At 40.9% G+C, this 144,179-nt stretch overlaps 3 protein-coding genes across 6 annotated transcripts; 2 read left to right on the top strand and 1 right to left on the bottom strand.

The window, feature by feature from the left end:
* Window positions 1–11,451: 11,451 nt before the first annotated feature.
* Window positions 11,452–22,333, top strand: RGS16 (regulator of G protein signaling 16; the record flags this gene model as incomplete). Its single annotated transcript, XM_081949277.1, is given in 6 exon segments — window positions 11,452–11,499; window positions 11,501–11,718; window positions 15,467–15,559; window positions 16,774–16,835; window positions 17,796–17,962; window positions 19,303–22,333. Coding segments are annotated over 6 exon segments (789 nt in total). The 3' UTR covers window positions 19,504–22,333.
* A 58,373-nt stretch (window positions 22,334–80,706) lies between these two features.
* Window positions 80,707–96,810, top strand: RNASEL (ribonuclease L). Of its 4 annotated transcripts, none has more exons than XM_081949286.1 (7): window positions 80,707–81,174; window positions 83,929–85,381; window positions 87,232–87,323; window positions 88,692–88,885; window positions 92,386–92,506; window positions 92,626–92,694; window positions 93,426–93,545. In XM_081949286.1, exons 2-6 carry the CDS (start codon window positions 83,998–84,000, stop codon window positions 92,692–92,694), a joined length of 1,860 nt encoding a protein of 619 aa, XP_081805412.1. In that variant the 5' UTR covers window positions 80,707–81,174; window positions 83,929–83,997; the 3' UTR covers window positions 93,426–93,545. The 4 variants fall into 4 exon arrangements, with proteins under 4 accessions (XP_081805412.1, XP_081805411.1, XP_081805409.1 ...); XM_081949285.1 differs by lacking the exon at window positions 92,626–92,694 and adding an exon at window positions 95,297–96,810 and having other exon boundaries at window positions 80,715–81,227; window positions 83,972–85,381; window positions 93,426–93,583; XM_081949283.1 differs by lacking the exon at window positions 92,626–92,694 and adding an exon at window positions 95,297–96,810 and having other exon boundaries at window positions 80,716–81,174; window positions 93,426–93,583.
* Window positions 96,811–103,257: 6,447 nt separating this feature from the next.
* Window positions 103,258–140,179, bottom strand: RGSL1 (regulator of G protein signaling like 1; the record flags this gene model as incomplete). Its single annotated transcript, XM_081949150.1, has 22 exons — window positions 103,258–103,749; window positions 104,926–104,983; window positions 106,419–106,514; window positions 106,796–106,920; window positions 110,366–110,490; window positions 114,087–114,225; window positions 114,710–114,893; window positions 117,838–117,967; window positions 119,696–119,792; window positions 120,175–120,292; window positions 120,840–121,033; window positions 122,905–123,010; window positions 124,960–125,067; window positions 125,736–125,958; window positions 127,294–127,356; window positions 127,846–128,828; window positions 129,768–129,929; window positions 132,290–132,394; window positions 135,332–135,461; window positions 136,670–136,744; window positions 139,330–139,412; window positions 140,167–140,179. The coding sequence occupies 22 exons, from the start codon at window positions 140,177–140,179 to the stop codon at window positions 103,704–103,706; spliced, it is 3,363 nt and encodes a 1,120-aa protein (XP_081805276.1). The 3' UTR covers window positions 103,258–103,703.
* Window positions 140,180–144,179: the final 4,000 nt, after the last annotated feature.

Below are 144,179 nucleotides of genomic sequence, written 5' to 3'. Positions count from 1 at the left end.
CTAGTGGACAGCACCTGGAGAAGCCCCTCCCTGTGAGAGCGGATTGGTCGCAGGGATGTATGTGGGAGGATGCGATCCCGCAAGTAACTAGGTCCTGTGCCATGGAGCGCTTTAAAGATGGTAATCAGGACCTTGAAACGCACCCGAAAAACTACAGGTAGCCAGTGCAGCTCGCGCAGGAGAGGTGTTACATGGGAGTATCTAGAGCTCCCCATGACAACCCGCGCGGCCGCGTTCTGGACTAGCTGCAGTCTCCGGGCGCATCCCAAGGGAAGCCCCATGTAGAGAGCGTTACAGTAGTCTAGGCGAGACGTCACCAGCGCATGAGTGACTGTGCGTAGGGCATCCCGATCCAGAAGGGGGCGCAATTGGCGCACCAGGCAAACCTGGTGGAACGCCCCCCTTGCCACGGCTGCCACATGGTCATCCATTGACAGCCGGGCATCTAGGAGGACGCCCAAATTGCGCGCCCGTTCCACAGGGGGCAATTGCTCGCCCCCTATGGCCAGCGATGGGGTCAGCTGGCTGAACCGAGGCACCGGTAGCCACAGCCACTCAGTCTTGGAGGGGTTGAGTTTGAGTCTGTTGTCCCCCATCCAGACCCCGACGGCTTCCAAACACCGGGACATCACTTCAACAGCCTCGTTGGGGTGGCTCGGGGTTGAAATGTACAGCTGAGTGTCGTCAGCGTACAGATGGTATTCAACCCCAAAACCACGGATGATCTCGCCCAGCGGCTTCACATATGTATTGAACAGAAGGGGCGAGAGGACCGACCCCTGCAGCACTCCACAAGAGAGTGGCCTCAGGGTCGATCTCTGCCCCCCCGTCAACACATATTGCATCCGGCCGGAGAGGTAGGAGCCGAACCACCGCAAAACGGTGCCTCCGACTCCCATCCCCTCCAGCCGGCGCAGTAGGATACCATGGTCGATGGTATCAAAAGCCGCTGAGAGGTCTAATAGGACCAGGATAGAGGAATAACCTCTATCTCTGGCCCTCCAGAGATCATCGACCAACGCGACCAAGGCTGTCTCTGTGCTGTGTCCGGGTCGGAAGCCGGACTGGCGTGGGTCTAGATAGTCGGATTCATCAAGGTGACGTGGAAATTGCTGCGCCACCACATTCTCAACAACCTTCGCCAGAAAGGGAAGGTTGGACTCTGGACGATAATTAGCTAGCTCCATTGGGTCAAGCGAAGACCTCTTGAGTAGGGGCCTCACCACCGCCTCTTTCAAGGCAGATGGTAAGGATCCCTCCCCCAACGAGGCATTCACCAGGCCCAGAAGCCAGCCTCGTGTCACCTCCCAGGATCCCAGTACCAACCAGGAGGGACACGGGTCCAATGAACATGTGGTGGGTCGCAGCCGTCCACGCAACCTGTCTAAATCCTCGGGGGCAACAGAGTCAAACTCCTCCCAGAGTGGATTCACAAGACTCGCTTTGCGGGCGGAATGCAGGGGGTCATGTGCAGGCACGGGGGGGGGGGAGGGGTGTGTGTCATGTGTGCATACACAGGGGGAGGGGCGCATTGCATTTTGGCACACAAGGACAAATGGTTAGCCATCACTGCTCTAAGGCATTTATTTAAGGTAAAGCCACAATTATACTTTCTGGATAATTTTTTGCAAATAGTCTCCAAAATTTTTCTGGACATTATATATTCATCTACCTAGAAAGGCTCAGTTCAGATTTCCTTAAAATTTAGGGAGGTCCATGCCACAATTCCGAGAACACCTATGCAAAGTAAGAATTAAAACGACCCATTCTACTGTACAGCACAAGCATGGTAATTTAATTATTAGAAAAGAAAGTAACGAGTTTCTTAAATTTGCCCCCCCCGCCTTCCCCCCTCCCCCTCCTTGGGGGAGGAAAGCGTAGCTCTGTGTTTTTCGAGGAAGATTTAGAAAGCTGGAAAATCCCAGCCTTTGCGGATCACGCGTCCATGACAAAAGTCATGTTTGTTATTGTTTACTGACACTGTTAAACCGAGGTAACTTTGTGGCTTACTTTGCATGCTTTCTTTTGCTTTCCCTTTTCTTGCCGCCAGACCGCTTATTTATATTTTTAAAAAGAAGAGGCCATGTGGAAATACGACTTCTCGCGGCAAACGGTGCCCGGCCCTACACACATTCCCCAAAGAGGGAAGCGGCCCTTTCTCCTTTACCGCCGACTACAGCGCAAACAAAAACCGCCTTGCTTGCCCCAAATTGGCCCACACGTGTACAAATCTCAGCACAAGCGCCCTGCTTGCTCCCTTTGGGGGTCCGATTTGTCGTCAAACCACGATCGCCAGAGTCGAGCGCGATCCCACCTCCGCAAAAGGACGGACACGGGTTGGGGGGCGGCGGCTTGAAAACGCGCACGCCGCAGACACACGTGCGTCCCCCCCCCCCCAAATCCCTTTCTCCAGTGCTGTACGCGAAACGCCGCGTTCAAACAGCCAGGCGATCGAGACTGGCGGGCAGCTCCTTCCCCTCCCTTCCCGCCAGTCTCCTGCCTGTAATCTGCGTTCAGCCGAGATGTCGGGAAGGCGTGGAGGAGAAGCTTCCGCGAGGGGCGGCGGGTGGGCCGAGGCAGAAGGCGCCGCCTGTTCGGAAAGGGCTCTTCAATCTCGCAGCGTCCCAGTGGTGGGAAAGAGAGTGACAAAGCCTTTTAGGAGAAAAGCCAGAAAATTGGAGCTCAGACGTTTGGACCTCTGCTTTGTTTTTATTTAGAAAATGCGGCCACCACCTGTTCCCACGTGCATTGGGCATCTGATTGAAATGTACAGGGAGAGAGAGCGCTTTCCCTCAAGATGAGGGTGCCATTAATTTTAGTGAACAGCCCCCCATTCACCCCCTATGAGTGAGTTCCCCTAAATATGGTAGTGGGGAACAAAATAATTGATTGTCATCATCTAATAACAAAGCTATAATGTTTGTAACTAATGTTGGAAGAAATAGCTGTCTGGTTCAGTTCCAAGCTGGGAGAAAGACACTGGAAACAACACGGAGGCTGATTGGAAAGAATGTTTATTGATGAACAGAACCGCACCCAAAGACAGCCTGCAGTTCTGGGTCAGCTGAACAACTAGCTGAGTGAGAGGAAGAGTTCTTATACGGTTCTGTGTTTTTGAAGTTTGGGATTTGTGCAATATGGGCTTTGTGTTTCTAAAGAGGGTGTTGAGCAATTCCCATTGTGGTTGATGGCTTTATGTCTTGTGCTGGATTTTGGGGGGAGGGGCTGCTTGTTATAATCCTATTACTCGTCTTTTGTTTGTCAAACCTTACTGTAGGAATTTTGAAATATCCTGTCTGGAATGGACTTCTGCGAGCAGTATTTGCTTTGCTTATGAATGGAGCCATCTATATAGTTGGCTTCCTCTTTCAGTAAGCTCCTTATCGCCTTAAGTGCTCGCATCTGCTGTGGTCTATTAAGAAAGACTGGAGGCTGCTTTCTGCCTCTAAGAGCATGTTTCTTCATTTCTCCTTTGGGGAAATATAATATTCTACCTTTTAATATTTCCCAAAATATTTCATTCTTCCAGGAGGGTGTGTGGGATGGCTTCCCACAATCGAAAATTGGAAAGTTCACCAGAAGGTTTGCAGCTTATTCTCATAAATTGCATGACATATTTTAGAGATGATTGCCAAATAAGGTCTAAACGTTGCAAATCATTTTTGGTATGGCTTGAATTCTTGGCCAGCGGTTTCCTCTGGGATAGCACATCAAAAGACAGCAGACAAGAGTTTGGTGCACCCAGTGCTACAATTCTCACCAGTGAAATGGTATAATGCTTCCATGGACACTGACACATCAGTTTCTCATATTGTTTGGTTTTTTTTCCCTCCAATGTTATGTCATTTTATCCTAGCAGGCCAATATGAAAAGTATTAACTCTCTAGTGATGATCATTAGATCTGACCACCAGTGAGCACCAGGATTTATGCATATATGAAAAATAAACCTCAGTTACCACAGAGAGAGTATTAAACTTGATTTCAACTGATACAAACTTTATATGCCATACTCAACACCAATACAATACAATACAATAGTAGAGTTGGAAGGGACCTTGGAGGTCTTCTAGTCCAACCCCTGCCTAGACAGGAAACCCTATACCGTTTCAGACAAATAGCTATCCAACATCTTCTTAAAGACTTCCAGTGTTGGGGCATTCACAACTTCTGGAGGCAAGCTGTTCCACTGATTAATTGTTCTAACTGTCAGGAAATTTCTCCTCAGTTCTAAGTTGCTTCTCTCCTTGATTAGTTTCCACCCATTGCTTCTTGTTCTACCCTAAGGTGCCTTGGAGAATAGTTTGACTTCCTCTTCTTTGTGGAAACCCCTGAGATATTGGAACACTGCTATCATGTCTCCCCTAGTCCTTCTTTCTCTTAAGCTGAACATACCCAGTTCCTGCAACCGTTCTTCATATGTTTTAGTCTCCAGTCCCCTAATCATCTTTGTTGCTCTTCTCTGCACTCTTTCTAGAGTCTCCACATCTTTTTTACATCGTGCGACCAGAACTGAATGCAGTATTCCAAGTGTGGCCTTACCAAATAATAACTGTCTGATGAAGAAGAACTTGCTTCTTACAGTAGAGTAAAGTTAGTATATTAGGGAAAAATTCAGCAATGTGGTTCTCCTAAGCTGGTTAGACACATATGACCTTCTAATTTTTTTCTTTTTACTATTGGGCTATCTGTAGATATTTAATAAGATCTAGTGTGGCCTACAGCAAAAGGAAAGAAAAAAAAAAACAATGGAAGATTTCCTGCTCCTGCACTGCATTAAAGCATAGTCATTGCCTGTATAAGACAGAAATTGACTTCAATTGCTACCATAATATCTGTGATAACATTTATGTTTCAGGGTGCACATTCATCTCTCCTGCCTTTCCCTCTGGTGCATCTTGTTCTTGTGATAATTTTCTCTGACACTGATTGTGTATAATTGTTTCCTATTTTCTTCCTTTCTCCCACTTAAGAGACCCCCTAAGATAATTCAACTTGTGGAATGGCATGCAAAGGGGTTTTGTGGCTTTTGTGAGCAGCACCAGTATCAGAAACACCTTCCACGTTTATTTGCTAGCATTTGTAGAGCTTGTGGCAGAACTTTCAGGCAATGTATATATATTTCCCCTCTCTGTTGCAGAAATTAAACACAAGATTTTGATACAGCAGGAGACCGTTAAATGGAGAGATATGAAGTACAACATCTGCCTTTACTTCTTGCTCATTGTATTGAGGTGAACAAATGAGACGATCCCCCCATCTTCTTTGATCTTGGAAGCTTAATTTCCTTTAAAAAAAAATATTTTTATTGACATTTAAAAATAGAATCAAAGTAGTTCAAACTAAGAAAAATACCAAAAAGAAAAAAATGTAGAGAATAGAAGGGAGGGGGAAGAAAAAAACGTAAAAGGAAAAAAACTAAGTATAAAGAAATGACTTCTCCCAGGACTGACAAGTGCAGTTTCAATAATTTCTTACCTTTTTAAACATGTCAAACTAAAAATCTCTTCATCCCATATCTCATCTTTTATATATTAGCAAACAACAAAGCCTATCATTCAATCTTAAGTCTTCTAAGAGTGATTAAAAATAGTGATATATACACTGTGTGTTAACCTTAAATAAATCAATTTCATAGTCCTATTAACTTTACACTGTAACTGATCATTTTCTGTAAAAATACAAAAAATATTTTCCTCATGTCTCATATCTACAAAAAAAATCATTAAAGCCATGTCATTCAAAGTTAATCAAAAAAAATTATTTTAAGATATCAGAAAAAACAGCATATTAAAATTTAATTCTATCAAATAATGTCCCACAAATTGATTACTACACACTTTCATCTCCTCTTAGAAATTCCTTTGCAAGTTTAATATTTTCCTTCAATTTGAACACCATAGTGTGTGGTACTTATTTCCAATCTGACCATGTAGATTCTGTGAACATCAATATTAGTGCTTCATTCATTCTGCCAAACACTCTGCAGCTTTGATTTTGAGTCACAGACATTTCATCGCCCCGCTAATTATCAGTATGTGAGTTTAGGAGAAGTGAAGAGAAGTTCATTGGTTGCAACGAATTGTATACAATATCCTCATATCCTGCCTTGGGTGGGATAATCCTGTAGGCCAGGGGTGTCCAAACTTGGGAACTTTAAGACTTGTGGACTTCAACTCCCAGAATTCCCCAGCCAGCATGGCTGGCTGGGGAATTCTGGGAGTTGAAGTCCACAAGTCTTAAAGTTCCCAAGTTTGGACACCCCTGCTGTAGGCGAATATTGTTTTGCAAGTTGATCTTAGTAGGTTATTTACTTGTTGATAAGATGGGGATTCTGTCTCATCTGAGCGCTAACATTTTGCTGTGTAATAGAATGGCTTGTGGAGGGTGTTATTTTTCTGTAATAGCTGGGTTACTGGCTTTTGATGGTTAGATTTATATGAGAAATGTCTCATCTAGGTTTTTGATTTATTACTGTGTGAGATGGGAATGGTACTCCATGTTGAGTTGTTATATTGTTATTGGGTCTTGGTTTACCTACATTCATGCATAGGAATTAAGTCAAGAGTAGTTTGCTTGCTTTTAAAATTTTTATTGCTTTTTCAACCTGCCTTGTTCTAAGATTTCTGTTGTTTCCCAGCTGAATTAATGCTGGAAGTTATTTACTGTATGTGGAAGAACTCCCTGTGCTCCTGCCCCCCTGTGCATGCACACATGACTTCCCCACCCCCCACATATGTGCATGTGACCCCCCCTGTGTTTCCCCAACCCCCACATATGCATGTGTGACCCCCCCTCACCCATTTTTGGCTTCCAGGTTGGTGCAGGAGGCTTTCCAGGCCCAAAACGTGGCACGGTGGTGCCACACGAGGCCCCACTGTGCCCTGTTTTGGGCCTGGAAGGCCTTATGCACCAAACTGGAAGCCAAAACTGGGCACGGAGGTGCCGCACGAGCCCCCCAAATGCAATGCGAACGACCCCCGGTGCGTGCATCCGTGTGCACCCCTTGCATGTGCCTGTGCATGCGTGGCAGAGACCTAAAGACCAGTTGGTTGGTGGGAGGCTCATGCACATCTGCGGTGGAGCTGGGCTGGTGTGACGGCTGGCATGCCTGCAGAGAGGACTCTGTGTGCCACCTGTGGCACACAAGCCATAGGTTTGTCATCATGGCTTTAGGGGGATGTGGGTACCCAGCCACAGTATGTTATGGAATTGTAGAACTATTCAGGTCTGGTAAGCATACAATAGTAGATTTTGATAATGAAAGTGAGAAAGTAAAATGAATGGAACCAGTCTAGGTGCAAAATCATCAACCTTATGAAAATGTGGTGCATGTTAAGGAGAAAAAATCAAAACAGCCCTATAGCTTCGGATTGCCCATTAACTACAACAATATAATAAATAATAAATAATAAATATTTATTTCTTAGCCGCACCCTCTCCCGAAGGAATATAATTGAACCTGCTACTCTTTTCATACTAATAAGAGTTCCAATGCAAATACATTGAGGGTGAAGAATACATCTGAGTAGTGTATCTAACACTGATGTAAATAAGCTTAGCAACAAGCAGAAAAGTACTGAATCATCCCTGCAGATGAACTGCCTTGGAAATGGGGGTCCTGTCTTCCCTGAAGTAACTACAAGATTTAGCAGTTGGGATGAACAACAGCTTGGGAAGGTCGGGACCTGATGGAAAAAGAACACAGCTTTGGGGCAAGGCAAGAAGCTTGACAATTCCACGCAGTTCTCTCCCCTCCTCCTTCCAGCATAAATAAATTGGCACATTCCTGAAAGACCCCTGTGGCCTCACAATCGGGGGCGGCAGGAGGCATGCTCTGTGGCACAAATGAATTAAATTTGGGTATCACGCGGAGTTGCAGAACCTTTGGGAGGTATCTGTGCTGTGCAGCCCTTCTTCCTCTTCTATCCTCTTAATAAGCAGCCCTCTCTAGGTGGGCTAAGCTTTTGATTGTCCTTGTGCACGTTGATAGAGCTGTGCAATATATTCTGCACCTGGATTGCTAAATGAGGTTTGGAATACGTTGTGAAACATGATCCTTTTTTCTGCCTACAATATTTCTTTTATTATTCATTTCTCTTTCCTGCCTTTGTTTTTCCCTTGTTTAAATTCCTCTTCTGATGTCGTTTAGTTAAATGCTTATAGTGTTTTTGGCCTCTCTTTTCTCTATTTTTTTCCCCTTTCGCCTCATGCAGAGAAGGTGGGGGAAGATCACGAATGAACTTCTCATGTTTTTAAAAGCTAAATACAATTTCCCCTACCATTTTGGCTAAGAGCCATAAAGTTGGGGATTGAGGGATCTTTGAGACCAGGGGTCCCCAATCTCTGGTTCATGGGCCGACACCAGCCTGTGGCATGCCAGTAACCTGGCCGCGTAAGCAGGCAAAGCCTCATTCGCAGGGTGCAGGCAGCACACAAAACCACACCCCTTCTGGTCCCCAGAAAAACCTTTCTCCCTGGTGCCCAAAAGGTTGTGGCCACTCTTCCAGACATTATGTATCCATGGTGCTTGGGCATCATGCTCCCAACAGTCTATGCATCATTACCACTAGGCTTTTGCTGTTGGGAGCTGTCCTGCTACTAGAGCAGTTTTATCTCTAATTAAAAGGTCAATTTCAGCCCAATGAATGCTGCCTTGGAAGCAAAAAGTTTTGTTGCCTTGGACTTTAAGGTGAGATATGTCCTTGTTCTCTCCCATACTTCAGACTGTTTCTCTACATCAGTGATGGGTTTCAAATTTTTTTAGAACCTCTTCTGTAGGTGTGGCCTGCTTTGTGGGAGTGGCTTGCCAGCCATGTGACTGGGTGGGAGTGGCTTGCCAGCCATTTGACTGGGTGGGCGGGAAAAGCATGTAAAATGTGGTGAAACTCACTTAACAACGCTCTTGCTTAGCAACCAAAATGTTGGCTCAGAAACTCTTGCATTTGAAGTACACAAGTCTTAAAGCTGTCAAGTTACAAGACCCTTGCATCCCTAACCCTTTAGAAAAAAAACCCAGGGGTGTTCAAACTTGACAGCTTTAAGACTTGTGGACTTCAACTCCCAGAATTCCTCTCGCTCTTCATCTTGATGATATGCAGAAGGGCGGGGGAGGGGGCTGGAACTGGTTCTAAATGGCACTGTAGATTTGTGGAACCTCTTCTATAGAATAGGTTAGAACTGGCAGGAACCCACCCCTGCTCTACATAGAAAAATAGTTTGTTAATGAGAAAATTTGATTAAAATGTACTTGTTCTGCCTGATGGTTGCTTCCTGTGTACTGGGGCAGTGTGTTTTTGTGGACTGATGATTATAGAGCAGGGAAGGAGAGAGGATCATTCTATTACGTAAGCCTTATTTTCTAGAAATACTTGTGGAAGGCTGACATTGTGATTGTTTTACCTACAGGATTATCTCTTTAATTGCCAGGATTCAGCTTTTAGCTAAGTAGTAGTAGAAGCATTCCCCAAAATGAAGGATTAAAAACAGAAAACAAATAATGCATACATTAAAAAAAAACACTCACATTCTAAATTTGTATATTACAGTACATTATGAATGTTGCCTGCAATCAAAATAGTAAAAACAACCACCTTATTTGAATGCATTTATAAGTTGGGTATCTCTAAGTTTCATTGGCATGCTTTTTTTTTAAAAAAAGAAAAGAAATCAAACTGTCTTACAAATATAAACTGTAAAACCTAAAACCACCCAATCTTCCAGAAGGTGGTATTAATTTAACATTAATACATTAATTAGACAGCAACAAGCCAAATGTCCTACTCCCATAAATTCTCTTCCAAAGGAGCATCCGAAATGGCTGTCAGACCCATTGCTCAGAGCTGCCTTCCTTGGCTTTTCTTCTGACTTGATTGCTATTTGAAATGCCAGAACTTGATGGAGGCTGCAGGTGGGCTGATATCTCCTCCTTCCAATCCTTATTTCCCTGCTCTCCAGCTGCGATTCCATTCTGCAGCTGTGAAGACTTCAGAGCACTGAGGTGTCTTTCAGAAGTGCTTCAGGCTTTGACCAGGTAGGCAGTCAAAGGGTATGAAGTAGGTTAAGGTATTTTTTTTAAATGTCCAAATAAGTGTGCTGTGTTATGACAGAAAGAAAAAGGTGAAAAATAGAAATTTGGAAGAGAATGAAGATCCAGTGCCCAGAATCTTTTTGATTGGGGCAGTCTACACCAGGGGTGTCCAAACTTGGGAACTTTAAGACTTGTGGACTTCAACTCCCAGAATTCCCAGCCAGCAGGGGTTTGGACACCCCTGGTCTACACATATTGTAAATAAATGAATAAGTGGAGTCTTCAAGGATAAGTGGGAATAAGGGAATGTAGAAAATGACAAATCAGTTGCCCACCCTCAACCAAAAATAATGGATCCTTAGTGTTCATTTTCAAGGGGCATCAAGTGGTTTCTCTCTTCATCTCTCTCAGGCTTCAGGATCTCATTCTTTCTTGTAGAGACTGATCACCAAGGTCACTCTGATTTAAGGATGTTCCTCTTGTCCACTCTTGAATCCAGCATTTCTCCTACTACTGATATCAAAAGAAACCTTTGGGGATGCTTGCTGCAGCACTCTCCCTTTCATTTCTCACTACATTCCCCAACTATATATTAGAGATAGAGCTTCACAGGAGACCCTCAACTGTACTCACACTGCTCTGGCTGTCTCTATCTTTCTTTCTTTTTTCTTCAAAATTTTTTATTGGTTTTTACACATATATGGGGAAAGGTAAATGGGTATACAAAAAAATTTGGCAGCTCCCACACTGGTGTTAGTAACCCATCCAGCACTCACAGTTTTTACAATCTTAAAAACAAAATACAAAAGATAAGCAGAAAACAAGATCTTATTCTGTAATGTTAACCATGTGTTCATTCATTTTCCTAGGCTGTCTCTATCTTTCATTGGGTTCACAATTTGCTCCAAACTGGAAGCTAATAAGTGTTCTGCTAAGGCCAGGCAGAAATGCATATTTTAGTTTACCCAGATTTATTTCCAAGAGGTTTTAACTTGGAGCCAAAGTAGATATGCTTGTAACAGCATCCTTGCCCTTGCCCTACTGTAGTCCCAATTTAACACTATCTCCCACTCCGCTGCCCCACTTAGACCAGTTCCTTGCACCAGGAAAAATGCTTATATTAGTGCTAGGGCCAACAGTATCCTGGGAAATTAGGCTGATTTATTTAAATTATGCATAGACTCTGTCATCACATTTTTTAAAAGAACATAAACAGCAAAGGCTGTTTGGCAATTGCTATTAAAGTGTGTATTTTATTTGATGATAAGCGCAGCAGCCAAGTGCTTTTCAGGGAAGAAAAATACATCCCTTGAGCTCTTGACTGTGGTTTCTGTGTAAGTACCCTTCAATCATGGAATACAAGAGTAGCTACAACAGAAACACCTATATTTTGTCCGGCTTGTTCTTTATGAATTTCCACTTATGACTGTGCTGTTCAAGGACAGTTCCAATTCTTCTTGTAGAGAGGCGGGTGGGAGCTGTGTGCTTGATTCATGCTCCCTCCCACTTCCTGAAAGATATAAAAGCTCTGCTTCCAAGCTCCAGCACTGAAAGCTTAATAAGGGAAAGCTGTGATCAGAGCCCTCCACTGCTCCCCAGTCCAGTTTCTGCAGATCTAAGCAAGCCATCCAACTGCTTTCTCAACATGTGCCGGGGTTTAGCTGCACTGCCTGCTAGCTGCTTGGAAAGGTAAGAGGCTAAGGAAATTATTGAAGCTCTTAGCAAATTATTACTTTGCTGGATAGTCAGTGCTGGACTTGACTTGTCCACATGTAGTAACCAGGAATGACCTTTGTCTGTATCCCAAATCCTGATTGTACCATTTCATGTAATAACTGGACTGGCATTATTGAGTTCGGCACTGAGGAAAGATAAGAGGGGTATTGATAATAATAATAAGAGATTAAAAGAAATAGGTAGGTCTGCCCTACATTTCTCTTGTTTTTCTCGAGAACTGCTGGACTGTCTGCTTCATACATTTGGCATGTTTGTGTCTTTTAAATGTGAGGAGAATACGAGTACAAAACTCTCCCCTGTCTTTGCAATGCAGTTCTCAAAGACACCTCTGCAAGTAGACTGCACATCATTAGCATGCCTGCCACACACCAGCCAGAGGTTGGTGAGCTAAGAATAGAAAGCGATGCACCAGGCAGCCATCTCCAAACTGTCGCAGTGATTGCACCAAGCAGGGAGAGACCACTGAATGGCTGCAGCATCACCCTGGTTAGGCAGGTGTGAACCAACATTCAAAGTCTGAAAAAACTTCCCAGCTATGGGATGCTTTGAATGGTGGCAAGGAAATCATCCTTGCCTTAGTCACTGAAGAGGCGTAGCAATTGGGGAGAGGTAGCGTAGAAGCAAGAATGGGAAATAATTATAATAATTATGATATTGGACTTTATTTGTATCCTGGTAAAACAATATAGCCACAGCTAAAAAGCTGAGGGTCTGTCTTGAGGAGCATAGAGTATGTTTTCTGACAGGTGGAGAGGTTTCAGAAAAGGACAGTGAAGAGAGCTTGACAGTCACATCTGACTTTTGCTTTGGTGTGCTGGCCGTCTACTGTGTTTGAAAAAGGCAGGATAACATTTTAGTCATAGATTTAAACGTTTATGTATTCCTAGTATTTACAGAACCTCTCTCTCCTCTCCTTTTCCCCTGGCCCCAGCCACATCACGCCGTAATGACTTGATAACCGCTATAGTGATCTTTTGAGAGGAAATAGTGCAGTTAACAAGTAGACACAGTCCGAGGCAAGTGCAGCAGCATCACATCTTTTAAATCTCCAGGAAAATCCAATTGATTTTCCACATTCCTGATTGTCTCAGATTAAACAGACATGAAGGACCCCAAGGCCTATTGGTGGGTTCACAGTCAAGTCCAAGCAAAGAGAAAGTTCAAAAGGGATGCAGATGCTCCAGAGTGAAAAAGCAACAGACTATTAACCATCATCAAGATCCCCTTGACCTTCTCTACTTGAAGGCCACATGGCACAGATCTTGAACACCAGCATGGTGCCCAGGAGCAAGTGGGCCCCCACTAAGCTACCAACAACAAATTATTTTTAAAGAAAAGATTATTTTAAAGTGGCAAACTAACAAAGCAAGTGCAATCTGTATTTCCAAGAACAATTCCATTTTTAGAAAACGCTAGGTGGCTGCAATCCTGGTGCCTTATAGTATTTAACTTCTGATCTATATGAATGAACAAAACTCAGGAGCACTTTTTCATGTGGCTGTTGACAAAAATAGAATCGCCAACATGATCGCCAACGCCTGATGACGGATATGGCACAACAACAAGAAGAAGATATATGAATTAGCTGAGCCTATCCTGCGTATCTTTTGTGAAAAAAGCTACGACGTGACTTTAAAATTCCCAAACGAGCCCACTGGTCCAAATAGATCAGTGTTTCTCAAACTTGGCGACTTTAAGTCCTGTGGACTTCAACTCCCAGAATTCCCCAGCCAGCTATGCTGGCTGGGGGATTCTGGGAGTTGAAGTCCACAGGACTTAAAGTCGCCAAGTTTGAGAAACACTGAAATAGATTGAGAACTCCTATGGCTGTACCAGTTGACTAAAGAAATCATGCCCATCAAAAGCTGGCATTTCATAAAAAGTCATAATAATAAGTGACCTTAGCTAGAGAGAGTAAGCCTGCAATTGTAATGTTTTGAAACTATAGAAATCGTTATTTTTGATCTGGCTTACGTTCGTTCTGTTCCTAGCAATATTTGTGATATGTCTCAGTATTATGAGCAGTTTAATTTTTCAGGAGTTCAGCACAAAAACATAATTACAAGTTGGTGAACAGGATGGTGCTGATTGATCCTATATGCTATAAATGTTGATTCAGAAATAAACATATCAGTTTGAATAGTAATAATAAGCTAGATTCATTGTTGGCTAAAAAGCATCTTTTCTATAATCTGTGGAATCATGACTGCATTTTTAAAACATGTTGAATACATATTAGAAACAATAGCATTTAATTTGTTTAAATATTGCTTTAATAAACAAAAGAGCAAAAGGTGCAAGAAAATTAAAAGGGCATCATAGAATAATGTCTATATGTGTACAGAAATTATATCTTTAGCTTTTCTTCCACAGATTAAATTTTGACTTCATGTAATAATAATGGTCAATCAAAAATATATTGATTAAATATGTAATATAGTAATAGCATTAGCACTTACTTATATACCACTTCATAGTGCTTTTACAGCCCTTTCTAAATGGCTTAGAGAGTCAGCATATTGCCCCCAACAATCTGGGTCCTCATAGATATAATAGGTAGAATTTTTATATACGTTCTTGAAGGATCAAACATTTCATTGCTCACCAGTTTATTGATGATTATTACATTTTGGCACATATTGCTTGGTTTTTGGTACATATTAATGATGATAATTAATAGCTTAAGAATTTTGCAGATCTGACATACTTGTGTAGTTTTACAAAGCAGAAACTATATATATTTCTATTATGATCGGAATAAACATGCCACACCCTTGTGAGCAGCTTTTAAGAAGTTAGGTATTTAGAATATTGAATCCTTGTAAGGTAACAGACCATGACAGAATTAATGCCCTGATAGGCTGGAGTCATGACATGTCTTATCACTTCATTTCAGAGGTTGAGGCTCTTGAGAGTCTTACTATTAGATATGGGGGTACAAACCTCCAGATGACCATTAAGAGCACAGAGTTGGTGTACTTCGTATCTCTTTGCTGCCACCTAGTGGAGGCCTGTAGTTTGTAGCCTAGAACTGATGGCCTTCCATGAGAGGTTTGAGGGAGAGGGAGATCGATCCAGAGAATTAAGCAATGGATATCTGGTGAAAGTGGGGGCAGGGGAATAAAAAGCTGATTCAACCCTGAAGAGAAGTCTGATGAATTCAGTAATAAGGGGCAGAATGAAAGAAATACAGTACAGAATTTTTAACTTTAAGGACTTAAATTCCAATTGCAATTACAAATTAACTTTGCAATTGCAGAGTAGGTATATATACAGAAACTCCTGCTTGAAAAAAGTGTTTTCCTTTTCAGTTTTTAAGTCTGGTTGAGGCAGTAAATGCTGTGAGTTTAGGAAAACTAAGTATGGCATTTTTCAATGTATCCTTGTTGGCAACAGTATAATACGGATAGCCAAGTTAAAGATTGGTTGATAAAGGAGAAACAAAAATGCATTTACTATTGGAGAAAAAGAAAGGTTACTATTGGAGAAAAAGAAAAGCCCAGTAGTGGCATTATACTAAAGAAATACTACAGCTCTCAGTCTCACCATGCAAACTCTTATCTTAAATTGTCTGAACCAAGAAGCTTCTTCTACACTTTAACTTTGAAGGAACATCCTTGTCTGTCTTAATACCCTCCAGTAACTACAGTACTTTGTTTTTTAGTATCCATTTTTAATTATATTATTTTCCCTTTTTCAGAGCCAAAGAGTTTAAAACACGTTTGGGAATTCTGCTTCATAAACCAGAGTTTGGACATAAAATTGGAAACCTCAGCTGGAGTCCCAAACAAAAGTAAGTCTATATCTGGTCGACAAAAACACAAGGGTTTTTAAGGGCAATAAAATTTTAGGGTTATTTCAGTTTCTAATTGACTCCAAAGAGAGGAAGGCAGCCTAGATAATGCTTTTTTAAACGTTTTAATCCTCCATTTATGAAAAGACAAAGAACCATTCTGAGTCAACCAAATGGCTGAGATGTTTTTGCAGAGAGGCTGCTTCTAAACAGAAGGACTAATATTAAAAAGCCTTGTGCAAGCCTTATAATAATAATAAATATTTATTTCTTAGCCGCACCCTCTCCCGAAGGACTCGGGGCGGCGTACAACAAAACATATGAAATAAATATATAGACAAGACATACATATTACAAAAACATAAACCAAGACATGTACAAGGAGGAGGTCGGCTAATGAATAAAAACAATAAAATACAATGTTTAGAAACCCCTAAGTAATTGAATGCAATTAAAATACCCAAATAAAAACCCGTCAGGAGCGATATAGTTACATCAAAGTTGAGCCAGGCCAGCTACTTGGAATAGGTGGGTCTTGAGCTTTATACGAAAGGAGCGGAGGTCAGAGGCATTCCTAATATCCGGAGGGAGGTCATTCCACAGGGCTGGGCCCGCCACGGAGAAGGCTCTACTCCTAGGCGCCGCCCCTCGACACTGTCTGGTGGACGGCACCTGGAGGAGGCCCTCTCTGTGCGTGCGGATTGGTTGCAGGGATGTATGGGGCAGAATACGATCCCGCAAGTAACTAGGTATAACACTATTTTTTCCCCGAAAAGAAAATGATGGAAGAAATGGGTGAAAATGGGGACCTAAAAATAAAATATCCCGTTATTTCAATCACTTATAACATTCTATTAAAAAATAGAGTGATTTTTCAATAAATCTTCATCCAGGATATCCCAGCTACTCAATTTCCAGATAGTATTTTTTGCTTATTTTAGAATATTGCCTCCAGAATAATATCTCTACACCTTCATTGGCTAAGAAGGATAAGAAATTTTGAAGAACTTGCTGAACCTGTTTAAATGTTATTAATGACATAACATATGTGAGGTGATATGTAGCAGTCTTGAATGGGGATTATGAGAAATGAAGCCAAGATAAATAGGGTGACCTCTGCACTTCCCAGCGGCTCTACTTCCTGTATTCTTTGCTCACAACATTACTCTTTGAAATGTCTCATACAAGCTCTAAAAATATTATTCCTTCTCCAGATATTCTTTGGAAGAAGCTCTTGGATGGAAGGAATCCTTTGATCAACTGCTGAGAAGCAGAAGTGAGTACACATCTTGTGTGTAGTGAACATTTTGTAAAAAAAAAAGGTATAATTGTGAGTAGCTGGCGATTGTGTGATTTCACATGATTCAATAGGGTTGCCAACTAGTTATGCCTTCACAAAATGCACCAGAGGATCTTCTTAGATATGAAAAAAGCAGATGCTTTATAAGAACACTGAATGAACAATCTTCCCTAACATAGTGTTGAGAGATTATAGCTCATAGACTTCTCAGCCCAAATAATAAAGGTCTGAACTGGCTGAGAATACTAATATTTAATCTGTATACTGATGAAATGACTGAAGAGGGTAAAGATATCCCACATACCTTCCTCTTCCTATTTTTCTCACAACAAACAACCCTGTGAGATAAGTTAGGCTGAGAGTGAGTGACTGGCCCAAAGATATTCAGCTGGGTTTCTTGTGCAAAATGGGACTAGAACTCTCAATCTCTGACTTTCTAGCGTAATGCCTTAACCACTAGACCAGGGGTGTGAAACTCATGTTGTCACATGATGTATCACAACTTTTCCCCATTTGCTAAACTGGGCGTGGCCAACGCGTAACATATCCAACCCCGCGACGCACGAGTTTGACATCACTGAACTAGACCAAACAGGTTCTCATTTGAATCAAATTAGTTATTCTGGACCTTCCCTCCATTAAAAAAAGAATAGCAACAGTAAGACCACTCCAGATTCTCAGGGAGAAAATTTTGATCCCATTAATGTTGTATTTTTGCCACCCAGATATTTTACTTTCTACAATAGAAGGCAAAACAAGACACCAATGGGGTTTAATAGATTATTCTATCCAGAAATCAACTATGTATCTTTAAGATGTATCATCCTTGACATTAGAATTTGCAAAACATGCAGCATTTTAAAAATCTATTAGCAACAGTCTTTCTTTTCCTTCTCTATCACTTCTAAATTGGTTATTCTACCTTCTTCTTTACAGGTGGCATGACAGCATTTCATGGGTTTCTTAAAACGGAATTTAGTGAAGAAAATCTGGAGTTTTGGTTAGCTTGTGAAGAATATAAGAAAATCCCCTCAAAAGCAAAATTAGCAACCAAAGCCAACAGGATCTTTGAAGACTTTATTCAGAATGAGTCCCCCAGGGAGGTGAGTCAAATGACTTTATAAGTTCAAAGGTCGATCACATAATCTCAAAGCAGACTTTTTTTTGGAAAATTTGCCTGACCCTAACAGGGTTTTCCAGAAAGGTATTTAAAAGGAAGAGGAAGCTCAGTTATTGGGAGTAGCTATTAATTTTTCTGCTAAGTCATGCAGTTTTCTAAAGGGCCTGTGTTACAATAGAATTACTTTAACTTTTGATCTGGCTTCAGGTAATATGTTGCACATAATCAGGTCCATCTACTGCATGCAGATTCAGCTTCAAGATGTATCTTTGTGTTGGCAACAACGCCTTTACAATGGGAAGGGCATGAAATTTCAAGGTTATCTAAGTTGGCTTTTCCAGTTTGGTGCTTAGCATCTGATCTAGCTATAGCTCCTGTACCCAGAAAGGGGAAGATGAATTTAAGTACTTTGGCTGTTAGTGCATAGCAAGAGAAAGGCTCATTGGCCCAAAGGAGGAAAGGTGAATGCAGCAGTTTGGATTCTTCCATATAGAGAACATTTGTAGCTCAAGTTGTGGATTTTGGCAGTGGTTTGTTCTCTGAGCGTGCTGTTTTGCTCCTGACAGTTCATTACCAGACTAGGTAATATCTTCAGTGGGACTTCGGATGAAGTGTTTTGTTCAGTGTTTTTTTCTGTTTATATAGGTCCTATGTGGTGTTGTGATCAGTTGGTCATGTGACTGATTGCTTGCATGGCACAAAATTCAACTGGTGGTCGGTTTCATTGCTGATTGGTTGTTTGGATAGTCCAGTTTCTTATAAGTTCATATAAGTCATTGACAGAACTGACTACCTCCTCACCAATTGAATTTTGTACTATGCAAACAACCATTCATGTGACCAACTGACCTCAACAACCACATAGCACCTATATAAATAGAACAAAAACTGAACAAAACATTTCACCCAAAGTCGCATGGAAGGTATTAGCTAGTCTGGTAATGAAACATCCAGGAGCTAAACAGCAAGCTCAGACAATGAACTGCTGCCAAAATTCTTCCATGTATTTGAGAATGTCCCACCTTTTATTTATTGCAAGGCAATTTTCAATGTTCATTCATATTTGCTTGCTTATTCAGAGTCGATTTCCAGAAGCTTTTGTTATCTACTCTGCATATCTTTCACTGTTGATTTAATAGCATACGCTTTTAAAAGAAATGGAAACTTATCTAGACCTATAACACAGAAGCTTTTTTGTGATGCTCTCTAAGAGATTTCCTACCTTGGTTATGGTATTATAATATATCCTATATTGTATGTGTTGTTTCTCATTCATCAAGTTACAACCAAGGATGTATATTCACCATATTTTTTCTCCTTTAGGTAAATCTTGACCATGAAACTCGAGAGGCAACCAGAAGAAACCTTGCTGGGGCCACTTCTACATGCTTTGAAGAAGCGCAAGCAAAAACATACATCTTGATGGAGAAGGACTCCTATCCCAGATTTCTGAAATCTGCTTATTACAGAGACCTCATTGAACAAGCAAATAGCCACAGAACAGGCAAACCTGCACACACCTGAGCCAATCCCTTGTCATCATCTGGAACTGTGTTGGGGAACAGAGACACAAAATGAAACTGGAGATGCTGGAATCCACGAGGAGGGTACTAAGAACATTTCCGTTGCAGAACTTTGGTTTTTCCTGGCCTGGATGCCTGGGACCACCAATGCTTCCATGCACCCAGCAGCTCTACTAAATGTAGACCTTCTCTAGAAAAGAGACTATGAATTGAAAAAAACCTGAGAGAGCCTATAAAAAAGACTGAAGAAATTGGTGCAAGGAAGACTCCGGTCTGCAGATAGGAAGAGAAATGCAACAGGAAAGGGAATGAGAAATTTGTGGAAAAGGTGGATTTTGATTCTCTCCTAAAATGTTTGCCATTTTTGGAGAGCTCTCTCTGCATTCATCTGTTTGAACCAGTGATAGCCTCCATCTACTCTCAAAAGCTAGTCTCTGCACCTATAAACACAGACCAAAACTGTACACAGCACAATTCTCACAACTTGTATACACAACATATACCAGTTTGAGATTTCTGCCCATTGCATGTCAGCTTCAGAGGTCTTCAGTTCTCTGCATGTTTGTACAGTGATCAGCTTGGTGTTCCAGAGCTTTGCATCCAAATGGTTTTGCATTTATACTCAAGAGGAAGGCTGCATCTGCTTTGCTACTTCATACATCTCAATCTTCTACCATCTTGGACAGATTTCCTTTTAAAGGCATTTGAAAGAAGACCTTCTTTTATTTATCTCTGAACATTATATGCAATCTTGGGAAATGTGCCCTATTTTTTAATGATTTATATTTATTATTGTCATTTTATTGTTATTTATTGTGATGGGGCATTAGAGAAGCACAGCACTTTAGAAGTAGGTTCTTTGGAAACCATTGCTACAAGGAGCCTACAATTGAAAGTTGGCTCTTTAGCCACATTCATAGCATTTACAGAATATACTTATAGGGGACATTTACAGATTTTTTTTTAAAAAAACGAGGGAGACAGGCAAGACCATCTTTGCAAATACCAAGTCCCTTGGAATTGTTAGTTTACCTCATAACGTTTTACGAACATGCTGATACATACATTTAGCCATTTAAAGCTCATTTGATAGTCTGAATGTGGAAAAAGAAAGGACAAATTTTCCATTGAACAATTTCCTGCTTGCTTTATGGAGATAATTTGTATCATCACTGTTGAATGGATGGTGTAAAACTTAACTTCCAGGGCTTTATTTCACAAGTCACTTGTTGAGCATTAGATTCAGTGAAACTTGAAAATAAAACATAACCAGTAGGATAGTTCATTTGTGACTTTCCTTCTTTAGGGTGTGCTTTTCTAGAGCATTATACTGTATTGAAATTAATGACACTTGTTCATATCCTTGTGAAACTATCAATAGCTCAAGTGAGACATATATAGATGAGAAAGGTCTGAGTGACTGAATCCCAAATAACATTTAAAATACCGTACATCCTGTTTCTCTCTCGTTTAACCAGCTGCAAAATAAATAATTGTAAGCCTGTTTAGAATTGTTTATATGATTGAAAACAGCTGGAAGGAAACCAAAGTTTCACACAATGACTTAGCAAGTTCTATTGCTTTTGACCACTAGTTCATGAGTGCTTGTTCAGAATTGATTGTAGGATCATGGGACACGGGAGTGAGCTATATTATAAATACATATTGTATTACTCATCCTCATTGTGTGATTTTAATACCAACACTATACGTTCACTGAACCGTTTTCTATGTTTAGCTGAGAGTCTTGAGTGTTCAAGCAAAATATGATCATGTGGTAGAAATGAATGTATAAACTAGTGTTTCATTTCATTTGTGGAGTCTTTACCACAGATATAGAGAGGGAAAGGACAGAAGAGATACATTTAAATTGAGCAATACTATATACCAGCCGTCTCCAACTTCATGGCCTCATGATGTGTTGGACATTTTCAGAATTGCCAGCCAGATGGTTGGTTGAGTGGAATTTGTGATTAACCATTCTCGAACAGACTGCAACTATATTTGAGTTGTACTTCTTGGCAGTGGTTAAACAGCTATCATAGATGCTGGTAAATGGACAATGCCTATGAAGATATATGTATCTGTTTTTTCTGCACTAGGAGTTCTTGAAAATAAGTTCTTTATCCATTGTCAGCATTTCTAGATGAGATGCATCCCAAGCCAAGTGCAGATTCCTTTTTGCATTCTATGGTATATTAAAAGAGCCTACATCCTGAAATGATTCTTCTGATTGACCTTAAGAGGTTTCCATTCCATTGGCATTCAGTTGTCTATGGTGAAAACCTCCTCCTATGACTTTATTGATAAAAGATCATTATCCTTGTTATGTATAGCAATTCTTTAAAAAAAAAGACAACTTCTAAACAGGGGCAGGGGAAGGGATTCTTAGAACATCTGCATATACAGATCCATTGAAAGGGTTCCCTACAACTGCCTTGGTTTTTTTTAATACTGATTTTATTGAGATGTTCTTCAGAATAGGCATTTTTACAGACATAAATTGGACCTAAAACTACAATTTAACTAAGAAATATTAGAGACTCTTCCAGTGGCCAACAATAAAGTGGTTATAGCAGCCCTGTAGTTCCTCTGGTCAAAACAGTAGGAGTCTCTTCTCTAACCCAAACAGATTAGACATCATTCCCATCTAAAAATCCAGATTGATATTTAAACTTTGCTAAGGCCAGAATGGCTTGGATATGTATTACTTGCTCACCAGTGGAGGTGGTTCTGTATTCCTGTTCTTTCACTGAATGATTGAGATACTGCATTGTGGTTTCATAAATGTTGTATTGTCTTTATTTGAAAAAATAAAACAATTGCAGATACCACAGATATCTCTTTTATTTTGAAAATGAGGGAAAGTTTGGGGGGAAAGGACTTGCTGCATGAAGCATCAACCACCATCTGTTTTTCCCTCTCATACACCCTCCTGGGTGAAATAAGGGTCTTTGTCAAGGAGGCAAGACATATCATCCATGTCCCAAAGAACTGAAGAAGCTTCTTGGATGAAAAGTGAAACATTTTCAAGAGGACCCCCCCCCCTCTCCCAAGAAAGTCCAGTTGCCTTTTGAAAAGCACCTTTGGGACAACCATGACCTGGATGATTGAGAATCTCCATAGATACGTTACCCAGGATGAAATTAGAATAAAAATTCAGCATAGTGGTTATTCTACGTTGGCAAATTCCCCTTTCTGCGAAGGAAAATACTTGACATACTGGCACAACTTGGAGTCAGCATTTAATGCTAAAAAGCAAATTTCAATTTCAAGAGCCTATCAAGTATAAAAAGTTAAACATTTGTGAACCTACTTTATGACTTGCTTCTGTAGTTTCTCAGGAAGCATGGCTTTAAGGAAAAGGAGATAATGCAGTTTAATCATTAAAATTGGCTGACAATATTCATATTCCTGGATATTAAACCATTTTGACTTCAGGAACAATCATGATCACATTGTTTCAAAAATCCCTGACCACATTGTTCCACCAGGGGAGATGGCTTGGGGTCTGGGCATGGGTTAGCTTAACTAAACTGTATGTATAGCCCACCAAGCCACATCCACCAAGCCACACCATGCCATGCCCACAGAACCGGTAGTATTTTTTTTTGAATCCCACCACTGATGGGAATTGTATACATGCATAATGCTTTATATTACTATATAATATAATTCCCAAAATTCTGGGAGTTGAAGTCCACAAATCTTAAAGTTGCCAAGATTGGAGACTCCTGCCTTATACTACCAACCATTTATTTTAACTCTTCCTTCCTTCCTTCCTTCCTTCCTTCCTTCCTTCCTTCCTTCCTTCCTTCCTTTCCCAACCTCAGTGATTTTAAGGCCTAAGTACTTCAACTCCCAGAATAACAAATCCATTATTACTGTGCAAGCTTCAGCTATCCATCTTACTGCCTGTAGAAACCAGACAGGACTTAAAGGTGAGACTGGACCATTTCTCCAGGATGGCATAAGCACTCCTGTTTTGAGCAGGATTTGGACTAGATGACCTCCGAGGGTCACTGCAGCCCTGGGATTCTCTGACTGCAAAAAAACTGAGAGGGGGGGTCTGCCCTCCAATCTCCCTCCTTTATACTGCCCGCCTGCCTCCTCCCCAATGGTTCCAAAGGTTAGCTGACTATAGACTGAAGTCACAAAATGGAGGGCGCTGGGTCTTTACACGCTTTAGCTGCCTGCCTTGCCACCCATAGGGGGAAATCTACAATCTAGCTTTTAAGTCCTACCTGGCCCCACAGCCAGTAAGAAGGACAGCTAAACTGTGCAAAGACCCAGCGTCCTCCATTTTGTGACCTCAGTTTATAGTTGGCTAACTTTGGAGACTTTGGGGTAAGTTTAAGCCCTCCGGAGCCTTCAGGGACCTTCAGGAGGCTTCCCTGAAGGCTCCGGAGGACTAAAAACGACCCTACGAGTAAACCGGAAGTCACTTAGGGTTGTTTTTAGTCCTCCGGAGCCTTCAGGGAAGCATCCTGAAGCTCCCTGAAGGCTCCGGAGGACTAAAAACATCCCTATGAGCAAACCAATAGTGACTTCCGGTTTGCTCATAGGGTCGTTTTTAGTCCTCCTGAGCCTTCAGTGAAGCCTTCTGAAGGTCTCTGAAAGCTCCAGAGGACTAAAAACGCCCTACAAGCAAACCGATAGTGACTTCCGGTTTGCTCATAAGGTCGCTTTTAGTCCTCCGGAGCCTTCAGGGAAGCTCCCTGAAGCTCCCTGAAGGCTCCGGAGGGCCTCTGGGGGGGGGGGCAGGGGAGGCTGTTTTCACCCTCCCCAGGCTCCTATAAAGCCTCTGGAGCCTGGGGACGGTGAAAAAAGCATGCAAAAAATGGGGGGTCGCGCCTGTCATGTGTGCATGCACATTGGTGGGTCATGCATTGCATTATGGGTGTGGCACACCCACGCATCACCCCTGTGCGCTCCTCCCGCTTATGGCACGCGAACCAAAAAAGGTTCGCCATTGCTGCTATAGAGATTCATGGAAATAAAAGTGACAAAGACTGGCATTCTGCTTTGAAGCACACCAAGTCCTGATTATGTTGTTGCTTTCGACCCTTAGTTTTTCAATGCAAATTGGATGACAGACAGATGGTAGATATCTGTAAAACTGTCATTGCCAATCTGCATTTTAAACACAGATAATTGTAATTATCTTTATCTTTTAGCTGTCAGCCATTGGAGGATGGAGCATATACATCTCCAAGAAGAGGTAGGAAAAACACTTACTCATGGACCATATTAAATGCTATCATCACATACATGTGATGGTCCCTATAGAAATTTTAAATAGCTACAGAGATGGATGGATGGATGGATCATTCATTGTGGTTTATGTTTGTTCTCAGTTGCTATTATAGGTTTTTGTTCTGGGCTGTATTTTTGAAATACATTTTTAGTTTCTGTTAGCTACACAAGAAAGCCAGTTTGTGTTACGTCTTGTCTGATTCATTGGATGTTAGGAATGATTCTCTGTCCGATGTCCTCTTGTGTTCCCTTGTTAAGTTTCTTAGTTTTCATTATGTATTCTAAGTTGGCAAGGAAGTTGACTAAGTCCATTTTTTGAAGTTGAAATTAAGGCCTTTTATGAAGATGGCTTTTTTGTCTTGATAATGGTCTACTGGACAGGTTTTTTGATCCATGAATTTGAATTGTCATCTTGCTGTTTAAGAATGATCTTGGCTAGTTTCTTTAGTAAGGCATTGTGTTTTTCAATCTGGAGTGTGTCAGATATCATGTTGATTGTGTTTTCCAGTTTGTAAGATCTCGTCCAATTTCGCTGAGGCATTCAGTTTTTGCTTGTTGATGAAGCGTTTCTATTTCTCCAAACAATTATGGGCTTCAGAAACCATGAACTGAAGCATTTGACACCCATTTTGGTAGGTTAGTTTCCATGCTTGTGGGTGGTTAATTGGAGGTCTGTAGCCTATGCTTTTTGGCAGTGTTTTCTTTCAGAGGCACTCATGGAGGAAGTGTAGTAGTTGATCACAGGTCAACAATTGTCTGATAGCAAAGGTCTCCCAAAGACGGGCATGTTTAAGCAGTTTAGACCCATACAACTTTGAAATAATAGAAAATAAGTGGAGCTCGGGTTTTAGATTTTGGCAGTGGTTTGCCCTTCAAACTTGTTTCAATTTAGTTTCTGATCATTTCATTACCAGACTAGGTAACATCATCAGCATGATTTTCTTGTCCTATTCCTCTTTAGCTTATAAATTTCTTGTGTGCCAGTTGGTTCAGTTGGTCATGTGTTTGGTTATTTGTTTGGAGCTATATTTAAATTCTGAGCAGCTGATTGGGTCTCTTGTTGATTGGTTGTTCGAATGGTCTGGTTTCTTACATATTCATATGCTGGATTTAGATCAATATTCTTGTTGCTTACTCCTTTGGTAGATTAGGTTTCAATAAATTCAATAAATTCATGTTGGTGGCGGGTGTGGGCCTGGCCAATGATTTTTGTTCCTTTCCAATCAAACTGGTGGTGTTTATTATCAATGTGGTTTGAGATCAGAGATTTTTGGTCCCGTCATTTAACTGCTAGTTGATGTTCATGAAACCTTGTTTTCAATTGCTTTCTTTTTTGTCTCACATAGAATTGATTACAATTGTCACTCTTTTTTGAGTGTACATGTGGATTTTTGAGCTATCATTTTTTTCTAGGGGTTGCTGTTTTCTGGCAGCCATTTTGGATGTTCCTTTGATGTTTGACAGGATTTGTTTTGGTGTTGTGATTAGCTGTGGATTTTGTTGGGGTTTGGATGACAAGCATTGTATTATGAAGTTTTTTGGATAGCCATTGTGGAGGAAAACATCAAAAACATTGTATAAATCATAGCATAGTTGAAAATGCCTTTCTGTGGTGCACTTTCTTATTGGAAATTTGCATTGACATCTATTACTTTATCTTCTAGCTGCCAATCATCATTGAGTGAAGGCAGATTGAACATAAAAAGGATTCCCAACTCGGTGTATCACCAAAAAAAGGTAGGAGAAAACACTTGTTCATAGGCCACATCAAATGTTATTGTCACATAAGTGTGATGGGCCATATAGACATTTGAAAAAACATACATGGATGGATGGATGGATAGACAGACAATTAATTGAGAAAGAAGATCAATATTAACTTTATTGAGATGATTAAAATGCCATAAAATAGTAGGCTGTTCAATACTCCAGCCCATCAGGCTCTAATCAGGCAGAGGGAGGGAAAGACATGCAAGCAGAGACTGTGCAGAGTTTAGATGCCAGAAATATCAGTTGGTACCTAAGATTTAAAGATGAAGAAATAATAGTTAAAGTCCACCTCAATCTTGTTATTAGAAAAGTGTTCTGACCCCCACTCTCGTATACCAAGTCACTCCGACACAAAGTCTCTTTAAGATGTTTATTTACATACAGGTTCAACCTTGGCAGCAATCCAGCCTGCCAAGGTCCAGATAGCACTTTGGGCAGCAATCCAGCTACAGCGAACCCTTTGGCAGCAATCCAGCTACCAAGATCCAGATAACCACCTTGGCAGCACTCCAGCCTGCCGAGGTCCAGGGAACAGATTGGCAGCAATCCAGGTAAACACTTTGGCAGCAATCCAGTCTGCCAAGCTACAGCACAGATCTGAGAGTGTCTCCAACTCTAATGATCAGTTGATTCCTGCAAAGGGCGTGTCCACAAGCAGCCCCTTTATAGTCTAGAGAGGAGTCTAATTATCAGCAGCTGAGAGCAATTACCTCCTGTAACTGCTCAATTGCTCCTTACGCCGGATAGCACGCCGGTAACGAGCATCTAATAACTCATTGCTGATGTCTGACTCACTGTCCCATGACTCCTCCCCACTGCTCCAAGGCATGACATCAGGAGCCCCCTTCCTTTGGCTTTCACCACTGCTCCATGCCTCAGGTGCCTCCTGGTGGCCAACCAGCCTCTCTGCGCCCTGCTCAGAGTTGGAACCCTGTCCAGGGTCCTCCACATCCTCCTGAGCCGACTCATAGGGACCCTCGCTGTCTGAGTCTGGTGGCAATCCAACGGCTCCTGCTGGGCCACAACAGAAAAGATAGTGTCTTTAATCACTGTCAGTAAGTTTATCTTTTTAAAGTAGAGTATTTTGTTAGTATTGAAGGAAGGACATCTTAAATTTCCTTCTTTGTCAAGTATCTAAGAGAAAGAACGTTGAAGTATATAATATATAGTTGTACTATATATAACGGGCAATTCTTTTGACAACATTCTTGCTGCCTGTGACTATGCAGTCATATGCAGTTTTGACTACATTTTGATTGCACTTATTAAAAGTCACTATATTCATTTTGCTAGTGTACCTGGGGTCAAATACCAACAATACATCATTTTGTTAAAAAAATTCTTTCAAACTATAATTCAATGTAAATTTAGTCCATACATTCTCCCATTTATCTAGTATTATGCTATATCCATTTTTTTGCCCATTTTACCATACACTCTTTAATGTATTCCTCTTCCAGATTCATCTTCAATAACATTTTATATACTTTAGCAATCAAGTTTTAAATTCAAATTTCTTCTGACCTTCCACATTTATGTTATTAATCAGCATTGTTGTTTTTAATTTATTTGTTTTTACACTTGCCATTTCTCCAAACATTTTGATCTTCCTTGTAACATATTCAATGTTTTCTAGTTGGTCTTGCACAGTACCAAATCATCATAGTAAAGGGGATAAAGATACTTGTTTCTTTCTGGATTTCACATGGTTTTGTCAAATCCCCATTCACCATAATCCAAGCTTTCTGGAGTGTATTTCAGATCATGTATAAAGCCAGATCCAAAGTCCATCATTTCTACTACTTTAAACATAAATGCCAGGCCCAGGCCACTAACCTTCAAGTCACTGCCAAAAAACCCTGCTACTCTTTGGTGAGGAGCCAAAGCACACGATGTTCACACGCAGTCATCCCTTCAACCTCTCAGGCATGGAAGACACACCATCCTCTGCCACCAATCAAATGCCCTCCCCCCCTGCATTTTCTCACTTTCCAACACTTCACGTTTAGAGAAACATGCTTTCTTTAAAAAAATCTCATCAAACCACAAACACCTCCGAACATGACAGAGATCTCTAAATAATGGGAGGAAGGTGGGAGCTGTTAAATCTCTTGGTGGACCCTGTTTCACAGGGCAGCGACTGCTATGGGAAAGGCATGCCAGCTTGAACTCACCTGATGACAACATTGAAAAGAGAGGACCTGGAGGCACCCACCCAGCTGGCTTGGTGAGAAGGGGAAGTATCCTCAGAGAGAAGTGGTCCTGGCCCTGCCCTATTCATAGCCTCCACAGTCTTAGGCAGCTGGTTGGTTTCTCTCCATTGGAACCCTGACGGCCTCTAGGCACTGGGTGATTTCCCAGAATGGCATTGTGTAACTGACCTGACATGGTAATGGAGAACTGTGTGGGGTGTCTTGCTGCTCCTTTTTTATATGTCTTTAATACTAAACTACCAGGATCATGTGATACTGCACCTCATTTTATTCTGCCAAATGACATCACTCAATAGTTTTGGCCACTGTTGGTATTAAAAAAGGAGCGTTGAGGGTTCCTGGTTTGTCAAACGATACTATTCATGTTCCTACAGAGTGTCTGGAGGCTGGGAAGGTCTGGACCGGGAGCAACCAAGTCCACCTCAACTGGAACAAAAGGCAGGCTCTGGAGAGCTGTCACCTTTTACATCTCCCCCCAAGGCAGACAAAACCTCTCTTCTCCAGATGTTACAGTCTATAGTTGGGAGAGTGAAGACAGGCTAAGCAGCTTCAAAAGAACATTGACTCTCCCTCCTTGCAAATCCCACACTAATTCTAAGAAATTTTAGAATGGTGCCATCATGGAAAAATTTAAGTAAGCCACCATGGTTAAAAGAGCGTTCAGATCAACTGTGATGCAGGTGTTAAAGTATTGGATAATGATCAGGGAGACTCCCAATTCAAGTACACCATGGAAGATCCTTGGGCGACTTCATGACACACAGTGAATGCACGGAGGGAAAACAGGAACAAGGACTCTTTCCAGGAATTTGAGCTCTTTAACCATGAAGATATATTAATATAATAATAAGTGAAGATTTAATGTTGTAATGTCATTTTGTTTCTCTGGAGAAACAATGGGAAAAGATGATGCTTCAAGGCAAGTCTGTTGATTTTGTCAACCCCTACAAAATTCCTGCTTTCTCTTCCCAACCCCAAAACATATACACATACATAAGCATATGCTAAATTTTGAATTCTGATTCAGCAATTTAATCTGAAGGTGTCTCAGGAATCTTGAAATGGTGTGTGTGAGATGATGGACACACAAAGGAAGATTGCCTGGGGTGTTCCTAATGTCGGTTTTCAAACCAACTCAACTAAAACAGACCTCCAGAGATTACAACATGCACTTTTTATTGGTAAGCTTTGTAGAGTGGGAAATGTGGATAACATGACGGAACATTTTATCTTGGTGAACATGTAAAAATGATTTTCAAAAATCTTGGATTCAAATAGATACATTGATACAGCGGATTTTAAAGATAACTGTTCAACTGAAGCCAAAACATTCCTTTTAGAATAGATGGGTAAACAGTTAAAAATTGCCATGGAAGATTATTTTAATATATGATTATTATGGTGAGGTTACCATCTGCACAAAGATGGGAAAAATTGGCACTACTCACCATGGTGGAATGGCTGGTGAAATTGATAGAACTTGCTCAGAAGAATAAATGGATTTCTTTCATTAGAAAAAGAACAATATGTACTTTTATTGATAATTGGAACCCCCGGTGGAATCTTTGCATAAAAATGAAAAGCATGAACTTACAATTTATAGTTTTGATGATTAGACAGATAGATTAAAGAGGTGGCCGTGGTGTGATTGACTGTGAGTCAAGCCTCCCAATCTAGGAATGGTGCAACTGGAACACAACACTAAATCTCTTCAAAGGGCCTCTTAGCAATGACTGCCACCTACTCTTTAAGAAAGAGGTGTGAAATTAGGATGACTCTTGCTATTTTGGACTTTGGACTTGGCTTTTTGGAAAACCTGTACCTAGATTTTGGCTTGATGATTTGGGTTTGGACTGTGGATTTACTGGTAGACTTGGAATTTGGTGGGGAGACCCTGTTGGACTTCACTGGGCTCCCTGAAAGAGTGCTGGACTCATTTGGAGGAATTTCATTTGGGGATGAAATGCTACCGGTTTGGGCGAACTGGCATTTCCACGATCAGCTGTGACGCACGATTTATATTAGCCAGAATCGTCGGATTTCCTGCTTTTTAGATAATCTAAAACGTGTGGCACAGCCGATTCCCCCCCTCACTGTTCTACTTACCTTTGCAGGCATGCTTGGTATCAGGCTCCGCCCACCCACCCGGATGTTATCACGTCCCATTTTTGATGCTCTGCACATGCACGCACACTCACATTTCCAAACTGGTAGCGAAAATAACTTGATTTCACCCCTGATTTCATTGGTTCTTGGGGGGGGGGGTGATCCTGGGGAACACTAATTGGAGTTGCCAAAGCAGCAATAAAGACTAACTTTTGAACGTATGACTGAGTGTGGAGTGGGACAGCACAGCGGAGATACTAGGAAGGGTACTAGGAAGATGCACCCATGATATAGACAAGAAGAAAAATACAGTGGGGTCCTTCGTGCTCTCTGAGCTTTAGTAGTTTTCTTACAGATGTTTCATTACCAAACTAGGTTACATCATCAGTGTGAAAATACAACCAACTGCACATAGATCTGCTAATTTTAGAATACATGTGATTACTTCAGCATGACTCTCTTTTGTGAATAGGATTTCTTTGCAAACATTACTTTTAAGAAGATAAGAATAGGATTTTTGGATCAGGCCAGGGCTCATCTTCACCTCCTAATGATTACCCAGATACCTCTGGAGTATCCACAAGCAGAAGATGGAGGTGTATGAATTTTTACAACTTCTGACTGGGTGTTTATACCCAATATCATCTCCCTTCTTCATACCACATCCACATCCACATCCATGAACACTCATTCCAATCTGTGGGAATTCTTTTCTAGAAATCTTATAAGATTATATTTTAGTTCCTATCTTGCTTCACTTCTATAAAATAATTTAGTTGTCCATTTGGATATTCCAGATCTTCCTAATTTAGTTAGCAGATGTGTCTCTATTTTCTTTATGCTGATGATTGTTGCAATTTTGAGTCAAATACTGCAAAGAAATCCAATTACAGATAAACTATGATACAACTAAAACCAGCTGCCCTTATTTCAATAAAAACTGTTGACCCAGTCATCTATGAAGAACAGCTTGAGAAATGAAATTCTTCTGTCTCACATTTTTACATTTCTTCTGGTTGTAAACTTCTCCTTCGTATTCAGATCTGGCCTCAAAATGATAATGTAGCATTTGGGGATGAAGATGCAGACCAGCAGACCAGCACTGGAAGCCAAGATGGAGAAGACCTGAACAGCCACCATGTATTTCCCTTTGGTGCTCAGATAGGTGGGCACAAAAGTTACCCAGACACTGCAGAAGACCAGCATGCTGAAGGTGATCAGCTTGGCTTCGTTGAAGGCCCCAGGCAGATTTCTCGCTAGGAAAGCTACTGTGAAACAGATGGCAGCCAGGAAGCCCATGTAACTGAGGGTGATGTAGAACATGACAACAGTCCCTTGATTGCATTGCAGGATGATCTCCCCAGGTTGGGAGTGGGTGTCAAACTCAGGAAACGGGGGAGAAATTCCAAGCCAGATGGAGCAGATGACAATTTGGACAGCAGAACAAGAAAAGATGATGGAGTTGGCTAAGCTCTTTCCCAACCATCTCTTCACTCGGTTTCCCGGTTTTGTTGCCAGGAAAGCCAGCACCACCATGATCGTTTTGGCAAAAAGAGAAGAAATGGAAACTGAGAATATAATGCTGAACACTGTTTGTTGGAGAAGGCAGGTGGTTTTCCTCGGTTGGCCAATAAAGAGAAAGGGAGACAAGAAGCAAAACAAGAGGGATACCAGGAGGATGTAGGAAAGATCCCGGTTGTTGGCTTTGACAATGGGGGTTTCTAGATATTTCAGAAATATGATTAAAACAAGGCCTGTGGTTAGGCACAAGAGAAGGGCAAAAGAGAGTAGGATGATACCCACATGTTCTTTATAAGACAGGAAGGTTATGACTTTGGGGTTACATTGGTCTCGGTCCTCATTGGGATATTTATCATCCAGACACTTGGTGCATTTTTCTGTATCTGAGAAAAACAAAAATATTTCTTTAACATTCTGTCCTTTTTCTCTTTCAAGAAATACCTTCTTAGGACTACAGAATTTTCCAAGAAATCTTTTTTAACAATTTCACACAAAGAAATAATATCAATTTTTGTGTGTGTATGTCTGTGTATGTAAACTAAATATGAAATTTGTAGAAAGTCCTAGTACATTAAATATTTCCTGTGTAATGTGCAGAATCTTCATAGGAACATAGATTATTGGAGGTAAATAATGAATCAGATAATCTTTCTGGGCACACTTCCTGAGTCCTGCCATATGGCACTTCTAATAAGTCAAATGATTCCTATCTTGTAATATCTAGTTACTGGCAAAATATTTGTGTAATTTCTCCATAACTGTCCACACCAGTGACGTGCGGTGAGGTTTATGGCTGGTGAGGCTGGTGACGTCATCAGGAAGGTGGAGAATGGGACCACGTGTGCAGGAGGCTGAGGCTGCCTCAGCCTCCCTCCTGCACACGTGGTCCCATTCCCCGCCTAGGATTTCCTGGGTCCCCATCCTAACCGAAGATTAATCAAATCTGACCCCGCTTAGTTTTCTTGGAATCAGCCATGGCCTTCTAAGTGCTACGTTCAATATCGTATCACAAAATAATTGTTAAAAAAAATACGTCTGCTTTTTCTCTCTGTCTCTTTCAACAGCGCAATTCTTAACAAGTTGCCGGCCACGACTTGGTTTCCAGGGTCCTTTCGCGAGCGAGCTGGCAGGGAAACGGTAGCCGCCGGTCTGAAAAGTCCGTCGCACTTTCCGCTTTTGCAAGCAACTTCCCGTAAACCCGCCGTTGCTCAGTGCAAGGAAGGGAGCTACTCGTGCATGCGCATTCGCCCTGGAACCATGTGCTCCGGCGTCAGAACCCAACAGAAGGCGGGGAATGGGACCACATGTGCAGGAGGGAGGCTGAGGCTAGAGGAGCGTCCTGCACCTCCCTCCTGCACATGTGGTCCCATTCCTCGCCTTCCTGAGTCAACATGAAGGAGACCGCGGCTCGCGGTCCCCTTCATGTTGACTCAGGAAGGCAGGGAAGGAGACCACATCTGCAGGAGGGAGGCTGAGGCTAGAGGAGCGTCCTGCACCTCCCTCCTGCACATGTGGTCCCATTCCTCGCCTTCCTGAGTCAACATGAAGGAGACCGCGGCTCGCGGTCCCCTTCATGTTGACTCAGGAAGGTGGGGAAGGAGACCACGTGTGCAGGAGGGAGGCTGAGGCTAGAGGAGCCTCCTGCACCTCCGTCCTGCACACGTGGTCCCATTCCCCGAGGCTCCTCAGCGCCTTTTCTCTTTTCCCTTTTTTTTTCTTTTCATGATGAGAGCGGTGAGGCTCTGCCTCCCCTGCCTCCCCTGACCGCACATCCCTGGTCCACACCACCTCATTATGGACCAATAACACCTTCTCAGGAAGCCTGAAGGAGAGGCCCATGTAGAACGCATCGAAATTATCCTTTCAGGATTAGGTGGTGGATTTAAGACAATTCCTCAAATTTCCAAGAACCCAGATCTTCCTAGAAAGATAAAAAATGGCAGGAAAGATCCAAGTTAAAAAGAGAAGAGATTTTGTCTGGTATTAGTAAAACTGGCCCAACCTTCTACCTTTTCCCCTCCAAAGGGTGACTAAGGGATGGATGACTGTGAGCAATGTCTCTACATCCATGTATTGGCTGCTCTCATCTCACTGGATGGGGAAAAGATCTTCGATGTGGTTCAGATGGAATTTCTGAAGTGGCATCTAAGTAGATATCTGTCCATTGGATTACATCTAAAGGAATGTGCTTTGTTTAGACTGAAGGGCAAGTTCCTCAATACAGCTACGAGGCTCAATTCCTCATCCCTCTGCCTATGGCAACTCAAGAGCAGGTCAAGAATGCTTTGCGAGTTGACAGGTAAAGCTTGCCCAATCTGCCTTACCTTCCTATCTCTTTCGAGACCCTCCTTCAAGATCTTTTGGTTATCCTTCTCTTTAGATAAGAAATTTTGCATTTTGAAAACAAACAAAATAGTTAACTTTCAATGTGTCTTTCAACATGTACTTTCATCAAAATGAGCTGGATAAATCCATTTCCACATGGTCTTACTTTTCTCCAATGTCACCCACCTTTCTGACTGGAGATGGTCCCCTTTGGACAAGGAACACAGTCGTAACAGCAAACTGGCTCTTCTTCTCGAGCCTGCTTGACAGATCCAGGTTGACAATTTTCCACACATTTGGACTGAGGCAGAGACTAACAGAAAAAAATAGCAATGCCAAAGAAAATGTGTTAGAAGTATGGGACAAGAATAAAATGAACTTATTAGTTCTAGAATAGTTTCAAGATGAGGTCATGAGGATGTGTCCCTCAAAAAGCGTAGGTGAGCCATCACAATATAATATATAACATAATATTGAGGGGGGAGGAGCCGAAGTCGCAACGAGACAACGTGCAATCTCAATGCTCTGAGATCACAGTCAATACTTTTGCCGCTGGGTGGTCCAAATGGACCTAAACCATCCCGCAGAGACAGTGAACAGGAAGAATACGTCTTGCTGATCTCAGGGACATCGCAAAGTCCCTGATTGATCCAAGATAAGTTCTTCAAGCCAGTGACAAAAAATCCAGCCATTTGGCTGATGAAGTCGGGGCGATTCCAAAATGGAAGGATATGGAAAGAGAAAGTGTTTCTAGCTGGTGAGGAATTTTTACTGTTTTAAAAGTGACTGCCTATAAAAAAACTTAAAATTAATTTAAATTGGAGTACAGAAGAAATAAGCGGTGGAATTAAATTTGGAATGGTTTTGGACAGTGGGTCATCTTACTTTTTAAATGCTATCTTCATGGATGGAATTTATGCAAGCCTTTTAAAACAAATGGATTAAGTTTTCTTCTTCTATTTTTTTTCTTTTACTATTCTTTGTAATCTATGGACTAAAATTCTCCTCTTTCATTACTGTGGGTGTTTTTCTAACTCATTTAAGAATCAGACTTTTTTAAAATTTGAAATACAAAAAAGATACAAAAAGAAACAAAGAAAATTGCAACATTGAACAATAACACTGCTACTCGGAGGCTGGAGGTTTGTGTATTGGAAACGAAACACTTTTATTTTTTTTTCACTGATTATCCTGGCTTGGCACTTCAAGGTGTCACTGCTTGTTTATAGAGAGTGATAAGAAGAAAAGCACACATATGTTCCTTTGAAGTATATTTTTAACCAGAGAAAGGTGAAAATGAAATGTTATTGTGAATCTATGCTTAATCCTGTTAAAACCTTCTAAATTAGAGTAGCAGTGTTTGTTAGCTGGAGATAATGGCAAAATTTCAACAGCAGAAAGAAATTTTAAGTCTGCAAAAGATATTCTCAGAAATACAGTAAATATCAGATACACATGAGAGGATAGAGGAGAAGTTGGAAGACTTAGTGCATCTAACAGCAAAATATGATGAAGAAGTTGAAGATGCTAATCAAATGGAAAAAGTGGCGGTTAAAATCCTAAAAATCGAAGAGGAAAATGAATATAAAGAAATTAAAATTGCTGATATTTATGGTGATTGGTTTGTCTCTGAAAAGAGAAAGAGTGGAATATTGAAAGAGAATCAAATAGAGGGGAAATCTACCCCAGATGGCAAGATACAGAAGAAGAGAAACAAAAGAATGTATGGATTTAAAGAGAGAAATTTTATTAGCAATATCATTGATAACACTACGGACAATCAAGGATAAACTGATTAAGGAAACAAAAGAAGGGCATCGAAATTACATGAGAGATTTTATAAGCAAGGAGTTGCTAAGAGGAGTCCATACAAAGTTGATTAAGGAGGTGATTAGAGGACTGACACCACAAATGGCAGAAGATATGAGACTGTTTTGCTACTGGAAAGATACAGGTTGATAGATGGAAGAGTATAAGTTAAAACTAGCTAAACTTAGTGAAATTTAGTGACAATAGATATAGTTAAATAAATAATTGATAATGATAATAATGTATACAATGAGTAGTGTTATGATAAGTAACAATTGGATATGAATATTGAATGGTACCCATGAAAGGAAGATTAGAAATCCTTTTGGATTATATATAAAGGTTAATAAAAAAAGAATTAAGTTAGATTCAGTTAAGTCTTGATTATTTGGGGGGAAAATGATATGATACAGGATATAATCAAATAAAGGAGGAATAATGAAAGCAACATATATGTATGTATGTATGTATGTATGTATGTATGTATGTATACAACATAAGGAAATGGTATGTAAATTGTAAACAGTGATTTGGAAAGAAGGATTAGAAAACTTGGTTATTAAATATTATGGATGTTTAGCTAGAATAGGACATAAGGATTCAGTGTTATTGGAGGATTTTAGAAATAGTAAATGAAATGCCAGTATGTGGTTGTGTACTAAATCTTGGTATATTTTATGATGAAGGACGTTTAAACAATTATAGTCAAATGAAAATGGAGGTATGATGATGGTAACATGTATAAATATCTGAGTTAAAATATTTGAGTTAATATGAATTATGTTTGTTGACTGTGGAAGAGATGCATGTAAGCCTTTTTGTAACCAACTGATACACTTTCTACAGTATGTAAAGAAGGATGTGTTGTGTTTGTTTTGAAAATAAAAAATAAAAAAAAAACTTTTATATAAAAAAAGGAAAGGAATATTTCTAAAGCCAGTCTAGTTATCCAAGACAAGGTCCTTTCTGTGGAAAAACTACAATTAGGAGACATCAACTGGCATCAAAAGACAGAGCCACATTTATTATTAGATAAACCCAGAGAGATTGAAGGTACCTAGCAATCAAGATAAACAATGACATTCCAGGGGTTTTCAGATGAAGAGCCCTCTTACAACCCAAAGACAAATCTAAGTAGCATTTCTTTCAAATTGTCTCTCATCACATTTAATATAAAGAAGGGCTTTTGTTTGCATCAAAGCAATGTTTCAGTGCTTCTGTGTTCTGGGTCATGATATTATACAATATGAGATATATTAACAATACACTGTTGTCCGCCACTCAGAGTCACTCCTCACAGAGAGACAGGTGGCATATAAATTTGGAGAAGCCAATTTTTAATTCCAAAACTTTTTCACCATGGGACACCAAAGATCTCCATTCAGTCTTGAATAAATTTCATTAGATTCATTCCAAACCTGAGCTCAGGCAATGGCCAACAGAATTGCCACCTTCTTGGTATATGAGGATAAGGAAAAAGAGAAACAGATTATCAGTACCACAGTCCCCAGCACTCGATGGCCTCTCACCAGTTTTTTAAAACTAATAAATTACAGAGGGGACACAAAAGAGCCGTCTTCTATGTTCTAAATTGCCACCCCAGGTCCCATGTTCAACATGGCCAAATCAGCTTAAAACATTGTTCCATACTGTAGCATTTGAAGGACACTTTGTTCAATTCTACAAAAGTCTTCCAAGCTGCTTAAGAAAACAAATCATTTCCCACATTAAATTCTCGATGACGGTCCTCCACTATGGTGATTGGCTTAGCACAGTTGAAGTGGTTGAAATGACTTTGGAAAACAGAGAAAAGACACAAAGATTTCACCCACCTTGTTGAGCAACTTTAGTTGTAAAAGAGCATTTTGGTTGACAATAAATCTCTGACTTTCAAAAGTCCCCGGTTGCTCTAGGATGGGATTCTCCTTAGGAAAAACCACCCAGCTCCCGATGATCAGATCTGCTGCTAAATCTCCATTTTGGTCAAAGTACAGTTGCAAGGAGGAAATGTTACAAAACTCATTCTTTGCCAGAAAGGAGTGAAACTAAAATGGAAGCATCCATAAAATTTAAAAGCAGAAACTTTGGTTTCTTGTCCCATGTGGTCGTTTCACATTTAAATCTTTCTTCTACTGTGGTAGAACTTGCAAGTATTCTTAGTTGAGAGAGCAACTAACTCTCTTCAAAAGTGAAAAACAAAGATTCAGGAATAATAAAATATAACTGACAAAATATATGTTATATATTCTAGAGCAGTCTCAAAACAATCAAACAAACCAATAAATAAATTATTCCTAAACTCATTGAAATCAACAGGGTAATTACTAGTAAGCATGGATTTGTCTAGAAGAAAGTTTCTAGGCTAATCTTCTCCCAGGTAAACAGATGGGAAACATGACCAGAGGAGTAATTTTAATTTATTGCAAAGTTACATTAACAGAATCTCTCAAGTCTGAAAGCACAAAATTCCCATCAAAGATTTCCAAAGCCTCTAAAGTTAGGTAGAAAACTCAGAAAACTTTCTGAGTTTCTTCCTCTTTTATGCAGCTGAGGGCTCCCCTCCCTCTTATCTGATCATTTCTTACCAGCCTCTCTTCTATCATTCCCAAGAGCATTCCCACATACTTTGTTAATCAATCAATAACTTGATTTCATCAAACCATTAAAAAACTTCAAATGATGTGATGATTAAATGGAAAAAGACTCTTAAAATTGTACTCAAATAGTTTTTAATGTTTCTCAAAGAACTGGGGACGTGTTGATAGCAATTAGTTGTTGCTCATATAGTTTCAATATATTCATTAATAAAGGAAGATAAACTTGATAAATCATATTGTTAACATTATAATTGCATTAATGATGCAGTGTAAAAAGAATGAAAGATAAAATTTGAAAATAGTGGTGAAAATGATCTGTTGGTTGAATTATATAATGTAATGAATTATAAGAAACTATAATTATTATAATAAAAATTGTAATACATTTATGGTGAATTTGAATAAGATGATGTACTGTTGGTATTTAACATCCTACATCTGATAAATTGTCATGTATGTATGTATGTATGTATGTATGTTTCAAAAGTCTGTTGGAAATGTAAAGACGGTATTTTTTTTATCATATATGGATAATGAGACAAGACACAGAAATATAGGGACCAGATTTATGCTGAAATCTAAAGGATTCTTAAAGTAAGTATATAATGGAAGCCAGACTTTTTTCTCTTAGGACTGTTGGACAAGGAATGGGGGGAAAAGTGAAACTTTGTTATCGTATATGCTGATTGCAGTGAGAACTTTAAGCGCTCAAAAATGGAAAGAGATGTCAACTCCCAGAATGGAAGATCAAAGTAAGTGAATAGTCACTGTTTTTTTGTTTCTTTCACTTTTCCTCACTATGCCCTCTTTTCAGTTTCCTCTTACCCTTTTACCCACTATTTTGATTTCTATTTGTAATTTTTATTGAAAAAATGATTAAAAAGTTAAAAAGAATATTTATGAAAATGCTCTCAAAATAGTAATCGATTGCAAAATAAATCTGAATGACCATGATGAGCATCATGAGAAGAAAGCAAATGTATCCGTAAAACTCTCAAGAAGTGAACATTTAGTTTTGGGGAGATCCCAACTGGTTCCCTTGTAGGCACCTCATTTGAACAAGAAACTGCACAAAATCTGCATCAAGTTAAGGGAAGGGCAATGAAGCCAAAGAAGAGATCCAAGCAGCTGCTCTTAGCCTCGAGGAAAGACAACAAGGAGAAGAGCCAAAAATCATAAAGAGTCCGGGAACATCTTTTCCGAGTAACACAATCTCTTAGTTGGAGAAGGGCAGGATGCAGCACTCTTCCAATAACTGAAAGATGTTACTAAGCTTAGGATGGGCTCACTCTTATTCCAGAGTATCTAACATGGAAAAATGAATTCAGTTACAGGAGAGGAGATTCTGACTGAACAAGAGGAAACATCCTAAAAAGAGGAGCAGTTTTAGAACTGAGCCAGTTCACTCTCCCCTTCGCTGATTGTCTGAATGCAAAGACTGAGTAGCCAGGAGTCGGGAAAACTGGGGTTCTGGCAGAGAGGAGCGATTAGGCTAGATAGTCTCAGGGACTCCTTCAAATTTATGAAGGTAAAATTCTAGCATGCTCATTACAAACCCATAAAAACAACTTTATTTAAAAATGCACACATCCTTTTAACAATTAGCAAGTGATTAATATAAAAATATATCTGGAACATAATCTGAGTGATTAAATTGATCAGAACTCTTTCACTTTTGTACCATAAAAAGATCCAGATAGTTCCTCTCCACATCCTTTCGATACTTTCTAAAAAGTAATTAAGTTTGCTGGATCTTTGTCAGCACTGCTTACCTGCCATGGCTGCAGCCTTGGAGCCCCCAGCCTCTCTTTGACCTCCTTGCTTCTCCTCCTCAATCTGGAGGAAAAGGCAGCATTCAAAGCATGAGCCAGAGTCTTAATGATACTGTAAAAATAGGGGACATTTGTGATCCGGATCCTGTTCCATTTGTCTTGAGTCTTCAGTGGTGCTTTCTGGATGCATCTTCTCCGGCCTTTGATAGAAAAAATGTGCTTTGAAAAAGAACACCGAAAATACTGACCTTGAAACTCAGGTTCCACATATAAATAAGGTTCAAAGGCATGATCCTTTGGCCTTTTTTTCATCTGAATATCAAACATCCAAATGCTATGGACATATTTGTAAAGTCTGTGCCTTCCTATTAGCAAACGACCCAAGGCTGACATGATCCAGACTTTCCCTTCAACGGGTCCTGGCAAATGCATAAATGATAAATGGAAAGGAAGAATTCTTTGCTTAAAAGGGACATTTTCTATGAAGTGAACAAAGACATTGAGTTGTCGCCACTTAGAGAGGGCATCCCTGAGTGGAGCTATATGTTCAGACATTGAGAATCGTTGTGATATAACAACACAAATTCCATTCCTGACAAGCATAGGTGTCAAAGTCCTCATGAAGTTCTCTCCCTTCTCTGTGTCTGAAGCAAAAAGACCAATCAAGGTCCATCCAAAATGGAGGAGCAATTGGACAATTCCTGGGTACTGGATCCCTTCTTTAGGGACCATTTGGTGGAAAAAGGGGAATTCGTTTTTATCACTCAGAGCCTCTGAAGTACTTTGGATACTAATCTGAAAAAGCAATGAAAAATGCTATGTTATATTGGGGGGAACATATATTTTAGCTCCACTATTTATAAGAATAACTGGCCTGTAATTGCTTTTAATTCATACAACACACACCCACAAACACCAACTTCAGTCCAATGGCAGGTATTATTTATATGGGAAATGAACATGCTAGTAGAGGGGCCCCTACCTAGGCATATTTTTTAAATAGCTGCACAGCTGGTAGAAAGTCCTCTCCAGAGCCCATATTGCTGTTCAGGCCTTTTGTGATGAATTTTATAATGAGCATAATAGGGTAAAACATAGTTGACATGTTCATTAATGTGGTGAAATTCAGCTCTTGAATTCCATGGACAAGATATGATTGCATCTCCTGCTCACTTACTGCCCCTGCCCTCTGTCATTTTCCCAGATACAAAAAACACATATACACAAACCTGTGAGACTTTGTAGGTGCCTGCTAATGTTGATAACTGGATAGAGATGTCTCTGTTAGCTCCATCAAGAAGAGTCAGAAGATTGTCCTTCCTTCCACATTGGTAGTTGGGAACATTACCTTCTCCAGTAGAGAGCATGTCCAGCAAGGCATCTGAAGTGCCAAGTGTGTTCAAGTAATTGTTATGAATGTTGTAGCCAAGTGTGAAATTGTGCAGGAACTGGTGGTTTTCATTGATTACTTGAGTATTAAAAATAAACTGTAGTATTCCTGAATTATCATAAAGTAAACTAGTGTAAAAAATGCTCATGTTATTATCAGCATCATCAACAGCAATAACACAATTCTTTTTTCTATTCAATCATTTTTCTCCACAAGCCTACTGAGTCTTAATATTGATCCAAAACTAGAGGCAAATTATAGTTACCCATCACAATTTAATGGTTGTAAATATTGAGAAAATGGGACAGAGTTGGTCCTCCACTAGAGTTAAAAATCCAACAAAACACCGTAATATGTAGCAGTACAAATTTTCATCAGCCCAGTAACCAGGTTGCAGAATAATGCAATTGTTAAAGTAAAGCCATCCTTAAAAGGAAGAGGATATTTCATAAGTGACCCAGAAGAGCTATTCTAAAAACAACTCATCCTGTATTCCTATAAGGAACAGGCACTGAAAATCAATAAACTGTTGTAAAATATGGAAATGAGCTGGGCAAAGGAAACTGCAAAAATCACAATTAATTTAATCAAAAATAAGTATTCAAGTCATGAACTCATTCAACTGGGAAAGGACATTAATTTGTACTTCTTTCAGATTTTCTTTTTCTTTCCCATCTTTGGATTTGAGTCCCTTCCACAAAATAAGGTAAAAGGGAAAAATCAAAATGATTCGAAAAATTAGACAGGTCCTGCAATATATAAGAAAGTGAAAAAATAAGAAAAGAAGGAGAGTGTTAGAACTGCAACTGCAGGGAGTGCAACTCCATCACCCTGAATGACTTACAAGTGAAACTGACTAGAAGGAGACCTGTTGAAACTCAAAATTGTATGTGATATTCTTGATGCAGAGGTGACTATACTAATGAAATAGTCTCCTGGGCTATAATAGCTCCATGGTCTTTTCCCACCCTCGTGCTCAAAATTCAGTTGACACTTCATTCTAAGCTTCCCAGAGACTGGCTGGGACACCAGAAGCATCAGAAACAGAAGCAGGAGATCCATAATTCATGGGGTGAATCAATCACCTTCCCGTTTCTAAAGAAGAGTTTGAAGAACTCAAAGCACTCTCACATGATGAAAATGCCAATGACTTTTCTAATAAAGACAGAGTAACACTGAGGTTCCTCTGGAAAAGAGAGAAAGGTACATTCAACAGCACAGCCCGTGCCTGTCCCAGAACTTGTTTCACGCAGAGCATTTCACACACGGAGGCATTTATCCTTTTTTCATTTATCCCTTCCACATTGCTTCAATCTGATGTTTACATCAAAGGCAAAGAGATAAAGACCAAGATGTTGATAATTACAGTGAGAAGCAACTTTTCCTCTGGGCATCCTGAAGTTCTTCCTCAGCTCCATGTACACACTGGAGAAAAACATGTTAGTGAAAAATCAGATACACCCTTTGGGACACTGCTCTATAGTGGTTGTGATCCTTCCTGTCAGCACATGTCTACAAAATTAGGCTGAATTCAATACCCAAGGAAGTTATTTTTGCTGACCTTCAACATGGTGTTTTGTCTACAGAGATTGCTGGGGAATGTCCCCCTGAGCTATGGAGTTTGGTGCCACTCTAGGTTTCATTCACAGAGCAGCTAAAAAAGGATGGAAAAAAAAAACCCCAAACCCAATGCCAGCTACAGCCAAACACCTCAATTTTCCCACTTTCCAGGGGAAATACATTTTCTGCACTTAGTGAAATTTTCTGATTATCCATGCATTGAACTGGTTTTTATCCTTTGTGGATTTATATTGTAATCAATAGAATCTATCTCTGAAGCTATTTTCTTCCTGCATTTCCTATATTTGGTTTCTCCCTCTGTGAAAGCTGAAGCTCCTTTCCAGATCTTTGCATTCATATGTTTTTTTTCTTCTGCAGCTTTTTCTTGGACAGAAGAACTCATTATGAAACTCTTTCCATACTCTATGCATTGATAGGGTTCCCCCCTTGAAGATTCTCACCCCCCTTTCACTACCCAAGAACACACCACAACTTCCTTACTGGGAAACGAAAGTATTCAAAGCAGCAAAATAGATCAAAAGAAAGACAGTGAAAACACATAAAATCCAGCAGAGCGCTAAAATAAATCAGCATTCGATCAATTGGTTAACTTTAGACATAAAAAGCAAAGTAAAAAGGAAACCTCAAAAAGTGTAGTTAAAACCCAGGAATTCTTAAGAAAAATGATCAGCGAGAGAAAGAGATGGTGACCTGATTTTTCAGCTGCTCCTATTGTGAACTGCAATCTTCAAGATTCCTCTTCCCAGATAGGTCCACAGCAGTGGTGGGTTCCAGATCCCGTTGCAACTGGCATGGTGCACCGGGGCCCAGCATCCACCACATGAACGTGCACATTGTGCACATGTGTACTTACCGTTTGCGGTGCTCTGCAACAATCTAGCTGCTCAGCAGAGCATCGCACAGGTGCTGTACGCTCCGTGCACATGCAAAGAAGCCCTAAAGAGCTCAAATGCAAGTAAGGATGGCGGGCAGGCAGGTGAGCCCTCCTGAGCACCGTACCAGAACGATACCCTGTGCTCCTGGCAGGCACCGGTACACCTATACCAGGGCATACCGGTTGTAACCCACCACTGGTCCACCGTCATGCAAAAGCTGTTTTGATTCATTCCTAAGTACTCCTATTCAAATACAGGGAACAGCACTGTCCAAAAACCAGCTTTGGCAGCAAAATCAGCTGGTAGTCGGCAGGACAGAAAAATCCTCCTACCATTTAGCAACCATCTTGGGGGGCAGAAGTTCATCTAATTATTTCTGTATGAACTGCCTTCTCCAAGAAGGGCTTTACCTAGACGGTAACCTTGGGAATGAAGCAGAAATATAGCTCCATTTGCACCCAGTCCTTATTTTCCCCAGATAGCAGACTGGGATGTGAAGGAATCCAGACAGCCCTGATCTTTAGTGGGTAGCAGAATCCAAAATCTAAAATTATCCAGTAAAATCTTTTGCCTAAATCTAAGTTCTCAATCAGGAAATATTTCCATTTAGGGCCTTCAGAGTCAATGTGAAAAGTTAATTGCATCTACGCTCCATGTGCTTGCCAAAAGTCTCCCTCGAGGATTCCACCAGAGCTGAAACTTTTATGATAATTCTGTCAGGAGAGATCCATGATTAATTTAACTAGTTTTTGGACTCAAACAATGTTCGGCATCTCTCTGGAGAGAAATGAAAGGGAAGTAATTCCCATATGGATCATAATGATAGGGGAAGAGATGAAATTAAATTGGTCATCAAGGATTCAGAGGTTTGGGAGCACCAACCTTGAAATTGGTTCTGGCAGGAATACATGGCACCTGTGGCTGAAGAAAAAGAAATCTAACATTTGTTGGCATAGTGGTTAAAGAGAAAAGTCTGGGGGCCAGTTAATGCCTGACCTTGTCACCAATCTGAAATAGCTCCCTGATGAGTTGGAGCCAAAATTTATTTTGAAAGCTAAGGCTCAAGGGTACCACTACAAAAGGGTTGATGCAATATGTATTAGAACTTTCCATGGGGAGGAGGGAGGGACAGAAGGAGGGAGGGAGGGAGGGAGAAGGGAGAGAGAGAGAGAGAGAGAGAGAGAGAGAGAGAGAGAGAGAGAGAGAGAATGTTTCAGTGTATTTAGAGATGAATTCTTGTTTACAGGTTCACTTCCAACTCCGGAAAGCAGCAGAGGCAGATGTCCCACTTCTCCCCTATAATTATGGAAGTGCTTGGAATTTCTTCCTTCCTCTTTTCTTTGCAGGAAGTTTTTCCAACTGTCCCCTTGGAAACATTCTTGTGAATGGCAAAAGGAATCCAATTTCAAACTGCTGCCCTCACTAGAAATAATAACTGGCTTTGCCTAAAATGCAGGCATTGGGTCTCTCTCGTGCTCTGGCTTTCCTGTTCTCATGCCCCTTTCCCGCTTGAGAAATGTATTTCAAACTGTGATAAATCAATTCTACATGATTCATTCCAGTCCACTTCCAAATGGACATTAAAACACCCTTATTTTAACCCATCTTGACTCAGGCAGCCTCATGGACATCTTAAAAATACAAGGCCACAATGGATCCATTGATTTTCTACAATATTAGAAGTCTGTCCCAAGTTCTAAGATACATTCCCTCTCTCCTTTCATCATTAAAATGTTGATGAAGTCAATGTCCAAAGTAGAACAGTGTGGCCAAATTCAATATTTTAGGGTCATTTCCTTAGGAATAGTTGAAGAGTCCTTCTTGGGGGCATTTTCTCAGTTAGCCTGATAACCACTACAGCATATTGCCCTTCATCCCACACTTGCTAATAGAAGTATTGGCATTTCTTCATTAAATGTCTTTTACATATGGAACATGCATCCATCCTAAGAAAGTTACCTGATTGGAACATCTATGGTAACACTTTTTAAATAGCACTTCCAGGTGACTGATTTAATGATGAACCAGTTCTCCAGGTATCTCAAAGATAAAAGATCAGATACTCCATTTCCTTCATGACATGAAGAGCTGTGGAAGCATGGAATGGTCTTCCTAAGAAGGTTCGGAGTTCATCATTCCTGGAGGTTTCTTAAAAGGGCTAGACAGACACTTCTCATAGACCGTTTGAATGGTTTTCCTGGAGAATGCAGAGGGTTGGTCTAGACTAGAGGTGTCAAACTTGATTTCATTGAGGGCTGCATCAGGATTGTATTTGACCTGGGGGTGGGCAGGATGGGTGTGGCCGGGGTGGGCGTGGCCAGTTCAAATCGCTTGTGTTGGGGGCACCTGTGGTGGCCAAGTGTTAAGGCAGGACTTCCCTCAGATCCTCCCTCACTCTCATTATAATCTCCCTCCCTCCCTTCCTCCCTCCCTCCCTCCCTCCCTTCCTTCCTTCCTTTTCTTTTTCCTTTCCTCTATTCTCCTTTCTTCTTCCTTTCCCTCTTTCCTTATTTTTCCTTCTTTTCTCTCTTCCCATCTTTCCTTATTTTTCTTTGTCTTTTCTCTTTCTCCTTTCCATGCTCAAATGCAAAAGGGGAAACATTTCTCTTTTTGCTTTGTTTTTAGTTTGTTTTGCTAGCCCTCTTCCAGTGAAAATGGAGCCCAGGAAGGCCTGGCAGAGACACCACAGGCCAGTCTTTTGCTGTTTCCAGGGCAGCCCTGTGGGCCAGATCTAAGCACCCCATGGGCTGGATGTGGCCTATGAGCCTTGAGTTTGACACCCCTGGTCTAGATGATTTTTGTAGTTCATTCCAAATCTTCTATTTTATTTTCTTCAGTAGCCCTATCTCTATATATTTATCAATCAACCAATCAACCAATTTATCTATTTATCCATACAAACTTTTTATTTGAAAGATTAGCTTTTTAACGGTTGAACATCCAGTGCATAAATCAAGAAAATCATCATTTCCCTCCTTGATTATTCAATTTAGATTCTGCCTGCCTCCAGAATGAATCTGATTGAATGAATCAGAATACAACAAACAAAATCCCAAAAGGGTGTTAGTACCTGATATGTCTCTTATAATAGTGTGGAGATAGCATCCAGACATGGGTTGACATTGTCTGCTCTCGGATTGGACTGAGTCTGATTATAGATAGTTAAGACACACTCCTGTTGCTAGCCACACCCAACATTTCAGCAAAGAAAACACACAGACTCAATGTGTCATCAATGGAAATCAACAAATCTTTTAGTAATCAATCAACACTCAAAAAACCTTTTACACTAAATGCACATCAATGTGGAAAATACATGCAGTCCAGAACTTTGTACAACCTTATTGAGGACCAGTAACACAACAGGGAGGGGCTGGATGCTATCTCCACACTATTAAAAGAGGCATATCAGGTAATACCAACACCCTTTCTCAATAGTTGTGGAGATAGCATCCAGATATGGGACATACCCAAGCTGTACTGTCCTTGGGGGGGACGGGGGACAAAGACTGGTCCGAAGCACCCCTTTCAGAGTGAACTGCTTGTAAAACCCTGCAGCCAAATGCCGCTTCAGCAGATGCAAACTTGTCCAACTTATAATTGGTGATAAAAGGTGGAGGCAATGCCCAGGTGGCCGCCTTGCAGATCTCCTCTAGGGAAGCCTGCATTACCCAAGCAGCCATTGTGGTCACACTTCTAGTAGTAGTAACTTACGCTTCTAGTAACCAGAGCATAAGTTTCCCAGCAGGAACACCTGCTGACACCTGCTGACCTGTCCTGCTGGGAAACCTACGCTCTGGTTATGCAGCTTCTTAACCATCTGTCGATGGTTGAAGCTTAGACCTTCCTACCCATAGAGGGAGGCTGGAATGAGACAGAGTGTCTTCGACCTCCTAAAGGTGGAAGTATGATTGATGTAAAACTTCAGAGCTCTACGCACATTCAACTTGTGCCATTTTTCTCTAGTGGATGGACTGGTGAGGGGCAAAAATTGGACAGAACCACCTCCTGGGGTCGATGAAACCATGAACAAACCTTGGGGAGAAATGAGGGGTCTAATCTCAATGTAACTCTGTCACAGTGAAAGGTGCAGAGATCCTCCCTGAGAGGCAGAGCCTGCAGCTCTGAAATCTGCCTGGTGGAGGTAATAGCTACCAGGAAGGCCACCTTTAAGGTCAGAAACTGTAATGAGACAGTTCTGAAGGGTTCAAAGGGTGGACCCGTGAAGGCATTGAGTACTTTTGACAAATCCCAAGTAAGGTATTGGTGGCTTTAAGTTTGTTGCCCCTTTCAGAAACCACTGTATGGTAGGGTATTGAGCCAGGGATTGACCCTCTCCCCAGGACAGGATGGTTGCCAATGTCGCTACCTGCCTTCATATCTTATTAGGGGAGAGACCTTTCTCTGTCTTGAAGAAATTCCATTCCAAATTCCAGAAATTACAGTTGCAGATGTAGGGTCAGTGTCTCCATCTGAACACCACCTACAAAAGACCCACCAGGTGGCAGTATATATACGGTCAGTGGAAGGCCTTCTAGAGGCCTGGATGTTGGTAATAACCCTGGAGGAGAAATTGTCCTCCCTCAGAGCACTCCACTCAAGCGCCAAGTGGTCAACTGGAGCCACTGGGGTTCCGGATGCTCCAGGGAGCCCTGACTGAGGGAGACTCTGTCCTGTGGAATCCTCTAGGGTCTGTCCACTGACCTGGTCCATAGATCTGTAAACCATGGCCGGTGTGGCCAGTATGGTGCCACCAATATGACCTCTGACCTGGTGCTGATGATCCTGCGGATGAAACGGGGCAGCAGGTGAAGATGTGGGAATGCGTAGAGAAGCCTGGGGAGGGGGGCAGGGGTCCTCCTAGTCCCGGTCCGGGAAACTGATTGTACCAAGATGTCATCGAGATAGCATTGTACCCTTATGGGAATAGTTTGCAGATTGCTTCCAATGCTGCTAACACTTTGGTAAATGCCCAGGGAGCAGAAGAGAGACCAAAAGGTAGCGCCCGATATTGGTAGTGACAGCCCTCATAGCAGAATCTTAAAAACTGCCTATGACTACGTAGGGTAGGAATATGCAATACGCTTCCATCAAGTTAATAGATGTGAGGAAATTGCCTTCTCGCACCACTGCCAAGATGGATTGCAGAGAATGCAAGTTGAATCTTCTGTATTTCAAGTGGTGATTGAGACATTTTAAGTCTAAAATCACCCCCCCCCCCGAGGATTTAGGGATAACAAATAACATGGAGTAAAACCCCTGATGAAACTGATCAGTCGGCACCTCCTGAACAGCTCTGATGTTCAAAAGGTGCTGTATAGCAGACCTCATCAGATATTGCCTTTCTGGGTTTCGGGGCAAGTCATGAATAACATTGGGGGAGTGGAGGTAAATTCCAGAGCCAAGTCTGCCCTAACGGTATTAAGAACCCAATTATCAGACGTAGTTGCTTCCCACTTATCAGCGAAGCATGCCAAATGCTCCCCAATAGGTATCTGGTTGCTGGCTTGATTAGGGCCTGTGGTAATAGTGGCTCCCTCCATCCTGAAAGGGCCACTTGGACCGATTGCCCCTCTGGGCCCTTTGAGATTGGTGCTTCTGCCTCTGGCCATAACCACCCTGGTCATAACCACCCTGGGACCTGAAACCTGCGTTGGAGTAATCTGAGTTACGAAAGGAACTGCCATAATCATGGGCTTGAAATGGCTGCCTTCTTGAATAAGGAGCCTGGTGGGAAAACCCTTTTCTGGAGGCAAATGGCAAGATCTTACATTTGTCTGTGTTTTCAACAAGTAAGGGATTAAGGGCATCTCCAAAGAGGGCACCCCCCTTGTAGGTCTCAGACGCCAAGCACCACTTGTGTCACATATCTGCTTGCCATTGTCGCAGCCAAAGTAGACGGTGCGAGGCTACCAAGGATGCCATAGCCCGTGATGTGAATCTTGTAGCTTGGAGAGTAGCGTCCAAAGAGAACTGGACAGCTGCGATGATTTTGTTGAGATCCTGATGAGCTCTGGCATTGGCCATCATAATTCTCTCCTGCAACTGCTGCAACCAGAAGAGGCTTGACCTGGAGAAAAACAATGCCACTGTAGAAGCTTGAACCGCCCATGCTGCCGCCTGGTGTCACCTCTGCAGAGTTACATCAGCTTTCTTGTCCTCGGGCTTGAGGACCTCCTCCTGTGACCCCGGCATGGTGGTGTTTGTGTACAATGCAGAAATGGGTGCATTGATGGTGGGCAACTGGAGCAGTTTGTCAAGCTTCTCTGCCACATTGTAAAATCATCTGTCTGTGGTGGAGGGTGAAGGTCCAGCTGTTGGGGTAGACCACTGACACTGGACCACATTGACAAATAGCTGAGGGGTTGGCATTATCTTCCTCTCTCTTACGTTCGGTAAATAAGGAACTGGCAGGCACTATGGATGTTGAGGCCTGTGGTGCCGCCCCTTGCCCCCCAAGGTTTGCTGAAGCCTTAGCCTTGCACAAAAGTGGCTTAAATAAAGCTGGGGGAAACAGACTGGAACAGGTTGGTTTTTCCAGGGTTGAGCCTTCGTCCCCTGATAGATCAGTTTCCCTGATTTCTCCGTCTTCAGAGACTGGTGATTGACTACGGGGGGCATGACCAGGGGACTGGTTGTCAATCTCAGGCTGATAACTCTTTTGTATTGGGAGAACTGGAGGGGCCCCTACTGGGTCCTTTGCAGCCCGTTCTTGCATTCCGGCAGATATGCCCTGTTTGATAGTCTCTGCAATTAACATCTTGCCAATTAGAAGTGGCCATGCTTGGAATATGTAATTTGAAGGCCTGTTGCAGTTGGAGTGAAAGATGCCTCCAGAGCCTTGGCTTGGCCACCTGCAAAACCCAAACTGTGAATGTCGGGAAGATTGCCCGAGGCCTGAAGTGCTGATAAGTAACATGGGACTAAAGGGCCCTGACTCCCCTTCCAGCTTAATGGGGACAAGATAATGGAACGGCTGACCAAGGTGTGACTCTGCCCATCCCTAGAGGATGATGAATGCAACCCTCTTGTCCCTAATACCTCTGTATTCTTGGGCACTTTAATGGCTGATTTAGAGGACTTTTTTGATTTGGAAGATTTGCTGGCAGACTTAACTGCCTTCTTATGCCCACCAGCCCTTTCTCCTCCCTGAGAAGTAGATGGCAAGACCAATGATAAAGGGGCTGCTGCCACTGCCAACAAACTGGGGCCTGTCATTTGTCTGTCTCTGTCAGTGTCCGTACAGGCTCCAGCATTGCTTGCTTCTGCCATTTTTAGAGGCCGCTCAGCTTGCAGAAAACAAAATGGTACTCCTGCCCTTTCTGAAGGGCTAGCTGGCTTCAAAATGGCCGTTTGTGCTCTTTTTGCATGAGGATAATTAGTGTTGATCGGCCTGGCCTCTCAGCACAGAGTGCCACCTCTGTCAATCAGTGTCCTCGATTGGGAGATTAGGCCCGACCCCAAGGCTCACTCACAGTGCCGTCACACTGTGTGGAAAAAAGTTGCGCCATCGCTGTGCCTTCCTGCAGTGCCTCTTAGCTGATCAGCAATCAGCAGCAAGGGAAGCCACTTCCGCAGCTCCTACAAGCAATTAGCAATGCACTGTTCCATCAGTCAGCTGAGGCAAGCAAACCACTGGACAGGTAATTTAGAATCTAATTTTTTTTCTTGCACGCCTCGTGAAGGACGGTGGGGATCTGTGGCTGACTCAATGTTCTTCAGTTTGGTGCCCTCAGGCCACAGATAAAGAGTGCTGCACTCTCTCCAACTCTCTGCCAGATGGTGCAATGCCCCTGTGGCTGGGGAAAGCTAGTGGGCGCCAGGCCCTATAGGCCCACAGCAGCTGCAATTGAGTCCTTCATTCTGAAATATCTCAGGAAGCCAGGCAGCAAGGAATAGTACTTACAGACACGAATTAGAAGGAAAAATCCAAATTTTTAGTAGGATAAGAACCACAATAACTCAATAATTGAGGAGAAGCTCGATGACACGACTTGTCCCTTCGAGTGGACTGAGTCGAAAAGCTGGGTGTGGATAGCAACAGGGGCGTGTCTTAACTATCTATAATCAAACTCAGTCCAATCCGAGAGTGGACAATGTCAACCCTTGTCTGGCTCTATCGCCACAACTATTGCAAACAATACAAATAAGAACAGCACAAAAAAAAATATTCCAAGGTAAAATAATTCTATCCCTCTGTTAATGCAACCTAGGATTGCATTGGCTTTTTTTGTTATTTGTCTAGAATGATATAGGGTCTCCTGTTTGAGGAGAGGGTTGGATTAGAAGACCTCCAAGGTCCTTCCAACTCTGTTATTCTGTTACTTGGCTTTATTATAACCTTGCTACCCCTTTTTGCACTTTAATATTATGTTGTGCTATTTTTTGTTTGCTTGCCTTTATTTGTCTGCACTCAATGTGCAACAACTTTTTAAAATCTGCTCTGCAACCACCAGATCCTATATAGTTTCAAATGCTTGCTAAATATAATAGTGATTCAGCAAACTATAAATAGTTTGAGAACCAAATGAAGAAATTGTTGCCTCAAATTTTAGGCTTTATTCTTAGCATTTAAAAAGGTGATATTAATTCTTTTAATATAGTCTGGGCCTCATTTTTAAATTGAGGAAAGCATATTTTCCCTTCTTATCCAAGGCCATTTATTTGTATGTGATAACTTATATTTTCTGCAATGGTACAATAGAGAGTATAGTCTGAAAGTCTTGAACACTTAAAAGTTTTAAGAAAGATACAATCCTGCCTGGGAAAGAGTAATGCAATTGATAACTCTGATTTTTACCACTCAGCAGCTCTCTGCTTCATTGAAACCTGGCTATATGAATCAAATGATAGCAGCCTGCATATCCCAGGATTTCAGATACAGAGGGCAGACAGAAGTGCAGAGACATCTGGTAAAAAGGAGGAGGGGTGTCCTGCTTTTATATCAACAACCAATGGTACAAAAATGTAACTTCACTAAAAACTGTAGACTCAGAGACATTAATTATCAATTGCAAACTGTTTTATTCTCCATGAGAGTTTTCCTCATTTCTACTATTTGCAGTGTATGTTCCTTCACAAGCTTGCATAAACAATGCATTACAAACTCTGACCAGATTATGTGAGCTGAAGTAAAATACCCAGTTTCACTCCTTATTGCGTTAGGAGATTTCAACTGTGTTAACCTAAGCCGAGAACTACCAAAATACTTTCAGCATGTCAACTGACTCACTAGAGGCAAGAATATTTCAGACCACTGCTACACAACATTAAAAAATGCTTATAGGTCTTTACCATGTGGGACACACTGATCATTGCATGATTCACTGTACTTGTTTATAGACAAAGGTTTAAAACCATAAAACCAACAATTAAATAAGTAAAGTCTTGGACTGAGTATGCAAAGCTAAAGCTTGCCTTGACTGCACTGATTGGAATGTTTTTGAAGATATCTCTGCAGACTTGCAGCTTGCGAATGCGTGGGGGGTTGCCAGTTGAGGACTGATTTAACTTTTCCTGGATTCATTTCCACCCCTCCACTACATATCCAGTAGCCCAAGTAGTCCAGAGAGGTTTTGTGGATTTCGCACTTCGACAGCTTTGTGTACAGTTTGGCGGCGAGAAGCTTCTTCAGTACTTGTCGCACTAGCTTCACATGCTCCTCTAAAGTCTCACTGAATATGAAAACGTCATCAAGGTAGACTAAAACCCCTTAGTACAAGTGTTCATGCAGCACTTCATTGATTAGTTGCATGAATACCACAGGGGTTCCCTGTAAGCCGAATGGCATGACTTTGAATTGGAAACTACCAAGGGAGCAGTTGAATGCAGTTTTCCACTCATCCCCTTCCCTAATTCGGATGCAGTAGTAGGCTTCACTCAGGTCTAACTTCATGAAGATTTTGCCCTTGGACAAGTGGTTCAGTGTATCCTTCATGAGGGCCAAGGGGTAGATGTTCTCCACGCACACAGCATTAATTCCATGAAAGTCAATGCAGAGCTTCATCCCCCCCCCATCCTTCTTCTTTTTAAAGAGTACTGGGGCTGCCAATTTGGACTTTGCAGGTTGAATAAACCCCCTTGCTAAATTGTCATCAATGTATCTCCTTAGTTTCCACATCTGTCTTGGAATCATGGAGTATATCTTTGGCTTTGGTAGCTTGGCCCCTAGTACGAACTCTATCGCGCAGTCGGTGGAGCAGTGAGGAGGGAGAAGGTTGCAATCTTCTTCGCTAAAGACCCCCACTAGGTCACAGTATTCCTTTGGTATTTGCAGACATCCAGGCGGGGCCTCCTTTGCAGGAGTGGCAGCCTGTGACTCATTATTGTTGGTGTATCTTGCGGAGACTTGGCCTGGGTCTGACTTTACAGGAGGCAGTGGCCCAACACCTATAGTCAGCTTTCTATAGCTGCCCTCCCATGTGATGGTTGGTCTAGCCAGGTGAGACCCAGTATGATGGACTCATTCATTTTGGGGCCTACGACAAATCAGAGGAGTTCCAGATGACATCCCATTTCTAATGCGACCAACTCCATGACTAAGGTGGCCGGTACTTTGCCGATCAGTATGCCATCGAACTGCTTCAAATGAATGAATTGCTTGAGGGGCCTCATGCAAATATCTAGCTGCTCAACTATGGAGAGGCCAATTAGGAATCTGGTGCAGCCGGTGTCTATGACAACTTCTACTTCACCTTGGGCTCCAGTTTCTGGCACTACCATCCAGGTTTTGATAATAAAGGGAGGGATGGCTACTGATCATTGGGTCATTCTCCCCACTTCTTACCAAACCTGGTAAGCATGAGGAGCAACTCTTGGAGGCTGGAGTGGAGCCTCCAAAGCCTGCTTAGCAAACCTCCCCTTCTCCGCTGTCACGCATGGATCTTGACTTTGGCCGGTCAAATGGCGGATGGTCCCAGTGAGCTGATCCAGCCATAGCCGGCATTGCAGCTCCTTCCAGGCAGCACTGGTCACAGCCACTGGGGAACAAAAATCCCTGGTGGACCTAGGTAGATGTAGTCTGCTCTGTAGATTCCTATGGCCTGAATTGGCAGTCGCAGCTGAGTAAGCTCTGGCGAGCCGAGCCAATTGCAGACTACATCGGCCCCAGCAGCCACAGTAGGTAGGTAGTGTGGCTCATGCTGCTAGGGTTCCACGGGAGGAGCCCCAGATGTCAGCCGTCGGCAAGTATTGGGATTTAGTGGTCTCAACCACTAATCACTTGGAACGGCAGTGGCTATTTGCAGGCTTCCTGCCAATCCCCAGGGCGAGCCGTGGAGTTAGGTCTCTCCCTTCGTTCAGCCTGGGGTTTCTTCCGCTAGGCCCAGATTGCTGGGTGCCAGCTGCATAGATCTCAGCCAGGCACCCTCAGTTGCTAATCTGTCCTGCCACCAAGAATCTGCAGGACCTTGCTGCTTGCTCCTGCCGTCCCATAGCTACCATCTAGTGTGCACTCACACTTTATCTTCCCCGAGTCTTCACACCATCTGGTTTCAGTTTGATATTGGGGCTCAGGACCCCAGAATTCAGGGGAGCTGGTAGGATTATTAATGGAGATTTGGGTTAATGTCCAAAGATAACTCCTTCTTGCTTGAAAGCTTATGCTGACCAATTGGCTCCCATCTTCATCCCCATCTTTAATAAATCACTAGAGATGTGCTATGTTCCTTCTTGCTTCAAATATTCCAGTGCATCATCCCAGCCCAAAGAAATTTTCCATCAAGGAACTGAATGACAACAGATCGGCTACTCTAACCTACGTAGTTATGAAAACCTTTGAAAGGCTAGTTCTGGCTCTTTGCAATTTGCCTACCAAGCAAATAGATTGGCAGATGATGCTATTAATTTGGCTCTGCACTACATCCTACAACATCTTGAATCTCCAAGGACCTCTGCAAGGGTCCTTTTTGTAGACTTTAGCTCGACATTCAATACAATCATTCCAGATATTCTTTTAGCTAAATTAAATAAGTTAGCCATGCTTGACGACACTTGTAGATGGATCATAAGCTTTCTAACAAACAGGAAGCACCAGGTGAAGCTATGCAGAATCACATCAGATACCTGTACAATTAGCATAGCCCCCCCTCCCCAGGCTGTTTGCTCTCTCCACTTCTCTTTTCTCTCTATACCAGGGCTGTCAAACTTGCAGCTCACAGGCTGAATGTGTTACCCGCTGGCCACATCCACGCCCAGTTTAGTAAAGGGGGAAAAAGTCCTGATATGTCACGTTACACTGCTGTGACAAGGCAAGTTTTACATCCCTGCTCTATACCAATGACTACATCTCAAAGGACCCCTCTGTTACAGTGCTGAAGTTTGCAGATGATACAACGATTGGTCTCATTCGAGACAATAACGAATTTGCACACAGACGGGAGGCTGACTAACTAGCCTTATGGTGCGGCTGGAACAGTTTTGAACTGAATATATTTAAAACTGTAGAAATGATAATAGATTTTAGGAGAAGCTCTCCTATGCTACCACCACTCACAATACTAGACAACACAGTAGCAACAGTAGAGGTCTTCAAATTTCTAGGTTCTATAATATCCCAAGACTTAGAATGAACACCTAACATCAAAAACATCATCAAAAAAGCACAACAAAGAATATTCTTCCTGTGCCAACTCAGAAAGCTCAGGCAGCCCAAGGAATTGTTGATGCAGTTTTACAGAGGAATTATTGAGTCTGTCATCTGCATCTCCATAACTGTCTGGTTTGGCACTGCAAACAATCAAGACAAACACAGACTTCAATGGATAATTTGAACTGCAGAAAAAACAATTGCTACCAATCTGCCTTCCATTGAGGACCTATATACTGCATGAGCCAGAAAGAGGGCTGAAAATATCTATAGACCCCTCACATCCTGGACATAAACTGTTTCAACTTCTACCCTCAAAACAACGCTATAGGGCAGCGATAGCGAACCTTTTCTGGCTCGTGTGCCATAAGGGGAGAGGAGCGCAGGGGGATCGTGTGTGGCCATGTCGCACCCATAATGCAACACCCCCCCAGTGTGCATGCATGCATAAGAGGCACTACCCCCCATTTTTCTATGCTTTTTCTGCCCTTCCCAGGCTCCAGAGGCTTTATGGGAGCCTGAGGAGGGCAAAAACAGCCCCCCGGAGGCTCCAGGGACCTTCAGGATGCTTCCCTGAAGCCTCCAAAGGGCAAAAAAGGACCCTAAACTTCTGGTTTGCTGGTAGGGTGATTTTTAGTCCTCTAGAGGCTTCAGGGAAGCCTCCTGAAGGTCCCTGAAGCCTCCAGAGGGCTTAAACCAACCCTGCAAGCAAACCGAAAGTCAGTTCCTGAACTTCCTGCTTGCCCATAGGCCCAGGTTTTTTGCGCTTCGGAGGCTTCAGGGAAGCTACTGAAGCCTCCGGAGGGCCTCCATGGGGTGCTCTTTTCGCCCTCGCCAGGCCCCTATAAACCCTCTGGAGCCTGGGGAGGGCGAAAAATGGCTTAAAAAGAAGCTAAAGAAGATAATATGCAAAAAACTGTTGAAAGAGAGGAACAAAGAGAAAAGAGGGATGAAGAATTTGACTCCAGACTGAGTGAAGTGGAAACAGAAAGCAGTGCAATAATAGGATGGGAGATGGAGCGTTCTGAATACTTCTTAAGATTTCAAAATATAATAGAAGAAAAGGGAGAAAATTTGCCACAAATAATATCTGAAATTCTCATAGAAATGTTAGAGATACCTCAAGAGAAGATGTTGGACGGCATAGACGAGACATTTCGAGTAAATACAAGATATGCAAGGAGAAATTCTCTCCCAAAGAAAGTCCATGTAAGATTTACTAAAAAAGCACTAAAACTACAAATATTGCAGAAAATAAGAGATAGAAAACTGGAATATAAAGACAAGGAGATTGTAATCCTAAAGCAAATACCAAGAAGAGTGAGAGAGAAGAGAAGAAAATACCAATTTTTGACCACAGTTCTACTTAAAATAGGAGTTAACTACAGATGGCTGATTCCGGAAGGCCTAATATTTCTATGGACAGACAGAGGTATAGAATTGATACAATTGAAAAAGCAGAAGCTTTTTACACAGAACATCTGAGAGGAAAGGCCGGGAAGTCTGGAAATGAAGAACTGCCGGTGTAATTGTTAGACACACCTATAATTGAAACTGAGAAGATGGAGGGTGCCGTAGGTGGAATTGATATTGAAGAAGGTGCTGTAGGGGGTGTAGAGATTAGAGCACAACGGGAACCAAGATCAACCAGAGCTATAAATCCTATACATAAAACATAAGGATGGAAGGAACAAAATTGCTTTCAATTAATATAAATAGACTTAATTTGGCAATTAAAAGAAGGAAAATATTTCATAAATTAGAAAAGTTAAAATTAGATATAATATGTTTACAAGAAGTACACATCCAGCAAAGAAATGGCCACTTATTAGTACAACCAAAACTTGGAAAAATTTTTACTTCATTAGCGGATTGTAAGAAAAGAGGAGTGACCTTTTATATCTATTAAATATCAGGTAATAACTGACAGACAACCAGCAACAGTTAACTGATTTATTTAACTTAGTAACTGAACTGAACTGAAAGCCGGTTGACAGCTATTTATATTCTCCAGCTGTCAAGCCGGTAGCCAATAGGGGCTCGACGCTCGTGCCGCCCTGGAACCTGTTTGAAACGACCAATCCTGGGCGAGCGTGGACAGGCCTCCTCTAGCGCCACCTGCTGGTGGACGCTCCGAGTATACAACAATATCAAAGATAAAATTCCTGCGAAACAAATTTACACAGATGAAGATGGAAGAATTTTAATGGTGGAAATTAGGGATGATGTAAGGAAAATACTTCTAATTGCAATCTACGCACCTAATGAAAAACAGGATGAATTTTATAAAAAACTCCATAAGAAAATCTCTGACTTAGACTATGCTGATTTTTGTATGATGGGAGACTTTAATGGCATTATAAACCAGAATATGGACCATAAAACCCATAAAACAATAAAATTAAATAGAAAAACACTCCCGAAGTCCTTCTTCAGGATGATGGATGAAATAAATCTAAAAGATGTCTGGAGAGAAAGAAATTCTACCAAAAAACAATACACCTTCTATTCAAATAGAAATTTATCATTCTCTAGAATTGATATGATTTGGGCCTCAACGGACCTATTTAGCAGTGCACAAGAAGTGGAAATTGAACCAAATACTTGGATGGACCACAATCCAATGACAATAAGATGGAGAGCGCAAAGAACAAGATCTAGATGGACCCTAAACAATATGATATTGAAAGAGAAAGAATTTGTAAAGAAAATGGAAAAAGAATTGACTTTCTTCTTTAAAGAAAATAAAAAAGAAGATACGTCCTTGCAGAATCTTTGGGATACAATGAAGGCCTTCTCTAGAGGTTGTATTTTTATATACAATTTTAGCTTCTATTAGCTACCCAAGAAAGCCAGTTGTGTTATGTCTGATTCATTGGATGTTAGGAATGATTCTCTGTCCAATGTCCTCTTGTGTTCCCTGCGTACGTTTGTTAGTTTTCATTATATATTCTAAATTGGCAAGGAAATTGACTAAGTCCACATTTTTGTAGTTAAAATTAAGGCCTTTTATGAGGATGATTTTTTGTCTTGAGATAATGGTCTACTGGACAAGTTTTTTGATCCATGAATTTGAATTGTCATCTTGCTGTTTAAGAGTGACTTTGGCTAGTTTCTTTCGTAGGGTATTGTGTTTTCTGGTCTGGAATTTGTCAGATATCATGCTGTGTTTTCCAGTTTGTCTGTAAAATCTTGTCCAATTGCACTGAGGCATTCAGTTTTTGCTTGTTGATGAAGCATTGGTTTTTCTCCAGACTTTAAAGATTATGTTAAATATGGTAAAGATTGCTTTAACATATTTAATAGGCCAAGTTGCTAATGGAGATTTTACATGACTTTAGCACGAACACTGTTCAATTTTTCTGGACTTCCCACTTAAAATAAAAGGGCAGAATAATTCTTCTTCCTTTAGGCAACCCATGATCATCCAAACCTAATTAAATTAGCATAAATGATGGGAAAGAAAAATGATTGCTTAAAATGCTTTAAAATAGGCACATCAGTATGCACATACACATAGAGGAAAAATATATTTAGATAAGTTTAGAATAGTTCAAAGACCCATTTATCTTTTTGCTGTTAGGCCTTTAGTAAAAGGACTTTCCCCACACTTTCCCATTCTATTAATCCCAGACTTTACCCTTTTTAATCCTTTCTTTATTTCAACACATCCCTGGTGATTGGAAAGGCCCAACAGAGACTTCATTTCCTTAAGAGTCCTGCAAAAAAATCAGGTGGAACAACAGCTGATGACCTCTTTCTATCGGTCCACCATAGAAAGTGTCCTCACATATTGCATTATAGTATGGAATGCTGGTTTAACAGTTGCGGACAGGAAGGCACTACAGAGAGTGATCAATTCGGCACAAGAATCCATTGGTTGCCCTCTGACACCACTGGATAACATTGCCAGGTCCCGCTGCTTTAGCAGAGTAAGGAAGATACTCAGAGATGATTCACACCCTGGTCAGTGTCTCTTTGTACTACGATCAGGCAGAAGATATCAAAGCATAGCCAGCTGAACAAATAGGTTTAAAAATAGTTTCTATCCTTGGGCTGTCAGACTTTTAAATACAACCACAATCACTCCATGCACATGCAGAAACATATGACTAGTTTTTTTCTTTTTCTTTCTTTTTTCGTTTCTGCTACAATTTTGCACCAGTCAGACTAAAACCAATTTCATTGTATTTATTTTGTACAATGACAATAAAGACTATACTACTATTATACTACTACTATTTCAGGAACTTCCAGTATTTAAAACTTACACTTGAAAACCAAAGTGGTAGTTCAACTTTAAGCATTGAGTTCTTTATGGAATTTTGCAGGATGGATGGATGGATGGATGGATGGATAGAGATAGATAGATAGATAGATAGATAGATAGATAGATAGATAGATAGATAGATAGATAAAGAATTCATTAAGAAAGAAGATCAATATTAACTTCATTGAGCTGACTAAAATGCCATAAAATAGTTAGCAGGCTTTTCAATACTCCAGCCCATCAGGCTCTAAAAGGTAGAGCTAAAAAGAGAAAGACAAATTATGCCATCAGTGACTGTGCAGAGTTTAGATGCCAGTTATATCAGTTTGTACCTAAGATTTAAGGATGAATTTAATAATGGTTAAAATCCACCTCAACCCTGTGGTTAGAAAAATAGTGTCTTTAATCACTGTCAGTAAACTTACATTTTTTTAAAATAGGGCATTTTGTAAATATTGTAGGAAGAACATCTTAAACTTCCTGTCTTGGAAACAAGAAAAAAGAAGAATGGTGACACGTTGAGGAATATAATATGTAGTCTACTCCATATACAGTATAACGGGCAATCCTTTTGACAACATCCTTGCTGCCTGAGACTCTGCAGTCCCTTTCCACCTCTTTAGATTCTTTTAAAAGATGATTTGGAATTTATCTGAAAGAGATGAGTTGGATGGGAGGTATCCATATAACCTAGAGCAGTGATGGCGAACTTATGGCACGCGTGCCACAAGTGGCACGTGGAGCCATTTGTCAGGGCACGCAAGGCACTGCCCTGTGAGCTGGCCAGTGTGCATGTGCGCGCTGGCCAGATGAGTTCACCTTTTTAAAAGCTATTTTCGTCCTCCCCAGGCTCCAGAGGCTTTATAGGAGCCTGGGTAGGGCGAAAAGAGCCCCCCGCCCCCCCGGAGGCTTCAGGGACCATCCGGAAGCTTCCCTGAAGCCTTCGGAATGCTTAAAACCACCCTCCGAGCAACCCGGAAGTCACTTCCGGTTTGCTTGGAGGGTGGTTTTAAGCGCTCCGAAGGCTTCAGGGAAGCCTCCAGACAGTCCCTGAAGCCTCCGGGGGGGCGGGGGGCTCTTTTCGCCCTCCCCAGGCTGCTATAAAGCCTCTGGAGCCTGGGGAGGGCGAAAAAAGCATGTAAAAATGGGGGGGCGTTGTGCGCGCATGCGCACTGGGGATCGCGCGTTGCATTATGGGTGCGGCACGCCCGCACACGACTCACCCACACTCCCCCCACTTGTGGCACGCGAGCCAAAAAAGGTTCGCCATCGCTGACCTAGAGGTTGCTAGGTAATCAAAACATGAACCATCAAATTATTTTCTACGATCATGCAATTTTGGCAATCAATAAAGCTTTTAATGTAATACATGTGCCTGGAAACTTATTCACTTATTGTTTTCCTTGTTAGTTTCCCCAATGGGGGATTTTAAGGAATAATGTAGGCAAGCAGATCTCATCGTGCAGGTATGTCTTCGCTGTAATCATAGGTAGATTTTATTTGCCTGAAATTGCCTTCCCTGCCTTTCCTTCCTTTCCCATCATTCCTCTTCCCTTCTGTTTCCTTTAAATATTTGGAAAAGGTCCTAATCTTAAAAAGTCTGGATTGGAAATGAAAGCTTAACTGATTCTTTCCCATAAGTAGTGCCACTCCATGCTTAATGCTAATTTGTACTAACTACCATTTCCCAACAGGGTCTGATTATTGCTCTTGAAACCATTTTAGTCCTCCTTGAAGGCCAATGCTTCACTTCCCATCAAAGCAAGTCCCTAAATAAATCTGGAAGGAGCCCTTTCCCTCTGGTGCCCTGTGGGATGGGAGGCATTTGAGAAGCCCTTCATCAGGTTATGTCTGAAGCCCTTCAGATATGTTGCACTACAATTTCAGGGATTCCTAGCCAATGTGGCTTGGTGAAATACAGAGGGTGTAGTTTCGAAAGCATCCAGCTCATCAAAGGTTAGTGGGCAGAACTAGCAAGCTGTTCTCGTTTTCTGTTCTTTTCAGAAAAAAAAACAGGCAAATATTGAAGTCTTCTAGAGTCATTCTTCTGGCAATGTTCATTTTTGTTTTTCTCAGCTAAGTTCTGAACTACAATGATTCCCTATACCCTTTTGTCTTTGACTCTGCCAACTCCTGCTTTGTTGTCAAAACTTGCAGAAACAAGCTTTTTCCTTAACACTGTGCGTTGTTCCGAAAAGGGTGTTAAGAAAGCCAAGATGTGAAATTGGTGCTCTGAGTTTGGCTGATTAGTTACAGACATTTCATTACCCAACTAGATAACATTATCAGTGCTAGGATTGGGCTTAATCTAGGATGCTCACAGTTTTCCTTGTTGAAACTACAGTTGTTTGTTTATGTGATTTCACTGTGTTTTCTGACTATTTGTGGATGAGCTGTGCTAGTCTTCTTCCTCTCTGTCCTACATACTGGCTGTTACAGTCCTTATATTGTATGTATGTATGTTGTACAGGAGATGGGATGAGGCTGTCATGGCCCCATCAAATTCTGGTTCAGAAGAGGAGGAGGAGGTTGGAACAAGGACCGTTCTTAAGGGAATGGCATGACTCCCTGGGAATGTTTGAGAAGGCCAGGGGCTGAGGACAATGCTGTCCCAGGCCCCTCAGGCATTGGGGGAGGTAGTTGACCAGATGGGGAGCTGCCTGCCCTCAAAGACACAGGGCAGGATCGGCTGCAGACAGGGCATAGTGCTGACAGGCAGTAGATCCCCTCTGCTGAGGAACAGCTGCCTTCCCCAATCAATCCGACGCCACAGTGAGTAGCATGGAAGCAAGCTCAGGAGAAGCCTGTGAGGTTGCTTGGGAGGTCACCCCCCTCCTCACAAGGAACATCTGGATTGGATTGATTTAAGATTACTCTTAGGGAGATTGTCTTTCTGTTGGGAAATAGTTTGATTTGGCATGCACTCCCCTTGCCTTGGAAAAATTCAGCCTTGACTCATGTTTCTGCCTCTGCCTTGCCTTGCCTTGTGCCAATGTCTTGTGGATTTGCCTTGCCCTCTGGACCTTGACTCTGGGCCTTGCCCTATGAGTTTGCACCTCAGCTTTGGATTTTCACTCTGCCTTTGCAAATTAATTTTGTTGCTTATTGGCTTTTGTTTGTGGGACTATGGGTGGCTGCTTTCAGGGAAGTGTGGAGTGAAGCTTTAATGGCCGTTGTACAGTTGTTTGTTGTAGAATTTAATAGAGTAAATAAAGGCCTCTATTTAAGCCTGTCTCTGCCTAGGTGACCTGGGCCATAACAGAGGTTCATGCAGGTAGGCCTCAGGCTCTGCTAGGCCTCTCACATCCCTGAGGCATCCCGTGCTCGGCTTAATCAGTCCTATGGTTTGTTTATCAACTATAACATGTAAAGCAGGAGTGGGTGTTGTTAAGTGAGGTGATTTCCCCCCTTAATGACTGTCACGACTTGCTACCATAATAGTCAAGCTCCAATGCCATCATAGGTTGACGAGTACCTGTATATTTGTATGCAATATTTCACAATGGTTGGAAGTGCTTTATTGGCCATAAAGCATCCTTTCTGAGGTCATTAACTTGAGGACTAACTGTACTTATGCTGTGTTGGGTTATATACTGTGGCGACGTGTGGTTTATATACTGTGTGTTCATTGTTTCTGATACGTTTTTCATGGGTGATCGTGCTATCCTTTCTGTAGCTTGCTTTGGTTGCCAGGCACTTTCTGATAACCTTTCAGAGTTATTTTAGTAGAAGATGTTATATAGACTCTCTGTTTCCTTTTTTTTTTTTTTGTATTTTAAACAGCTGCTGTGCATTTTCAGTCATCTGAATAAAGTTCTTACACAGTTCCTTTTGTGGGAAGTTGAGGTGTTGCTTTGCTAATGTTGTTTTCCCACAGATTCACTTTTCTAATTTTCTGTCATTTCCTCTGATAAGGATATCTAGGTACAGTAATGTGTTAATGTTTTATTCTTTTTTACTTTTACACTAATGTATACTAGCTATTTCTATAATAACAAACCTATATAATCAGCAAAAATATCATTGAATTTTCATTTCTTTTCCACTGCAAGCACAAAATCCAGAAGCAATTTCCAAATATAAATAAAATTAAATATACTCTCTTCTTTAGATGAAGGTTTTTCCTTGCTGTGGGGAATAGTACATGCTTGTTTACTTGTTAATCTTTATAGACTGTTATAATTTATATTAAATTAATTCCCTATATTATTTCAAATTTGCTAACCCTAAAGGGAGTAAACACTTTTTCTAAATTGTAAAACAATAAATGTTTAAATAATAGAAAATGTTTGTAGCTCAGGCTTTAGATTTTGGCAGTGGTTTGATCTTCAAGCTTGTTCAATTTAGTTTTTGAATATTTCGTTACCAGACTAGGTAACATCATCAGCAGGGTTTTCTTGTCCTATTCTCCTTAGCTTATAAATGTCTTGTGTGCCAGTTGGTTCAGTTGGTCATGTGATTCCTTGTTCATTTGGAGCTATATTTAAATTCTGAGCAAGTGATTGGCTCTCTTGTTGATTGGTCGTTCAAATAGTCTGGTTTCCTATGTATTCATATGCAGGATCTAGATTAATATGCTTGCTAATTGCTCTTTGAAGAGCAAGAAACTTTTCTTTTAAAGCATTTCTAAAATTAGTAGGCTCTGGATACATCTGTTTTATTTTAGCTTTTTAACTTCCTCTTAATATGCATATTTTAAAGTTCACTTTCAATGATATTTTACGGACTTTAAAAAGTACTCAAGCATTATATATAAAGGGAAAATTCATTTCATTTTCAAACCCGCTTTATAAACACAAACCACAAAGCTACATTAAAGCTTTCTTTAAATTATATATATCATATCAATAAAAATTCAGTTAACTCCAGTTAGCTCATTGGATTTAAATATCTCCCTCAAATATATCCTCATAGAATAAAATCTTTTTGTTTTCTTTAGAGATTTTTCTAACCACTCATATTTCAAATTTGATCAATAATATTTTACAAACTTTGAGAATTATTCAAACATTATATAGAAAGACAGAAAATAAACATTTACAAACTTGTTTTATAAATACAGAACTACATTAAAGCTTTCTTTCAGTACTTATATCAGACTTATAAAAATCTATCCTAACTCTAATTAACTCTTTATATTTAAGCCACTTCCTCCAACTTGTCTTCACAGAATAAAAAAAAATTCTCCAGAATGTCTGTCAAATTTCTTTTCTTCAAGACGCTCTCATTCTTGTAAATATACGTTTAAAAATCCCACAGTTGTTCTATTAAAAGATGTAAATTAGTTATGGAATAAAATCTCTGAGATGTCTATCAAATGGATTCTCAACCTTGTAGCAGTGGTGTGCTTCAAATTTTTTAACAACCAGTTCTCTGCCCTAATGACTGGGTGGGTGGGTGTGGCTAGGTGATCATGTGACTGATTGGGCATTGCCAACTTGAAGTCACTTCTCTGCATATATATATATATATATATATATATATATATATATATATATATATATATATATATATATATATATATATATATATATATATATATATATATATATATATATATATATATATATATATATATTAGTGTTACAACCCCTGGTATGCCTAAATATGGGAGGAAGGTCACTACTCCCTCGTTCTGTCCTTCGGCTTCATCACAGAAGACCATGCAGGCAGAAAACCATATTTTTATTTTTAATGTTGCCTTTTTATATTTGTGTTGTATTTGTACTGATAAATAAATAAAGGGAGACTAGTATAGATCTATTTCGAGCTAATTAGCTCTCATCAGCTAGCCATACCCTTACTGGGATTTGAACCCGGGCTGTATTATATCTTAGGCAGGAGTCTTAGCCACTAAGCCACAGGCTCGCCTCCTTATCAGTTGAGCCAGGGAAATAGGTATGTATTTGTGTTACAACTCCTGGTATGCCTAAATATGGGAGGAAGGTCACTACTCCCTCTTTCTGTCCTTCGGCTCATCACAGAAGACCATGCAGGCAGAAAACCATATTTTTATTTTTAATGTTGCCTTTTTATATTTGTGTTGTATTTGTACTGATAAATAAATAAAGGGAGACTAGTATAGATCTATTTTGAGCTAATTAGCTCTCATCAGCTAGCCATACCCTTACTGGGATTTGAACCTGGGCTGTATTATATCTTAGGCAGGAGTCTTAGCCACTAAGCCACGGGCTCTCTTCCTTATCAGCTAGGCCAGGGAAATAGGTATGTATTTGTGTTACAACCCCTGGGAGGGAGCTCACTTCTCCCCCTTTCTGTCCTTCGGCTCATTACAGAGGACCATACAGGCAAAAAAACTATATTTTTATTTTTAATGTTGCGCTTTTATATTTGTGTTGTATTTGTGCTGATAAATAAATAAAGGGAGACTAGTAGAGATCTATTTCAACCTATTTAGGTCTCATCAGCTAGCCATACCCTTACTGGGAATCGAACCAGGGCTGTATTGCATATTAGGCCGATGTAATTGCCACTAAGCCACAGGCTCTCTTCCTTATCAGCTAGGCCAGGGAAATAGGTATGTATTTGTGTTACAATTCCCTGGTATGCCCACATACCCAGTAAGGGTATGGCTAGCTGATGAGACCTAAATAGGTTGAAATAGATCTATTCTAGTCTCCCTTTATTTATTTATCAGCACAAATACAACACAAATATAAAAAGGCAACATTAAAAATAAAAATATGGTTTTCTGCCTGTATGGTCCTCTGTAATGAGCGAAGGACAGAAAGGGGAGTAGTGAGCTCCCTCCCATATTTGGGCATACCAGGGGTTGTAACACAAATACACACACACACACACACACAATGTTTTCGTAGATTTTCACGGGTGTAGGTATGTTGGTCTTGTATTTGGGTCTTTTCCCGTGTAAGATTACACAATCTTGCACAATTTTTACACAATTTTACAGTTGTATTTGTGCTGATAAATAAAGGGAGACTAGTATAGATCTATTTCAAGCTATTTAGCTCTCATCAGTTAGCCGTACCCTTACTGGGAATTGAACCTGGGCTGTTTTTACATGTTAGGCAGTTGAATTAGTTTCTAAGCCACAAACTCTCCTCCCTTATCAGCTGAGCCAAGGAAATGATTAAGTGTTATGAGAGCTAAATAGATTGAATTCCTCCCCCACGTGCCTGCTTTTCTCTCCTTGCCTTGCTGTTCAAAGGGGGGGGGGTGGAGTTAAGGTCGCCCAGTCTTTGCTTTTATCAAAATAAAAACTGATTATCAGTTGCCTTGTGTTCAGAGTTTCATTGGATTTATCAGATTCTGAGCTGCATCAAAAAAAACCTAACAATATGAAAACAAAACACTTTTTATCAAGTTTAAATCTTTCTAAAATTCTATAATTTATTTATTTTATCTGTTTTGTCAAGCATGTATAAGATAACAGATATAAATATAAACATGATTATGAATACAGGAAATGGATACGAATAAGTAGGAACAGTAGGACAGGGACAGTAGGCATGTTGGTGCGCTTATGCACATCCCTTACAGACCTCTTAGGAATGGGGTGAGGTCAACAGTAGACAGTTTAAGGTTCAGGTTTTGGGGTTTGGGGATGAAACCACAGGGTCAGGCATTGACCACTTTGCTGCTAAAGTCGTATTTTCTGCAATCGAGTTTGGAGCGATTTACCTTAAGTTTGTATCTATTGTGTGCTTGTGTATTGTTGCGGTTGAAGCTGAAGTAGTCATTGACAGGTAGGACATTGTAGCAGATAATTTTGTGTACCATGCTCAGGGCAGACCGAAAGTGGCATAGTTCTAAGTTGTCTAAGCCCAAAATTTTGGTGATATAAGGTATTCTGTTGTGAAGAGAGGAGTGGAGGACTCTTCTCATAAAATATCTCTGGACTCACTCGATTGTATTAATGTCTGATATGCAGGGCGGGTTCCAGACCAGAGGTGGTATTCAGCCAGTTCGCATCAGTTCGCCTGAACCGGTGGCAGAAATTTTGCCCAGTTGGGAGAAGTGGCCATGCCTCTGAACTGGTCCCCCTGTCTCCGGTTGCTCACCCTGCCCATCTGGTCGCTGCTCGCTTGCGCCGCCTCTTTGCATACCGGCTCTCAAAGAGGCTGGCGACTGGCCACAGGATGTTGAAAAGTCCTCTGGTCAGGGAAAAAACGGCTGCCATCAACACCATCTTCTTCGGCATGCGCATCCTATTGCTTTGCAAGTCACTTGGACTTGCAAGGCAATGGAATGCATATGCACAAAGAAGGCTACGGCAGCTGCTTTTTCACCAACCAGAGGACTTTTCAGTGGCCTGCGGCCAGTCGCCAGCCTCTTTGAGAGCCGGTATGCAAAGAGGTGGTTGCTGGGAGGCTTCTTTGCCAGCCAGCCGCTTCCCAGCAGTGGCGGCTGGCTGGGGGCTGCTGAAAACTGGTCAGCTTGCCCACTGGACTGGATCAGCCACTGTGGAAGGTAAGAAACCAAAGAGGCGGTGGTGGACGAGGAAGCAGGGAAACGGGGGCAACTAGTGAAGGGAGGGTGGGGGTAGATAGGAAAAATCCTTTAAAAATTCCTACCTTTTTCTGTGGGCGTGGCTAGGCAGGGAAGCATGTGATTGAGTGGGCATGGGCGTGAGTGACATCACATTGGCCACACCCACTCAGTCACATGCCCCTCACCTAGCCACGCCCATCGAACCAGTAGCGAAAATTTTTGAATCCCACCACTGTTCCAAACAGATGAGCTGTATTCGAGAATAGGTCTAGCAAAGGTTTTATCTGCCCTAGTTTGCAATACAATATTACTGGAGAAGAAGCTTTGTAAGATTAGGTTAACAACTCTTAATGCCTTTTTGGCAATGCTGTTACAGTGCGCTCTGGCACTTAGATCATTACAAATGAGTACTCCCAGGTCCTTGAAGTGAGGGTCATCCCCGCTGTTGTATCTGCTCAGCTTGTATTTGGTGTTCTGATTTTTTGGGCCAATGTGTAAGACAGAGCATTTGTTGGTTGAGATTTGAAGTTGCCAAATGTTTATTTATTATTATTATTTATTACTTGAACTTATTAGTCGCCCCCTCTCCCCACAGGGACTCGGGGCGACGTACAAAAGTATTATATAGCGTACAGAGGAGGTAAGAATAAATAAATAAGTTACAATACCTAAAAAAGTTAAAACCCCAGTGAAATTAACCCTTAAAAACTAAAATTACCAATTAAAAATGCCCTGGGCTGGAGAGGTTGTAGTATTATGCCAGGTCAGCTAGTCGAAACAGGTAGGTTTTCAGCTTCATACGGAAGGAGCGAAGGTCGGTTGTTGTCCTGATGTCTGGGGGGAGGTCATTCCAAAGGGTGGGGCCCACTACAGAGAAGGCCCTACTCCTGGGCGCCGCCCTCTGGCACTCTCTGGAGGACGGCACCCGGAGTAGTCCCTCTCTGTGTGAGTGGACGGGTCGCAGGGATGTATGGGGCAGGACGCGATCCCGCAGGTAACTAGGCCCTGTGCCATGGAGCGCTTTGAAGGTGGTAACCAGCACCTTGAAGCGCACCCGGTAGGCCACAGGAAGCCAGTGCAGCTCGCGCAGGATAGGTGTTATATGGGAGAACCTCGATCTCCCCATAATTACCCGCGCGGCTGCATTCTGGACCAACTGCAGTCTCCGGGTGCACCTCAAGGGGAGCCCCATGTAGAGAGCATTACAGTAGTCCAGGCGAGACATCACCAGCGCATGAGTGACTGTGCGCAAGGCCTCCCGGTCCAAAAGGGGCCGCAATTGGCGCACCAGGCGAACCTGGTGGAACGCCCCCCTCGCCACGGCTGCCACATGATCTTCCATAGACAGCCGGGCATCAAGGAGGACGCCCAAATTGCGTGCCCCTTCCACCGGGGCTAATTGATCATCCCCGATGGCCAGCGATGGCATATGCTGGTTGAACCGGGAAGCCGGAAGCCACAGCCACTCTGTCTTGGAGGGGTTGAGCCTGAGCCTGTTGTCATCCATCCAGACCCGTACGGCTTCCAGACACCGGGACATCACTTCAACAGCCTCGTTGGGGTGGTTTGGGGTGGAAATGTACAGCTGAGTGTCATCATGTTTGACCATTCTGACACATAGTCAAGGTCTCTTTAAAGGGTGGCAGCATTGTCGGTGGTGTTGAATAGTTTTACATGATCAGCGAAGAGAATGCAGTTGCTTATGATATGATCGCAAAGTAAATTATGTAAAGTATAAAGAGTGTGGGTCCTAATACGCTGCCTTGGGGAACACCACTGTTAACAGGTGCAGGGTTTGATATAGTACTCCCTATTTTGACTACTTGTTACCTGTTTGACAGGAACGCAGCTATCCACTTGTGCAGGGATCCGGAAATGCCATTAGAATTTAGTTTTAGAAGTAGTTTGTCATGTATCACTAAATCAAAGCAGAAGTCTATGTAAATTGTGTCTATCGCTTTACCCTGGTCGAGTAGTCCATACGCTTTTGCAGTGTAGAAGTTGCAGATTGCAGGACAATTTTTTCCCTTCCAAATCTGTTAATCGCTTCTCTTATTTCAAAGGTAGTTATTGGACTGTTCAAAATTTATATAACCCTCCATACTGTTCAAAGAGATGTTTTGTTCTCTATATAAATTGGTATAGTAATCTGAAAAAAGTTATTGAATGGTTTTGTTATCCAGGTACGTTTTCCCCCCTCTTGAATTTAGCTATTATCTTCTTTTCTGTTTGTTTTCTTAATTTAGATACCACCATCTCCCTGGTTTATTTGCATATTCAAAAAAATGTTGTTCCATATACAGGTAATTGAGCTACAATAGTTCATTAGCGACAGTTCAAAGTTACAACATAACCGGCTGCCAAATACTTATGACACAGTTCCAAAGCTATGAATATTGCAGCACCATGTTCACCCTTATGAACAACTGCAGAGGCATGGCAAAATTCACCTAATTCTCCTCCCTTCCCCTTGCTCTCCTCTGGCAGTGGGCCTGTGGTAACTCACTTGTCTTGCAAATATCTTCAGCATTTCTGATGTGGTTTCTTTGCGGTGAGAGCAGAGGGAGAACGGGACGAACACATCCTGCTCAGTTTGCAATCTCCCTCTAGGTTCCGGTTATCTTTTCAAACAGCCCTTGCCACTGAAAACATTTTTGCTGTAAGGGCTGTTTTGCAAAGATGACTGGAGCCTTGAGGGAGATTGTGTACCTCTAATCTCCGACTGCACAGGTCTGCAAAAAATTTTTTCCCGAGAGCTGTTTTGGTTATTCCACGTAATCTTTATGTTTTTTGGTGTGCTGAATCCGAAAATGACCTCCATTTTGTCATAGGACATCACGTTTCCTGACAATTTAGGTAACTATGTTAAATAAGGCAATACATCAAAATAAATGGAAATAGACTTATAAAATTAAAGTTTTATTACAATATTTTCATTAAAATCCTTTTTTGAACTGAAATGAGCTCACCTACACACACTAAACTCAATTCTTCCTCCTTGTGAGGCTCCTCTTGGTGCATTTACACTTGTGAGTAGCATCTGGAATGTCCCTCTGAAGCATCCAACAGTAGTCTGCCATCATTGTAATGCTCCATTTTCCCTGGTATCTCCTTTCCATCTCTTTAATGTCTTGGTGGAATCGTTCACCTTGTTCCTCACTCACAGCTCCCAAATTTTCAGGAAAGTAGTCAAGGTGGGACTGGAGGAAATGCACTTTCAAACTCATCAGGCAACCTAAAGCTTGAAATGCTTTCAGCATTCTTCCGATGATCTTTTTGTAGTGAGGATCTTTGTTATTGCCTAAACATTTCTGTACGACTTCTTTAAATGCAATCCACTCTTCTTTTTGAGGATCCATCATGGTATTGACAAACTCTTGATCAACTATAAGCCTTCTAATGTCTGGTCCGACGAACACACCTTCCTTCAATTTTGCCTCCGATAGGCATGGAAACTTGGTGAACAAGTATTTGAAGCATTCTCCATCTTTTGGAAGTGATTTTACGAATTGCTTCATCAATCCCAATTTTATGTGGAGAGGTGGTAGAAGACCTTTAGAAGGTACCAAAGTTTCTTGGAGGACATTTTTTTCACCGACTGTTAGCACCCTCGGCTGCCAACTCTTCTTGGTCCAGTGATTTTGTCGGTCTCGACTGTTCCATAGACACAGAAAACAAGGGTATTTGGTATATCCAGCTTGTTGCCCGAACAGCATGCACAAGACCTTCAAGTCCCCACACACTTGCCAACCATGGTCTTCATATTTAAGTTTATGAAGAACCAATTCCAAGTTAAAACTTGCTTAGCTTATGTATATATTACTGACCATCAGATTTACAATGCTATATTTTTTTTACATAACTCGGACAAACACTTTAAGGTTTTTTTTGGCATTTTATATCTTAAATGCACTTATGTGAATTAATTAATAGTAATTTGGACTTTAAATTTGGTTAATAAACCATAATATAAAAAAATACCAAAAATTTTTAAAAAATGATAAATTTGAAGACAATTTTGCATGTTGTGGCAAATCATGACGTCTAGGAGTTTTTTCAATATTTTATTTGCTTTCAGCACACCAAAATACATGGAAATTAGATGAAAATAATCAAACAGCTTTTTAGTCACAGACCTGTGTTGTCTTTGCAAAAGGCCCTTGCTGCCAAAAATGGAGCCTGGGAGGGACGCTCTAGCTTTTTTCGGCCTCCTTTCTTGCTGTCAAAGGGCAATGCAATCCTTAGCAAAGGCTTGCTGAAGTCTGCAAAGAGATTGTGTCCCTCTGGGCTCTGATTGTCTTTGCAAATGTTCTTACCGCCGAAAACAGAGTCTGGGAAGCGGCAGCACATCCCTCCTGGCTCTGTTTTTGGCAGCAAGGGCTTTTTGCAAAGACAATCAGAGCCCAGAGGGACATTGCATCCTTCTAAGATCCAATTGTCCCAGAGCCCGGGAGGCAAAGGCTTTTTGCAAAGCCTTCTGATTATTCAGCTGCTGGAAAGCCATTTCAAGCAATGGAGATATTCCAAGGTTCTGGGTGCACAGTGCTGAGTGCTCAAACCTTTGCAGAGCTCAGAGCTAAAAGGGCAATTTCAGGGTTTAATTAGACACCCAAATTCCATAGTCATGGGAATACCAAGACTTTTAAGTATTTAGCATCTGAGGAAATGCTGAAGCTCTGTGTTAAAACAACGGCTTTATTTCAACTGAAACTAGAACAGAACGGCGGCTCGTGCTCTGACAGCTCTTTTATACTCGCAGCTGTCAGAGCGTTAGCCAATAAGAATGCTCCAATTCTCCGCCTGGACACAACACAAATTTTACCAATCAGTAATTGCTCTGCCTGATTGACAGAAGAGGGTGGGCCGCGTCAGTACGTAACAAAGACCATGGCCTATAACTATCACATGGGCATGGCAGTCTGTCAAGGTTCCTGATAAGGTACCTCTTCCCTTCCATATAGACCTTGTTATGTAGGCAAAGCTGCCAACATAGGAGAGCGCTTCTGATTTTGGTGGATTCCTTTTCACCTTCAAAGCTTCCAGCTTTTAAATCTGGCTTTTCAATGCCAGCTGCATAACACATCTCTATGTCATTTTATTCATACAGCTCAGTTGATTACAAACAAACCAAAGGTTCAACCGTGAAGATTTGTTTGAAATGATCCAAAAAAGTGAAGCACATGCTGAAATTTAGCTGGTACTGGACAAGGCTTCTCCTGCAAGAATCAGATGAAACCAGAGCTCTCAGGAGCAGGTCTGCAGATGTTCCTGGACTCCAACCCTCAAGAGAAGACCTATTAGCTGGGAATTTGTACCCCGACAATATTGGAGACCCACAGATTCTCCACCAGACATGATACAATAGACCTAGTTATCTGCAGGATCGCATCCTACCACACACGTCCCTGCGACCTATCCGCTCACACAGGGAGGGGCTCCTCCTGGTGCCGTCTGCTAAGCAATGCCAGCGGGCGACGCCTAGGAGTAGATCCTTCTCTGTGATGGGCCCAACCCTCTGGAATGACCTCCCCCCAGACATTCGAACTACCACCGACCTCCGTTCCTTCCGGCAAAAGTTAAAGACTCACCTATTTCAATCAGCTGGCCTGGCACTTTCTTAGTTTTACCTCCCGGGGATTTATTTTATTTTAATTGGGTTTGGGGTTTTAATTGTGATGTTTTTAGGATTAGAATATATTTATTTCTTAGTACAGCCTATCTCCCCCTCCAAATGTATCTTAAATGTATTTTATTATTATGACCGATTTTATTTGTATTGACTGTACACCGCCCCGAGTCCCTTTCTGGGAGAGGGGCGGTCTAAAAATCTAAGAAATAAATAAAAATAAATATTCACAGTGTTTCTCATGATGAATAAATCTGTCTCCTTCCTTTCTTAAATATGGTACATCATCATGGTTTGTCTAGGATTTCTGCTGAATTCATGGGGAGGACAACAAGGAAGTGAAACTATGGAATGCGTTTGTCAGTAAAAAAGAAGACACACACATTCCATGGCTTCATTTCATTGTTCTTTCTTCTGACCGTCACTTTCTGTAAATACCTGTGTACATTTGAAGCTCTCAGACACTTGTTACTTTCAGTTACTTTCAGTTCCTTATTTCCCACTGTCTCATTCTTCCTGTTCTCCGTACAAGTACATTCTTTGCAGAAAATGCAGCATACAAGTCAGCACATAAGAAATATGTCTGGTACATTTTGCAATTATGTTAGTTTAAAACTTTGATTCAATGAGGCCTGCAAGCCCACTCCTAGGCCTATTACTTGCAACTTTCCAATGGATATGTCACCGTGAAAGACCGAAATTGGTGAATGTCGACATTCACCGGTGAATGTTGGTGAATGTCGACATTCACCGGTGAATGTCGACACATACCAATTTTGGTCTTTCACGGTGATATATTGTTACTGTGAAAGTCCGAAATTTCAGCGTAACGCTTTCCTTTTGCTTTTCAATTCGCGGTCCGGGAAACTACTCGTTCTAACCGCGCAGGATCGCAGGTTTAAAAAAAAAAAGTCCGCGAATAGAAGACGCTTAAAAGGAAGCGAGGAGCCGAGGTATTAGGGTAAGGGTATTAGGGTAAGGGTGTCGAGAGGATAAGGGTATTTAGCAAATATTTCGGACATACACCAAGCGACTATGTGAATGTCGACATTCACCAGATTTCGGACTTTCACAGTAACAGATATATTCCTCCTTTCTCAATACGTTAGCCAATCTTCTGTCTGTTTGTCATAAGTAGTGATTATTGCAGTCATTACACTGTATGTTGTAGATGATTGTTTTTTGTTCTGGGGCTGCTGGGTTTTTTGGGTTAGTTAGGGTGTTTTGAAGTTGAATTAAAATTAACTTAATTTTAAGGAAATCAATACTGTTTCCAAAAGCTCTATTTGCTTGTAGAGCTATTCCAGTAGCATGTCATTTTCCCCAGGGAAGGAAATTAAAACCCAGGCATGCCAGAGCTTCTATGCCAAATTGTCACATATAGCCTATATATAGTTCAAATAACACCAACGTATCTTGGAAATGTACATCATATTACAACAAAGGCCAGGCCACACATTGAGAAAGTAATTTCAATGGTTGAGGATCTAGGGGAGGAGGACTTTGGTTTAGAATTTCTAGTCTGGTCTTTCTTGGGCAGAGATGGATCCACCACAATTGAGTTGGGGTATCAATTTCAAGCAAGAAAGAAAAAAGAAGTGCTTGTTAAGACTGCTAACAGCACCTTTGATTTGACATCATAAGTGAAGTGACATAAAATGTTGCCTGCTTCTTACTGATGAGAATCTGCCCTAGTAATACACAAAGAGTTGAAAGGAGCAAAAAATAAAAATAAATTAGGGGTCTAGGAAATTCTACCCTCTGTCTCCCATAAGAACATCATAGCAAAGGGAGAATAACTTGGCCTCTTAGATCCATCTGAGACACCATGCATGCTCTCTGCCCTGCCTGCCCCTATGCTAGAATTTGTTCTCTTTCCTCTCAGTCCTATCTCTTTTGTCTTATGTTATTAAAATAAAGCAATTTTATGAGGTCAGGAAATGTTGTATTGTTAACACTTTCAGACTACTCTGTCACTCTTTTTCTTCTGAAAAAAAATTCACATATTTTTTGCATCTTCATACCTATTCCCTGCTGACTTAAAAGTACTCGTTTAAAAATGTTCTAAAACTGTACTGACTCCACAGTAAACTTTACCAGCATGAAATATTTCTTATTTCTCTCCTATATCTACTGTCTGTCTTTCAAATCACTTCAAGCCACCTGACTTCCAAATAATGGGTGACAAAGACTTGGTTCTCAGAGGAATGAACAGTGTGTAAGAAGAAGACAGGTGCCAGCTATTTGCTACCTGAAGCTACTCCATTTTCTTTGGTGCTTCACACTGATGTTCAAAACAATTATTTTGGGTTTTCAGACAGAACATCCCATTGGTTTGTTCATCTTTGTACTGAATATATAGTTTAAATCCTTTCTCAATACAAAAGTATCTCAACTTGATAGACAAAATAGAAATGTATGCATAGACATCCTCTCACATATCCATATGAAATAACAAATGTCAGGAGAACCTTCGTAAACATCAGGAGAAAAACCTTTCTACAATTAAATGCCACAAGAGAGAAAAACATAACATTCAGCAATTTTGCATAGCCTGTGAAATAATCTCAGCCATCAAGTACATCTGTAACCAAATCTGTAACCTAGATATAATCCAATCCCAAATTAAGTAGTATTTCACATACTACAAACAGCTACTTTTATGCTGGAAAGTCAGTGGTATCACTCTGTCATATGTTGCAACACTAGTTTTTTGGGAGCAAGTGAAAAGCAATCTCCAAGCCCCCTAAAGAGAATGCTAGGGCCATGCTGGCGAATCTATGGCACGTGTGCCACAGGTGGCACATGGAGCCCTCTCTGCGGGCACACAAGCCATTGCCCAGCTCAGTTCCACCATGCATGTGAGCGTACCTCCTGCCGGCCAGCTCTCTTTTGGGACTCTGCCATGCATGTGGGAGATGTGTGTGCCTGTGGAGGGGGGACAGGGGTTTGCGTGCACATGTGTGCCCCCCATGGGCAGTTAGGGCGCATGTGTGGGGACAGGAGTCACGGTGTGTGTGGGGGGCCCCTGCACCTCATTTTTGGTCCCAGGAGGCTTCAGGGAGGCCTGCTAGGCCCAAAATGGGGTGTGGGGAAGCTCGCGCACATGCCCAAGAGGAACACGGGGGATGTGTGTACATGCACATGGGGATGGGATGCACTGCATTATGGGTGTGGGCATGCACGCATGTGCTATGCGTGTGCACAAGCTTTCGGCATGCAAGGACAAAAAGCTTAGACATCACTGTGCTAAGTAGTTACTAAGTAATTCATTTCTATCTTCAGTGTCACACAGTGGACCACACCAGGAAACGAAACTCTACAGGAAGATTACAACAATACAATGGTTTATAATTACAAAATCTTGCCAACCTGATTGTGCCTTACATTCTCTCCATGAGGAGGAGTTTGGTATGAGTCATTTCCAAATATTAACTTGCTTCCCTGAACTTAAAGAATGTTCTAGCCCTCTTTCCTTATACAATGGTTCTTGCATAACTGCCAAGGTCATCTTCTCTTCTCTCTACAGCAGGGGTGCCCAACTCCCGATCCATGGATTGATACCAGTCCACTGCATGCCAGAAACTGGGCTGCTCAAACAAGAATGTAGGCAGCACATGGTCCATGGAAAAACCTCTCTCCATGGAACCGGTCCCTGGTGCCTAAAACGTTGTGGGCCACTGTTCTATAGACATCAATGGACCATCAACTTTGGTTTTTGGACAATTCCCCAGAGCATTGAGGAATCCATTTCTAAGGATGGACCATCTTAGGATCTCTCACCCACATGGGAGAGAGGATGCGACGAGAGAAGATTCATTTAATTGTGATTGAACCACGACGATGAAATAACAATACCTGCAATGAGGCAATACTAAGTATTCAGTGAAGGCCAAATTAGGTCATTCTGGGATATTTCAGTTGTCTATATATCTCCTGTATTTCATACGTTACCTGGGGGTTTCTTCAATCCGGGGCCTTCCAATATGCTTTTAGTATTGCTCTATACCAGAGATGGCGAACCTTTTTTGGCTCGCGTGCCACAAGTGGGGGGAGCGCAGGAGGGTCGTGTGTGGGTGTGCCACACCCATAATGCAATGTGCGACCCCCAGTGCGCATGCACGCACAACAGGCGCGACCCCCCATTTTTACATGCTTTTTTCACCCTCCCCAGGCTCCAGAGGCTTTATAGGATGCGCCTTGCGTGCCCTGACAAATGGCTCCGCGTGCCACGCGTGCCATAGGTTCGCCATCACTGCTCTATACTGACTGAATCCAACATATCTGGAGGTACCATCTTAAGGAACACCACTTTATTCAGATTTTGACTTTTATTACAGCCATCCCCAATCCTATGCCAAATTTCAGGGTAACTAGAAGTTATAGGAGTTAAAGTCAAAGACACCCACTTACAGGGTGCAAGGTAGAAAAACATGGAGCCCACTTCCGGACAGTAGAGTAACATGACTTTTCTTAGTCCTGCCTGAGCAGTTGTTGCCTCACACTTGTGAAGTACTGCATGGTTTTTTGTCCAGTGAGGTCAGAACATAATGGCTGTGGAAATTATATATCCTCCTCTCTCAACTTGGTGCAAAACTTCCTAATCGTGTGTGACTATGAATTAGGGCGGTATAACTTATTTAGAAATTTCCAATACTGAATTTTGGGCCAAAACGATGGGATCTCTATGGTGGGGGTGGGGTGGGGGAATCTCATCGGAGAGACCCATCTTAGTTATGCTTGTCTGGCGATTTTAGTTGGTTCGATTTATTTGCACTAAGTTGGTGTTATGCGGGGAATTCCGTTTTGCTCCGCACATCTTGTGCCCACTAAATATATACGGTATATATTTAAAGGGATCCGAGTCTGAAATCTTTTTCTCCTGTCCCTCTAACCTGCAAGCCCCATCGTTTCTAATCTTGCAAGTTGCAGAACGGGACAGAGCTGGACAGTGAATGGACGGCTCCCGACGCTCCGCCCGTTCGTTCGCGTCCTCTGAAACTCTTTCACTTTCGAAAATTTCGTTCCTCTTTTCTCCTCCCACAATCCGCCTCTCTTCTACCAGCCACAGCCTTTTCCAAGACCTTGGACCGCCACCTCCAGAAGTCAGAACTGGGCCAGCGGGGGAAAAAAAAAGAATCTGCTTGTCGGGAAAAGAAGCCCGAGCCTAGGAGAATTGCTCCCCTCCTTCGCTACTGCCTTCGCGTTGAGCCAATACGCCTCAAGAGGCTGCTACGCAAAAGGGGAAAGAGGAAGGAGGAAGAAAGAAAGAAAGAGAAAGCAGTTGATGGCGAACGCTTTATGGAAGAGGGTCAGGCTTAGAGGAACGAAGAGTCTCGGATAAACAGGGCCTCGATGGAAGAGGGGCGAATGGCGAGGTTTTGGGTCGCCTTCCCTCCCTCTCCCCCACCCCACGCTCCGAGAGAGAAGGTGTTTTTAAGAAGCGCTCCGTAGGAAAATTCAACAGGGGAAGTTAATGCCCCTCTTAACGTCGCTCATCACTGTATCCTTTTGTTTGTTAGGCAGGAAAGCATCTGCACGCGCAGGGGATTAGAGGTAGGTTGAAATCAGAGAGCGGATCGGTGTCAGAACTGGTAGAAAAGAAAGATATATTCTGGTGCTGTGGCTGAATTTAGTGAGCAAAAGTCGAATTGGTTAGTTTTACCACGCAAACTGCTCGACATGGATTAAATCGATCCAATAATTGTCAGGAGAATAATCTTATACCTATTTAATTTAGAAATAACCTGAGTTCTTCCTTTAGGTAAATGGGTATTGAGAAGGACTCAATAGCTGAACAAAAATGCCAAGATAGATATCATTGGGCAGGATTTAGGAAACCGAAACCTGCAGGAAAATAATAAACTCTGCCACTGAGTTATAGTTCCTCTGAACATTAAATAATGCAGGGCCAAGAGGAATTAGGGAGTGTGCTGGAATATAATCGCGCAGGGTTGGTTTACTAAAATGTAGTATTTGGCTTCAGATGTGTTCCATGTGAAACAGAGCTGGGCTATGAAATGAAATATATCAACAACCAGGTTAAGTTTAAGGAGTAGATTCCATAAAGTTGCAAAGACAGGTACGGTACAAATGCAGTTGTCTTTGGCAATCACAATTTAGATTGGCAACTCAGTCATTATGTGAAGCAGTCACTAAGTGACTACTTATGATCCTACTTCAAGTTTTCTTTTGTTCTACATACTTGCAAAGGTTGTAAATGCAAGGATTAGTCAGAAAATTAGCCATTCATCACCATAGTAACTGAAAAGTTGCTAAAGGAGGTCATCATTAAATGAAGACTTCTTGTAGCAAAGAGGTCTCAAGCTGGCAGGAAATCTAAAACCGTTGCTTCACAATCCTAGGAGACAGGAGATGTTGGATGAATCCTGTTTTTATACTTTATTTATACAGTAATGCCCAAAATGTTAAGCCGTTGTGCAAAAATGCTGTAAATTAAGGATGCTTTCAAAAATAGATTTAAATGGAAAGTAAATGAACAGAAGAGAAATCCAAATCAAATTAATATTTGGTCTGACCATCCTTTGTCTTCAAAACAGCATCAATTCTTCTAGGTATGCTTGCACATAGTTTTTGAAGGAACTCAGCAAGGTTCCTTCAAGGTTGTTCCAAACACTTTGGAGAACTAACCACAGATCTGTGGGTGTAAGGCTGCCTGAGATCCTTCTGTCTCTTCATGTAATACCAAACAGACTCAATGATGTTGCAATCAGGGCTCTGTGGGGAGCAAATCATCACTTCCAGGACTTCTTGTTCTTCTTTATACTGAAGATAGTGACATTGGCTGTATGTTTGGGATCATTGTCCTGCTGCTGAATAAATTTGGGGACAATCATACACTTCCCTGATGGTATAGCAATGATAAGTATCTGCCTGTATTTCTCAGCATTGAGGACACCATTGAGGACACCAAATCTCCAACTCTATTTGCAGAAATGCAGCCCCAAACTTGCAAGGAATCTCCACCATGCTTCACTGTTGCCTTATTATTGTACCAATCTCCATCCCTTCGGCAAACAAATTGCCTCCTGCTATAGCCAAATCTTTCGGATTTTGACTCATCAGTGCAGGGCATTTGCTGCCATTTTTCTGAACCTTATTCCTATGTTTTCATGCATAGTTGAGTCACTTAGCCTTGTTTCCATGTTGGAGGTATGGCTTTTTGGCCACAATTCTTCCATGAATATCACTTCTGTCCAGACTTTTCAGGAAATAGATGGATGTATCTGGGTCCCACTTGTTTCTGACATTTCTGTAATGATGGCACTGTTGGCCATCTTCCAATGTCGAAGGGAAGTAAGCATAATATGTCTTTCATCTGCTGCATTAAGTTTCTTTGGCTGACCACTGCATTTGCAGTCCTCAATGTTTCTTTGTGCTTCTTCAAAAGAGCTTGAATAGCACATGTTGAAATTTTGGTCTACTTTGAAATATTTGCTTTGCTGAGGCAGTATAAATATCTTTTGTCTTGCTCCTGTACTCAGGAGCACCATGATGTATGTACCAAGATGTACGACCTGTGACATCGTGTGGATTCTGTCTTCCACACCCTCACCGTAGAAGAGTTTGGCTCTTCTTCACCCAGTTTGGGTGAAGGTGTTCCTGTTTCAGTTAATGACTGTGTTTCAACTTACATATGAAATTGACAATCATTAGCCCCTGCTTGGTATAATTGGTTAATCATACTACCCATCTCTAATCCTACAAAACCCCTCATTTGATGCTGTTTTGAAGGCAAAGGGATTTTATTTGGTTTTTTCTTTTGTTCATTTGCTTTCCATTTTATTAATTGATGAAAATAAACTATTAACAATTCTATTTCTGAAAAAATTCTTAATTTTCAGCATTTTTGAACAACTGCCTTAACACTTTTGCACAGTACTGTATTTGTATGTTTATGGTGTGTTGCGTTCCCCCTTCCCCTAAGCTGAGTAACCCTGCTAAGGTGATTGTTCTTAGCATAACAATGTCATAATGCTACTCTGGGATTCATCTTCCAGAATCTAATTTAGACTGGAGTCATAAATGTTATGGCAATAAGGCCTATTGAACATAGTGACATTTCTGAATAGAGCCTAAAATATACATCTGATTACGCAGTTCATTCAGTATTTTGTTTGTAATAATGATCAGTCAGATGTTTCTAAGAATTCTCCTCTACATAGGAATAGTTCTTTCATTCATTAAAACAAACTGTTGATGTCTCCATAACTGTGTACATGTTTATGTTATACAGTAATAGGAATACCTGGAAATCTAATATAATCCTCTTTTTTGAGAACTGAAAGAAGCCTGCAGAGAAACCATGGCAGCAAAATTAAATAGTGCTGTGAAAAAAGGTGATCTTAAGCTTGTTCGACAGCTGTTGGAAGATGGAGCAGATATTAATGCAAAGATGGAATTTGGCTGGACACCTCTCCATAGTGCTGTACAAAGAAATTCTGAAGAGATTGTTAACTTTCTACTGGAAAATGGGGCTGATCCATTAGCTAGGAAGGATAATGGTGCTACACCTTTTATTTTAGCAGGAGTGGTAGGTAATGTGAAGCTTTTGAAACTTTTTCTTGATAAAGGCTCATGTATTAATGAGTATGACATCAATGGCTTCACCGCATTCATGGAGGCTGCTTGTTATGGGCAGGAGGAGGCCCTGGAATTTTTATATAAGAATGGGGCAGATGTAAATCAGCGCCGTGAAGTTGATGAGATTAAAAAGGCTGTGAAAAAAGGAGGTGCAACAGCTCTAATGGATGCTGCCAGTCATGGCCATTTTGCTCTGGTCAAAATCTTGGTTGAGGAAATGGGTGCTGATGTAAATATCTGTGACAATCAAGATGGAAATGCATTGATTCATGCTCTTTATTCCAAAGACTGGAATAAAGACAGAGAAGACTCGGCCCTTTTCCTTTTGAAAAACAACATTGATGCCAATAAGAGAGATGTAAATGGGAAAACAGTGCTCATATTGGCTGTTGAAAAGGAAAGCCTGGATCTTGTGAAGGCCATATTAAAATTAGATGAAGTTGATCTTGATGATGCTGATGAAAATAACGAAACAGCATTGCATGTAGCAGTGAAGAAGAAAAATAAAGCAATAGCAAAGCTACTATGTGAAAAAGGAGTAAGAGTAGATGATGATGTCCTGGATATTGCCCGTAGAAATTACCAATTCGATATGATAGAACTTCTTCAGAAATACGAATCGCTGGACAGTCCAAGGCAGCCAGAAATACATAAGGAATTCTCTAGCAATCGCTGGAAATCAAAACTCCAGAAACTTAATCGAATGCATCGTCCTATGATTGGCAAGCTCAAGATCTTTCAATATCAAGATTTATGGATCCAGAAGACCACCCAAGGAGGGATCTACCTGGGATTCTATGATGGCAAAGAGGTGGCTGTGAAGGTATTCTGGAAGGCTGCAGAAAATGCCAAGCGAGAAAAAGTATGCCTCGAAAAATGCCACACCAGCAAATACCTGATGAAAATTTGTGGCTGGGAAGAGTGGAAGTCCTGTCTCTACCTGTGCCTCTCCTTGTGCGAAAAGAATCTTCAAGAGTACTTCAAGGAAGAAAACAACACAACTATGGAAAGCAAAGAGATTCTTAAAATAATATTTCAGGCTGTAAATGAACTTCATGAATCTGGATTTGGCCATCAGGAACTACACCCAAGTAACATTTTGATAGGTTGGTGTTTTCTTTGGCAGTCTGCCCATTTATTCCGGAGTAATCCATTTAAACTTTATGGGTTATATATGGAATAGCAGAACTTTTGTTGCCAAGAGTGTTGTTGTTTTTTAGCCTTCCCTATATAATGTTACAAAGTCCCAGCTTGGCACTTTAGCAAACAATTAACAATTTCATCAACGTAAGTGTCAAAACTGCTTATCATTTAAAAAGGTCCCAGAGTCACCCCAAGGTAGTTTTCTCTGGTCATCTGTACCAAAAAAGAACATTTCAGTACCCCATGAAAGTTGATGATTTCCTTCTCCTCCAACAGTTCTGTGAAATGAAGGTTTAGAAAGGAAAGGACAAGTTCTCAATTTTGTAGTTGAAGGTTGAAAGGTTGAGAAGAGGTGATGACTGCTCCCCATCATGCTGCCTTCCATCAGGAGCTTTCCCTCCATTCTAAAACCAATATTGGCAATGATTTGGTTTTAGGAAGAAACTGCCTGTAGTGACTGCATGGTGAGGGGAAGTCAACAACGATTTATTTTTCTGTACAATCCTTCAATTCAGATTCAGTTCCACTCAGGCATCCTATGTTTTATACATGAACAGAAAAAGCCTTTCATATCTACGTTGGCTGAGGAGGCTCACCCATTCTGAGCTCATTAGAATGGAAAAGAAGAGTAAACTCCCTTCCCTCATCCCTTAGCTGATGCGGCCCAATAATCTGGGCAGATCACAACAATCAAGGAAATTGCAATCAATCCAATAAAACAGGGGTGTCAAACTTGCGTGTCCATAGGCCGGATGCGTCACGTGCTGGCCACGCCCATCCCCTGTTTAGCAAAGAGTGAAAAAGTCACGATACATCGCGTGATGACAATGTGACACTGCGAGTAATAAAAGATAAAAATGAAAGAAAGCCTAAACTAGGGTTGTTTTTTCATCGTAGTTAGTGAAAACAGAACAGCTTCATTAACTCTGTGTGAAATCGAATTGGTTAACTGCTGGTGGGAATGTTCCTTTCAGTGCAAGAATATTTCTCCCATCCCTTCTGCAAAATCTGGATCATCCCAACCCATCCATCAAAATCTGGATTCTCAGAATAAGACTGAAGGGCCTGGAGAGAAAAATCAAGTTAAAATTGTTATTGTCTGAGCAGAACTGATTCCTGTATGGTTTGAAAGTAGCTTTTTTATTAAAAACTGTTTATATTAAATTGTCCAAGCCTGTGATGGTGAACCTATGGCATGCGTGCCAGAGGTGGCACACAGAGCCCTCTCTACTGGCATGCGCACCGTCGCCCCAGGTAAGATCTCTGTGGCGTTTCTTTTGTGAGCTTCTGTTTCCCTGCAAACAATGAAACAGAAGCTCCCAAAAGAAAAAGATCTTGCCTCTTGCCTTGCTGCTGGTGTTGGGATGCTTCAGCTCCCCCTGGTCTTTGGGTCTCTACTACGCATGCATGCGCGCATGTCCTTGTGCATGTCTGCACATGAACACGCTCATGAATGTCCTTGCATGCACATGTTCGCATGTGCGTGCACATCTTTCAGTTTGGGCATGCGTGCATAGTTTGGGCACTCAGTGTTTAAAAGGTTCACCATCTCTGGTCTAGGCTAATATTGTAAGGTGCCCAGAGTTATTGTGTGGCAAGATGGGCAGCTAATAAATTTTACAAATAAACAAGTAAAAATAAATCTACATTTAATCAAAAGTAAATATAAAAATTCACAAGCTTCTCTTGGACAAAGCCCAAGGATAGTATATTCTCATAACACTGCAATAATGATTTCATATTTTAAGTAGATTAACTCACTTGTGTATTAGGCTGAATTAAATAAGACAATATTTCTTTTTTACTTTGTTAGATGTCACTGGCAAGATTTTCCTAGCAGACTTTGATAAGAGCAGAGAAATAACTGATGATACAAAATGTTCTGTAATCTCAGAAGATCTACAGGTAAATAACTATCTTTATCTGTCTCCAATCTTCTACATTCTGCAGAATGTTAAATATACTGTTTATTTTATTTATTTATTTATTTATTCACATTTCTAAACCGCCCCCTCTCCCAAAAAGGGACTCGGGGCGGTGTACAGTCCACAATAAATCACAGATAAAATACAAATATAAATAGAACTATAAATATATGTATGTATGTGGAGGAGGTTAAAATTAAGAGTACTGTACAGAAGAATAAATATGAGGCTAAAAACCCTAAAAACAATTAAAACTAAAACATTGTACTTTTCGGACTATAAGTCACACTTTTTCCTCCCCTAAAAGAGGGTGGAAATGTTGGTGCATCTTATATACCAAATACAGCTATTTTTGGCCTCCGGAAATCCCGTCCTGTGTGTCACATTTTTGCCAAAAACAGGCTTGTTTTTCGCAAAAACGGGGCACGCAGAGGGTTTGGGACACCTGCAGAGTGATCCTGGGGGGTTTGGGAGACCAAAAACGGGCCCATTTTTTTCAAAAACAGCGTTTTTGCCCTCCCTAGCCCTAACAAGCACTCTGCAGGTCTTCCAAACGCTCTTTGCGCCCATTTTTGTGAAAAACAGTGGGCCATTTTTGGCTTCCCACCCCCCCCCCAGGAGTGCTGTTTTTGCTCTCTCCATTCCCCAGAAGCACTCTGCAGGCCTCCCAAACCCTTTGTATGCCCCGTTTTGCAAACAACGGAACACGCAGAGGGTTTGGGAGACCTGCAGAGTACTCCTGGGGGCCGGGGAGGCCAAACACTTTTTTTCTTGTTTACCTCTTTGAAATCTTAGTGCATCTTATACTCCGGTGCATCTTATAGTCCAAAAAATACAGTAATTATAATCTCCAAAGAACAAGAAAAAAATGCAATATTGGTTCTGGTCTACAGAAGATTTTCCCATAAAAACCTAATACATGTTATGATATTTTTATTTCTGAAAAACTCACATACCTGGTTATACTTAGATCTATTTCTAAAATACAAACTAGATATGGGGTTCCATTTTAAAAATAAATCGACTTTTTTTTTTTCAAATCTACAGTTCTGCTAGTCATCCTTTTGCTGATGTAAATCTCACTAGAGTGACCATTTTGGGAAAGCTACAACACTATTTCATTTAAATTGTCCACTTAGTCTGTGGAACAAAGCATATCATAACTTACAAGTTATAATTTTACTATTTGGTGATGGGTATGCTTGGTACTTCCTGTATTAGCTAAGATGAACTAGCTACAATCTGGACACAGGACTTACTGTCCTAAGGAAACCCATCTGTAGCTATAGGTTAAAGAAGAAAATCTGCTCTAATTGTTCTGGATATAGACATTTGTTTGTGCACACAGGGTCTCCAAAAACTTATCCTGTATGTTGTGATGAGAGGTCAGCTGGACTTTGAACATTTGCCTCCAGAATGTCCAGAGACTGTAAAGGAGCATAGGGAAATTGAAGACCTCCGAAGAAAACTCTCTGACCAAACTATCCTAGATGATAGTCTGGAAATGCAGCTCTATCATCCATATTTCTGGCCCAAGGAGACGTAAGTCTGAAATTATGCAATCTGTTCATTGCAGATCTTTTAAATTTCTGAAAAAATGTCCTTAGCACTGAATTCCAGGAATTGATTACATGGATTATAATTTATTTTATCATCTCAATGGCTGGATATTGTTGAGAACAGTGCAATTAATATAGACAAAAAGTTGCTACCACAATTGCCCCATTGTATTTTGTTTGCAAGGATGAGATGGCTCACAAGAATATTATTACTCATTCAATAAGTTATTACATTTAAGCTACGGTGATGAGCATGCTACAGACATGAAAGCAAAATTGGCATTAAAAGTCATTAAATGTGGCTAGTTCTCAAAATACTAACTCAGGATACTGATTGTGATACGTCTGTGAAAGATAACTCTGAATTTAAGGCAATCACACCATTTCTATCACCAAAGAAGAAGCAAACAGAAATGAATGACAAACATAAAACCAATCAAATGCCAGTTTCCCTATCTTGTCAATGTAGAGTTGCCAACTCTAAACTGAAACTAATCCTAGAATTCCACATCACCATAATAAAGAGTCACTGGAAGTTGGGGACCATATAAATTTAATAGAAGATGTACAGTAGAATAACTGTGCTAAAAGAAAGCAAAGGTGTACCAAGGTGCTTTAGATGCAAATCCCAAATCATGTCCTTGCAACTCCAATTTCTATTTCTTTTTTTCCCATCATTTTTTTTTTACTATTTATCAGTGTGTGAATAGTGTGATACCTGGGTATCATACATTTCAATACAAATAGACAATATTATTACTCATAGTTATTACATTTCATTTTCATTGTTTCATATTGTTTACACATACCTTTTACTACCGCCCTTTAGTTCCAAATCTCCCTCTTGTTCTTCCATATATCTTAAATGTATTAATATGTGTGTGTGTATGTGTGTGTGTTTGTGTTATTCATATGTTTTAGTCTCCAGTCCCCTAATCATCTTTGTTGCTCTATAGTATCTATCTATCTATCTATCTATCTATCTCTCTCTCTCTCTCTCTCTCTCTCTCTCTCTCTCTCTCTCTCTCTCTCTCTCTATCGATCTATCTATCTATCTATCTATCTATTATCTATCTATCTATCTATCTATCTATCTATCTATCATCTATCTATCTATCTATTATCTATCTATCTATTATCTATCTATCTATCTATCTATCTATCTATCTATCTATCTATCTATCTATCTATCTATCTATCTATCTATCATCTATCTACAAGTGTATTTTTCGCCCTATAAGACGCACTTTTTTACTCCAAAAAAGAGGGTGAAAATCTGGGTGCGTCTTATAGGCCGAATGTAGCCACCTGGGCAGTGGTGGGTTTCTGCTGGTTGGTCAATGAACCCGGAAGCCTCGCCCCTGTCACTCACTCGCAGGTCCTTGGCGTTTTTTTGCATCGGGGCTTGCTGCAAGAGAGAGGGAACAAAGACCTTTTCCGGATTGGTGGTGGTGGAGGTGCGGGCCCATACTCACTAAAGCAAGTCCGGGGAAGTCCTTTGCGCCAGCTGAAAAAGGTCTTCACTTCCCACCCACCCCTGCAGCATGCCCCGATGCAAAAAATGGCGAGATCTCTTCTCAGAAATGTCTTCTCGGGCTGGCCGGATCTCTCTCCAGATCTTGCGGCTTTTTCAGGGTTTTCTTTTTAAAAAACACCTGTCCGAACTATCTTGAAAACCTGCGATGTTGCTTTGGGAGGGGGCAGGCAGCAGCATTTGCCCCTGCCGCCCTCCCTGGGCACCTGCAGCCTTGGAGCCTGCAGCTTTAAAACAAGCCTTTGCACAGCTGCCCGTCTTTCCCCTCCGAAAGCAACCTCGCAGGTTTTTAAGATCATCTGCAGAGGCGTTTGGCGCGAACTCCTCTCCTGTTCCTTCTTCTGCGGGGGGGGGGGGGGGGGCTGCCTTGCTTGTGTGTCTGTCTGTCTCTCACTCTCCCTCCCTCCCTCTCTCTCTGTGTTTCTTCTCCCTTCCTCTCTGTCTGTCACTCTGTGTGTATATGTGTGTGTCTGTCTGTCTGTCTGTCTGTCACTCACTCAATCACTCACTCTGTGTGTGTATGTGTGTGTGTATGTGTCTCTCTCTGTGTCTCTGTCTGCCTGTCCCTCTCTCCGTCCCAACTGGAGAACAACCTTTTCGGTCCCCTTACCAGCCCATCCGGGAAGATGAGGAACGCGAGGGGGATCCCTCCCCCCCCCGCGGATGGGCTCCGAACCAGCGGAGCCTCGTCCTTCTTTTTAAGCAGGCAGCTATCAGAGAGAAGAAGGCAGCGCGGCTTGTGCAGCAGCCGAAGATCGCCTGCTTAAAGATCGCCTGCTTAAAAAGAAGGACGAGGCTCCGCTGGGTGGGAAAACTGGGAAGCCTTCAGATTCGGGTTTTCCCAGATGTGCCAATATGGCTCTCTTAATAAATTGGAACTTTGAGCAATACTTTGCCTTGGACTCCGATTTACTTTTGGATGCTATTTGGAACCCTGACATTAACCTGAATCTGAAGGCTGACAGGTATAGGGTCTCCTGCTTGAATAGTGGATTGAGCTAGAGGACTTCCAAGGTCCCTTCCAACTCAATTATTCTGATACTGTGAAATATCCTCCCTTCCGACAAAACCCCATCGCAAAACAGACCATAGGATTTATGAAGACAATGTTTGATTCCATCTAACTTCTAAAGCCTAAGGGCTTTTCCCACTGCTGTATTATAGTGCTCTTTACTCATCCTCAGGTCAAGCAGAAAGCCACAGTGCTATGGAATTAGCTGTTGATTGCCTTTGTTCCTAAGAAATGAGTGACAAAGCCAGCAGACCTTACATAACTTGTGGCTGACACTGATTACATTAGTTTTAGGGGAAAAATAATAGTAGAGCTAAGGATGACATATGGCTGTCTCACTCACTGGAAACAAGGTAAAGATAATATTACAGGGAGCTGGCAAACATCCCAAGGGAAAATTGGGATGGCATGACCAGAAGCAATACTGACATGACCAGAAGCATCTCTCTCTCTCTCTCTCTCTCTCTCTCTCTCTCTTTCCCCCCTCTCTCTCCCTCCCTCTCTCTCTGTCAATAAAATATATTCTCTTCATTAAGAGCATTATGTTTACTTTCAAGTACATTGTTGGGCAATGGGTAATCCCACTAACACCCTCAAAAATTAAAATAGAATATAGGCATAGTGATCAGTTTGGAGGTTGTGCTTACCCAGAAAGCCAACACAAATCTATTGAGGAGGGTAAAGAACACCACGCCAATTTAGAGGGATAGAAGGGTTTCTAACAAATGAGTGGTGGTAGCCTTGTCCAACTAAGATAGTTATTTTTCTAACAATGCAGGTATTGTTGGCAGCTCTTTTATGAGAGAACCCACAATATGCTATCCAAACTACCTGCAGTCACTTCCTAACTTTGAAGTTAATATGCAAAGTATATCATCCACACCACTTGGGAGTAGTAATGTACTCCCATTTCTTAAAATTGCCTTTTCTTCTACAGAAAGTACAGGGTGTTAGGAGACATCGGGAATGAGATACGTACGGCTTATACAACAAATAAAGATGACATTCTGATTGCTTTGAAATGTACGAATGATCCTTTCATGGACTGGGAAACAAAGGTAATCTATTGAACAAAGAAAAAAAAGTTAGGAACCATTTTGCATCTTCCACTTTTATGCTTCTATTTTATTGATTTCTGCATCCAGTTTTTGCCTTTTTTTGGAGCTGGCTCTGCTAGCTAACAGGTTTGATGCCAGCTTCTGCTAGTGACAAACAGCCAAAGTCTCAAATGAACAGTTTATCATAGGTATGTTTAGTCAATATCCATTATTGAGAGACAATGTATGCAGAGGTTAAAAGTTGGATGTCGATCAGGGAGACCTGGATTCAACTCCACTTGTATAGTAATCTTTAAAATTCTATGAATCGGTGTGTGAATTTGAATCCAAAGTTTTCTAGCTTTTTTACATGTCTATCAAGCATGATAAGATTACCCTTCTTGTTGTTCACATTTCCAACATAAAGTTGAAGTGCCTTTTTACATTCTGGATCAATTTCTCTATTGGTATAACATAGCCTAAATTCTAATCTTTTCAACCACATATTTCCCAGTGTTCCATCTGTATATTATAACCAAATTGTCATACATCCTTTTACTTGTTCTTCTGTTTCAAATTTTAGAAAAACTACATACAGTTTAGCAATTAAATGTTCCTTATTTATACACAATTCTATTTCAGGTGCAGGTCTTTTGTATACTTTAAATCTTTCTAATAACTGTAGATAAGAAAATCATTGCAAATATATATCTCTGTAAGAAGTTGTACTCCGCTTGACAAAATTCTAGTATCTCACAATAAATTAGCCATTTTGTTTTCCTATTAATTTTTACCTATAAAATGTTACAATGTCCTTCCTTCAGGGATGTCTAGTCTGCCATAAATCCTCACCCAGAAACCAACATTGTTATATCCACTGAGTTGCAAAGAGTGAGTTTTATGGACCAATAACTGACCAGAATATTGCATTTTTTTTCAGATTGATGAAAAAGTATTGGACTCTATGCTTTTTCCGGGCAAAGATAAAGGCAACAAGAAGAACAACAAGAAGGGCAAAAGAGCATATGGCCCTGGTGTAGTAGATTTATTAAAGTTGATTAGGAATATGAGAGAACACTACAGTGAAAAGCCTGATGAGTAAGTAAATATTTGTCTAAATTATGTATCTCTGAAACGATCTACTGTACATTGCATTTGTTGGCTGGCAACCTTTGCTTCTCCTTTTTCTTTTATGGTAACTAGAATACAAACCTGCAAGAATGATAAGTCACAAACCTACATCTTCATTGATCATATCCAACTGCAGAGAAATCTGTCATTTTCCATGCAAAAGAGGGAAAAAAATTCAGAAGAATGACAATTCTTCCTATATGGTGGACTCGGAATTGCTCTTGGAGCCAACAGCAACTATTACTAAAATCAGATAGTAGTCACAGATTTCAGAATGCTATTAGAAGCCATTTCCCCAAGAGTTTTAGATTCCAATCCCGCCTATGCTATTCATGTCTTTCTGATGATAACAAATGTTCATAATGTAAACTCTAATGTAGTTTAGAACAGGGGTCACCAACCTTGGCCAGTGAAGTTGACTGAGGAACTCTGGGAGTTGAAGTCTACAAATCTTAAAATTGCCAAGGTTGGAGACCCCTGGTTTAGAAGACAGGCAACTGAACCTAAGATAAAATCCCAAGTGGGACATTTGTTAATTAGTTTGGAATAGAAAGGGGTCTTTTTAGGGGTGGGAGGGGGGAGAGAAAGGAAAGGAAAAATTCTAATAATTGACATTGCATGTCCTGTAACCTCTTTCATTTCTTAATGAAATGAAAGATTTTTGGGGGCAACTCCAAAGAAATATCTAGATTGTTGCAATAGACTGTTCCAAAATATGGTACAGGTAGTTCTTGATTTACGACCACAATTGAGTCCAAACTTTCTGTTGCTAAACGAGAGAGTTGCTTGTCGGAAGGTTGCAAAAGATGATCACATGATCCTGGGACACTACAAATGTCATGGAAACAGTTGCCTAGCATCTGAATTTTGATCATGTGACCATGGGAATGCTGCAATGGTTATAAGTATGAGAAATGGTCATAAGTCACTTTTTTCAATGCCATTGTAACTTTGAACAGTCACTAAACAAATGGTTGTAAGTCTAGAACTACCTGTATTTCTAAAAAACAAGGTTGTCCATTATGTGCGGAACAAATATATGTGCTGTGGGAACAAAAGATAATTTTGATTTTGAAAATCCCATGTGTATGTTTATACAAGCTTAAGAACTAGCCTGTTAACTTTGGGTGAGAGGAAATTGAGACTCTAAGGCTTTATCCTCCTTTCCCTGGTGCCTGCTTACCCTTTTGGTGCCATCAATCTTCTCTCGAAGCTTAATTTAGAATTTGCAAGACAGATTTCAAAGAACAAGAAAGTAAGGGTGACACCAGAGTGTCAATAGATCTTGAAAAGCTTTATTAAGGAATTGCTCCTTTGCATACAGCATCAGAAGAATTTGTCCCCAAACAGCTGGATGGCGGGGAAGGTTTCTAGAACTCAATTTTCAAGGAAACTGCGGAAAGGGGGAAATTCTTAGGACCTTATTATCTTTGTTCTGAGATGATTATCAAGGGAAAACTAATGTTTGTATGTATACCCAATCAAGAGGAAGAGATTACAAATGAATAAGAAAGCACACAATGGGGAATAGACATTGAAAAGAATGGGTGTAGGTTGTTTGCTTGGGGTTGTTTGCTTAGTTGGCATTCATGTTTTAGTTATGCTTCACCATCTTTAACCCAGGACAAACTGTTGCTTGCTTATTGTTCATATTAAAAACCGTATTTTCCTTCATTTCAGGGTGAGAGAAATAATTCAGGATCCTGCAGACTATTTTCTGAACCTCTTTCCAGATTTAACCATTTATGTCTATCAGCATTTGCATAACTCGGACTACAGCAAATATTTTCCGAATCCAAATAATTCTTCATAACCGGTAACGTGGGTCAACCGGCACTGAATGTTTGATGACATAAATGAATGTGACCTACATATTTTCTATCTAAAACCAATCAACAGTTTTATCAGCAGTTAATATTGTATGTCATCCTGGAAAATCTTCTTTAGACCATCTCTTGCTCACAGACAATCTAGTCAAACTACAACTGCTAGTTAAGGTACCCCCAGAGAAACCAAATAATGCAAAATATACAGCTCTCAAATTTGCAATCTGGTCTGACAACGCTAAGTTCCCACAGCCTTGGCCAAAGCATGGTGGAGTTGCATATCTACTTGCTCTCCAACCTAATATGTTGTATTTGTTAATGGACCTGCAGATGTAGGAGTTTATATCTCAAAGTCCATTTTTGTCCAAAAGAAGCTCCTTACCGTTTTTAGTGAGTGGAGAAATCTGCTTTCAAGCACATTTATTGTAACCCCACGGGCAGAATACAACGTTCTGCCCACTTGTCAAGGTTGAAGAAATGCCAGACATTTGGTCAGTTAATGATATCCTGTAGCCATAGCACCCCTTCATTGAAACCCAGAGTCTCCTTTATCTTATCCAATAGCAGCAAATGCAGCCATAGCAGCCAGAATTCTCACAACTATCCCTTGAGGTTTCACGTCTGCTTTATTGAGCTGCATTAGCTATTCCTATACTTCTGCTTCTTTGCAAGCTGAAACCATATTTTTTACTAGGCTAAGCTATTCCTTCGGTCAGGTTTTAAGTGCACTTGGGCTTAAGGATTATAGAGGCACTTAAAAATCAGTATTTTTGCCACTGAAGTTCTGAGTGTGCTCTGCAGGCTGCATGAATGGGAAGCCAGTGTCCTAAGAGTAGTATGATAAGTGAATCCAGTCACTCACTGTAATGGTATGTGGAAATGTCCTTGGGAGACAGGAGGAAAAGTCATAGACTGGACAACTGGCATGTAAAAGAGATCTCGGCCCACAGAAGGATGGAGGGCACGGGAAATGTTTCAGAAGGAACTCTCCCTAGTATTCTGATGTGTAAAAAGAAAGGAGGGGAGAAATTACAAGATACCTTTGCAATAAAGATAGAGGTAATACTCCTAGTTGTGCTCCTTGGCTGGTCTATCATGAACAATTAACACTGTCCATGCAAGAAGGTCCATATTCAACACCTACAGCAGACGTTCCCAAACATTATTGATCTTCAGTGCTTTCATTTCAATAATTTTTTCACAGTGATCCTAGGCTTGTCTGGTGTCAAGTATCAGTGGTATTGTGTGATGTTCTTGTGAGTTCATTGCAGCACTCTGCAATTATTATGTAATTATTACTCTCTGAACCTACCACATTAAATTTCACTTTGATTGCATTGTTTTACATATAATGCCTACATCACTATGGATATGCATCTATTCCTAATTGGTGATGTCAGCCATATACAAGTGGTATGATAAACTGAAAGTCATGAAAATCTATGCTGTAATAAACTTGTGTGTATGTAAACTCAAAACTGTATTTTTGTTTCATCACTTACCGTACTTGAACAGTTGAAAACATCCATCCAATGTTTATCAAGAGAAATGATTGCATGTTGAAAAGAAGAAAATTCCTTTTTATTTATTTCTGCAGCTCATCCAAAATTACAGTAAATACCATCTGCAGGAAGCACTGCACTGCAGAAAGTCAACAGTCTAGGATGATTCTTTAAAGTTTTCTAATACAGCCTAGAAACCCAACAAAATCAAAATAGGGCAGTTTAAAACTTTGTCTTTTTCACACAAATTGAAAGAGTTACACCTCAATAACGTATAAGGTCTCATTTCAAAAAGTGAAATGTGTGTGTGTATCTGAATTTTACTCCCTAGAAGATAATCTCATTGCTTTCTTGGAAGTTGATTTTCTCTTATTAATCCATGTTAAGTTACAAATCTCTCCACTGTATAATATGAATTAATGACTACGAATATTTTCATCATATCTGGGACAAGGTTAGACAAAACCCAAATAGCATTTGACCACTTTTGAGTCCTAGCAATAACATTCCCTCGATGCTGATTCTAAGTTGCTGAAGCCAGGATAGACCTGAATATTTAAAAATATTTTAATATTTTAAAATCTTAATTTGATCGATGCCATTAATTTTTCAAGAGTGGCAATAGAAGGATAGAAGAATAACTTACTACTAGATAAAGTAGAAAAATGTGGGTTAGACAGCATCACCACCAGATGGATTCGTAACTGGCTGACCAACCGAACTCAACATGTAGTCCTCAATGGAACTGCATTTTCATGGAGGGAAATATGCAGTGGAGTACCCTAAGGCTCTGATTTGGGCCCAGTACTCTTCAACACTTTCATCAATATTTGGATGAGGGAATAAATGGGGAACTCATCAAATTTGCAGATGACACCAAGCTGGCAGGAATAGCCAACACTCCAGAAGATAGGCTAAAGATACAGAAGGATCTTGACAAACTTGAACATTGGGCACTATCTAATAAAATGAAATTCAGTGGTGAAAAGAGTAAGGTTCTACATTTAGGCAACAAAAACGAAATGCACAGGTACAGTATAGGTCTGTGATGGCGAACCTATGGCACGCGTGCCACAAGTGGCACATGGAGCCATTTGTCAGGGCACGCGAGGCGCTGTCCTGTTAGCGCCTCGCGCTGGCCAGCTGAGTTCACCTTTTTAAAAGCTATTTTTCGCCTTCCCCAGGCTCCAGAGGACCGTCCCTGAAGCCTTCGGAACGCTTAAAACCACCCTCCGAGCAAACCGGAAGTGACTTCCGGTTTGCTCGGAGGGTGGTTTTAAGCGCTCCGAAGGCTTCAGGGAAGCCTCTGGACAGTCCCTGAAGTCTCCGGAGGGCCTCCGGGGGGTTGGGGGAGGCTCTTTTCGCCCTTCCCAGGCTCCTATAAAGCCCCTGGAGCCTGGGGAGGGCAAAAAAACCATGTAAAAGGGGGGGGTGCGCGTTTTGCGCGCATGCGTACTGGGGTGGTCACGCGTTGCATTATGGGTGCGGCACACCCGCACTCGACCCCCCTGCGCTCCCCCCACTTGTGGCACGCGAGCCAAAAAAGGTTCGCCATCACTGGTATAGGTGGTACCTTGCTCAACAGTAGTAACTGTGAAAGGGATCTTGGAGTCCTAGTGACAATCATTTAAATATGAGCCAGCAGTGTGCAACAGCTGCCAAAAAAGCCAACACAATTCTAGGCTACATAAACAGGGATAGAATCAAGATCGCGTGAAGTGTTAATACCACTTTATAATGCCTTGGTAAGGCCACACTTGGAATACTGCATTCAGTTTTGGTCACCACGATGTAGAAAAGATGTGGAGACTCTAGAAAGAGTGCAGAGAAGAGCAACAAAGATTAGGGGACTGGAGACTAAAACATGAAAAATGGTTGCAGGAACTGGGTATGTCTAGTTTAATAGAAAGAAGGACTAGGGGAGACACGATAGCAGTGTTCCAATATTTCAGGGGTTACCACAAAGAAGAGGGAGTCAAACTATTCTCCAAGGCACCTGAGGGTAGAACAAGAAGCAATGGGTGGAAACTAATCAAGGAGGGAAGCAACTTAGAACTGAGGAGAAATTTCCTGACAGTTAGAACAATTAATCAGTGGAACAGCTTGCCTCCAGAAGCTGTGAATGCCCCAACACTGGAAGTCTTTAATAAGATGTTGGATAGCCATTTGTCTGAAACGGTATAGGGTTTCCTGCCTAGGCAGGGGGCTGGACTAGAAGACCTCCAAGGTCCCTTCCAACTCTGCTATTGTATTGTAAGGACTACCAGTGCATAGTTTGCATTTAGCATTTCAGCTAGGATCAAACCACCTTTGGCTCCTTTGCTATTTTTGAGCTATAAATAAGTTCAGAAGCCCCCAAAAGAGACCACGCCGACCAATTTGCTTTGCCATTGAGGTAGTGATTCAATGAAATCAGGGTCTCACTATGGCACAAAAATATTTGGCCAACACCTGAAGAGAAATGAAACAATGAGAGTTAACAGAATTTTGTAAAGAAAGAGAAGGCATCAACCCAAAACTGTGGAACTATTTCCCTTTGTTCATGAGCTTTTGCAACGTGTCCACCTTTTTTTTCTCTTTTCAGTCTTGATATGAATTGAAGACTACTTTCTAAAATCTTCAGCTCACTAGGTCCTAGGTTCATCATATTCAGAATCAAGCCAGGGCATTTGGTTCCCTGAATCTTAAGTGAGATTTGAACCCAAACAATTCCTTATTAATTAACTTTGGAAAATTATTGAACACAGAGAGAGCTAGTAATAATGACTGAGGTGGCTCATTCCATCTACTTCCATAGCACACCAGACTCTCAAGCCGTTTCCCTGGTCTTTAAACTGATTAAGCTCAGGTCCAAACTAATCCAATAGAGCAAAGCGATCTTTATCCGTGTGGTAGCAATGAAAAAGTGTTGTGCAGTATACTAGGGCAAAATCTATAGCAGTGTAGCCCCACACATTTCTGTACAAGTTCCTCTTTGTGATCCCCATTGATGATCTGTTTAGAATACACAGTTTAAATGTATAAGTCATTTAACAGAGATAAAGAGCAAGTCTTAGGTACAATTTATCAATTATTATTATAAACTTCTATCTTTGTCTCTTAAAGCTTGGGGTTTGCTGTGATTTCATAGGAAACAAAACCATCAAGCTCTTTTGGAAGATGTCAGATTTCCAACTGGGCAACAGAGACATTTCCCTTTTTTTTTTGTCATCTTGATACATTCCAGGAATTAGGTGAAATCTCCTGCTAATCTCATTGTACTCTTATTAGTTTAGGAAGTTCTCTGCATTTCACTATTGAAGTAGGCTGGTGCAAAATTAATATAATCTGCTGTACCAGTGGTAGCTTGCCCAACCGAATCACATTGTGGAGAGGTCTTTTCAGGACTGGACTGAAACATCAGAGAAGCCATCAGTAAAAACATAGGGGTTTCAATACCATTTCAGATGTAGAGTTCAAATGCAGGTGGACAATTTCAAGGTTGGAGTTCATGCCTCTGTCATCTTGATGAATAATTGTGTTTATTTTTATCTACGTATATGTCATATTTCTTAACTGCCTTTTCCAGCTCTCCAGAGTTGTTTTGATAATTGTATTTATCTATTATTTAAATTATCTCAGTTGCTTTAATAAATACAGTTTTCCCTCAGTTCTTTTATTCAGTTGGTTCAGGAAAGGTGAGGCTGAGCTGAGTGCTATCTATATTAGTCAATTTTCTCAATCATCAGAAGGAGCTACAAGAGCCTTTGTAGATGAGAATTGGCTTTGTGATTAGCCACAGCTTAAGAGCCTGAATGAACCAAGTTTTCTTTCTTTCTTTTTTAATAAGGCCATGACTGAATGAACAGATAATAGGAAATGTTTTAATCTTTCAACCTTCTGCAAATTTCAATTTGCTCTTCATTTGGAAACAAATCCAATGAGCAGAAAGAATCTTTGCTTCTGATTGCTGTGGTTTCAAGTGAGCAAAAGCATTAAGAGAGCGACTTTAGCAATTTGATATTCATATTGTAGACACAAAGTTTGTAGAGTTATATGTTATTCTATGTCATCTGCAACTTTAATTGTATCAATAGTGAGTAATGTGCACATACCATTAACGATGAAACTATTTTTTTCTTCATTACAGTACATCAGGGGTGTCCAAACTTGGGAACTTTAAGACTGGTGGACTTCAACTCCCAGAATTCCCCAGCCAGCCATGCTGGCTGGGGAATTCTGGGAGTTGAAGTCCACCAGTCTTAAAGTTCCCAAGTTTGGACACCCCTGCAGTACATGGTGAAGGATATAATATGACTGCTTTCTGTCATGAAAGCTGCCCAACCCATCTCACAGGGTTGTGGTTGTTATGGAGAAAATAGGAAAATAAGAAAGGAGTTTTATGTATATTTGCTGCCTTGAGTTACTTATAAAATAAGAAAGGTGCGAAAAAGATCTAATAAATAAATCTCATTTTATTTCCAAACTTAACAATTTATCGAAGTTTATATATCAAAATGTTCCATGTTTTCATGTTCAGAACCCTTTTTAATCAGTTCAATGAATATAAGTGAAAGTCAATTCCTGCAGGTAAAACTTGTAGCAGTATGCTAAAATGCTATTCGATTTTATTTAAATATAAAACACACTAGATGTAAAGATAAATGCAAAAAGGGATTTTTTTAATATCTATGTTAAGAGAAAGTGTGGATTGCAAGGCCTCCTTGCTTGATATGAAGATCTTTGACCTACGAACTGATGCCAAGTAACGTTTTGTAAATGCAGCTGCAGAGAGAGAGAACAAACACATTTCATTATGCTCTATATTTGCTTCATATAAAATCCCTTTACAAATGAAAGAGAAACTTGCAGGAAAAATATTCCTTGCTGTTTCAAATTTAAGATCTGGGATTGTTTATAAATGTGTAACAATGCAATACATACCTCCAGGACATATATTCATGATATCAAAAGAAACATACAGTAGCTTCTTCCTAATATAGCTGAGTTCATTTTCCTTCTAGAATACAGAAAAACAGCCAGGTGGGGTTCCAGAAACGTGGAGATATAGTGTTTTTCCACTTTGGTAACCTGAAGATGTGCAGATGCTGGCTGGGGAATTCTAGGAGTCGAAGCCCACATATTTTCAAGTTGCCAATGTCGAAAAATAGTGGGTTAGCAGCTACTGGAAGTATGGCTTGTGACACAGAGTACAATTCAAAACAGCCCCAGATTTTTAAGTCACTGTAAAAGCTTTTAAGGGTAAAGCTTTGCATTTTTGTGGGGGGTAGAGGGTACTTAGGAGTAATGATTGCAAAAGTGAGTACCAATGACTTTGGAGGACCCTGTGATCTAGTGTTGTAATTCTGGTTTTTAGTGGGTAGCTGTAATAATACCTTGAATGCATGCGGGGCCTCCTTCGGTATGCAAATGGTACCAATGTATGTATCTGTGGCTTCTCAAAGTGATCCAATGGATTAATTCATCCAGAAATAGTTAGGCATCCAATAGTAGAAAAGAAGCTTTGTTATTCAGGATTGAATGATTGGGTTGTCGGTGTTCTCTAAGCGTGCTTGATTTCTTAGAGATTTCTTTACTGGGCAAACAAACATCATTGATGCATGGAAGAGTCTGCAGAAAAACACCAAGCTCAGATAGCACTAAGAACCCAATATTTATGCATATATTATTGTGTGAAGGAGATGCTCCATGGAAGGAAATCACTTGAGTCCCATCATTCTAAGACGGAGGTAAAGGTGAAGTTTCTAAGTCTCATATGCTGAAGGATTTTTTTTTAAAGACCAGGATGTTATTCCTCCCTCCTTTCCCTTTCCTGGAATCATGGGTTAAGAAATCATCATCAACAAAACAAATGACAAAATGTGTATGGCTGCATCAAGCTTGTGTAGGACTTGTGTGGTTGAGACAGACATCAGGATGCAAACAGATAAGGACAGCTTGTATAAGATAGCATCAATACATGTATCCATTATTTTGGCGTCACAGTGGTTTGCTGTGGATGCTGCCCCCTAATGTTCCCACCAGTATCTGTGGACAAATGGACATTTAGATTCTTTAATGAATCCCACTGCTGAAAATGTTGCCAAATCTTTAGATAGTAGATTTTTTTCTGGAAAAAACAGAGTGATACAGTAGCTGCTGATTCTGTGACATCTGATGGGGATGATTGAATAAAGAAAGATAGATTTTTGTACTAAGCTTGCTGATACAGAAAGATCTGATAGGGGAGGTTTAATAAGAGATCAGTATTTCATGATTAAGATTCTGCTTATTCCAGAAATGCTACTGGTATTATCTCATACAAGTCCCTGTTTCATCTTCTGAACTGAAACAAACAATGATTTGAAATGATTTGAAACCTGAAATGATAACTTGCCATTAAAATATAATAGAAATCTGTTCACTAAATCTTAAAATATACCAAGGGGGTGGACAAACTTATGTTAATTATACTACAGTGGCTCTCTAAATTTTGCAGTGATTCTTATCCTCAATATAGCCTCAATTATTTCTTTTCCTTTTATCCTTTTTTTTCTTGGTTGCTTCTGCTTTCTGAGAAGTAATAGAAAGGATTAGAAAAATACATCCCAGGAGGGAAAATATACTTTTATCACTTAGCTCCCAAAGATCTTTTCAGGCTTCTCAAAGCCCTATTACTTGCTGTGGTGATAGACAAGGACCTCAGTTTCCACATGTTGCAGCAGAAATGTATTCCCCCATTGAGAAAGTGATAACAACATGCCTCCAGAAGGGAAGATATTAAGCTGTCAAAACACTTTTTTTTCCATCTTCAAAAACTGATATCCTGTGTCAGAATGCAAGCAAAAACAAATTTAATAATTTAAAGCTGAGATACGTAATGCTATAAGAATTCACGACTGAATTAGGAATTAGTTGATCTTTTGGCATTATTAGGCTGCGGCTTCTGCACAACAAACATGTCCAACTATACAGGTAATCCTTATGACTATGTTTGGGACCAGAATTCAGTGGGTTATGACCAATTTGATGATCTTTTCCCCCCCGCCAAGGTTGTTAACTGAGTCACTGCAGTTGCAATAATGCAGTTGTTAAGAGAATCTGGCTTCCGCTATTGATTCTCTTTGGCGGATGTTGGCTGAGATGGTTGCAAATGGTGATCACATGCCAAGCTCTTTCCTTAACATTCCATTGGCCACTCTGTTCCACCTCTTTAGGAAGAGAATAATTGGATATAGAATGGTGGCTGAGAAGACTGGCCTTAAATCAATTGTCTTAAACACCAAAGAGCTTCTTTCTGATCACAGTCAATACTTATTACTTATGGTAACTCTACCACCTGTTTATTTTACATAACTTTAGGCTGCCATTGGATCCCATTGGAGGAAAAGGCTACTCGAATTCAGTACTGGATTATCTAGGGAAAACTTATCTTTTCTTAAGTCTGTGAGTGGAATGGTGATAAGGGCAATTTATGGACAGGGCAAAGTGTGCGGGACAGTAGCTGACAACCACGATTATACCTTGATATGCCAAAATCTACAGAATTCAGATTTTTTTTCTTTGCGAAATATCTGAGAATGTCTTTGTCTCATGTTTTGTCCCTACCCCTGCTGCTTTGTAGAACTTCCTCTGAATAGTCTCCATCACTTGTGTGTGTTTCCACATGCACATAAGTGGCAGCAATAACATTGTTGCCCTTTGCATGGAGGCAGGAGCATGCAAAATGTTGGCCAAATGGTTGCTTCTACTATTGGTTGCAGAAGTGAAACATATGCACATACACATTCCATGGGAAACCCATGTAATACCTTACCTGTTTATTGGGGAGCTTCTGCCCAATGAACTGATGGAGAATTTTCACTGAAAAAGTCAATCTTTGTCTAATTTATCAGCCTATAAATTTGGTGGAGAATTTCAGGAGGATGCTTTTATATAGTTCTACATTTCCCAAAAACTGTTAAGTCTCAAGTAGAGGGAAGATATTTCAAAGATATTTTACCTTTTTTGCATAGAGGCACCAGATGATGATTTCCTATGTGTTACACTTAGTGTTGATGCTGCCAAGGAAAAGGAGTTAAGTTAGATTTGAAGCCTTCAACCTATCTGGGGGAAAAAGTAATTTAAAACCATCTCTTCCCCCCCTCCCCTCATACACAACTACCGGTAAGTTATAGGTTCAGAAGAATTGCCAATTTCTTGAGGGTTAGATTGTTGCTACTTCAATCTTTGATTTATATATATATAGTAAGGGTATGGCTAGCTGATGAGAGCTAAATAGATCTATACTAGTCTCCCTTTATTTATTTATCAGCACAAATACAACACAAACATAGCAAAGGCAACATTAAAAATAAAAATATGGTTTTCTGCCTGGATGGTCTTCTGTACTGAGCCGAAGGACAGAAAGGGGGAGTGGTGAGCTCCCTCCCATATTTGGGCATACCAGGGATTGTAACACAAATACATACATACATACATACATACATACATACATACATACATACATACATGTATATATATACCAGTTTACGACCAGCCGGCATTTAATCAGCAGCTGAGACTTTAGCAAATTGTTCATCATCCAGAGAAGCTGGATTTTCCATTAGCAAATCTAGATTAACTATATTTGTTTATATGTGTAGTAGAATATAGAATAACAGGATTGGAAGGGACCTTGGAGGTCTTCTAGTCCAACCCCCTGCTTAGGCAAGAAACCATTTCAGACAAATGGTTATCCAACATCTTCCTAAAAACTTCCAGTGTTAGAGCATTTACAACTTCTGGAGGTAAGTCGTTCCACTGATTAATTGTTCTAACTGTCAGGAAATTTCTCCTTAGTTCTAGGTTGCTTCTCTCCTTGATTAGTTTCCACCAATTGCTGCTTGTCCCACCCTCAGGTGCTTGGAGAATAGCTTGACTTCCTCTAGTGATCAAGACTGGAAGTCACTTCTTTATACAGGTAGTCCTCAATTTACAACAGTTCATTTAGTGACAGTTCAAAGTTACGATGACATTGAAAAATGTGACATGATCATTTTTCAAAGTTATGACCTTTGCAGCATCCCCATGGTCATGTGATCAAAATTTAGATGTTTGGTAACCAGTTCTTACTTGTGACCGTTGCTATGTCACAAGGTCATGCGATCACCTTTTGCAACTTTTTGACAAGCAAAATCAATGGAAAACCAGATTCACTTAACAAACCGTGTTATTAACTTATCAACTGCAGTGATTCCCTTACTAGCAAGAAAAGCAGTAAAATGGGGCAAAATGTTTCACTTAACAACAGAAATTTTGGGCTCAATTGTGATCATAAGTTGAAGACTACCTGTATATTCCTATTCTCTTTCTTTATATTCCTACTTCTTTCTTTTCCTATTTCCTTGCACTTTTTAATCTTTCTTTCTCTTTTCCCTTTCTTTAAATGTAGCTTCTATTAAATTTTTGCTTTTATAATTAAAATTCTTAATAAAATTATATAAAAAGACTTACATTTTTCTCCAGGTGATTCGTCTGTTGCCTCCCTTAGTTGAGGCAGCAGTAGCTGTATTCCCTTGAGCAAAGTAAACCTGATGATTGGATGATCTTCTATATAAATTTATTAAAAAGTGAAGGCAAATTATAACTCAGGCATTATCTCCTGATCCCCCAAATAAAAGATCACTGATAAAAGTTGTTTTAATATGCACAGTGTAACAATGGTGTAATTAAAGTTACTGAGATTGAAAAACACTGATTTAGCACCCTATAAAAAGTCAAGAGTTGCTTTTTAGTGCTATGATATACTGTTCAAACATGCTAATGAAATGCATATTTTATAACATTCAGCATATACAAAATAAATCATGAAAGCTGCATGTTCTGCTTACCTCCACTGAAACCACTGGATCTCCTAGCTGCCTTTGTGGGTGACGATGGTGGAAGAAGAGGAGACTCATCTGATTTTTCTACTTTATGTTTTCTGAAATATTTCATCACTTTCCAATAACTGTATCTGCCAGGAAAAATGTTGATACTCCTGGCAGCTTTTATTGACATAATGCACATTTGGCAAAGCAAAGACTTGCTCGCTAAGAAAGGTACAAAAAACAAAGCAGACAAACAAACTTAGAGGCTTTCTGAGCCCCCTCATGGCCTGTCATAAATGGATAACAGACTGTGTTCGGCTTGGTGGCGTATAATTTGTGTAGGCCAGGTCTAGAATGAAAGAATCCAAAAAAACCAGTAGATAAGTAGTCAGAGTGACAATTAAAAAAAATAAAGGTTCCCCTCGCACATATGTGCTAGTCGTTCCTGACTCTAGGGGGTGGTGCTCAACTCCATTTCAAAGCTGAAGAGCCAGTGCTGTCCAAAGACGTCTCCGTGATCATGTGGCTGGCATGACTAAACAGCGAAGGTGCACGGAATACTGTTATCTTCCCACCAAAGTGGTTCCTATTTTTCTTCTTGCATTTTTACATGCTTTCGAACTGCTAGGGTGGCAGAAGCTGGGACAAGTAATGAGGGCTCACTCCGTTATGCGGTACTAGGGATTCGAACTGCCGAACTGCCGACCTTTCTGATTGACAAGGATGCAATTCTTCTTTAAGTTGAACCTTCTTTTTGTACTACTAAACCAGGGTTGTCAAACTCCCGGCCTGCGGGCCAGATGCGTCCCGCGCTGGCCACATCCACCCATTTTAGCGAAGGGGGGGAAAGTTCCGATACATCACATGACGCTGCCATGATGACATGAATTTGACACCCCTGTACTAAACCGTCCAAAATCAAATTATCACATAAAAGCAGCACAAGCAGTAAGAATACGCCCTAAAGGCTCCGACCTTCATTTGATTTTGATATATGTATTGCTCGGATTGCAAAATGAACGTTGGGACCAGCTGAATAACCCTGCTGTAACCTTTATTCTCTAATTTTGCCCAGGATAATAGGTATTTCCCCAATAAAAAAATGCCCAGTGACTCTTTTTTTCTGTCATGTCATTGTTACATTATCTTCCTCTTGAAGTAGCTTCTCCTTCAGCATTCAATGAGCCCAGATACTTTTGTTGTGGGCAAACTGATACAGTATGTTCAACACACCAGTGTTGCAATCAAATGACTCTTAGTGATTGGGATCAGCCTGGCACCTATTAGCCACTTTGGCCCTTATTTTCATAGAATCATGGACTGAAAGGAAGTCTTCTAGTCCAATCCCCAGCCCAAGCCAGGAGTCTTTACACCATCCGAGGTAAGTGGTTGAAAGCCGCTTTTCTTGAAAGCCTCTAGCAATGGAGCACCGACAATTTTGGGAGGCAAGCTGATCCATGGCTCTCACTGTCAGGAAAGTCTTCCTTATTCCAGGTTAGCTCTTCCTCTGATGGACTTCCACCCATTGCTTCTTATCCAGCCCTCAGGTGCTATGGAGAATACATTGACAACCTCTTCCCGGCAACAGCCCTAACTTGGGAACAATCAGAAGAGCAGAGAGGTTCTTTCTCATATTTTCTCATATTTACCAGGTATCTGAGTTGATCTGTAGCTCGGAGACCTTTTTCAGCCCAAACAGCACTACCAGTGGTGCTGATAAACGTTGTGAGTTGAAGCAGGTGAAAGCAAGCAGCTGTGTCACTTACCCCTCCTGGTGTGCCTGTCAGCTGTGGTTTGAGCTGCTTTTGAGCATAGGTTTACCGTTCTTTCAGAAGTATATTAAATGTTTCACAACAGTCGGGAGGGGGGGATCTGTTGTTACTGGGGAGAGGGGGAAAGTATGGCAAAGTGGGATTCTTTTACTTCATTTTGCAATCCTCACAGCTGTTTTAGGGACTTTTAACTGTCATTAGTGAGTAAAGCGTCAGTTCTTCCACCATCCCACCCTGCCCTGGTAACCTGGGCTTCAGCTGCCAAAATAGGGAGATGTGGCAAGAGAAATGGGATACCTAATGAAACAAGACCAACTCTGTTCGAAGACTTGAGTCTATGGATCAGTTGCAGTTCAGTGTCCAGTCTGCTGGTTGTGTGGTGATTGTTCAATGCAGCAGAAAAGCATCTTCTGCTTTTCTAGTCAGACTCTATGAATGCCACAGATCAAAGGCCATAGAGAACAGAGGGAATAGCCTTGATGCACCTGAAGGATGAGCTACTACAAAGACAATAGTCAGGTACAAAAGTCTTGAGAAAATATCTCAGACAAGCCCTTCCTTTGTTCACATAAAGAAAAGTGTGTCTATGTGGGCGCAGAGAGGCACATTTAGCCTTGCAAGATTCTGTTACTATACCTGTTACAATAAAAGTGGTCCTGAGCTTTAGGGCATTGATTTTTTTAGTCTGGTCTACCTGGCTGGACTGACACTTGATAGAAAATCTTGACAGATGATGGGGTCTAGACTGTACATCTGTACAATGATTAGTGGAGAGTTTCTACTTATTAGTGAGACTAGAAAAGAGAGGCCAATAACACCAGGGAGTTTAACCTTACTTACTGAAGTTTTAATAACATGCCCTGAATACTTTAAATCAGAATATTGTTATCTGGTGACAAACCAGAACACAGGTTTTAGATGCAGAATAGGGTTTGATAGTTTAGTTTAGTTGATTTAGTTTAGGTTAGTCAAAGAGTCACATCAAAACATAATGGCAACAGGTTAGAAAACAGGAGATGCAGGGGTGGGATTCAGCTGGTTTGGACCGGTTTGGGCAATCTGGATGCTAATTTTACACCTACTTTGCCAAACCAGTAGTTTGAAGGACTATCTGGCCCCGCCCACTCCCCTAGTACCCCTCCCCTCCCAGGAGTCTCCACACGGCCCGTTCATCATGACAGATAAGTGCAGGGCCTGCGCCGAGGCACTGGGAGGGTGAAAAATGGGCCTCCCGGAAGTCTGGAAACGGGCCTATTTTCAGTCTCTGGATGGCCTCCGGAGAACAGGGGACAGCATTTTCACCCTCCCTGGGGCTTGAGGAAAGCCTCTGGAGCCTGGGGAGGGTGAAAACTCTCCCCCCCCCCCGCCATGGTGCAGGAGGCTGAGTAGACCATACCCCCATGACCATGCCCACCTAGCAACCGGGCAGAGAACTGGTTTCTACATTTTTTCAATCCCATCCTTAAAGTGAGTTCAAGTCCCACCTTAGTCATGAAAGCCAGCTGGATGACTTTGGGTGAGTCACTCTTTCTCAGCCCAATCACCTCACAGGGTTGTTGATAAGGGAGAAATAGAAAGAGGGAGATGTGTTCGATATGTTTGCTTCTTTGAATTATTTGTAAAAATAAGGAAGGCAGAATACAAATCAATAAGTAACATTGCCAACATGAATTGGTAGTAAGTGCTAATCCTGTGTAGATTTCTGATGAGTGGAGAACACTTCAATTCTGCATTTGGAAAAAGCCTTATAAGAGTGTCTCAACACACATCTGAAACATACATATACAGCAAATCTATTCCAAGTGATAAAAATACTTACTTTTTCCAGAAGTATAATAAATGTGGGAAGATGGAAATTATAGCACCATGATAAAGAGTCCTGTTCAGCACACCTTCAGCAATTAAAGTCCGAATTTGAATACACTGTGCATCTGTGAGATTGACCTGATCATGGAAGATATAACTAAATAAATAAAATATATTTTCAAATAAAATGTCATAAAAATGGGTAATTATGTAAGCCCATTATCAAAACAGAAACAGGAAAAGTAATGAGGCTGTCCCCAATCTCTTGAGATAATGCCTTCAAATCAAATATTGGAACCAGAGGTAGTATTCAGTAGGTTCTGACCAGTTCTGGAGAACAGGTAGTGGAAACTTTGAGTAGTTTGAAGAACCGGTAAATACCATCTCTGACTGGCCTCGCCCCCATCTATTCTCTGTCTCCCGAGTCCCAGCAGATCGGGAGGAAATGGGGATTTTGCAATAATCTTCCCCTAGAATGGGGAGGGAATAGAGATTTTACAGTGTCTTTCCCCTGCCACGCCCACCTAGCCATGCCACGCCCATCAAGCCATGCCCACAGAACCGGTAGTACATTTTTTTGAATCCCACCACTGGTTGGAAGGCAAAGCCAACTTTGGAGAAGTGCTTACACTTGGCATTTTGCGTAGAATATGAACCTCCTTCACAAAATGCCTTGCAGGTGTGCACGAATATCATATTTTAGGCACGTTCTTGACCTAAGGCTGTTTAACCCCTCTCTACTAAGACCAGTGTAGCATTCAATGTGACCTAATTCTAAAAGGCTAATTTCCCAGGAAAATGTTCTAGGTCATAGATTATAGTCTAGCTGCTCAAGACCTAAGACCCAATGAATCACATTCATCATTTGTACCTAGAATTTGTTTTCAAATTCTGTTACATATTGTTCTATACCTGGTAACTTTCTGTCCCTATTGACTCTCACCCTTAATTGTACATATTAAAACCATGAAAAGTAAGTCCTTCTGTAGTCTATTGTTCTCTTGTATTCATTTTGAGTTTTCTATTTTCCTGAATTAAAGTAAAGGTAAGGGTTCCCCTCGCACAGATGTGCTAGTCGTTCCCAATTCTAGGGAGCGGTGCTCATCTCTGTTTCAAAGCCGAAGAGCCAGTGCTGTCCAAAGATGTCTCCGTGGTCAAGTGGCCGGCATGACTAAACACTGAAGGTGCACGGAATGCTGTTACCTTCTCACCAAAATGGTTCCTATTTTTTTATTTGCATTTTTACGTGCTTTCGAACTGCTAGGTTGGCAGAAGCTGGGACAAGTAACGGGAGCTTACTCCATTACACGGGACTAGGGATTCGAACCACCGAACTGCTGACCTTTCTGATCAACAAGTTCAGCATTTTAGCCACTGAGCCACCACATCCCTTAAAGGTAAAGTTTCCCCTGTCCACTTATGTCCAACTGTGGGGGTGGTGCTCATCTCTGTTTCTTAACTGAGGGAGGCACTATTGTCCAAAGACATTTCAGTGGTTATGTGGCCAACATGACTATACGCCAAGACACACAAAGTGCTGTTACCTTCCCACCTAAGTGGTTTTTTTTTTTGCATTTCAGAGGTGGTATTCAGCAGGTTCTGACCAGTTCTGGAGAACTGTTAGCAGACATTTTGAGTAGTTTGGAGAACAGGTAAATACCACCTCTGACTGGCCCCGCCCCCATCTATTCTCTGCCTCCCGATTTCCAGCTGATCAGGAGGAAATGGGGATTTTGCAGTAACCTTCCCCTGCCACACCCACCAAGCCACACCCACAGAACCGGTGGTAAATTTTTTCGAATCCGACCATTGTTGCATTTGCATATTTTCAAACTGGTAGGTGGGCATTAGCTGAGGTAAATAACAGAAGCTCAGCCCCTCATGTGGCATTTGAGTCGCCAACCCTATTTTCCTGTATGAATAAACCTTTATTTGTTAAACATTGTTGTTTGCTATAAACCATTGTTCTTTTCTATAAAATGCTTCTTGAGTGGAAGTCCACAAAAGTATTTATGGGCATAGTCTGGGTCTACATCTTTGTAATTTGTTCAGATTTTCCATTTGTAATATGGCAATCCTGATGCTATGGTTTTTTTTTTTTTAATTTACAGTTTAACTTTACCTGCCATAAAAAGCCATGCCATCCAAATCTCAGATAATGACTTCCAGATTCTAAAAAGTTTCTTATTTCTTAGCAGCATCCATTCCTTCATCAATCAACTAAAGGCAGCAAAATGCAATTTAAATCTGGCAATATACCTCTTCCCTTTACATCTGGGAGAAACGTGATTTTCCATATGAATCTGGCTGTATCTTTTTGCCACTGTTTAATGAGCAGGCCTCAAAAGGGGTATTGTCTGGAATAAAAACATTCCTTCTCCATTTTTTTATGAGGGCCATAATATCCATTCAGTCCCTTGTCATGAACTCTTCTTTTTAAATGTTGCAATAAGGTTCCTGGAATTTAATGTCTCTTCCATACTTAGGTAAGTAAGTTTTGCTTTCCAGCTTTGTGATGAATTGAAAACCTCTATGGCTGCAGGGCTAAATGCCATCTGGTAATGCTAGGATTATTGTCCTTTTTAAAAAATCTATGCAAGTAGCTGATGAAGGGGCATGATGGGCTAGTGGTTAAGATGCCGGGTTTGTCAACCAAAAGATTGGCAGTTTGTGACCCAAGTACTGTGTGATGGGGTAAGCTCCTGTTTTGCCCAGCTCCTGCCAACCAAGCAGTTTGAAAGCATGCAAGTGCAAGTTGATAAATAGGTACCACTTGGTTGTGAAGGTAACAACGTTCCCTGTGCTTTTGGGCATATAGCCATGCCCCTCACGTTTTGGCCACAGAAACCTCTTCAGACAATGCCAGCACCATAGGCTGGGAAATGGAGATGAGTTGGACATGACTGGACCTTTTTAAGAAGTTGATGATCAGCAATTACATTGAATTCTTAGCCCCAGAAATGAACTTTAAGTCAGGAGTGTTCAACCTTGGCAATTTTAAGACTTGTGGACTTCAACTCCAAAGATTTCCTAGCCAACCATATATTAAAATCCTAGGGGAGAAAACAAAGGGACGGAACAGTTCATGTTGGCTTTCCTTCCTCTCTGTGATCACATCCCTAAAATTATTCAGGGACATGTCTGATAATGTTATCAGATCTGAACATACAGACCAATCATTATCAGATCTGAACTACAGACCAATCGAGAGAGCTGTGTCAGATCTCTAAGGGAAAAGGGGCAGAAAGAATGAAATTGACAAGGTTTACAATATTCAAAAATGAATAGCAAAAAAGAATTAACTTACTGTTTTTTTTAAAAAAAAAATACTTATTTTGTTGATTTATTTATTAAATTTATATGACATCAGTCTCAGTATCCAAAGCAACACACTCTCTCTCTGTGTAGGAAGGTTATTACAACAGACCAAAGTACAAACTTCTTTTCTGAGCAAAGGGAATTGAATGGTTCCTTTAAACATAGGTCCTTAAAGATACACATTTTGTACTAGTGTGAGATGCAACACCACTGTGTTCTGGCTTTTACAAAACATACCACTATTATCATAATAATAAGTTGAGCTTTACTATGAAATCTCTAAATCTTACCTGTCCATTTGCTCACTTCAGTGCCTACTCTCTGTCATTAAGTTGAAAACACAGCAAATTTTCTTTATGTTCCTGCAAGCACAACCAATCCCATTACCTTGGAAAAGTTGTTTTCAGATCTCTTACCCTAAGTTTAGGTGGGATATCTGAGTTCAGAAATAGTTTGCTGATGGTGGTTACTTTGTTCTTCAAGAAGGCAATATCCCTCTCTGTATAGAACCCAAGAGAAGCCAGCATGACCACAGTGTCAGATAGATGAAGAAACCTGTGGTAGTTATAAATGGAAAAAAGGTGAGACAGGTGAGATGGGAAATACAAAAGCCCTCCTCCCTTGATGTAACAGAAATTGGAGGCAAGACCACATCACAGTTGATATCATCTGCACCTGGATTGGCAATGCAGCAAATAACAGGCCATATTTGGGGTCAAGGGGGCATTTCTTCCTGTGGCCCATTCCCATGCTAAAAGCTGTCGTGTTAATTCAGCATCAGCCTGATAAAAGCCTCTGTGTGTCACAGATTGCTGTGGTGAACTAAAAAGATGATGCCTCCCATGTTGGAAAACCTATTGGCCAATTATCCAGTCCAAACAAGATATATCAGACATTCATATAAGGCCTTACAACATGATGCTTGATGAGTGTGACTGAAGAATTGCACCAGGCACAAAGAATGGGGGTAAATATTATTGATGCCAGAATATAAGAAGCATGAATGATATAGCAAGTGATATTGCATGGGGTGACTTACCTCTCCATTTCTAGATAAAAATAGAGATCATTCACCAAGAAATTGACTGAGATGATGCGGCCACCAGGTAGCTTGCGCTTCACTTGTTGCAATTCATGGTCTTCTGATTGTCCAGAAGCTGGGCCGGAACGCCCACTAACTCCACTCTGAATTGTGGGCTTTGTTTGAGTGGGACTCTGCATATCTGGAGAGAAAGAGAGGGAGCATCTTCCACAAAAATCCATACATGATGAGAGGTATAAAAATAATTCAGTTCGGGGAGGCGGGCTTGACGTCAAAACGACACGACATGCAATCTTGGGGCTCCAGGATTGCTGTCGATATCTCTGTTCCTGGATGGTCCTTTTGGACCTAAACTGTTCTGAAGGAACAGTGATAAAGAAGAGCATGTCCTGTTGATCTCAGGGACATCGCAAAATCCCTGATTGATCCAGGAGAAAGCTCTTTTTGCCAGCTACAAGAGAAGCAGCAAAAATGGCTGCAGAAGGTTGGGACAAGCCCCTGAAACAGAAGCAGTATAGGAGAGACAGTGTGTCAAAGTGGTGAGAAAATTTTTTATTATTAGAGAAGGGAAAACCCAAAAGACTTGGAATTTAAAATAAAATTGAAGACAGAAGAAAATACATGGCGAATTAACCCTGGTGTAAAACTATCATGTTATCTTTTCTACCTTAACTTTGTCTGTTTTTTATGGATGGACTTTTTACAAATGCCTTTTACTTTTAAACTGGACTGGTCTCTCTTTTTTCTTCTTCCTCTATACTTTTTCCATTTTTTGTATTCATGGATTAAAAGTTTCTTCTTTCGTAAGGCTTGGATGGAGCATACCTTTTAAACATTTTTTTCCTTTTCTGGAGCTTGGAGTTTACAGAGAGAGGCAAAAACAGATGGAAAAGAGGTAACACTGCCATCTAGTGGCTAGAGGCTTGGCAATATCTGATATTACAAAGCTATAAGTTTTGTTTATTGAAAGGGTCAGTGGAAAACGTTTTGTTTACATAGGTGGTCCTTTGAAGGAAAGAGAAAGCTTTGATTTGAAAAACTCCACTGAATTTGTTTGAAACCTAAAAAGTCTCGGATGTTTTGGCAGTGTTTATAACCTGGAAAATGGCACAATGTGACGAAGAAAAGGCACTAACTTTGCAAAGAATTTTCTTAGAAACTCAAAAAGTTTTAATAATCACAGAAAGAATTGAAAAGAGACTTGAAATTATAGATCAAAATACAGAAAGTACAGGAACAGTGATGAAGTTTGAGGACAGAGCTCAAAAAATCACAGAGACATATGAAAGTGATAATTGTTGACACTGACAGCAAACTGAGAGTGGAGGGAAATGACACGTGTGAAATATGGAAAGGAGAGATCGATGAACCAGAACTTTATTTCAGATGTCAGAACATAGATGAAGAAAGGAGAGAAAATTTGGCAGAAATAATGAGAGTAATCTCGGCAGAAGCACTAACGATAACAAAAGTTAAGGTGATAAAAGGAGCAGATAGAGGGTTTCGAATCCTTATAAGACATGCAATGAACAACAAGTTCTTAAGAGAAGTCCACATAAGACTTAGAATACAGACTTTACAAATGGCAAGAGATATTGGACTACACTATTTCTGGAAGGATACAGGATGATGAAATGAAAAGTCACAATAAATTTTAGTTAAATGTAGTTAAATTTTGAGTGCTATGTACAACATAATAATAGCTATAGTCAAATAAATGATTAATAATGATAACAAAGCATTTATATATACTATCTTGATAATATGAAATTTTATACAAACTGTAAGTGAGGATTATGGAGATGATGTTGAAAAGACTTTTTATAAAAGATAAACAATTCTATATAGAATAGAATATAAAGATGTAATATTATTGGATGATTTCAGGATGATGTAATAAAATGTCATAATATAAATTTACTTCAAATTTAATATGCCTTATGTTGAAAGGATGTAATAATAGCTAGGCTTAATGGATGTTTAATAATTATAACAATTTGTATACATGTATATTAGATTGATGATACTAATAATGGGAAAAAACATGGAATTGAAAATTAATAGAGAATGTTATCAATGCTAAAATAATAGAATGACTAAGAATAGGATAAAAAATAACTCTTTATTATTGGATATATTGAAGATGATATAATGAATCATTATAATATCAATGGTTATATATTTAGAATACCTTGTCTAAAATGGAGAAACAATAGTGATAATCAAACAAAGGAAGCGTAATAACAATGTATACAAGGATATCTTGATTGATGATATGTGAATTTTGATAAAATTCAAGTGATGACTATGGAAAGGACGCAGAAAGACCTTGTAACCAATCAACACACTGTATGTAGTTGAAGAGGCTTTTATGTTATATGTGTGTTTGTGTTTGTTTGAAAATATTTTTTTTATTAAAAATAATAATAATAATTCAGTTCAATAATGGCTTCACTATGGCTTTACTCTTACAATTAGAATGTTTTTCCTAGCTTCCAGTTGCAGATGGTCTCCCTGTAAGGAACAAACTCAACCAAAGTGTCACTTGAGTGAAATGGTTCCACACTGTGTGGCTGAAGAGGTTTAGGTTAGAGGAATGAAGGAGCAAGGAAATAAGTGTGGGTGAGTCAGTGGTGGGATACAACCGGTATGCCCCGGTATGGGCATATCGGTGTCTGCCAGGAGCACCAGGTACTGTTCCGGTATGGTGTTCTGGAGGGTCCACCCTCCTGCCCGCGCTTCTTACCGGTATTTGAGGTTTTCGGGGCTTCTGGGCATGGAGCGTACGGCGCCTGCATGAGGCTCCGCCGAGCAGCTAGAGCATCGCAGAAGGCTTCATGGACAGTAAGATGCATGTGCGTGCTGGTGGATGCCCGGCCCCATTGTACCGTACTGGTTGCAATGGGATCTGTAATCCACCACTGGTGTGTGTTAAAAAAAACCTCAAAACTCTCAAACTTCATTTCATTCCTGGTAACCAAGTTAGTTTTGGATGCTGAATTCCTTTAAATCGGAACCAACTGATGACTTTTCTCCATTTCCTGATTTTAAAATAAACCATAGCATAAAAGACTCCTTCTGAAAAAATCCACCAATGTGTGGAAACAGAGAGATTTAGGACTCACTTTCCTTGTCATTCTTCACCTCCTTGAGTAGAAAGTTCTCAAAACGTTTGCGCTGTGCCACATAACTCATTGCCTTTCGAAACTTACAGACCCTCCTGATGAAGGCAGCAAGCATAGACCAGCATCTTTTCTGGAAAAGAAACCATTGTTTGCAATGCTTAGCACTGGGTAGCCTGATCACTGACCTTGTCAATTCTCACATGTGAAATGTGAAAACTAGAGTAGAAGAGAAAGAATTGGAGAAGATCACAAAGTATCAAATTCTGAAAATAGAAATCAAAAGATTATGGCACAAACTGGCCATGGTGTTTCCTATGGCTATCAGCACACAGGTTACTATACCAAAGCATCTTGGACAGATATTAGAAAAAGTGTCCATTGACAAAATTTCCATTTGTCAATTACAAAGAACTCCACTGTTTGGATCTATGCATATACTATACATATTAATTACAACTTCCTAGGTTCTTGGGAAGAACTTGATATATATGAAGGTCAACATTGGTTAAAGAACTAGCAACTGTGTTGACAATACTAATACTAATAATATTACTACTACTACTACTACTACTACTACTACTAATAATAATAATAATAATAATAATAATAATAATAATAATACCACCAAATCAAAACAAAACAAAACAAGGGGCTCCACAATCACTGTGACCTTAGGATATGAGAAAACCACCTGATCTTCAGTAAATTTTTGAATGACCTAAAGATGGGAGCCACATAAATCTCTGGAGGAAGATTATTCCAGAAGATTTTTTTCTCTCTTGCTGTTTGCTTTCTGATTATTGTTTATGAAGTGTAAGTTTTGAGGATTGACACTTCCAGCACATAAATTCTGAGGAAAAAAATAGTAATTTAAAGCCCATATATTATTTCGGACTCTGGACCAGAGGTGATATTCAGCAGGTTATGACCAGTTCTGGAGAACCGGTAGCAGAAATTTTGAGTAGTTTGGAGAAGTGGTAAATTTCCACCTCTGACTGGCCCTGCCCCCATCTATTATCTGCCTCCCAAGTCTCAGCTGATTGGGAGGGAATGGGGATTTTACAGTAACCTTCCCATGTAGTGAGGAGGCAATGGAGATTTTACAGTACCCTTCCCCTGGAGTGGGGTGGGAATGGAGCAGTGCTGGGTTGCAGGCAGTACTCACCCGCCTGCCCGAGCTCCTTACTGGTCTTTTAAGTCTTCAGCACTTCTACGCACCTACATGGCATGTACAGTGCCTGTGCGATACTCCACTGAGCAGCTGGAGCATCGCGGAGGTGGTAAGACGCATGCAGGCGCTACACACATCCATGTGGACACTGCTGGGCCCGTTTCAACTGTACTGATTGGAACGGGATCCAGAACCCACCAATAGAATGGAGATTTTACAGTATCCTTCCCCTGCCATGCTCACCAAGCCACGCCCACCAAACAATGCCCACCAAACAATGCCATGGCCACCAAAGCCATGCACACAGAACCGATAGTAAACAAAATTGAATCCCACCATGCTCTGGACACAGCATCTCAATAGATTAGAAAAATATCAGGTCAGAATAAGGTTATCTCTTTTATTCAACTGATTCTCCAAGACAAGCCAGAAGTTCATTACTGCAGACAAACTTTGTTTATTGAATGCCCTCCATCCTGGCTTCCTCTGAACCTTCAAAGTTTAGAATAGCTTTTAAAATCAGAATCAAGGCAACTGAGTCATCTGTTTATGAGTTTGTAATTTCAGATTGGGTCTGTATATAGGACAGAAGGATGTTAATACAAAACCCGCCTCTGTAACCATCAATCCCTATGGAAGGTATGAATCTAACCCTTCCCCACCACCACTGTTTCAACCATCAATCACCTGCTTGTTTGCAAATGGAGAATCCTTCTTTGACTTCCAACCAGTTGGACCAATGGCAACATCACTATCAGGATATAGGCCTTGGTACGTATTAAACCTGCCAGTAAAAAAGGAAAATCATTTTGGTAAATTATTACTGCAATTCATTTCACTTGAAAATGTTTATAGGAGAAACTTGAATGTAACAGACAAAGGATTCCTATATTCTTCCCCTGCGAAATAATTTATATTCCAGATATAAATTGGTCATATGGTAAGCCACATATGGGCAGATCGCACACAAAGGAGGCTTACCTCCAACTTTACTCCACCCCAGAACAAAAATACAGCAGGTTCCTCTTGAGGAATACCATCTTCTTGCTATTTGCATTATTATGTCAATATCTTTGTTACTTTCCATACCACCACACAGTCTTCTGACTGGAATGGCCCAGAAGGAACAACCCCATGGCATTGTTTGGCCATTGCTCTTTACTCACCACTTCCCTTCCAAGTGCTTCAAAACTAAGATTTGAGCAGTGACCAAAATGGGAACAGGGACTGATGGTAACGTTGGAATCTCATGGATGACATATTCATCACACTGCAGCAGTTTTTCTGGATAAGACAAAGTACATACCAGACATCTGGGTGATTGTTTTGTCCCTAAATGACCCTGGGCCACACTTAGTGATCATATCATTATAGCATTGTATCTTTCATGCAACTCTGAAAGAGCCACGCTATCTGTTTTTTTAGTCTTGTAAAGAAGCCTGAAGAAGAGTATGAAAGAACAGCAAAGAGATGCTCTTGTGTAAGATCCAAAGCACTTCTTCCCATACTTTTTTGAAGATTCAAAGCTCTCAGGTTGAAATCTCTTCTCAAATTGGGTTGAGCAAACCAGACTTGGCAAACATTTACAAGCAGCCAAGATCAGGAGAAGACTAGGAGCTTTCTGCTGAGACTTTTAAAGGCAATACTGCCCTTTCTCCCCTTTGTCTCACAGGGCACCAAACAGAAGGCCCATCCAGACTAGTAAGGTAGGAGCACAAGATGGGCAGAAGGTCTTGTGGCTGGCAGCAAGGAGGTAAACTTCAATAGTGAATCATCCCGGGGCCTATCTCTAGCCTTGTGAGGTAGAATGAGGGACTTGCTTGCGGCATACCAGGTGGAATAGGGTTGAAGAAGTAAGTTCGAACACACTCATTGATCTGCATTTGCTGAATCCTGGGATCGTGCTCTTTTTTTATATCTTCTACAGCCAGGCAGAAAAGGAGTGGGGCTTCTGCATTGTGCAGCCTGAGGAAGTTCCTGAAATACTCAAAATGGAGCGAGTTTTGCATCACTTCAGAGAGAGTTCTAGGAAGGGAAGAGAGAGACGAGGAAGCTCAAGAGGCTGCTTTTCCATAAAGCTACAATCTCAGAGATGGGGATGGAATCCATTTAAAAACCACTTAAAAACACATAACAGAGTAATATCAATAAAATATCCATGGTGCAGAAACATATTACATGAGGTCTAGAAATTTGATTATAAACAAAAGAGGATGTTTTTAAACAAAAAAGGATGTACTGTTCTACTGTTCTTCTCTGTGTATTAAGTAGTAATTAAGTAGTAATTGTTGTTATGATATGATTATGATGTGATATGATGTCAATAATTATAAAAATAATTATACAATTATTGACAAATCATATGGTAATAAAATTATATAATTATTGACAAATCATATCATAACACATATTACTATTTTATTATCACTTAATACACATAACAGTATTTATTTTCTTCGCCTTATAGAACAGTATATGCTCTTTTGTTTAAAATCAAATGTCTAAGCCTCATGAGAAGAGTGTGAGTGGGATTAAGACATTAGAGACACATGGTTTAACACACACACTTTTGAGAGGTATTTATGAGCCAGTGCTGACTTCCTGCAACTACCTGGACATGTCCCTGCAGGGTTTTTTTTTTTTTGGTAAGATTTCAGATGTAGTATGCTGTTGCCCCTTTTCTAGGGCCGAGAGAGAGTGACTGGCCCAAGGTAACCCAGCTGGGTTTCTATTCAGTTATAAAACTTATTATAGAAGCTGGAGATTCTTTGTGCATGGCTATATTCTCAATGCACAAGGAGAAAATTGCCATGAGATCTCTGGAGAGAAGGAGAGAAAGAAATGTGGCGAATTAAACCATGTTTCAGAATATCCAAACGATGCTTAAAGAAAACAAAACAACAGAAACCCCTCCCCCCTCCACTTTGCTTCTAGGGAGCAGATCTTCCTTCCGGGTCCCCCCCTCCCCCAAGGCTGTTTCTGATATCTCTTATTCTCAAACTTGCTTCTTCATATAATCTATGCCTAACATTGTTTATCAATGTTTTAACCTGTTGTATTTTGATACGGACTGTACACCGCCCCGAGTCCCTTTCGGGAGAGGGGGCGGTATATAAACGCTAATAAATAATAAAATAATAATAAATAATCAGCTCCAATACTGCTCCTTCCTCTGGGCCATGGAGACCATGGAAGTTTGCACATTTAGCAATTTAGGAAAAAATCTCCATGATATTTGCCTGTCTTGATCAGAGCCCCGAACTCTGCTTTGCTTCCTTTGATGCAGAAGCAGGAAAAACATACAATTTCACACAAGCTGCATTGTTAGCCCTGGTCATTTCTTGCATGTCTGACTTCAAACGGGATCGCCGATTTTCAAAGCAACACCAGCTTTACAATGCAATCTTACGTATGTTCACTTGATTAAATTCAACAGACCTTAGTCCCCCAAAAAGCATGCATAGTAGTATAGCAATAAATGCTTAAAAACAAAAGGTGGCAAGAAGTGGTGGCCTAATAATTATATAAGGCCCTGGCACTGGTACCAATATTATACTTCCCTGCCTCTTTAAAAAATTAGGTGAACCCACCAAAACATGGTGCTGAATTTGTAGACTGAGCAACCAGCAAGGACTAGACCAGACCTGACAACTTAATGAATTACACAAAGCTCCCCTTGGAGACTTCTGTTTAGATAAAAACAAAACAGCTTTAGGGAAAATATCTTAACCTGGAGTTTGTGAAAGAAAGGAGGAAGATATTCACTCCCTCACTCCATCCCTAATCTCCTGATCCATATTTGTTTGTTTGTTTGTTGTTTATTGAACAAAACCCGTTTGGCTAAGAATTGGAATGAAAGAACAGAGTGTATCCTTCTGGGTGGATGAGATAAATACCTGGGCTTTGCAATGGGTTTCCTAACCACAGCCTTCCTCAGGAAGGAGAAACTTGATCTGGCCCATGGGAGACTCCTTTTGGGAACCACTGGCTGAACAAACACTTCTGTTTAAAAAAAAAAAGGACATTTCCAGATAAGTACAAGCTTTGCCTTATCTGATTTGGGGATAGGCAAGATGCATCATCTGAAGATGAGCGTAGAAGATTTGAAACTCATATTAAATCTTCAATTCACCTGGGCAATAGGAAATATAGATTAGGATCTGCTCATAGAACAAAATAAACGCCCCACCGATTGATTGATTAATCAACATCATTATTGGCCATTTTAGATGCTTCCAGCTCTCTCCTGCTGCAATTGCACTATCAGAAGACATGGTGTAGAAGTGGGTTGCTGCCGGTTTGGCCGAATTGGTAGTGGAATTCAGGCCCGGATCGCAGAACCGGCAGCGACCCCAGGCCTGCCATGCCCCTGAACTGGTTTCCTCACTGCCACTTGGCCGCCAACATTTTGGATTTTAGGGACTGCATGTGTGTAGTTCACTGTAAATTGTTCTGCGCATGTGCGCAGAACAATTTACATTGAAGAGTGCGCGCATACATTGCGTGTGGGTTTGCGAACCAACAGTAACACTGTCAGCAACCCAACCCTGCCATAGTGGTACGGTAGTTAGAATGCAGTATTGCAGGCAAACTCTGTGCACAGTTTGGAGTTCAATCCTGCCAGGCTCAAGGTTGCTCAGCTTTCCATCCTTCTTAGATCAGTAAAATGAGGACCCAGATTGTTGGAAGCAATAATCAAATAATGTTGACATTGTAAACCACCCAGGTAGTGCAGTAAATCAGAGTTCCCAACCCTTTCTCCCTTTGTGGACTGGTGGTGGTAGGGAGAGGAAATGGATCCACACAAGTGGTGGGCATGCGCGCCCGCCACTCACACAAATGGAGCATGCATGCACATGCTCACCCACTGCTCATAAAGAGGGGATGTGTGCGCGCCCACACTTGCCTGCCACTTTGCAACCCAGTTCTGATCTGCTCGAGGCCCGGTAGTGGGTAGCAGCCGAGGGTTAGGGATCCCTGCTGTAAAGCAGTATGGGACAGTATATACTGCAAGTCTAAGTGCTATTACTATTGCTAATTTATACTAACTGGGCATTGCCACTTTCCAGCACTAAGTGCCCAGCAAAAGAAGCTACATTTCCCTTTGCTGAGTGGTCAGCAAACTGGGGTGGCTCTTGAAGGGAATGCATCCCATCTCCTGCTAGACATATCAACAAGTAGGGAGGATAGGCAGAGGGCACAAAATTTGGGGTTGTGATTCCAAGAGACAAGCTGCCATGATGGACCGACTGAACACCTGCATTATTTATTATTATTTTATTTGAGAGGGAAGATATATATTTTTAAATGGGAAGTGAAGAAGCTGCAATTGATTGAGTCATTCCCCTTATCAACTAATAATAACTGGCAGATTATAAGTGGCTGTCATTTCTCTACCCGCTTAATTAGATTTTTCCTGTTCCTGCAGTATCTTGTATCATCAGACTATCTTACTTCATTTCAATGCTAAAATCATGAAATTTGGGCAACAAGAATCTGAAATGCTGGTACTCTGAAGATATGATATCCTTGCAGAATCTCAAGACTGCTGCAGGAAATACAGGTAGTCCTCATTTAGTGACTGCCTGATTTAGCAACAGTTTCCAGTTCTGAAAGTGATGAAAAAGCAACTATACAGCCAATCATCAGATTTAGAACTTTCACAATTGTGTAAAGGTGAGAAAGCTGAAGTAGGATAATAAACACAATCATGGTTTCACTTTGTGACTGCTTTGCTTAATGATCAAGCTGCTAGTCTCATTTGGGGTTGCTAAACAAGGAGTATCTGTACTTTATTTTTAGATGCCTCCGGATGTTTTTTCTTTCCCTATTCTGAGATATTAAGGTAACAGAAGGCCACCAATACACCCTAATCATCTCTATTCCATTTTCTTCCATATTGCTTGTGAACCAGGTGAATTCCTCTTGATTCCAGTGCTCCAAGAACTCACTGCCTGATGGACATCTCTTGCAGAACTCCCTGAAGTTCTTGCTAAGAAGCTCCACAGCCATCTTGGGATTCAGCCGAGCCAGGTCTTCAAATGTCATGCTGCCATAATCTGTTGTTATGGGCAGAGGGAGAAGCAGAAAGAACAAGCACGGCAGTCATTAGTGATTTTGAGCTACTCACTTGAGTTGGCTACTCAGGATTTGTTTAAGTTATGGGGAAAGAAGTTACAATTCAGATGTAATTCAATGCGCCTTGAAATTTCAGGTGATTTTGTATCTGGAGTCACAAGAGTCACAACCATACATTTTAGTCCCCCCTTTAGTTCCATTCTTACAAACAGTTTGGCCCAATAAGGAAGCAGACACTAATTCAATCCAGCTTACTTTGCTTTCTGAGCTGCCTAAGGCTGCCCCAGTTCTAAAGAACCAGCTCTTGTAGTTCCAGAGACGAATCTCTGCAAACCTGATCTGCTTACGCTACTGAGAACTGGGTGGAAATTTACCTCAGGACATTTAAATCTAAACCAGGTCAAACAAATAGCACTAAGAGACCTGTAGCAGTAGTGGCCTGTTTCACATAGCATGCTAAACCTGACTTCCTACAACCCTTCAGTCACAGATTACCCATCCCATTGTAGCTTAACCAAGCATGCTGTGTATCAACAGATTAATGTGTTTCCATGTACCCCAAATATATTCTAAATTGCTAACCCTGCAACGACTCGGATCTTGCTCTCCAATTACACACTGCTTTGCAGAGCCAACTCTGTCAATTTACCTATCTGTGGCGCAACAGGTTCCAATTCCATGAAAATAGAGCCTCCTGTGGCCAGGTCCTGAATGCCCAACAGTTGCCAGTGGTCTCGTGTCAGGAGGTCAATGTCTCTCATCCCAGCTAAGGCCTGGCTCAGATGCAAGGATTCAGCGATCCTTCTGATCAGCCGCAGGTTCTCAGTTCTGTCATACGGCTCTTCTGCATTTGGTTTCTTTTCCTTGCCACTCTACGGAAGAAAATATAAATGTATATACACCTGGTTACTCAAAGCCGTGAATGTCGGAATACTACACACTGAGAGTTTGAGTTAGATCCATACAGAACTTTTTTCCCCTCAGACTTTGAAATTGGACTACCAGATCTAGAACTTTTTCCCTCTCAGATTCTGAGATTGGACTACCAGATCTAGGCTGCAAAAGTCTCAGAAGCTAGATAGGGTCTCCATGAAACTATATCTTTGATGCTTCCAAGTGATCATTGAAACTTTTTTCAGCCCAGATCTTGTAGGCCTATTCTGAGAGACCTGGGGGCAGTATGCTCGTTCTGAATCCTACCCTTTCCAATATTCTACTTGCTTTCTATAGGCTTGTCAGTTTTAAAACAAATTTACTGGGTTTTGGTCATCAAAGTCAGTAGCTCAATAATCAGGAGTGCTTGGAGAAAGGGAAATATCTTTTGGCTAAAACTGACTGCTTTTTGCAAACAGTGCTTTGAAGGACTGCTTTTGAGTACAGCCCTGGCCTAATCAGTAGTGGGATTCACTTACCTTCCCTACCGGTTTGCAAATGTGAGCATACACACCACCTTCATGTTACGTCAGGGTGGGTGGGCGGAGCCTCCCACAGCCTCTGCTACTGGTTCACCCGAACCGTACAGAATCGGCTGAATATCACCTCTGGGCCTAATCCAATTGAAAGCACCATTCTTGAGCTATTCTGATGGCCTTTAATTGAAACTAATTTTTAAAAGCTTGTTTCAAAAGGCAACAGACCCTCATTGCACATGTTAGCAAAGCAAATTCTCTAATCTTGTATCTAACAGCCATTCCTTCTGAAATCTGATAACTTTTCTGCTCCAAGACTGTACAGGTAAGTCCTCAACTTACAACAGTTAATTTAGTGACCGTTCAAGGTTACAATGGCACTGAAAAAAGTGACTTATGACCATTGTTTACACTTACACCCGTTGCAGCAACCCCGGGGTCACGTGATCAAAATTCAGACACTTGGCAATTGATTCATATTTATGACGGTTGCAATGTTCCAGGGTCATCTGATCACCTTTTGTGACCTTTTGACAAGCAAACTCAATGGAGAAATGAAATTAACTTAACACCCATGTTAACAATTTAACACTTGCAATGATTTACTTAGCAAATATGGCAAGAAAGTTCCTAAAGGACTTTGTGGAGCAAAGTTCACTTAACTAATGTCTTTCTTAGCAACAGAAATGTTCAGCCCCATTGTGGTCGTAAGTCGAGGTTTTGTTTTGCTTGCATTATATTTGGGTCCCTTACTTGTCTCTCCCACCTGAACTAAAGGTCTCCATAGCTCTCTCTTACCACGTAATACAGGAACATCTTGTCATCATTCTGAAGAAACTCCTCATAGAGGAAGCTGAGTATCTAAAATGAACATAAGAACACCCCCTAAGTAAATGATTTTCTTTCAGTTTCACAATAATTATTTAATTAATTAGCGATGACTAGATACTGGTCCTTTCCTTACTGTTGAATATTGTTTTCTCCTCCTATTTTTTGAGTTGGCAGAAAATTGCGCTATTAGAAAATTTGATGCTTCCATTGCCCATCCTTATTTTGCCTCCTAACTTCCTTGCAAGCAATGGGTGAAAAAGCCTTGCAGATTTTATTTACCTTGGGTCTGCCTTTGGACAGTTTTGGAATAAGGGGGAATTCTGCAGAAAGTAAATGTTGCCAGAGCAAAATGTGCCAGACCACATTTGTGCCATGTTTAGTTACAAGTGGTGAAGCACCTTTTCTATCTGTGTGGCAAACCATAGGTATTGTGTGTATCATAGCCCCAGGAGCTAGCAAAGCTGCTGAAAGATTAGGTTGCTTTGCTTAGGAAAAGGATGGAGATGATGGTCTACCCACCTTACAGATTTCCTTCTGTGCCTTCAGGACCCATGGAATCACATGACCAGAAGGCAGGAGATTCTGCAAACTCTGGAGTGTTGTTAGCTTCAGAGGCAGATGCCAATTGTTGCTCTGTGTCAGATACAGCTCACAAATCCTTTCCCCCATCACGTGGCGCAGAAGGATGTTCCCTTCACCAAGGGAGCACAACATCATGCGCAAGAAGTCCTCCAGGTCATGCCACAGATCAAGGAGATGAACTTCTACTGCGTAGTTCCGACGCAGCAAAAACTCCCTGAAGGGGCGTCCGGCACATTTGTCAGCTGTGAGTACCCAAGGAAGGAAGTCTAAGCACGGGGGAGACTTGATGAGAGTTTTTAGAGCGAGCATGGAAGGGAACTGCACTACAGGAGTGGAGGAGCGCAATTTGTTGAAGGTGCACTTGTCAGGGACCTCATCTGATACAGGGGAGGTGAAGAACTCGCTTGGACTGCTTCTGAAGTTCAATGATTCATCAAAAGACATCACATCTTCAGAGTCCCAGATGAGTTCTTTGCGAGGAGGTTTAGGACTTGAGAAGCTCTTTCTGGAGAAGGTCAGCTTCTTGGGACTACCTTTATGTAACTTGGGCTTCTGGCTGCGGCCATCTTTTTTTTTACCTTTGTAAGAAAGGCTCCTACCTCTCATCTGATCCCAAAGGTCCCTTTTGTTTTTCAAACTGAAGTAGGATTTTGTGTCCAAACTGCTTTCTCGGATGCTCATCGGAGCCAGAGATAATGACTTCTGCCTCTTCAGGCTAACTTGAAGTGAGCGGTCCTGATACTGCTTGAGTAGATGGAGACATTTGGGCTCCTCCTCCATGCTTAATTTGCAATGAATGAAGAAGTTGGGGAGCCAGTAGCTTTCAATCTTGAACAGGGCCACTTTTTGCATCTTGTGTAGGATTTCCCTTCGAGTGTGGACATGTTGCCGGTGAAAGGGAATCTTTTTCAGAAGTGATTCTGGGAAGAGGAGAACAAACCAGAAAAAGAGGACTCAGCGATTTCCTTGTTTGTCAGGGGAGGAAAAGAGTCTACCTGAATTCTTTAATCCCATGTTGACTTGTAGATTTCTGATGTTTGGATCAGACCTAAGGAGGCCATAACTGAGCTGTTACTGCCTAGGCAAATCTTTCTGGGAATTGTCCGGCTGGGAATTTTGCAAGTTCAATTTCAGCATATTTGCAGGGATGCCAGTTTGAGGCAGCTCAGGTAATCCCAGCATTTTGCTGCAAGTATTTTCTATGTTCTGATAGCCGAGTCTTCTTCTGTGATTTAAAATGTTAAGGAACATTTCAAGCCTACACATGCACAGATTTGTAAAATGACTATATGTCAAAATTATACTCAAATACCCCCCTTCTAGATTCTAATTGTTCATATGAAACGTTTAACTAGTTAAAGGCCTAAGGGCTCCATTATCATATGTTAGTATAGTCATTATTAACTTTGGTTGGTTCTTTTGTGGTTTTAAGGCTTTTGCAACCCTTGTCTGTTTCATTGGTTTGTGGTTCAATATACTACGTATGTGAATTCAGAATATTGCTTCATATACATCCACTGACTGTTATTCTGGCTAGGCCTAGTGAAGGTCGTTGAGGGGAAATCCATTATATTGAATAGAATCTCAGTGTTGTGAGGCAAGTGTGTGTGTGTGTGTGTGTGTGTGTGCGCGCGCGCGTGTGCGCGTGCAGAAGTTGCCCGTGCAAAGAAAAGGAAAAGCAGATGGAGACCTAAGGGTCTTTGGAAGACTGGGTTTCATCTTTGTAGGGAAGCAAGTTACTGACGTAGATAGATTTTGCTCTAGAAGGCTTTTCATATAACTTTCTTTGAAGGAAGCATAGCCAGCACGGTATGTAGCTAGAAAATGACAATTCTGACTGCGAGATATATGTCACTTACCAACAGTTGTGTTACAGAGGGTGACAACTGTAGAGCCTTCCTGCAAGTGGGTGGCCATTAGGATCTGGATCAGTGACACATAGAGATCTTGCTGGGATTCATCTGTTTCATCAATCCCAAGTATCCTTTCTGCAGCAAGCCAGAATTTGGTGAGCTCTTCTCCTGTAGAAATTAGAACATTGATTTTGCCGCATCTGTAGTCCCCAACAATACTAGCAAAATAGTTCAAGTCAGTGTTTCTTTCTTTGCTTTTCTGTAAAAAAAAAAGGTTTACCTGTGGAAATTCTTGAATCCCCCTGTTCTTAAGGAAATATTCCTGCAATAAAGCCAACCTCTGGGGTTGTGGTATTGTGGACTTCTGGTATGAGAACATGACCAGAGTTGCTGTATCAGTAACATGGGTGGGATAGAAATTCAATGAATGAATGAATGAATGAATGAATGAATGAATGAATGAATGAATGAATGAATGACATAGATCAGTGTTTCTCAAACTTGGCGACTTTAAGTCCTGTGGACTTCAACTCCCAGAATTCTGGGAGTTGAAGTCCACAGGACTTAAAGTCGCCAAGTTTGAGAAACACTGACATAGATAGTACTTTTGTTGTCTAGTCTGAGAACTTAAATAAGAAAAAAGATTTATGGGTAAAGAAACCAGGTTAGAAACGAGAAGTTCTGGGTGACCTTTGATCAGTTACTCTCTCTCTCAGTCTCGAAAGAATGTGATGGCAAGTCACTTCTGACTCCAAAGCACACATAGGATGCCACTTGTGGATTTGATCTTAACTAAGTAATTGCCTATTGTTTGTATCAAGAGGAGGGTCTGTAAAAGTGCTCCTATTAAGGGCATTTTGCTGTCTGGCAAGAAATATAACAAATTTGATGTTGCTGTAAAGAAAGACCTAATGCTGGCCTTAAGAGTAATGGAGCTAATATGAAAGCATTATCATGGGGTGCAGTCCCACTCTACTTTTTTCTCCTCCAGGAGAAAGGAAATGAATAGTCAAAGCCACCCTAAAGAAAGCTGATGGGCTGCTGTCTGTGCCAATGTACCTTTGGGTGACTCCCCTCTTCCCAAAACATCATTTCTTTGGGTTCATTTAATAAAAGAATGGTGATGGCAATGAGTATTTCCATTTGCCCCATGGGACAATGTGCAAGACTGACCGATAAATCAAAACTTGTGATTTAAGCATCTTTCTTTAGTTAGCAAATCTGGATATGCTCATGCCATAAGCAAAAATGTGCTCTTCACCAAAAGGAAGACTGAATGGGCCTACTCTTTACCAGCTCCTTAATTGAAGGCAGAAACCATAAAGGAGATTGTTATAAGATAAGAGGCTGCCCTAATTTAAACAGGCCTATAGTCTGCTTAGTTCATAAGCATCCCCAGTGTTTGTCTCCCTTTGGATATGATGGCTGGGCTATGTGACCCCTAGGCAGGGGTGGGTTCCTGCCAGTTCTAACTTCTTCTATAGAAGAGGTTCCACAAATCTACAGTGCTGGTTAGAACCGGTTCCAGCTCTCTCCCCCCGCCCGTCCGCACATCATCAAGATGAAGAGCGAGAGGAGGAATTCTGGGAGTTGAAGTCCACAAGTCTTAAAGCTGTCAAGTTTGAACACCCCTGGGGTTTTTATTTCTAAAGGGTTAGGGGTGCAAGGGTCTTGTAACTTGACAGCTTTAAGACTTGCGTGCTTCAAATGCCAGAGTTTCTGAGCCAACATTTTGGTTGCTAAGCAAGAACGTTGTTAAGCGAGTTTCACCACATTTTACAAATTGGCCATTCCCACTCAGTCACATGGCTGGCAAGCCACTCCCACCCAGTCACATGGCCAGCAAGCCACTCCCACAAAGCAGGCCACACCTACAGAAGAGGTTCTAAAAATTTTTGAAACCCACCACTGCCCCCAGGGTAACCTTTCTAGAGGTCCCTAGCAAAAGACAAATCAAATTCTGACTCTTTGCTGACATCTTTAGGCAATAAATATTTCTGCAGCACAGATATGGTAACCCTAGACTAGGTAAAGTAGACGTTATGCTTCCCCTCTGCTTCTATATCTATCCCATCCTGCAAATCCTTCCTCTTTCTTATCAGTAGCAGGTCATACAATTTTTTTTCTAGTAGCCACTGATTAGAACAGTCTTTTCCTCTTTTCTTTTCTTTTCTTTTACATTTGTGTTTCCAAGGCATAGAATTTAGGACAGTATGGCTGAAGGCTGGTATGATCACAGCTAATCTCAACCTCACCCAAACCAGGTTTTGTGATGTTTTTCTTAAAAAGGACACGGCAGGAACTATTGCTCAGATCAGGGAAGATGTATTCATTCTAGCTCTGTAGGATTTCAGCAAGAACATTTAGCCAGCCCACTCAATTTCAAACAGTCAAAGATTGGAACCAGGGACCTCTTCCTATTCTTCATTCTTTGAGCTATGGTTCTCCATTGATCTGGGAGAGGAATTGTTCAACTCTCCTTAGCCCTGTTTCTCTTGGAGTGGGATTTCTGGTACTCCCTTGCCTACCTGCCATTCCTTGCATGAAGGACCGAAAACGCCACATGCCTCTACTGCCAGCAATGCATTTCTCAAGCAGCCACTGATCAGCCTTTTTCCATCGCAACATCTCCGCTGCAAAGCAAAAGCAAAGACAATATCACCAGAAAATGTTTTTGTGGGGGTGGAATGGGGTCCTGCCCCATGGCTTAGAAATTACTTGTTTTTGTACCAAAAGTGACAAAATAGAGGGGGAAATGAAGGCAGGTCATCAACTGGGCTTGCTTTCTCTTTCCTACTGAGGGAAGTCACCCTCCTTATAAGAATGAAATATTTTGAGAAATATTTAAAAAGGTAGAATTTATTTATTTCCAATAAAAGAGAAATGGAAATCTTAAGGGAGACAGAAACTCAGTCCCAGCTCCCTGTCCCCAGCAGATATTTGGCGCCCATGAAAAAGGCCTGGGCCAGCCTATCCCCAAAACAAAAGATGTTCAGCTCCAGGGTGATGGGATTAAGACATGATGTTCCAGGACATAGTAGGATTATCTAGCACCAGGGCTCACTGCATTGCACCTGGGGACATCACCCTCCAGGCTTCTACCAAACTTATCTCAGACAAATTCCTAGCATGGGAGTTTGACTAGAGCCAATAGAATACATTTCCTGCACAGGAATCTCAAGGGCAAGGCCCAAGAGAGGGTATCAATAACCCTCCCTCTACACTCCATGTGGTCAGCTGCCTAGGACCTCAAACCCAGGTGGTCCTGTTCATCTTTCCAATCAGTCTCCATGTCTACAGTTTCTCTCTCCCCGCATGGAACTGAACCAGATGGATATTTCTTCTAATGATACTGAAAAGGCCTGCAATTAACTTCCACATCAGCTGATCCAATGTATTTATTTAATTATGCCTGGCTGTCCACTGAAAAACCCATCACTTGCTTCTTTCTATGTTAATATAATTAATCCAGATGCAGTTTTCAAATCCATTACTAGCCAGCCAGTTTGCACTTCAGATTTATAAGATCAAAAGCTTGTACAATGATGGAGCACTCTGTAATAAGACCCATCTGTCTGTTTTTAACTCGAACTGCTTTCATTGAAAATGGCTAGGTCATTTTTATATGGCAAAATCTGCCTCGAACAACTGTAATTTTAGTGAGAGGATTAGTTTAAGTACACTTTTACATGAAGTGTAAAGATATAGTGTGGCAGAATGCAAGTATTTCTTGAACAAATGTATAAGCTTGGATTTTTAAATTTTTTTGTCTTCAGGTCATTGTTGATTCCTGGTGACTGCTGGACAAGTTTCTGCAGTTTTCTTGGCAAGGTTTTTCAGAAGTGATTTTCTATGACCTTCTTTCTAGAGTAGAGGGAAAGCCACTGGCCCAAGGTCAACCCACTTGCTTTGTGCCTAAGGTAGAAGTAGAACTCATAGCTCCCCAGTTTCTAGCTGGTGCCTTAGCCACTATACGAAACTGGTCTGTTGGAGTTATTTTAGTGACAGTTTCTTGGCGACAGCATGCAAAGTGTTAGAGAACTTGAACCAGATGGGCAAGGCTTATTGCTTAATAAAATGTGCCTTCCCTGTCTTGTCACACTCACAACATTTGGAAAATAAGGCTAAGGTTAATGTAATACACAATTATTGCTGAGTAAATTACTAGTTCCTTCCTGATTGTTGGCCAAGCTGGTCTAGGAAAGTAGCTACTTACTGAACAGACTCTATAACTCCTTAAGTAAGACTAACAACAAAACATCACCGTGATCAATACTTAACAATGGAAACTTTTTGCATAATTTCTACTAGGTTTTATTCACTTTGGTTGGGACAACAGTGGAAAGTAGGGCTCTGTAGTGCTTAAGACAATGCTGGAGTGCAAGTGTAGTAGTTGTCTGCAAACCTGCAAAAGCGGTCGTGTCGCTTTCTAGACTCGTGTGACAACAAACAAAGGTGCAACTCCAGAAAAAAATTAGGGCTGCAATAAGGACTTGTAGTTAGGTGCTCTATGTACTTCTGCACATTCCGAAGGTTTTTAGAGTCACATTCAAAGCAGTGCTCTTAACAGTGACTGAAGGGCCTTTCTTTAAATGGCTCTCTTCAAGTGTCATCTACCTGGTCTTTAGCTAGCAGGAAGATCGATGGTCAAAAAAAAATGCTATCAATCCCTATCCTGACTCTTTTGTTCCTGCTCTAGCAATTGTAGTCATTGGTTGAGCCATCACTTGGTTGCTCCCCTTTTTTATCAGCAGTTGATGTAACCATCTGCCAATCAAATCATTACGATGGAGGAATGTTTTTGTCAGATGTTTTGTAATGTTACTTAGAGCCATTGGAGTAGCTTTCTGTCACAATCTGTTACTTCCCTCGGGGCATAGAATAGCTGGTCCGTGGATTGGATCAAATTCCCCCACTTTACTCAACAGCTCTTGAAACCCAGCATGTTTTGACTGTGAGCTTAGCACAGTACTAAATCCATGTTCAGAAGACACCTGTTCAGCTCTTAATCCTGAAAGTGCTTCATAATGTGAGGCATGTTCGCCTATTGTTTTGAGGACCTTTCCACCTCGAATCATTCATTCCATGGGACTGAATGTGGGTTCCCACCACCCACCAAAGTGCTAAACCCACAGTCAATACAAGCCTGCCAGACAACTAATGGCAGGGCTAGTTCTGAGTGTGAGTTTTGTGCTCTTTCTGTCAAGGAGGAAGTCGGGCACCTTGTATGTGAACTTCGGGAAGTAATGGCCCTTTCATTCAATCCATTGTCATTTCTCCAGAAATCTACATCTCCTTGGCTTTGCAAATTTCCACTAGAAGTTCTTCCCCTGGGATTGTTGAGTTAGTAGTGCTTGTAGGAGTAGTAGTAACATTACTGCCTGAGACAGCTCTGCCCTTGAGTACTTGTTGGAAAGTTTCCCTTTTGCCTGACAAATTCACAGACATTGACTCTCCTGCATCTCTGTCCAAAAATAAGGTGCTCAGTTCCCAAAAACTCCACCTTCACTGCCCCCCAAAACCCCATGTCTTGTCTATGTTAACTTAATACATTTAGCTTCAACTCTCACCTGCCTCTGGAGAGCGGATGAAACTGACAAGCTCCTCACAGAGTACATAGTGAAGAAATAAATTTGTTTTGCAGAAGAAAGGCAGCCGATGCTTCTCCATCCAATTCAACAAGCCTTTGTGCTTTGATACCTGTGTGAGCCCCCAAAAGAGCAATGAAACTTTTAAAAAAATAATCTGCATGAGCCAAAGGTCAATGCAAGAAAAGAATCTCTGAAATGCAAGGAACCTTAGAGAACTTAGGGCTTGTTTTCTAGAGGAAAGGTGACCACGTGTGAGTGATTCTGTCACAAGAAAGGATTAACCATGAGTTAAAATCTCTTTGTAGCTGAGATTAAGCATACCTATAGTATGGAGCCAGTATATCTTGTGGTTGCCATGGCAATGGCACAGAATTTGGCCACCATTCTGGAGACTTCCCAATGCTGATGATGTAGAAGTCAGAAATACTGGACCTGAATGTACTCTAAGTACAGAAGACTATAGCAGGAGTAAAGAGTGTGAATTAAGAATTGAAAGAAGGAAAATAAGTATATTGTGTGCCCGTAGAGTTAAGGGGAAAGAAAAGGAGAAATAAATCTGAAGCTGTAGAATATAGATGAGTGACAAACAAAAACAAAAAAACCTGGAACAAGTAGACAAATTTGTGTACCTTGCTAGATTGTTTACTAAATATGGAAACTGGATAGGTGAACTAAATTTAATTTAATTTAATTTAATAATTTAATTTAATTTAATAATTTAATTAGACTAAATGATTTTCTGTCTCTGTAGCCATAAACTACAAGACAATGACTCCTGAAATAATCACACAAAACTGAAGAAGCTTCTTGGATGTAAAGCAAAATGTCTTCAAGGAAAACAAAGTCAGTTGCCTTTTCAAAAAGCACCTTTAGGACAATCACACAATCACATTTGCCCCTAAAAAGAGAACATAAATAGATAGACTTTTGGACATTGTGTTGAAAAAAACTAATTATTACATGCAAACTGTACTGGGTTACACAAAGAAGGTATTGATGTAAGGCATAGGTGTATATGCCTACAAATTCCAATACACACCATAAAACATAACATACTTCCAAAAGAATAAAAGATAAGTATATTCTGATCAAGCATCTTCTTTCTGTCTTGATTTGTCCTGAGACATTTTAAATATACTTTGGGCTTTCAAACATTTTTTATACTTTAATTTTATGGAAAAGAATTACTAGTAATGACAATGATTAGACTGAATTGAAGCTACGTTTAATATGCTATATTTCCCAGATTTGGAATAAATCAATGACGTCCATCCTCCAGTGCATAATTTTACAAAATTATGCACTGAAAAATCATACCTGGTTGCATGGTAATTCTGGCCACAGGTACCACTGACGCGTTCTGCAAATGAAAAGAGGTGTCTGACCGAACACCTGCAGGGAGAGATGAAGCGGAGGGGAGATAAACCAGATTCACACATCTTGCTATGCCTAACCAGGCATATTACCTCTTAGCAGGGTGCAGGAACCCAGCTGTCTACTGACAAGGCTTCCTTAGCCAACCTGCTATTTAGACTCAGATATTGGTAGGCTGTACCTCCCTTCATCACAATTATTGGCTAATGCTGAGGCAACCTCATTGGGAGCGGTTCACATTCTGCTTGACTGCAATTAATAATCTATGTTTAACAAATAAAATCAGGGTTGAAAATTGGCAATTGTTCTTAAGGATTAGAAATGAAAGAAAAAGAGGTTACCGTTTCCATAGATATAGATATCCATAGATATAGACCAGGGGTGTCCAAACTTGAGAACTTTAAGACTTGTGGACTTCAACTCCCAGAATTCCCCAGCCAGCCATGCTGTCCACAAGTCTTAAAGTTCTCAAGTTTGGACACCTCTGATATAGACAGACTCATTTTCTTTTCCTCCTTAGCCACCTATTCAGTGGACTTTTTGAAATACAACCCATTGCTCAAAAGAACATATGTGGAAAATGGAAGAAGAATATATTGGTAGTCCTCAATTTAAGACCATAATTGAACTAAAAATTCTGTTGCTAAATGAGACATTTATTAAGTGAATTTTGCCTCATTCTAGGACCTTTCTTTCCATAGTTGTTAAGCAAATCACTGCAGTGGTTAACTTAGCAACACAGTTATTAAGTGAATCTGGCTTCCCCACTGATTTTGCTTGTCAGAAAGTTGTAAAAGGTGACCACATGACCCCAGGACACTGCAACTAATCATAAATACATATCAGTTGCCAGGAGTCCAAATTCTAATCATATGACTGCGGGGAAGGCTGCAAGCCGTGAAGTGTGAAAAATGATCATAAGCCACTTTTTCTGTGCCATTGTTACTAAACGAACTGTCCTAAGTTGAGGACTACCTGTATACCACGTTAGGAACCTTGCTTCAAGCAAATCTTGAATACATTGTAAAAAGAATCAAAGCAAAACATTGTCTTCATATCCTGCCTAGAGATAGATATAGATGCGTAGATAGATATAATTAGCACTTACTGATTTTTTTAAAGCAATGTTTCTCAACTTCGGCATCTTTAAGCTGTGTGGGCTTCAACTTCCAGGATTCCTCAGCCAGCAAGGTTAATAGAAGCCTTACCAAGATCCAATCATATCCCTTCTGTGTGTATTGGAATGGAACTGGGGATTCTGGGTACTCTCTTGATACCACATCAGTACCAAAAGATAAAATTTGGACTGGGGTTACAATGTTGACATATGGTTAAATTCCCACTCTCCACACCTTCCAGAAATGCAATTAGCAATTTCCTGAAAAATAGATTAGGCCTAGGAGGTTAAAGATGTTAACAATTTCAAAGCCCTTTCTCAGAGGTAAGACTTGGCTGTGCCACTCAGAATGTACCCAGCTGAAAGCACTGTGTGTTTAGGATCAGGTCTCGCCTTCATAAGTGTATTTTTATGTGCAGTAATCTTTTTTCACTGTCTGGCTGATGTCATTTAGTGGCAATTAGGATTTTTGCAGCCTAGATATGATAGTCATACTATATGACATGTAGGATTGCAGATGTGGTGGTAACAATCATGTGAGGCTCGTTTAAAACAGAATGGGAAGCATTCTTTAAAAATACAATACTTGTAGTGGACTTAGTAATATGGAAAAATGACCAAGAATTTGTCATTATCCCAAACCTGGAATTGTCCACTTGTAAAATCTCATCAGCCCACTTGTAAAATTTTACCAAAATCTCATCACTTACTCCTTGTGAGTAAGAATCCATACAGCATTTGACACAAAATTGTGGCTTTTTTTTTTTTTGTATGAATGAACAACTTCTGTTATGCAGGAGAAAGAAGAGCATGCATTCTGAGAAGGATTAAATGTGGTCTCAGGTTCAGTAATTTCAACCTCAGAATTTCAATTGTTCCTCATTTTTTCAAAAAAATCTGTTGTAGTAGAGTTAATCAATACTGTGCATACTTTGTCTTGGCCCAGAAGCTAAGCAGAGTAAGGTATGGTTTGTATCCGGATGGGAGACCTCCAGGAAATTCCAGAGCTGTAAGCTAGATGGCGAAGCTGAAAACATCCCAGAAAGAAATGAGAAACTGCTTCCATCCTGCCCTTAATAAAACAGTGTGGATATGTCCATGCAATCACCATAAGTGGAGCCCATCTTAAAGGTGACTTCACCTTAACAAATCTGGCCTGAAAAAAATTGGATCAAATATCTAACTTTTGCTGCCATCTAGTGCCATCCATCTATTTGTTTTGTCCCAATATAGGAGCTACGTATATATTAAGCCTTCACTGGGATCCAGGATATGTCTGAACCTAGAGAAGAAAACATTGGAATCTCTCCTTAGTGATCCTGTACATCTATTTGCTGTTGTGTTATCACCACTTCACTGAAAGTACTAGTAAAAAAAAAATACAGATCATGGTTACCAAATTTGCAGCGCCATAAGGCAACATGACAGATTTTTTATAACTGGTTCATATACAGAAAATGATTCTTGACTCAAGAGGGAAACTTACAGGAAGATTCAGGAATGTGTTGAAGAAGTCTGTAAATATTTCATCTTTTAGCAGAACGGACAAATGCTTGCTGCCAATCAACTCTGAAAAGAGGAAAAACAATTATGACATTAATGAGCAGAAAATGTAAACTGGGGCTGATATATTATCATCCCCTCGGAAATTTTCTTCCATATTCCTACAAAGGAACTAGACTATCCCACTAAGCCTATATGCTTAATTTTCAAAGATGGTACATGCAGGGCCTCAACTAAATTTATTGTTGTGGCAATTCATTCCTCAGAAATACACCCTGGAAGATGCCAGTAGCATGTCCATCTCATCTAGAACTTATGAAGTAGTAAAAACTCTATGTTCTATCTGTCCTTAAAGGCAAGGCAGATCAGGAAAAAGATTGCACAAGATTAACTGGAGCTATGGTCTATTGTTACAGTTTATAGTAACGTACATTTGTTGCCTGCACTTTGTGTAACCATCATTTTTGCCTAGTTTTGGCAAGGTCATCTCTGTGGATCTTTTCGTGTTCAGAATAAGACTCTATTCTCCAGCCTTCATTGCAGAGGAATATATTGGTAGTAGTGGGTAAGATAAATTGATACAAGTCTTTTGCAAATGACTAACTGATAAGAGGTTAATTAGGGCAGTATAGCTGTACCCTTCTCAGGGGGAGGGGTCATTAATTGGGAAGACTGACACATCTTGGGCTGTGGGAACCATCCTTGATTCCAAATCTTTGCAATTTGTTGAGAATCAAGAGACAGAGAGGTTGATTTCTATTGCCACTTAGAGATTTTTTGCAGAAAGATGGAACAGGAATATGAAGAGCAGACAACTCACTAGCTGTATTCATGTTGAGCTTGTCCTGAAGAAGACTGCTCCCTACTGAGCATTCTGTTATGTTACAATGCATTAGATCTCTTGTTGTTCCAGCAGGTTCCACATTCCACCAAGACCCTTTCCTCCAATCAAGATCTCTCCAAATGTTTTCAGGTCATATCAATTCCACTTCAACAGTTTTCTTTTACACAGTTCCTCTTCTTACCTACCAGCCTTAATCCATCTCTTTGTGAGATCAGCTCCGTATAGAGCTCCCAAGGTGATATAAGAGGAGGAAATAATGCCCTACAGCTGAAAAATCTCATTTTAATAACCTACATTTTGTGTGGAGAACTTTCCATGCGGTTCATATTTATTTTTCATATTTGTATATCCACCCACCCCACATAATGACTCTGGGGGGCACTCAATGGATTGGAGACCTGAATGCGCATGCCTCCTATGCAGGATGACCTAGAGACATTGATCTTGTATGGAGACATATAATGAAATATGGGACTCATTCACACCGAATCCAGTAGGTTTAAAAAAAAACAATATATACATGTATTAGAAATACTTATCTGCTTGAATAATAATTTATTAGATAATTGTTTATAGAGTTCTATTTCCTCCCGACTCTAGGGGGCAGTGCTCATCTCCGTTTCAAAGCCAAAGAGACAGAGCTTTCCGAAGACATCTCCATGGTCATGTAGCTGGCATGACTAAATGCCAAAGGCGCAGGGAATGCTGTTACCTTCCCACCAAAGGTGGCTCCTATTTTGCTACTTGCATTTTTACATGCTTTCGAACTGCTAGGTTGGCAGAAGCTGGGACAAGTAATGGGAGCTCACTCCAACATGCAGTGCTAGGGATTTGAACCACCGAATTGCCAACCTTTCTGATCAACAAGCTCAGCGTCTTAGCCACTGAGCCACTGCTTTCTATTAAAAGCACTTATTTGTTTTCTTTTCTTTTCTTTTCTTTTCTTTTACAATGCATATCTATTTATTTTTGTGAGTTTTTCCCCATTTCTTTTTTGTCACTATTTTAAAGGCAATAAAAGAATAAATGAAATGTATAAAGTAATAAGGGGTGAAGGTGGCAATATAATTGTTACGTCAGATGCAGCTTCTAGGGAAACCCAGAGCAGACTCTTCAGGCAAGGAAAAGGATGGGTAAAAATTCCATTGTCTTGAAGTGGCAGGAGAAAAAGTCCAAGAATTTAAACCCTGGGCTGACCCATGTATAGGACTTGATTCCTGCAAGAGGCAGTCATGCCAAAGCAGAGAAGCTTCAGCAGTTGCCAAATGTGGGATTCAATTTCCAGAGAGTTGGTACTAGAGGGTTGCTTCTAATCTATGCAAAATAAACCTTTCTTTGCCGTTTGGTATTTACAGAGAAAAAGTGACCCAATGATTGAGTCATGATCCATTGCTTAAAGATTTTCATTTTCCTTAACACAGAAGTAGGAAGTTTAATAATCCTTTAAGCTCCCAGAAGTTCAAGTGCCACCTTTTTCTTTGCAACTTACCAAATAAATCTTTCTTGGTGTTTATGATATAGGCAGTTTTTGATTCAAGGGGGATGGTTTTCTCAATTTCTGCACACAATCTATCATCTTGCATCAATTGTGCTCTCTCACCGCCAGTACTGAAGTGAAACCTCTGAGTCATAATGTATCCAACTTTAGTAAAATTTCACCTGTAAACAACCTTGATGCAAGGAGAAATGAAAGAAAAAAGCAACTTTGGTGCTAGAGAGATACCTAAACTTTCTATTTCTTCAGTTCTGCCAATATTTCTTATCACGATAAGAGTGTCAAAAATATATTAGGCAGTTTGACATCACGAATAAGTACCATTCTTGATAAACACCACAAAGAAACTAACACCCATCTTTTCCTTCCGGTGTGTGTGTGTGTTTCTCTCAAGGTGCTAGATCACATTTCGCTGGGCCAAAACTGGAAGACCAATAAACTGTTTGGGCCCATATGATAACGATGATTTCAGTATGTGTCTTTCAATAATTTCTGGTAATTCTGAGGTCTGGTTTCAATTAAATACTCGTGTCACTCTGCTGCAAAGAAAGACCACAGTTTCTCTATCTGGTTCCAATAGGCTTCCAAGAAATAATACAGGTAGGATCCAATTTCTAGAGTTCAGTTCAAGAATGGATTGTTGTTCTGTTATACACCACACTACTCAAGCATGCATTTTTAAAGTGAAATGTTACTATTATTTATTGAACAGTAGTTTGCACAAAGAGAGAAATGGCTAAACAAAGAATATACAGTATTATAAGGACAAATACAAAAAATCTTAAAGTTGTTCTTAATTGCTATATATTGTAAAAGTTAACAAAATCACACTGTTGCAATTGACATAATGAACGTCAATTCTAAGCATGATAAAAGTGTGATTCTTGCCTTTGGAAATTAAATCATTATAAGTTTTTTCTAATATTTTTTCTAATAAAAAATTTGGGAAAGCTTTTTGATTCACAAACCAATTGTTAAATTTTTAAGAAATTTCCAATGGTGAGCAATAATCGGTTTTGTTGCCAATAGCAAACAGGCAATCAGCTTTTTATTTTATATTGCATGAAGGGATATCACAAATTGGGTTCTTGGAGCATTCAAATCTTTGTTTGTAATAATACGAATTTCACTAAAAATGTTGTGCCAGAAGGCTGTTATTTTATTACATGTCTACCACATATGGTAATTTCCCTTTTGTTACAGCCCCCATGAAAGTGATGACTAAACTTTTTATCATCCCCTGCCAAAAGCATGCGCATGCGATAGCGCACACATGTGCATGCCCACACTCTAATGCAATGTGTGAAACCCCCCACCCTGCCCCCCTATGCATGCATCTGAGACCCATCCTGTGCTGCGTATGTGACCCCCGATGCCCTGTTTTGGGCCTAGCAGGCCTCCCTGAAGCCTCCTGGGACTGAAAAGGGGCATTGGGGGGGCATGCCCCCCAATGTGTTTCGCCTGCACATGCACACCCGTCTCTTGCATGCCCTCCGCCCCCACAAATGTGTGACAGAGACCCGAAAATCAGCTGGCCGGCAGGAGCATGCACACATGTGCGATGAAGCTGATCTGGGGTGACAGCTCGCGGGCCTGCAGAGAGGTCTCTGAGTACCACCTGTGGCACTCATGCCATAGATTCTGCCATCATGGCCCTTTGACATTTGAAGTGATTTTACAGTATATAGAGTATAGTAGGAGTTAAGTGCCACTAATATAAAACCTTTAACTTGCAAAATGTATAGTTCTTTGGGTGCCAGCTTTAAGAACCTTGTCCATTTTGGGTAGTGGTATATTGCAAAAATAGTGATTACACAGAAATATAAATTCAAGAAAAGAGCTCATTTCCAGCATTATTCTCCTGTTTCATTTATTTCCCTATTAAAACCAAAGTTATGGTTGTGGAGGTATTAGTTTACGTTTACTCCTCCGATTATTTACAATGGATAAAATCTAAGAGTGAGCTACCAAAAGTCAGCCTCAGATGCTACCTTGAATATGAATAATCTAATGATTCATTAGATGTTGTGGAGGAATTCAAAGTTTTTTCAGGAGGCATAATTTATGAGTTTATACCAGGTATTTGTTAGACAATTCCTATTTTGGAAGTGTAAACTTGAACTGAGGGAGTTCTCCGTGGTGCTGACTCTCAGCAATCCCTAAGTGGAATTAGAATTTCAGTCTGGAAACAAATATCATTCTCTCTCATCTGTGTACTAAAATCAGGTCATAAATTGCTAGGGTTTTCCTGCATTAGTCATGGTGTGTGTCTCTGTGTTAAAGGGCAAAAGGGACTCTCCTTCGCACGCTAATTTTCCTTTAACTTAAAAAATAAAACTGAGAAGTCTTTTAGCCCATTAGCTTTAGAAAAATAAAATAAAAATCTGGATATCTTTTAATTTTTGTCTAGATTAATACATTTTTTTAAACTCTTCTGACCAGCAGCTCTTACTCCAGACCTGGTTGCATTTTGTCCTCCTCTTTTTCCAGTATT

Source organism: Natrix helvetica (assembly GCF_964273705.1).
Source record: "Natrix helvetica genome assembly, chromosome: 3".
In the NCBI taxonomy this organism is placed as follows: domain Eukaryota; kingdom Metazoa; phylum Chordata; class Lepidosauria; order Squamata; family Natricidae; genus Natrix; species Natrix helvetica.
This window is presented reverse-complemented; position numbering and strand designations above follow the sequence as displayed.

Coding starts and splice junctions, on each gene's coding strand:
- RNASEL (XM_081949285.1), top strand. CDS start 83,998: ATGGCAGCAAAATTAAATAGTGCTGTGAAAAAAGGTGATCTTAAGCTT. Junction 88,886..92,385: donor TATTTCTGGCCCAAGGAGAC/GTAAGTCTGAAA, acceptor TTTCTTCTACAG/AAAGTACAGGGTGTTAGGAG. Junction 93,584..95,296: donor TACAGTGAAAAGCCTGATGA/GTAAGTAAATAT, acceptor CCTTCATTTCAG/GGTGAGAGAAATAATTCAGG.